At 37.8% G+C, this 144,179-nt stretch overlaps 1 protein-coding gene and 2 non-coding genes across 4 annotated transcripts; 1 reads left to right on the top strand and 2 right to left on the bottom strand.

Moving 5' to 3' along the window:
* Positions 1-5,859: 5,859 nt before the first annotated feature.
* Positions 5,860-5,931, top strand: TRNAQ-UUG (transfer RNA glutamine (anticodon UUG)). Its single transcript has one exon. It is a non-coding gene; the product is annotated as a tRNA-Gln (tRNA).
* A 387-nt stretch (positions 5,932-6,318) lies between these two features.
* On the bottom strand, positions 6,319-6,392 carry TRNAV-AAC (transfer RNA valine (anticodon AAC)). Its single transcript has one exon. It is a non-coding gene; the product is annotated as a tRNA-Val (tRNA).
* Positions 6,393-36,495: 30,103 nt separating this feature from the next.
* On the bottom strand, positions 36,496-126,030 carry LOC131043021 (lysM domain receptor-like kinase 3). 2 transcript variants are annotated; one of them, XM_057976376.2, is made up of 12 exons: positions 125,477-126,028; positions 124,364-125,261; positions 103,443-103,472; positions 83,643-83,927; positions 83,326-83,480; positions 83,106-83,195; positions 64,546-64,651; positions 64,195-64,346; positions 59,832-59,929; positions 59,471-59,612; positions 37,290-37,385; positions 36,496-37,084 (listed from the first exon to the last, which is right to left on the bottom strand). In XM_057976376.2, exons 2-12 carry the CDS (start codon positions 124,935-124,937, stop codon positions 36,920-36,922), a joined length of 1,893 nt encoding a protein of 630 aa, XP_057832359.2. In that variant the 5' UTR covers positions 124,938-125,261; positions 125,477-126,028; the 3' UTR covers positions 36,496-36,919. The 2 variants fall into 2 exon arrangements, with proteins under 2 accessions (XP_057832359.2, XP_057832360.2); XM_057976377.2 differs by lacking the exon at positions 83,643-83,927 and having other exon boundaries at positions 125,477-126,030.
* Between the last annotated feature and the right edge of the window lie 18,149 nt (positions 126,031-144,179).

Below are 144,179 nucleotides of genomic sequence, written 5' to 3'. Positions count from 1 at the left end.
TGTGAGTGTGAGTGCATCTAGACGAATCATGAGGCAAAACCTTGAGGGACTACATGTTTTTATGAGATATTTATGATGCTACAACTGATTATTAGATTTGGTGCTCCTTGGTACAGGTTTACAGGTTTTTTTGGAGTTCAACTTTGATGGTGACGAGTAAACATTATGTTCTTGGTTTGAGGACATGGTTGGACATGGTTTGAGACTTGGAGTTTCATGTGGGTGATAGTTGAGTGCAAGTAAAATGTTGGTGATGATTATGGTGTCATGGGTATACAGGTACATGTTTTTCATTGACATGACATATTCATGTTCGTGATGATTTGGTGGTGATTTGGTTTGATGTTAGGAGGTTATTCTTATCTCCTTGATGCTTATTTGGTTCCTTAACTATGGTACTTGAGTGTTGACATGTTTGGCAAATCAGATCGAATGTTGATTTGGTGTTTGAGCCATTGTGGTCTACAAGATTATTCTCTTTGATATCTTAGTTTGAAATTTACTAATGTGATGTTAAGTTTGCATATTTTAGTGTTTGACCTATGAGTTATGCAGTTGTGTGGGTTGATCACCTATTCAGTTGCAGTGGGATGGCTCAGATGCGGACTGCCTATATCCACTAGGTTTGATTCAATGTGGTGTATACTTGTTAGTCAACCTTGTCTGTGGCCATTAGTGCATTAGTATATTTGTTTTGAGATGAGAGGATGGATTATGTTTATAGTACATGGATAGTTGGTGTCGGGACTTGTAGCATGCGGTTTATCATGATGTCACGATAACTTGGTTATTCATTGGTTACACTTTCACTGGGAGCTTTGGACAATGATGTATTTGTGGTGTAGGATTAATTCTTGATTGGTGGTTTGTTTGTGTTTTTATGTATCTTCTTGGCTTGGAGATCATAGTTACACTTGATGTTATTGACTTTTCAGTTGTATGTGCATAGACCTAGATGTTCTTCATTTCAGAGATAGTTATCACGATGCCATGTGTGACTTGGTATCACAATTCAGTGGGAGTTGTTGGTACAGTGATGTGTATTCACCATTGGATGGTGGATGATCTTCTTAGTGTGTAGATGTTGGAGGAGCTCTTGATCCCGTTGTTGCAAAGGGTTTTTCACATTTGCAGGCGCACTAGTAGGAGATGGTTATCTTCATATTGATTGGAGATGGTTAGAGGTGATATTTGGTTTAGAGTATGTTTGTTATTATGTCATGGTTTACTCTTGATTACTGGTTTATATTTTGGCATGCTATATTTCTCTTGAGACCATGTTATGTTCACTTGGAGTATGTGATCTTCATGATATTTGAGGATGTGGATTTCTTGGAGGACTCATGGAGCCCTTGGTTGAGGTGTGGTTTATGTTCTCATTTGATATGTTATCCTTTCTTGATAGGATGGTTGATATTATGTCATTATGCACTCTTGACTCTATATTAGATTTTTGGCATGATATGGTTATTTGATATGTTCATATGGAGCATGTTATCTCCTAGGAGGAGATGGTTAGATCATGTTGTCATGTTTATGTTCCCGATTCCATGGTTGGAGCTTTGACATCGATCTTGGCACCCTGGTTCTCTTTGTATTGAGTTTATGATCATTCGCTTGATACTTCATGATGGTTCTATGTAGCATTTGTAGTTTAGCATGGATTGATTGATTACAGGTGCTCATGGATACATTGATATGTTGGTGATGCTAGTATTCTCTTATGATTAGAGACATGTGTTGAGGCAGTTGGTTGTTTCAGTAGGAAGTCTGTGGAACATTCACCAGGTATGGACTTGAGAGGATATTGTTCTTAGTGTGATTCATGATGACTTGGATATCTTTATTAGCATTCTAATTCCCCACTCGTGGTCTAATCAGCAGTTTACTACTTGAGAGGTATTGCCCATTGTTTCCTTTCAAGTGCATTATGTTTATGCTTATCTTTCATAGACATGGATCTTGAGGTATGGAGATTGTTTAGTTAAAGAGGGTTCATTTGAGATATGTATAGCATTGGTGATCTCATTAGCATATCATTATGAGGATGTTAGGAGATGCTTTAGTGGGTTGATTTCCTTCCCAATCTCATTATGATAGGATGTTAGGAGATCGTTTAGTGGGTTGATTTCCTTCATTGGGAATGGTTTTATGAGTTTGATCTTATTGGTTATGAGAGGTTTGCATACATGTTGGCATTACATGATACTTATGTTTGTTTGCTCTAAGAGATTGAACGTGGGTTTGGGTGTTGTTACATGGCTTTTCATTTGGGGTATTTTGGACGGGATCCTACTTGACATGTCATTTCTTATTTGAGGTGTTGGTAGAAGGACAGGTTATGGCTTGCAGGTTGTCTCTCTTCATTCTATACTTTCTCTCATGTTTTGGGAGGATGGTGACATATTGTTGGAGAGTATGCAGCATTTGGGTTGCATGTGTGGATCATTGTGATTATTCTTGGTATTACATGTTTTTGAATTACTTATCACACCTTGAAATGCTTTGAGATTCATTTCGGATTTGGTATTACCCATGCAGTGGGAGTTCCTGGATATGTACATACTTCGTTGACAAGTTTTGATACAGGGAGCTTGATTGTGGTTTAATGCTTTGTATGATATCGGCACGAGTTTACTGATGTTCTAGGTACCTAGGAGGTATGGATGGTTTGATGTATTGGCATATGTTGTGGATGTCATTTTTTATCGGGTGGGTTTTTACTTTATGACAACAACTTGGAGCCTTTGTTATCACATTGGATTTTATGCTTATGTTCATGGATTGGTGCATCTTCACCTTGGTTTGTTCCTTTTCTTCTATAAGTGGCATGTTGGAGGATGAGATCAGAGTTCTTTCTTGAGATGGTGGTCACTTGGTTTTATTGTAGGTATCTTATTGGAGCACAAGAGCATGTTGGAGATTCATGTGGTTACATGCATGGCTATGATGATGTATTTCATTGATTGACCCTTATGCAATGTATACAACAAGTGGGAGAATGTTGGGAAATAAGGTGTTGTACACCTTACATAATAATGTTTATAATTTTAATATTTTATTTATTGTGTGATGTTGCACATGGACGTGTAACATGTAGAGATTCCTTGAGAATATTCTCAGGGCCACTTAATGAGTTGTATTGTAACATTGGGGTTATTATATTGTAATTATTTAATATTGGGGAAAGATATTAAAAAGAGAAAACTTAGTACCCAATATTAAATGTGGGATCAAAGGTAGTTAGAACATGGTTTTGTGGCACATGGTTTTACTTTACCACTAGTTGTTTTTTGTGTGAGATTTTGTCTATAAAAGCAAGCACATGTTTAATGGTTAAGCTTGGCTAGTGGTTTTGGGCTATCATTGTACATTGAGTCTTTTGGAGGATTGCATTTGTGAAACATAGCATGGGATGTGTGGACTCATTCTTGGACAGATGGGAATGCATTGGAGGGCTTGATGATTTGAAGGTATTCATTGTAACTCTATGTTGCTTTATGGCTGATTAATACAATGGAGTATGGATGCTTTTGGAGGCTAGGTTTTTCCCTCATGAGGTTTTTCCTAGGATACATCTTGCATTATCTCGTGCCTTATTTATTTGATCTTTTCATTATGGTGATTTTGTATGCTTGTATGCATGCTTTTCTCTCATGGGTTATGTAGGAAATGGATTATTTGTATGTGAGTTTAAGACAAATTATTTCCTAACAATAGCAAATTGATGATAAACCATGGGATTTTAAAAAAAGGCACAACCCTCAAATCAATAAAAAACCATATACATATACATATGCATATATGGGGTTACATAGCATTATAGTTCAATACAAACCTCTTAGGCATGGAGAATAGGTGCCAAAGCAAGGTACATAATTAGTTACATGATATCACAACTAATAATTCCTTATAGACAAAAAATTTACACATATACAAAGAAGATAATCCTTCTTAGATTGTAGGGTACAATAGTATAAAGACGAATCTTCTCACTTGGCATGAGGGACAAACTCACTCAAATTCCAATATTTGAAATCACATGGGGCACCTTTATGTTACTATCTCATGTCTACCACAATCCATCCTTTGCACTAAATATAAACCCAAACAAGAGGTAACAAAGTTATTATGATATGATAACGTAAGAAGAAGAAAAAACTAGATATACGATGCATATGACATAGCCTAAAATATTTGCTTGTAGCTCAACCACAACCATTAAAGCCACCAAAAGCACAAAAATATTTTGTAGGTTGTCATCATGCTAAAATAAACCCAACTATCTACATGCACCATCTTGGGAGCTATCGCATAAGTTTTCAAGCATATAAACCACTCATCACAATGTGTTGAATGTCCTATAACTACAAATGGTGAGCGATAGGTTTAAATTATTTGAAATCGAGGTAAGACCCATGACTAGAGCTATACTAGAGCATCACACAATACATCAATAATGTTGGTGAAGTCATGCACAAGAAAAATAAAAATAAACCATAAGTGTTGAAGCAATGACCTAATAACATTAGAATATATTGCCTTAAGAAAAGGCCATTCCATGAGCATCAAGAAAAGAACCATTGCTTGCACAAATAGGCTAAGGCCCACTAAAGAAAACACACATCACCACATTGAGGCATTAGGATTTTCATCACTTCCAAGGTGAAGTTTGGTTAACAAAGTGTTAATGCAAATATGATATATTTCCTAGCTAGTTCTCCACTTAGGTCTTTTCACACTTAGTTAAGTTTACTTAGGGACTTTTTCACTTTATCTCACATTGGTTGTGGTTTTAACCTCCTCGATGGTATATCCTATATATGCGCACCCATGCAATACATTGTAATAACTCATACTTGTTTGCTTTGCATTTAGGTAAGTTTACTTAGGGATCTTTTTACTTTATTACACATTGGTTATGTTTTTAGTTTCTTGGGTAGTATATCCTATAAATACCCACTCATTAATTTCATTGTTATTGCTCATACTTATATGTTTTGCATTCCTATTGAATAAAAAATTTAGTTTAAATTCTATCATTTTTTACTTTCTATTTATGTTTTCCTTTCACTCATTTGCATTCATAGGTGGCCTCATAGTCCAATCTTATATGGTATCAAAGCATGCAATCAAGTAGATTGTGAATTAGCCTTTACAAAATCTAGAAACGTACATCTATTATTTTTTAAAGCACATGAACATGCTCTTATTTTGCATCCTTGAAAGATATAGATAATAAAAAAAGAACGAAAAAATATCAAAATTTGTTTTAAACATTATTTATTAAATATTTTGAAAAAAGAAACCAAAAAATGAAATTACATGATATCCCTGAACACCATCAAAGTCTTTTGAAGAAAAGACTACACACCATCTAAAATTGACAGGTCACACAGTCTCAAAAGTTTTAGGGTTTTCCAAGTCATAATGAAAGTATTAAAGTTGGCTAAATAATATACGGCGATATTTTATGATAGTTTTTAGTGCAATTTAGGCATGTATAATATTGGGCCGTTTTTAAGAATTTTGTAGACATCATACACACCCTTCATTCCCCTAGCCATGCCATATAAATTTTTAAAAATAAATAAATAAGACTTCATCAAAATTCAACTAGCCATTTGACATCTTCCCCACACTTAATTTTGGTGTATTCTCCCTGGGACGAGAATTTTCAATTTGAATATTTTATTGAAATATAAAATGATTATTCTTAATAAATAAATTAAAAAATTTCCTCTTCAGAAAGGTAAAGCAGCAGAATACCGCTCATCTTGGGTAAATTTGCTCTTTGTGGTAAACTTGTAAAGTTAAAATTCATTTAGATAATTAAAGTTAAAGAATTTTCACATGTGGGGTTCTATGGTGTAGTGGTTAGCACTCTGGACTTTGAATCCAGCGACCTGGGTTCGACTCCCGGTAGGACCTAAATATGTTGTACTGCGTGCTTGGACATTCACAGTCGCGAAATAACATGTTGTGGAATTGGGCTTATTTGGCTTAACACTTTTTAAGTCGATTGTCTTTAGAAAGATTATAAAATACTTTAAAATTATTTATTTCTTTCTGTGATATGAGTTTGCATATCCTTATTACTTATAAGCCTACATTTGATAGTTATACAACCTAGCTTATGATTGTCCTGTATAGTGTAGATGTTGAAGACAAAACTATAACTTTGATATCCACAACTTTTGTTACATCTCAATAGTTTTGAAAGAAAATTAAAATAATCTTCCATATGTTGATGGAACAATGTTTGAGCAAACATAATATTCTATTTGTCAGGAACAATCCTCAAGACAAAATAAAACATGGCGCCGCCCAGACTTGAACTGGAGACCTTCAGTGTGTTAGACTGACGTGATAACCAACTACACCACGGCACCTGTTGATATAAATTTTAATGTAAAGTTTTCGAGTAAAAAGTGAACATTTGGACCATCAAATTTCGGTGCCGCTGAGAAGCACTGTGCTACTTTTGGGGTTTTTATTGCAGGCTATTCAAATATTTGTTACTGAAAAACTTGAACGCATTATATCAGTTTGTTCTCAAGAGTTTTGGTGCGATAGAATTTAAGAAGCATAGCCATTATATCTTAGCGGAGTACAAATTTAGCATTTAATAGGGCTATTATTATTCAGGTATTCATCTAATAAGTACAATATAGTCAGCCAAACATTGTTAAATGATTTAATTTCTGGAACTAACGGTCATCAATAAGCTATTTAGCGTGTGCCCCCCTTTATTTATATGTTCATCTATGGATGTCTATGTCAGCTCATGATGTTATGTGGTATGAAAATGAAAATAAATTTAATTTCTGATTTTAGAATTAAAAAAGGTATATATTTTTTCTAATAAGTAGAAATTTCTACTGTATTGAAATCTAATGTTTTATCGAGTTTTAAATGTATAACTTTTTGAGTTAAAATTCATTGACTTGCATTTTTACGAGTAGTGATTCATATAAACCTATATTTTATTGGTTTGAACGGTCCACTTGGTACTCATTGTATCTTGGCAATTCTCACAAAGGTCGAGTATCAAGACTCCTAGGGAGCTCACCTATCTAAATAGTACATTGAATCAAGCATTCTTAACCATGGAGTTTACCTCAAGATCAAACCAACATAGACTTTTGAAATATTTCAACAAGTGTTGTTCCTTATGAACCATTTATTATATCTTGCCCCTTTGACTCATCCAATGAGAACTAGAAGCCTTTGACTCATCCAATGAGAACTAGAAGCCTTTGACTCATCCAATGAGAACTAGAAGGCATTTTTGTAGTGTATCAACCATGATATTTTATTAGGATTCAATTAAATAATTTTTTGTTCAAACTCATTGACCTATTTATCATAACTAATAGTTCACATGGATCTACCTCTCATGAGCATCAATTGTCCACTTGGCATTTATTGTATCTAGGCGATACTCATAGAGGTGAAGCATTAGGACTTCTTCAAAGGTCACTTATCCTAGAACTACCTTGACTCATATGTTCTTAACCATGTAGTTTCCCTCAAAATCAAGTCCACCTAGCTTGCTACCCCACTTGCAAAACCTTCAAAAAGTGGTGTACTTTATGAGTCATTCACTATAGAGCCCCTTTAGCTCATCTAATGACAAATTTTATCAAGAGGAATGGGGAAACTATGGTCCAAAGATATGTACCCCAATATATATTTTATTGTAGTCTTTATACCCCAAAAGACATAGTAAGGGAAATTAGCAAATGCAGAAGTGACTAAAGATAATAAACCATTCACTCATCAACATCCATCAAAGAAACAATCATAAACCACATAATTGGACCAACAACATTATCATTATATTATATCTTCAATCCCAAAATACAGGTCTTAGTCTTTGCTTTACAATTCATAGTATACCTTTTTGTTCATCTCTTATATCTCACATGTATCTTTTAGATATCAATTACAATACATATATATACAATTCCCAAGGTGGGATATATCTCCTACAATCGGCTAGTAGTTGATTTCTACACTATATGGTAGCCTAAGTCAACTCTATTGGTGATCCTTTTCCTACCAACATCATCACACCTTTTAAAATGATGTCTTCTCCTCAAAATATGATGCTCAGGGTAGAAGCCCTAGATAAGTTACTTTGATTTGTTTCAAGGTCTTCTCCCAATTCATCTTTGCTTGTTGTAGCATACTTGACCCTCTATTCAGATAATAGCTATTTCTGCTTCTGTCAATGTAGTGGGTGATGGGGCTTGTTAATGTAATGAGTTCACTTATTTTTTTGCTACTTTAATAGACTTTTTACCAAATCATCATCAAACTTATTATGTGCTTTAATCATCCCTAGAACAATATTGTTGCTAATTATAATATATACATATGGAATATTGATATGGATATGTAATGTGTTTTAATGGATGACATGTTGTTAAATGATATGAATGTTAATTTATGTAGATTATTGTCATTGTTGGAACTAACATTCAATAGGAAGCACGAGCTGGTTGCAACCAACATATCTCAATTCCATTCGCAACTGAAGAAGGTGGAACTCTATCATCATACATGGGGGCATCAAATATGGATGAGGAGAGGAGACTCCCAATTAAAGAAGTGCCCTTGTTGACTTTGTCTTTCTAAAGGGTGTTGAGAAAACAATGATCATAAAAATCGATGAAGTTGTGCATCATTAATCTCAAATTAACAAAGCAACCATGTTCCTAGTTTTGTGTTACTACTCAATAAAAGAGTTTGTTATGAAACGAACTCCTATAGTGTTAATTTGGTAATCAATTTTTCTTCGTAGAATAAGTTGACTCAACTTTAGGGAGAAGCAACATTTGGCTAGAGTTAGTTGGAAGGAGTTAATAACATGCTTTCTTGGAATGCTTTAAATAGGGAAAGTATCATTCCAGTTAGAACCTTCTCCTACTGTTAGAAATTAATCTAGTTTTCTAGCTATCAATTGAAAATATAATGCAAACAATATAGGTTGTGTTATTACTAGACCTTCTACGCAATCATCATCTAGTTGTTCTAAGCATTAGTTAATAAGGATATAATGATTATTGTTCTATAAGTTCAAGCATATTGTCATCCTTCACAGAGATTGCATTCCTCAAGCAAGGGCCACTTGAGGTAATGTGAGACTCCTTTCTTCTTTATGTTATTTAGTTTCATTTATGCAGTTAGTAATTATTCTTAATCTTTAATTGTTATTTCATATTCAATGATATTATTGTGGTTATAACTAGCTTTTAGTTTGTTTAGTTGTATTGATAAGTTGTACCCACAACCACTGCTGAGTTACTCCTAGAGTTACTTGTAGCAATTGTTATGTCAATTAGTTTCTCATTTCAGTAGTGTTCATGTTTATTGTTTATGTTTTTAGTAGATTTGTACATTCCTTTCACACAAGAATAGAAAACTTAGGAATCCTTGTTGCACATGTACAGTGCTAGCTCTAGCCATATTTGAAGATACATCTCTGATTGATAATTAAATGAGTCTTCACTTGGAACATAGGGTTATCCCATTGAATACCTCAATCGAGTCACATGCATGAAAAACTACACCAACTTAATGGATATAGTGGAGACTAGTCATTTTTGGCACCTTTGTCAGGGATGGTGCTAAGATTTAGGACTCTCAAGTTTAGGATTTCTTTATGTTATTTAATTTTTGCAATTTTTTTTCTATTATATTCTCTCAGTAGCCTAAGTGTTTGTAATCATCATTAGGAAAATTAGATTTTGAAAGTGGCATCAACTTCTATACTAACAAGTGCAGGAAGACAACCCATAAGCTCAACACTTCCATTACATGCACCAACAAATAGACGCTAGAGAAAAGTTTCTTCCCTATACATCAAGTGTAAGAGATGTCCTGGCTTCAAGAGAGGGGCAAGAGGGCTCGTCAGCTTTAACACAAACATCAAAAGATCCATTTAGTGCACATATAGATCCAATATCTTCTAGTAACACTCAAGAAGAACCTACTCAAGAGCGTGCACAAGAAATAGTAACGACAATGAATGATACTAAAGTAGACAATCTTGATACACCAATCACCTTTGCATTTCCGATCGCTCACCAGGAGAGGGCGGCAACATTGAAGCATATACCTCTACATGCCCTCCTTAACTTTTATGGCCTGGTCACTGAAGATCCTAATACCTTTTATTTGAATTTGATGTACTTTGTAGAAGTTATGACTATGTAACTGATGCTCATCATTTAAAGTTGTTTCTAGCCACTTTGAAGGATTGTGCATTATGGTGGTTCACGAGGTTGGGAAGCAATGCAACTACCAATTGTTTTGTAATTAAAGAAAAGTTTTTTGCAAAAATATCAAGATTATCGCAGAGGTGGAGACACATGAAATGAGGACATTTTTAGGATATCTAATAGAGAAGATGAACCCCTTGAGGACTACATAGATAGGGTCCAATTTTGTTTGAAGAAATCCAAATAGAATAGGCTCACTCCTGAGTCTCTTAAACTAGTTTTTATCAGGGGAGTTAACGAGGAACGCATTGATCCACTCAATCTAATGGATGGAGGTGATATTACACAATCAACCTTTGATGACATTCACAAACTAGCAAGGAATTTCTCTAGGACTACTCTAAGGAAGGATAAGAGATCTAGGTTTCTTCCTACCACTAGGACATCTATGAGTGTCTCAAGGGTGGAATTTAGCAACCTACTCTCCAATATGAAGAAAGATGTAATAAGTCATTTGGCAACCCAATTGGATATTCTTCATCTTAAGAAAAAACAAGAAGAATCAGAGGTTGCTTTTGTAGAGTATTGTTCTCATTGTAGGCAAAAGAGATCCAATTGCAAATGTAAAAAGCTTGTTGCCATCACTGAAGAAAAACTAGTTTGTCCATAATTTCATGTTGTAGAAGATGAGGATGGACAAATCTTCTACATAGTGCAACGCATGCCAAGGCAACAAAAGCAAGGTATGTCATTAGACCCATTATCCTATAATCCTTCATTTCTTAGAGTTCAACAAAATGTCACTAACTAGAATTTTCAACCTTGTAATATAATGTGAAGCCCCCAATGGCAAGGTAATGCATCAAACTAGATGTCACAACAGGGCTCTTAGCCACCCCAATATCAGTATCCAACTTATAACTAGTGGCAAGGTTCCCAAAACCCATGGTTTCAACCATGGCGTGAAAATCAATAATGGCAATAGTCTAATGCCAATTACCCTCATCAACAACAAAATTTACCTTAATAGCCTTCCTTAATGTCTAATGCACACCCTCAATAGCCAACCATTTTTCCCAATCAAAACATGTTTGCCTCTACTCTACCAAGAGCACCTTAGTTGCATGCTCAACCTGCACCTAATCCTAACAACAAACCTACCCAATAGGATTACATGAATGAGACAAATCGGTATCCAACCTATACACTTGAGATAAGTAATGTTCATTTACATTGAAGTAAGACTCTTCCTGGTCCTACATCTCCATAGATCACAAAACTTTTTGATGAGGAACTAGTAATAGACACCACTAACCAACCATTAGAACAACCACCAACATAGGATGAATCACCTAATAAAGACCTGCATTTTCTTGAGAGGCTAGCCATGTAGAAATACCAACCCGAGCCTGAATAAGACCTCTTAGGACAATTGAAATATATGAATATAAAAATACCCCTCCTGCAAGCCATTAAGGACATTCCCATCTACACTAAGGCTATTAGAGAATTGTGTCTTAGATGAACTTGTAGGAAGAAACAAGGTCCTAAAATAGTCCATGTCATTGGACAGTTGACTAGGATCGTGTAGGGCACATATTTGGAAAGATTCTCAGAGGGATCAAATATTCCACCTGTATAGGCTTGGAGTAAAATGGAAAGTCCTAATTTGAAAAAAGGCTTGTCTTTTTCATCTTGGATGCATTGTTTTCTATTAAATATTATTTATCCAATAGTTATGCAAAAAAGAGTTTCTATATTATACATTGAATGTGGACACATTTGTGGATATGTTGAATGTGAACGCATTTGACAACCTAATACTTTTTGCATTGTAAGCTCTATAAGTACAAGTATTTGTGAGAAGAGCTTAGGAGAGATGAATTCATTATGTAGGGGTTATGCTACTGGATTTTCTTTAGGATGAAGCAAGATGTAAATCTCCATGTAAAGGCTTAGAGCCTAAAGATTGTATTATAATTGTATTCTATTGGTGAATAATACAATGGCTCTATAATTTTGGAGTGTGGGTATTTTTACCTGAAAGGGTTTTCCCCACGTAAATTATATGTTCTTCTATCTTTTGTCTTGCTCTTTTCGTTTAATGATTCTATAATGTTGAGTCTTAATGTATGCATGTTGTTTAAGTTGTTTAATCTAGCAAGATCTAAAATAGTGTGAACTTTCCTCTAAGGTTTTAATTGTGGTAAATAAATTGTGCCCAGTTCCACTTTATCACATGGTAGTGTGTTTCTATATCAACATATTGTCATTTGCTTGTGAACAAACAGTAGATACTGGATGCGCAAAGTGAACTCAAATGGTCATTCTAAGATGCCCCTTTCCCCTTCATTTGGTATTTGAACTTTGTTCTAGGATTTGCAATGGTTTGCATGTGCATTATGTGGGTTGCATGTACTTTCTTTTTTAGTTGCATGTACTTGCATGGACTCACATATTACTTGCATGTGGTTTTTGAAAGCTCTACATACTTTCTTTTTGAGTTGCATGTACTTGCATGGCCTCATATGTCACTTACATGCGCTTGTGTGTCAATGCACGTGAAGGTCCTTTGTGTTTCAAGTTCTGGGTATTCCTTTTGTAAAGATTTCTTAGTCTAGCAAGCTTGAGGGAATATGAAGGAATTGAATAAAGATTGATCCTTTGTTGAATGGAAGTCTTGCGGATGTTTCATTTTTTGGAGACAACACACAATTTAAAGGATGGTGAAGATGAAGAAAATGGATTTTATCATGTTGAAATAGAATCAGTTTAAAGCGCCTATTGAACAACAAAAAAATTCTTGATGCATGGGGTGTGCTTTTTTACACTCTTTGGTTGCATGTAGCAAAGTTTTCATATTTGGTGTATGTGAGAAGCTCCTTGGTGATATGGAGAAGCCAAGGTTGTTTCAACTACAGAGTGGTCTGTTTATATTGGGTCCTTATTTTTTCAAGTATTGGAAGGTGTTGCTTTTGTTAATCTGAATGCATGGAGGCGATGAAAATGATCATTTGATGATTTGGAAGCTTTTGAAATAGCCTATCTCCCTTAGATGCATGTATTAATGGTGGTTGTGGAGTTGGCCTACAAATGGGCTAGGAGTTCCTAAACTACTCTTTCCTCATAGATGATTGTACTTGCATGACTCGGATTCATGTTTTTTGGATATGAGGGTTTTAATGATTTTTCATAGAAGTCTATGGTGATTCTCATATGTTATAATCCATTATTATAGTGTAACCATTTTATGTTTTCTCAAACATTTGAGTCTTTCAGATGTGAAGTGGGTATGGTTGTGCATGGGTGTTCTCCAACATAGTGGTTTTGTAGGTCTTACATAGTCAACAAAAACTTGTGGTTTTGTGGATCTACAGATGAACTATTTTCTAGATCATGGAGTACTATTGGAGTCTTTGGTTCTTGATTTTGGATGAGATAGTTGTAGCTATGCATGCATGCTTTGTGTGTGGAGAGGTGTGATGCTTTCTTTGCATGGAGATGTTGGTACATGATTAGTCACTCAACATTTATGTGGTGATTCTTTTTGGCTAGACTAAGGTGCTCGATGTGGACATGATTGGCAAATTGGATATGTGCTTGATTTGGTGTTTGACTCATGTTGTCTACATGATTGTTCTCTTTGAGATATCATGTTGCATGTTAGTTCTCTTTGAGATCTCATGTTGCATGTTATTGATCTGCGATGGTGAGTTTTCATCTTTTAGTGATTGGATCTACGAGTTGTGCGATGTTGTGAGTTGTCTTTACCTAGAGAATTGTTGTGCAATAACTCAGATGTGAATGTCTATATTCACAAGGTTTGATTTAGTTTTGATGCAGACTTGTTAGTTGGCCTCATCTGTGGTCACTTGTGCATTGGTGTGGTTGCTTTGAGATGAGAGGATGGATGATGGGTGAGTACCTAGATAGTTGGTTATGGGGTCTTGTAGCATGGTGCATTTCCTTCACTTGAAGATCATGGTATAACTTGGTAAGATTAACAACACACTTGTATGTGTGTGGACCTAGATGATTTTCAGATATGGGAGATGGTGTGTCATGTTCTTGGAGAGCTCATTGTTACAGTTTAGTGGGAGCTTTAGCAATGATTGTGTATTCATCACTTGGTGATGGATGATCTTCTTTAGTCATGTAAATGGTTTGGAGGGATTCTTAGATCCTATTGTTGCAGAAGGGTTCGTTCACCTTTGCATGTACACTATTTGAGGATGTGTAACATCTCGAGGCAATGGACAACTCTTGGAGTTTTTGGTTGAGGTGTTAGTGGGCTTGACAAGTGATGTTGGTTTAGAGTATGTTGGTGTTATTCATGGGATAGTCTTGTTTGTGCACTTAGTTTGGCATGATACATTTCTATTGAGACCATGGTATGTTCACTTGGAGCATGTGATCTCCTAATGGGAGATGGTTAGATCAGGATGTCATGATGGGTTTTTGACTTTGCACAGATTGGAGCTTTGACAATGGTCTAGTGTTGGTTAACAAATTTGTCCTTCTTAAATACCTTTCAAAAATGGCTTACAAATGTCCAAATTGAAAGACAAAAAAGAACCAATAATTGAGTCACTTGTAATGCTAATTGCAAGTGCTCTCTGAATTTTGATATGAAGGTACAACTCCCTTCGTTGGATAAAATGTATGTTTTCTGAATATGCTTTTAACCAGAAAGCAATAAAGGCAACTAACATATGTTCATAGCCATGACACAGATGCAAAGAACAGATTTATAAATAAGAGGATACTGGAGTAAAAGACACAAAAGACACAAAGATCCTTGCCCAAATACCCACAACAAAGAGGAAAAAGATTAAATAATATACTTTCAGACATATAAATGAATGAGAAATCAAAGTCTTTGCAACAAACATACACATAACTGGGATGCACAAAATAGCATTATAAGAATAATTGGAATGACTCATAGGCCAAATTATAGTCAAAAGAAAAATACACACAAACAAACAGATCTGAAATATATTTCTTCCTTTCTTAGAAAGCAGATAGAAAGACTCAAAGATCATCTTATTCTTGTACAATAATTATGCCCAAAAATAGAAAACTACATTCTTCTTTTTCCCTTTTACAATAGAAAATCAGAAATCTCTCCTTGCTGCAACATAAGTTTCCAACAAGAAAAGGAAAGAGCCCCCTTAGCTTTTCTTTTCATTGCATATATATCCTCCTTTTTGAGGAGACTTTCGGTTAACATAACTCATTCTTGGAAAAGATTATTAATTACAAAAATATTTCTTTTTACCTTTCACCTTCCCATGAAATTGTTGCTTTCCAATTGATTTAAAACATTTTTAAAATATTTTAAATTGTTGCATTGAGAAAATAATATATCATATGGGCTCTTATGGTCATAAAATTAAATCTGGGAATACTTAAGACCAAAATATCAGGTGGGTTGTCCTTAGATTTTAAAAATTCGCAACTTTTTTAGATGCCTTTTCGGACTTACGGATATGTATTCAAAATTTGACTGTTGCAGAATGAACCGTCGAACCTTGAACTACGAGGCTCAATTAGAAGGTTCAAAATTACAGACTTCACCCACAATATGCTTCATTAATCACTTTTCCTATACATTGTCGTGCGTGTTGAACCTTGAACCTTTTAACCACGGGGTTCAATCAAAAGGTTCAAAATTGCAGACTTAGGCGAACATAAAGACTAAAGTCATGAGATTTTTCAATAACAAAGCTACGACTTGGGGAAGTGAAAACTTAAAAAATTTCCAAGTTCAAAAATTGGGGTAACAACAGGCTCTGAAGGGGGACGAGGACTACAAGGACAAAGAGAATCCAGATAATCTCTGGGAGAAACTAGTGCCTTATCCATTGGTCAATAGAGTCAAAGAAATTAAAGGAATAAAGGGCGATGCTTTGCAGAGGGGGGAGGGGAACTGGGAAAACCACTTAAGCCTACAGAAAACCAAAAAATTTATTTGCAAATATGTACAGGGGTTGGAAACCCCTTTACCTCAGGAAGTATACCAGGCTACTCAAGTGAAACTATTAACAGGCTGGGAAAAATATGAGCCCTTCCTCAACAATGGATTGTGGCCATGAAATGTAGCAAAGGATAATGGCCCTCTGGCGACTACTTCATTGCTAACTCTCAGATTCACGGAATGCAACAATAATCTATATACACACTCATATGCAAATAACCACTTTCCATCATAAACTTCCATATTACAATATGTTTATATCCTGGCTTCATGTATGACCTTTGTAAAATGACCCAACTCAATATTGATTATGAGTTTACTAACCTCATCAAGAAGTGGGAAAGAAATATTAAAGACAAAAGAAATATTAAAGACCAAGCTTTCCTCCTTTTGACCACAGGATAAACCATTTTCAATGCATGCAACTGATGACTGCAACTTTTAAAGATTATATTCTTCCAGCATAGGGTCAAATTTGGCAAAGATAACTTCTTCATTTTTTAGACAAATAAACTCATCATTGAAATTACCATTCTTTTTACTCTTATCCTCATCAGAATCCATCATAAAAGCATCATATTCTTTAATTCCATCTTTATTAATTGAATCATCAGCATGAAACTCAAGAAACTGAAATGGAGTCTTTTCAATATGCATAACATTTTCTACATGAAGAGAATTTCTTCGAGTAAAAGTGTATATTACCTTCATTTGTGGTTCTTCTCCATTTTCTTGATCAAGAAATTTGAAAGATAAACATCCAGACTTCAACACACAAAAATATGATTGATTAATTTCTTCTATGAACATCAAATTTTCAATCTTTCTCTCAGCTTCATCACCAAAAATGAAAATTTCAATTTCTTGATTACAATCTAAAGGTTCTTTTGCATCCTTATGCAGAATACTATCCTTATCTTGATCTATTCCATCAATGTCAAAAGTACAAGTTTCTAATTCAAGAGGAAATGGAGGTGCAGATATGTCAGCATTCATACCTTTCTTTGCATCATCAAAACTGTGAACAAAGGCATCTATATCAACTTTAGTAACATAACCATTGACATCTTCAACTTCACACTGTAGATTATCTCCTAAACTCTTCATGAACCAATCAAAAGCATTGACACTCTTATGTTCTTCTGAGAATGCTTCTTTTTCAAGTTGCTCAACATAATCCTCTTGCATGCATGTCAAAAGATGTTTAGGCTTCTCACTTCCGTCCTGATGCAGATTTTGTGGTGTTGTTATTGGCACAACATCTTGTTCATCCATGATGCTAAGATTGTATGAAAGATGAGGATCTAAAGGAACACAATATTCGTCATCTCCAAGCTCCTCTTTAATCTTCTTCAACTTTTCTACTATTACTTGCAACTGGTGAGTTTCTTGCTTAAGATCTTTAAGCAGATAGTATCTATGGTGCATGCTCCTCAACACCAATGCATATTTGTGGTCTTTAGAAGGGTGTATCCCTTTCTTCTCCACCTCACAAATAATTTATTTGAAGGCATTTAAAAATTCATTAAGTGTCTCATCATCTTCAACCAACACTTCTTGGAAAGTCGGTGGAAGCCGTCTTTTATTTGGCTGGATTGAACCAAAGGTGTTAATAAGTCATTCCACTCAGTCGGAGTCCATACAACATCTTGCTCACCAAAAATTGAAAAGTTATAAGATGTCGTCTCTTCACCTTCTTTCAGTAGTTTTGGTCTCTTTACCACGACTGGCAATTGATGAGTCTCTTGCTCCAGGTTCTTGAGTTGATAATATATTTGATGTACACTTTTTAACATCAGTGCAGATCTAAAATGTTCAGATGGATTCAATCCTTTCTTCTCAGCTTCACATATTCTTTCTTTGAAAGCATTCCAAAAGGTTTGAAGTGTTGGGTCATCTTCAACATTAATTTCTTCAATTGTTCGTGTGTATCTTCTTCTAAATCGATTGTTTTTCTTGGCTTGGCCTCCAACCATCATTCTGAGATCTTTTAATTCAACAAAGTCACCAGCCTTATTTATGGAAAGACATCATTTAGATTTTGGAGGAAATATGAAAGCACCAGCACTTCGATTCTTTTCCCTAGTAGAGTCGCCAAAAATCTGTTGGTTAACAGATTTGTCCTTTATAAATACCTTTCAAAAATGACTTACAAATGCCCAAATTGAAAGACAAAAAAGAACCAACAATTGAGTCACTTGTAATGGCAATTGCAAGTGGTCTCTGAATTTTGATATGTAGGTACAACTCCCTTCGTTGGATAAAATGTATGTTTTCTGAATATGCTTTTAACCAGAAAGTAATAAAGGCAACTCACGTTTGTTCATAGCCATGACACAAACACAAACAACATATTTATAAACAAGAGGATACCAAAGTAAAAGATACAAAGATCTTTGCCCAGATACCCACAACAAAGACGAAAAATATTAAATAATTTGCTTTCAAACATATAAATGAATGAGAAATCAATGTCTCTGCAACAAACATACACATAACTGGGATGCATAAGAAAGCATTATAAGAATAACTGGAATGACTCACGGGCCAAATTACAGTCAAAAGAAATACACACAAACACACAGATTTGAAATATATTTCTTCCTTTTTCAGAATGAAAATAGAATGGCTCAAAGATCATTTTATTCTTGTACAATAATTATGCCCAAAAACAAAAAACTACATTCTTCTTTTTCCCTTTTACAATAAAAAATCAGAAATCTCTCCTTGTTGCAACGTAAGTTTATAGCAAGCAAAGGAAAGAGCCCCCTTAGCTTTTCTTTTCATTACATATATATCCTCCTCCTTTTCGCGAAGACATTCAATTAACATAACTGATTCTTGGAAAAGATTATTAATTACAAAAAAATTTATTTTTAACCTTTCACCTTCTAATGGAATTGTTGCTTTCCAATTGATTTAAATTGTTGCATTGAGAAAATAATATATCATATGGGCTCTTATGATCATAAAATTAAATCTAGTAATACTTAAGACCAAAATATCAGGTGGGTTGTCCTTAGATTTTAAAAATTCGCAATTTTTTTGGATACATTTTCGGATTGACGGATATGTATGCAAAATTTGACTGTTGCAGAATGAACCATGGAACCTTGAACCACAAGGTTCAATCAGAAGGCTCAAAATTACAAACTTCACCCACAATATGCTTCATTAATCACTTTGCCTTTACATTATCGTGCATGTTGAACCTTTGAACCGCGAGGTTCAATCAGAAGGTCCAAAATTACAGACTTAGGTGAACATAAAGACTAAAGTCATGAGATTTTTCAATAACAAAGCTACGACTTGGGGAAGTGAAAACTTAAAACTTTCCAAGTTCAAAAATCAGGGTAACATCTAGTCAATTCTCTTTGAATTGGGTGCATTGGTCATGTGCTTGAGAGCTTCATGAGAGTCACGAGATGCATTTGGAGTTTAACATGGATTGATCATTTTCTAGTACCCATGGATACATGGAGACTTAGGTGAGACTATAGTTCTCTTGAGATGAGAAACATGTGCTGAGGTGGTTACTCTTGATGAGATTTCAACTATAAGTTTGAGGAGCCTACAAATTGTTTGGACATGAGTTCAACATAGACCTATGAAGAGATTGTTCTTTGATGAGTCATGTTGACTTGGATATCTCGAAGGTGCATTCTCATTACCCACTCTTAGTCTACTCAACAATTTATCACTTGAGAGGTATTGCCTATTGTTTGTCTTAAGTGCTTTATATTTTTCTTTCATATTCTTGGATCTTGAGCTATGGTTAGGGGTGATCGTATGAATCTATGTCGCACTTTAGGCTAACAATGCCTATTCCAGCCGTAAGGGTCCGGCTGGAAGTGTTATGGTTGGACCGATTTGGCCCCATTCGGCAGCCACGTTGCACTCTCGTGGCAAGGGGTTTCTGGTCGGAACCGTTCCGACCAGAAACCCCTTGCCCTATATAGGTGCCGAAATCCGCCCAAGCCGCTCATTTTGCATTGAGCGGCTTGGAGTTAAGCAGGAGGGCGCAAAAAGTCTCAGAGATCCAGTCGGAAGGGTTTTGGCGGTAAGTACCTTTTTTTTCCTTTAAATGTATTTATTTTAACATATTAATTTATATTATTTTTTTTTTAAATCGTTTTCAATAGAAAATTAGTTTTTTTTAAGTTTTTAAATTTTTCTATTTTTTTTGTATATATTCTATCATATTAGTTTAGAATATTAGAAAATAAATACACACATACATATGTAAATACATACACAAACATACACATACATACGTACATACATACATACAAACCTACATACATACATACACATACATACATACACATACATACAAACCTACATACAAACATACACAAACATACATACCTACCTACATACATGTACATACATAGATATAAAATAATTATATGTACACCTTAGGACATACACATACATAAAAATACATACACATACATACCTATGTCTACATACATACATACACGCATACATGTATATACACATACATAAATACATACGTGCATGCATACATAAATACACATAAAATAATTATATACGCCTTAGGACATACATACACCTCAGGACATGCTATGAGGGGTTGTGTGTGGTCCTGAGGGGTCACACATGGTCCTGAGGTGACCCCTCAGGACCACACATGACCCCTCATAGCATGTCCTAAGGTGTATGTATGTGTATGTATACATCCTAAGGAGTATATCATTATTTTATATGACCCTTAGGACCACTAAAGGCCCCTTGCTACACATGTGCACCGCTTAGGATCTATTATGACCACATAAGACCAAATGGTGTCGCAAGGGGTCATATGTGGTCCTAAGGGGTCACACATGTGTTCTAACACATGCGTGACCCCTTAGGATCACTTAAGGCTCCTTGTGACACATGTGCACCCCTTAGGACCACATAGGACCAAATGGTGTCGCAAGGGGTCATATGTGGTCCTAAGGGGTCACACATGTGTTCTAACATATGTGTGACCTCTTAGGACCACTAAAGGCCCCTTGCGACACATGTGCACCCCTTAGGACCTATTAGGACCACATAGGACCAAATGGTGTCGCAAGGGATCATATGTGGTCCTAAGGGGTCACGCATGTGTTCTAACACATGTGTGACCCCTTAGGACCACTTAAGGCCCCTTGCAACACATGTGCACCCCTTAGGACCTATTAGGACCACATAGGACCAAATGGTGTCGCAAGGGGTCATGAATGTGTTAGAACACATGTGTGACCCCTTAGGACCACTTAAGGCTCCTTGCGACACATGTGCACCCCTTAGGACCTATTAGGACCACATAGGACCAAATGGTGTCGCAAGGGGTCATATGTGGTCCTAAGGGTTCACATGTGTGTTATAACACATGCGTGACCCCTTAGGACCACTTAAGGTCCCTTGCGACACATGTGCACCCCTTAGGACCTATTAGGACCACAAAAGACCAAATGTTGTCGCAAGGGGGCATATGTGGTCCTAAGGGGTCATGCATGTGTTCTAACACATGTGTGACCCCTTAAGACCACTTAAGGCCCCTTGCGATACATGTGCAACCCTTAGGACCTATTAGGACAACATAGGACCAAATGGTGTCGCAAGGGGTCATATGTGGTCCTATGGGGGTCACGCATGTGTTCTAACACATGTGTGACCTCTTAGGACCACTTAAGGCCCCTTGTGACACATGTGCACCCCTTAGGACCTATTAGGACCAAATGGTGTTGCAAGGGGTCATATGTGGTCCTAAGGGGTCACGCATGTGTTCTAACACATGTGTGACCCCTTAGGACCACTTAAGGCCCCTTGCAACACATGTGCACCCCTTGGGACCTATTAGGACCACATAGGACCAAATGGTGTCACAAGGGGTCATATATGGTCCTAAGGGGTCACGCATGTGTTCTAACACATGTGTGACTCCTTAGGACCACTTAAGGCTCCTTGCGACACATGTGCACCCCTTAGGACCACATAGGACCACATAAGACCAAATGGTGTCGCAAGGGGTCATATGTGGTCCTAAGGGGTCACGCATGTGTTAGAACACATGTGTGACCCCTTAGGACCACTAAAGGCCCCTTGCAACACATGTGCACCCCTTAAGACCTATTAGGACCACATAGGACCAAATGGTGTCACAAGGGGTCATATGTGGTCCTAAGGGGTCACACATGTGTTAGAACATATGCCTGACCCTTTAGGACCACTTAAGGCCCCTTGCGACACATGTGTACCCCTTAGGACCTATTAGAACCACAAAAGACCAATAGTTGTCGCAAGGGATCATATGCGGTCCTAAGGGGTCACGCATGTGTTCTAACATATGCGTGACCCCTTAGGACCACTTAAGGCCCCTTGTGACACATGTGCAACCCTTAGGAACTATTAGGACCACATAGGACCAAATGGTGTTGCAAGGGGTCATATGTGGTCCTAAGGGGTCACGCATGTGTTGTAACACATGTGTGACCCCTTAGGACCACTTAAGGCCCCTTGCGACACATGTGCACCCCTTAGGACCACATAGGACCAAATGGTGTCACAAGGGGTCACGCATGTGTTCTAACATATGTGTGACCCCTTAGGACCACTTAAGGCCCCTTGTGACACATGTGCACCCCTTAGGATCTATTAGGACCACATAGGACGAAATGGTGTTGCAAGGGGTCATATGTGGTCCTGAGGGGTCACACATGTGTTAGAACACATGCGTGACCCCTTATGACCACTTAAGGCCCCTTGCGACACATGTGCACCCCTTAGGACCTATTAGGACCACAAAAGACCAAATGTTGTCGCAAGGTCATATGTGGTCCTAAGGGGTCACGCATGTGTTCTAACACATGTGTGACCCCTTAGGACCACTTAAGGCCCCTTGCGACACATGTGCACCCCTTAGGACCTATTAGGACCACATGGGACCAAATGGTCTCGCAAGGTGTCATATGTGGTCCTAAGGGGTCACACGTGTTAAAACACATGCATGACCCCTTAGGACCACTAAAGGCCCCTTGTGACACATGTGCACCCCTTAGGACCTATTAGGACCACAAAAGACCAAATGTTGGACCACAAGGGGTCACGCATGTGTTCTAACACATGCATGACCCCTTAGGACCACTTAAGGCCCCTTGTGACACATGGAAACAAGCTCATCAGTTGCCCAGAAGAGAGAAATTGGAGAAAAGCAAAGGAAATTGTTAAAGGGTGATAAATACATAGAGTATGCACTACAAACAAACAATGTCTGGAGTGTGTGATGTGGTCTCTAATTTATGTCCGGAGGGACTAACTGGTTTTGGAGTTGGACAAGGAAACCTATTGGGCCACGCTCGGAGGAAATCACTATGTTCATGCAAGGGCCACATTTTTTCTATTATGAGAATGATGATTTTACACTGAAGGATATTTGGAAGACAATTTTTGAAAATTTCTATGGTGTGGAACCAAAGTTGGTGGACTTAAAGTACACTTTTCAGCGTCTTAGAAGACCAAGAGGCTATGTACACAATCTCCTAATAGAAGGGCGATTTTGAAAGCATAATTCTCTGGTCTTCTGGAAGTTGAAAAGTACTTCGATGAGTCCACCAACTCTGGTTACACACCATAGAAATTTTTGGATATTGTCTTCCAAATATCCTTCGGTGCAAAAGCATCATTCTCATAATAGAAAAAAGGTGGCCCTTGCATGAACACATTGATTTCCTCCAAGCATGGCCCAATAGGTTTCCCCGTCCAACTCTAACACCAGTTAGGACCCCTTCGGACATAAATTAGAGACCACATCACACACTCCAGACATTGTTTGTTTGTATTGCATACTCTCTATACATGTATTTATCACCCTTTAACAATTTCCTTTGCTTTTCTCCAATTGCTCTCTTCTGGGTAGCTAATGAGCTTGTTTACTCCATGTCATTTAAGATAATGCAGACCTGCTTGGTTTCTTTTATGAAATTTACTTGCACCCCAAGTACGACCTATTAGGACCACATAAGACCAAATTAGGATCTATTAAATAATTTGTACATATGCAAAATTATGAATTAATTGTAAATTAATTTGACTTAATTTGGGGTCTTAATTTGACTTAATTTGACTAATTTTCAAATTAATTATTCTATATGAAAATATATGTAATTGTAAATTAGATATATTGAAATTTAAAATTAAATTTATAGTTGTTTAAATTTCTTTTGTGCATAGATCTCTCGAAATTTATCTTAAATTTGTCTTTATATCTAGAAAATTTTTACTCAAGTATGCATTTATGACATTTAAATCCCTTTAAAATGTATATATCTAATTTCTTTAATTTACATGTTTTTAAATATGTTTAAAATGATTTAAATGTATGTATACGTTTTTAATTATTGTTTAATGTGTACTACATACATGCACATGTGCAGATATATATATCTAGTTCTACATTATCCACTGAACATCATGTGTGATGAGCCTGGATCACATAACACGAGTACTTATGAGCCTAGTGTTCATCCTCGTGGGAGTGAGCAAACACCACATAGGTCTGCAACAACTCCACGGGAGAGACAACAACTCTACAATCAGACTGTTGAGACACTCCAACGTGCCTTAGATCATTTAAATATCACTTTGGAAAACATGCTTGATCACACAAATAAACAAAGGGGTGAGACTATTAGACATAAGCTAGTTCATATGATTGACCTCGTTGACAATTATAATCCATATGACGAGGTCAACACAGAGGAATTCTATAGATCCCTTTCACACAGTGTACATGGTACTATGAAATGGGACATGGTGAATGATAGGGTTTCCACAGCTGATGTGAAAACCATGTTTCCTCATTATCAGGCCTTTGGTAGGGTGAAAGGCTATATGCCTACTAGGTGCACGGATGCACTAGTAGCACCATTTATCTATCCTAGATGGTTAGCCACTCATCATAGGTGACCCCAAAAGGATGAGTTGCCCCTTTATTTCTGCAAACAATTGTTTGCAGAGTTTCATTTGTTGGATGATGTTGATTACACCGATTTTCCGAAACATGCTAGGCAAGGGAAGGGCAGATTTTCAGATAAGTTTAAACGACCAGGTGCACCCCCGCCCGTTAATAAACGGGCATTGATTGGTCCAAACCTTGTGGTTCTTCCCAAGAGTGCATACCTAGCACATGCTACAGATAGTGTGCCAGATGACACTCGACAATCCATATTTTCCAATATTGCTACTATAGCCACACAAGTGGATGAGATGACATCAGATCGGGTGGGTAGATGTTTGTTGCGCTCTCATACTAGCATTCATGATGCATCAGCGAGTGATGATCCATATGTTCGAGTAGACATACCATCGTCGATGGATGTTGCACGCATGCATGACATAGATCCTTTACGATATATGAGCGCATGCTTATCCAGTGATCTCTTGGATGCATATCAGGTCATTGCTATAGATCATGGGATCCCACTACAGGATGCCCCATCATTTGTTAGGCGTGCACTTGGTAGACCGGGTGCATCTAGCCGTGGTTGTGAGCATACAGATTCTCAGCGTACTGCTACTGCACATCCTACTGCCCTGCCCCAGCATACATCAATTTGTTAGGATACACCTCCTCCTCCTATTTATACATCGGTTGATCGAGCCACAGTACCTGATAGTGGATTTTCGGGGATGTTCACTACCATGCTTATGGAGCCAGACAGTGAGGGGATCATGTTGCAGTGGGCTCCTTGCATGATTCTGACATTAGCGAGATCAAACGAGCCTTACATGGTGCAGGAGAGGTATGAATTATATTATATAATTTACTAATTTTAATTTAGATATTTTATATAGCTACTTGATTGTACACATGAACTGCATAGATTAAATTAATTATATATATTGGATTATATTTTTTGAACTATATAGGGTATCATGTTAGGGTCGATGTATGGAGATTTGGATGTTGCCACTGACCCAGTTGTTCATTAGGAGACATAGGTATATATAAAGTTTAAGTTATTATTTTTTTGTTTTTAAGTTCTATTTAAATGGATATCTAGGTGTTGATTAAATAATTTCTTCAGTGATTTAAATTATATATACATATCCAACAAAATGTGTGCATTGTCTAGGATGACCGATCTTTGCGCAGGATGAATCGTTCATCCTGCAAACGTTCTAGAGCCCAGCATGCGCGCGATGGAGGTGTTAGAGACCCTGAGGTATGTTTATCTACAACCTCGTGTACATGTACATGAACAAGTAGATTAGATTTAAACAATAATGAATGTTTAAATAATGTACATGTTCAAGTTCATGTGTAATTTATATTGCAGGTGCAGGGGCGATGTTTGAGGATTTGCACATTGCCACCGACCCTGTTCATCATGAGACACAGGTACATACATTATAACTTTAAATTAATTGAGTCTTAAATATTTAAGTTCTATTTTTAAAGGGTTAGTTTGCAAGTTATAAATATATGTGTACACATGTATATCTAACAAAATTTCAACATTGTAGGATGCACCACTATCATGCAAGTTGAGCTCCTCACCACATAGACGTCCTAGAATCCTGCATGCACATGGTGGTGATGTTAGAGACTCTTCACAGGTATGTTTGTCTACGTACAAATGCTCATAATCTATGTTACTTAAATTTTTTTACTTTAGTACATTCAAATTAAATGTTTAATGTATGATTTTATGCGTGCATACTCTATTGTAGGTGCATGGATCGGGACATGCTTCAGGACAGGGCCCCGAGTGACCCATTCTTTGTGTGTGTGTGTGTGTGTGCATGTGCGCGCGCGTGTGCATGTGCACACATTTTATAGACATTTCATACATGTGTATTGTACACATTTCATATGCATATGTGTACTAGATATTTATTTTCCATATTTCACGTGTGTGTGTATGTGTTAGATAGATGTACACTTCATAGACATATATGTGTATGTGTTAGATAGATCTACATTTCATACTACTTTGCACGTTTATATATAGATAGATTACGTTTTTGAAAGTTAAGTGTTTAAATGATAGAATCTCCAAGTCGTTTGAATTTAGTTAAGTGTTCTAGTTAATTGTACACGTGTATGTGAAAGTTAAGTGTTTATGTCTATTTTAACTTTGTTCATTGTTAAACAAATTTAATTGTTAAAATTTAATTTAGTTGTTCATTTAGTTAAGTGTTTATGTACATGTTTAATGAACTTACTTCAAAAATTTAATATCCCCTTAAATCCCCTTAAGACCACTTAGAACACCTTAGGACAACATAATTAGATGAATCCAAACAACATAATTAGATGAATCCAAACAACATAATTAAATGAAACAATATATGTGTAAATATAAATGAAATGAATGAACATAGATTAATACAATGAATCCATGCATGTGTAAAAATATGAAAGAATCAATCCCCTTAAATATCCCTTTAAATGCCCTTAAGACCACTTAAAACACCTTAGGTCAACATAATTAGATGAATCCAAACAACCCAATTAAATGAAACAATATATGTGTAAATATAAATGAAATGAATGTATATAGATGAATAAAACAAATCCATGCATGTGTAAAAATATAAAAGAATCAATGATGCAAATATCCCCTTAAATGCCCTTAAGACCACTTAAAACACCTTAGGTCAACATAATTAGATGAATCCAAACAACCTAATTAAATGAAATAATATATGTGTAAATATAAATGAAATGAATGTACATAGATGAATAAAACAAATCCATGCATGTGTAAAAATATAAAAGAACCAATTACGCAAATATCCCCTTAAATGCCCTTAAGACCACTTAAAACACCTTAAGACAACATAATTAGTTGCTCATTTTAGTGAAACTATATATACATGCATAACTATATATACAACACAATTAAATGAAACTATAAATGTGTAAATCAAAATTAAATGAATACATAGATGAATAAAACATGTAAAATCAACATATAAAACGTAAAATAAATGTATCAACAAAACTAAATTTCCACAAGTTATCCAAATTGCTACACGTCTAGAAATATCTAAATATATATATGAGTTTATCAAAATACTTGACCTATCTAATATATTTTACTTGTTCAAACACGACAAGTGAACTTAAAGCTCATGGTACATATAATCTGGATCCTCCCTATCTTTTATAAATTCTAGATTTTTTTCATGATCTTCAATAGGCAACCTCCACTTTTGGTTGCCATGTCCTCTTTTTGGCAATGTCTCCAACTGCAATCTTGTAGCTATTACTAAGTGACTGTAGTGTAGAACTTTTTGGTCAGGCATATAGTCAATGAATGTTACACCATTTGTATCTATCTTTATTTGTTGATAATATGTGCCTTCAACAACAACTAAACCAGTGGGATATTGTTGCCCATCATCATCATTGACTGATTCCAATAACTTGCATTTTGGTTATGTCCATCTTAGTAGATAATAATCTATAATTTCAGTATTGTCAGGATCAACAATCACTGCAAAAATATCACATGTGAAAATAGACCGTGCATGTATATATATTACAAGCAATATTAGTTCATTACACATTTTTAAATTAATGAAGAATTTAAAAATTTGTACATGTACATATATGTAATTTACAAAATATGCATGCACACACCTATAACAACTAAATCATAAACATGTTCATAATCAAATAAATATAGAGGATCACGAATATCAATAATCTCACTATCTTTGTAAGGAGGCATTGTGATAAAATCTTTCATATCCCATTGCAAAATATATCCATTAGCAATATTTTGGCAATGAGTATCTCTGTTGTTCGCAATGCAATCAACACAAAACCATGATTTTTTTGTTGCAAGAATAACATGAGGCTTGCTAAATCTCACAGTCATGACTTGATGAAAACTTCTAACACCATTAATTGATTGACAATTATAAGGATTTGATCGATCAATATCTAATAATGTACAAAAATTATTTAGTCAATTTTAGTTCATTTCACACACACACACACACACACACACACACACACACACACACACACACACATACCTTTAACTTCCCAAAAATAATGCTTGTTGTAAGTTGTATCACGACCAACAAAATGATTTTTGCACCATTCAATAATATCATTAGAATTACGTATGGTGTTACCTGTACAAAAGCTCTTTCTTTAGAAAATTGGACAACCCACATGTATGTGTGTGTGTATATATATATAATTTCCTGCAACTTCATGTTGGCGAAGTGCATGCTTCACACATGCTCCTGCTCCATCATGCCCTCCTTTTCCACTCTCAAAGAAGTTCCACAAAAACTTTATGCTACGTCGAGCATGTTATATGGATAACCAGTTAAAAGCTTTTGCAGACTTAAATTTCTCTGACATGAATAATATATATATTTAAACTTTTGACTTGTTATATACAATCAAATCATATATATATATAAAAAACTTAAATAATCAATTTCAAATCTAATGTACTTATCGGCACATCCATCTGACCAAATCTAATGTTGTGTACATTCCATCCCACGATCTTTGATATCTTCAAAAAATATTCCAAAACAATGTGCTACATAGCTCCTATCATGACACGTATCATCATTGATATAGAAATGGACCTCCTTGATGATAATGCATTCATTTTCAGTACTCTCTATACAATCCACATGAAATTGTGCATGTCTATAGCAAACTTGTACAAATATTGCAACTTGATCAGAATGATAATATTGACTTTGAATTTCTGTGTGAGGACTAAATGTATAGTTCTCAGAGAAATCTACAATTGAAAGAATACAACTTGGTGGAAAACAATTCTTTGAATCACGAAACTATTTAGCCTGCCATCTTGCACCATGACAATGTTGGATTTGTGGATATATCATATTATGAAATCTGTCTATAAACTAAATGTAGGGCAATTCACTCTCTTTCGACATAATTTTTTGGATTCAGTTCCTGACTTACTTTGGTATGTCTCATATTCAAATCTCTTCCATATAACTAGTGCATGAATATCAAAATTCTCTGTTTGCAACACAAACTTACTCAAAAATCCACAATCATTGCATTCACCTTTTATACATTGTATTTTGAACTCATCGGAATCTTCTAATTTATCACATAAAATAGACTTCACAAATTGTGTTGTACTTGTAGGAATGACTAGATTTGGATTAATTGTTGACATGAACTTCTTATATGATTGCAAGTGTAGATGAAATTCAACATGATTTCGACAACAACAAGTTTCACGTATCTTATTTATGCATACAAAGAAAGGACGAAATCTCTCAAACATCCTTTGGCAAATCTTTACATCTGAAAATTCTTGCTTGAATGCTTCAAACAATTCACTTTGTGTTGTATCTGAGAAATGTTTTGGATGTGTAATATTTTTACCATCTTCATCTATCATTTGTATAGTATCCCTTCTATTGGAAGAAACACGAGATTGGTTGGTCCAATAATCAATGACATGTCTTTTTACATCTTCAGAAATTCTGTCTTTTCTAGGAACCCTACAAATATTTACCCAATTCTTTTCGATGTTTTCATCCAACATATTTCTCTTCCTAATGTATCTTTGAACAATTCTTCTAGATACATTCATTAATTGAGAAATTGCATTAACTTGTTTTTTACGAGTCAATTCCTTACTAGTAATCATAGTCATCAATGCTCTACGTGCAACACTTAAATCAACACCTTGACTTTTGTTCTCAATACAATTCAATGCTTCTTGTAAATTTTCAATTATAGTTTCTTTTACTAATATGTCACTCGAACTTTTCTTATTACTAACACCCAACAAGTCCAAAATAGGTTTCATTTCCCTTTTCCTAAATAACTTAGCAAATAATTGTGCTCTTCCAACAATAGACTTATTTTTAAAATAATCATCCCACAAATTCTTACAATGCAATTTTAATGTGCTTTCAGGTATCATATATTTAGATGAAATTTCATTGAAAAGACTATCTTCATCCATTTTCATCAAATTTTCTATACCAAAAAAAAAAAATCTTCTCGTACCTGAGTAGATGTTTCTTGAACATCATTAGGTTGATCTTGAACAACAACAGATTGTTGTTGACTACGTTTTGTATGACCTTTCATCTTATCGTCCCTTTTACGATCATACAACCTTGATCTATTCCTCTTATTCCCCATTGCAAAAAATATTTAGATCTTCAAAATTTTGTGCTTTGAACCTAAAAAACAACACATGCAAATATGCATATCTTCAAAATTTAGTGCTTTGAACTAAAAAGATTACATATCTAATAACTTTTCTTCGGTTCTTAACAAAAAAAATGTAATTAGTGAAATGTATAAATAATTTTGCATTCTTAAACTTAACATGTGTAAATTTCATCCATTTAGATCATTTGACTTGAAGTCCAATTTTTATAATTTAGAATGAAAAAATAAGGCTCAAGAAATTTAGGAGCATTGATAAAAAGCAAGAAATTAAGTATACTTCAATTAGATACATTTGACTATATGCAATGTACATATGAACGTGATTTAATAACATTAATTGCTTGAAATAACTTAGCTAATATATAGAGAATTTGAGTCAAGTATTAGGAAATAAAATATAATATAATTCAGTACTAAATAGTGTTGGATATATGCCCAAGAAATGGTTATTGTCGTATTGCACTGACTAAATAATATGGTTAATCTAAAAACTATTTAATTTCCAAAAAAACATCTAATATTGTAAATTAAGCATGACTGAAAAAATAATTTCAAAGAACATACTTGGAAAGGGTAGACGCCTTCCAAAAAAAAATTCGAAATCTTTGCCCCTTTACAAAATTAGAAATATTCACCCCTTTATAATCTTCCTACTCACTCCAAAATGCAACTTTATTTGAAAAAAAAAAAGATTGTTTGCAAAAATAACTCAAATTATTTTCGCACTTGATTGATTTGGATTTTTTAATGGAAAAAAAATTCTTTTTTATATGTGGTTCAAGTGACCCGTCGCGTCGGCCCTCACAGTTTCGGCCGGAAGGGTTCCGAATGGAACTATTTTTGAATTGTTCCGGCCGGAACAACTTATGTGGAATGCCAAGTGGCAGCCACATCAACAAAAATGATGATTTTCTCAAACTTGTCACTTCTGCAACAAAATTCAATAGGTAAATTAAACTTATTAAAAAAATTAAAAATACTCTTTTTTAGATATCGAAGTCACGATTCTACTCATATAATTTTTTTATTGTTTTGATTACATTTAATATATAAAAAATTAAAAATACTACAACTAGGTATTTTTTTGTTCGATATGAGTCTGCTTTGAAATAAAAATAAAAAAAATCAAATCACTTCAAAAAAATTGAAAAAATATGGTTCACTAGAAGAGAGAGTCTTCTCCAAAAGGGTATTTTTAGTTTTTGGATTATCATAAATTGAATAGACAAATTGTGGTGGGAGACAAAAACTGTCAAATTCTGGTGTATTCGACTTCCAAATGCTATTACAAAGAAAATATACATCAATTTTTTTTTATTTTTTTTTCATGCACTATATAAATATGTGATCTATAACTATATCTAAATGAGAAAAAAAAAAGTTGATTTACATTTACTTTTGAGGTGGGAACCAAACCCCCTGTTTTTCAGCAATAAAAAAATGAACTTTAAAGCTAAAAAAAACATATAAATTATTAACAAAAAAAATTTTAAAAATAGTAGACTTAAACTTCAACAAATTTTACACATTTCATCAGTTTACATCATCTTCAAATTCAAAATGCAAATGACACTTTTATGGCGACGAAATTGAGCAGTTATTGTTGTGTTAGCCTTTTCCTTTGTAAAAGTGTGACACGGGTTTGTACTTTTACCCTTAGATGGTTCTAGAGGATTCATTGTGTGAGGTGGACAAGATGGTTATATTTTCATTTATTATGATCATAGGGGATGGTAGAGGGCTGATTTTCTAAAATGGAAAATGGAGTAGTTTGATCTTCTTTTAGAGGCTTACATCCGTGTAGATACATAATATACATGTTATGTTTGATCTCTTGAGGTTGAATGTGTTTGGATGTTGTTGTAGCTTTTATCTTGGAGTGGTGAAGGAGATTGTTACTTGGCACAACTTGCACTTAGAGGTGTATGTAGAAGGGCATGTTGCATGTTTATGGTTTGTAATTTTTCTTTGGTCTTAGTGATCTTCTTGGATGTTCGAATCCACATAAAATTGGATGTGAGACTTTTTGTGGAGTTGTAGTGATCACCAGTTTGTGGTCATGTGTTGTCACTTGGTTCTTGGGTGATGACATTGAGGTTCATATATCTCTCTCTTTTGTCAAATGTGGAGAACTTGGGAGAGCTATAAAGACTTGTTGAGAGAGATGTTTCTTGCAACAATATTTGCATATCTTTGTGGATGGTCCTTGGTACTACATGGTTACACTCTATGTGTTGTGATTGGTAGACTTGATATGCCTTTGATCTTTTCATATTCAACATTACCCATGTAGTGGGAGTTCCTAAATATGTTTGAATCTTCATTGACTAGTTTGACAAGGAGCTCGTGGTTGCAATTTATGGGTTGGTTATGCTGGTGGCATGAGTCTAATGATGTTGGATACCTTCATGGTATGGGTGATTGGATGGATTAGCACTTGTTGTAGGTTTTATTTTCAGTCATGTGGGTTTATCAGTTGGATGTGAGCAGTCATTTTGATTGTTGTTTTGGCCAACGTTCTATCTTGTTTTCAATAGGATTACTTTACAGTTGTGCTATGGTTACAATCTCTGAAGTTCATGTTATTGATGCTTCTATATAGCTCGTGAGAATAGTGGAGTGGTGGCAGTACCATGTAGCCTTTGATACCACTGAGATCTTATGCGTGTGTTCTTTGGACTGATGCATATTCACCTTGGCTTGTTCCTTTCTTCCATAGGTGACATGTTGAAGGATGATGGAGATTGTTGCTTGAGATGGTAGACATCTTGGATGTTGTTGTTGGTGTCTTGGTGCAGCATAAGAGAATGGTCTGGATCTTTGTGGTTTCATGGATGACAGTGAAGATGTGTTTTCATTGGGTGGTTCTTAGTAATGTAAATCTTGGTGTTTCCAATGACTCATGTAAGGTCTTTGTCAAGTGGGAGATTGTTGGGATTAAGGTGCATCAACCTTAGGAGTCTTAAAGATGATTATTTCAGTAATTAAATGGTCATATGTTGTTGATTTTATTCATTTAATGATATATTATAAGTCTCCAAAGTGTTATGCTACATTGTGGGACCCAATGGCAAGTTGAGTTGTAATTAGCATTGAGGAGAGCTGGAAATTGGGACACTTGTCACAAGCAAGGAATTTTGAAGAAGAGCAATGCTTAGGAGCTCCTCAAAGTTCCTTCCAAGTGACATGTGGTATAGTGACTTTGTCGTATCATTAAGCACAAATTTAACAATATTCTCAACAAGACCAAATCTTCCACTTAGATAGGCTTGGAGTAAAATGGAAAGTCCTAATTTGGCAAAAGGCTTGTTTTTCTCATCTTGGACACCTTGTATGTGAGGATTATATATCATTTGTATTAAATATTATTTATGCAATAGTGATACAAAAATGTGTTTCTATATTACATGTTGAAGATACATTAAATGTGGACACATTTGCAAATACATTGAATGTAGACGCATTTGAGAAGCTACTACTTTTTGCATTGTAAGCTCCATAAATATAAGTATTTGTGAAAAGAGCTTAGGAGAGAGGAGGTCATTTTGCATGGGTTATGCTACTAGATTTTCTCTAGGATGGAGCATGATGTAAAGGCTTATGTAAAGGCTTAGAGCCTAAAGATTGTATTGTAACTGTATTCTATTGTTAAATAATACAATGCCTCTATGTTTTTGGAGTGTGAGGTTTTTTACTCGAAAGGTTTTTCCCCACATAATTTTTGTGTTCTTTTATCTTGTCTTGTTCTTTTTGTTTAATGATTTTGTAATGTTGAATCTTAATGTATGCATGATGTTGAAGCTATTTGATCGAACAAGATCTAAAATTGCATGGCCTTCCCTCTAAAGTTTTAATCGTGGGAAACAAATTGTACCTGATTGCACTTTATGGCATGGTAGTATGTTTTTGTATCACCATATTATCATCTATTTGTGAAGAAACAATAGATACTGGATGTGCATGATCTTAGATGGTCGTTTTGAGATGCCCCATTTCCCTTTAATAATGACTAGTGAATAAGTCAAACTTAATCAATCTTAAAAATTAATTTAAAATTTGAAGGAGTGTATGATAGCTCTTTGCACCAAAAAGATTTTAAATGAAACCTGAAGACAACAAGATATAAACATGAAATACATGTCCAGATATGATTTAAGAAATAATGAGTACAATGCATGTTAAATATATAAAAATAAAATGGAGTCAAATATATATATAAAAAAAAAGTGAGTTAAAACAATAACAAAATTTTAAAAAAATTAACTTTATATAAAAATATATTAATCTACTTTAAATATCATGCAAACACATATAATTATTAATTTTATTATAAAATTATTATATATAATTTATTTCCATTATTCAGTTTAGTAAATGAATTTTTTTATAATTATTTAAGAAATATTCAAATTTATTCATTTTTTTATTTTTTATTTGAAGAGTTATTTTTCTAAATTATTTTATTTTATTTTATCATAAAATTATATAAGAGTTGATTTATTTTACCATAAAATTATATTAAATAAAGAGTTATTTTATTTTACTTTACCATTAAAAAAATAATTTTAGAAATAAGATCTTTATATTTAAAAGTCAAAATAAACTTCTTGTGTATGTGTGTATGTATATATAAACATGTATGTACATACGTATACATATGTGTGAGTGTTACTCAAAAACATAATATAAAACACTTCTTCTCCCCTATCAAATTAAACCTAAAATTAAACATAATATAAAACACTTCTTCTCCCCTATCAAATTAAACCTAAAATTAAATAAAAATTAACATTCATATATAAATTTTACTCATTTTCTCTTGACTAACATAATGAAAACATAAAAAATGCTTGTCGATATTACATGTTATGAAGAGCCAAACCATCAACTAGAATAAATCCCAACTCCCACTGTAAGTTACACCTCTTTGCCTAATTATTGCTCTCATTGTTAGGAGTTAAATGGATCCCCGGGCAAATTTAGTTAAATGGATCCCCGGGAAATTCACAATGAGCATTATGAACATTCAATGAAAGAATTTTGATAACGTCCAAGAGACCACGAATCTAAGAGGCCAAGAGTCAAATCCTTAACAAATGTCAAAGCTTGATTGAAATAAAACATGGTATTGTCAGATTGCAACAGATATCAAGTGGACTTTTGAGTTCATTCGGTATGTCTGTGCCTGTGAAGCGAAAAATATAAAAAGACTGAAATATTGGTAAGTATAGAATAGAAGAAATCTGAAGTATCTTGACTGGTTTACTTTCCTGTTTATGTGAAATACATATTTAAAGCAACGGCCTTCCTGTTGCCAACAATTTGTCTATGCAGAGCTGCTTTTATAATTCGTGCATCTAAGAGACAGCTAACTCATTAGTTAAAAGTTCTAATTAATACAGATATTAGGAAATGTTTATATACAAATCTGCAAGATCTGAGTCCGGTTGCAGTTCTTCCGTGGTCTATATCTAGGCAGAAGATGAATTCCAGATTTATCACCAGTTACCGACATTCGTAGAGGACATCAAAATCTGGGATATGATCTGTTTGGGCAGTTTCCCACTCGGATGACAACTGAAGCATTTGAGAAAGAGCAAAGACAACATCTAACATATTTGGCCGTAGATCTGGATTTTCCTCCACGCAAGACGTTGAAAGGATAGCCATCTTTTGCATAACCAATCCATTGCATCAGTTGGCTTGCAAACATATTTTATTAGTTCTACAAAAACTATTTTTAATTGAACCTGAAAGTAGAGACCAACTGCATGTGATTATATTAAGCTACTGATGTCTATGAAGTATTGATTAACCACTAGAATAGCTAATAGAACATAACTATCGTAAGAACTATACTAGTAAAGTGTCTAACCTTCAAGACAAGATCTTCAGGATATTGAAGTAGGCTTTTGTCTACAAGGCTCTTCAAATTTGTTGTAATGTCCGACTCCTTAAATATTGATGTCACCTGATTACACCAAACAAGAAAATTTTGGATTTTGAGCCTTCCTTTGAATAGTTGTCCGAGTATGTTTGACTGAAAATCCTTACAGCACCATTCAGAAATACTATTATTTGAGTTTCAACAGACAAGCTTCTACGAGCTAATGATACAGCTAACAGAACTAAATTTGGAAGCAATCCCATGCGCATCAGTGAATCATATTAATGAGATCTCGTATATCACACTGGATTTATGGATAAATCTGACCATAATACTGCTTAATAAGAAATTCATAGGCTTTAAAAATGCAAGAAAAAAGCTCAGGGACATAACAGACATGAAGGAATACTTTAGGTTCAACATACTATAACACTAGCACCAAACCGCAATCAAAATAAATATCAGAAATAGAAAGGGGATACAATTTGGAAATGGTAATACAGTTGCCTCCGATTGTTACCCTCCACTTGTTGAAGGATAACGAAATTTTCCTATGTTTCTTCAAGAACGAGAAACACTTAATCGTAAACTTAAAGTTTAACAATGGAAGATTTAGAAGTGCAGACAGATATATCAGGAAGCAGCAAAAACTCTAGAGTTGAATGAAAGAAGTTACAAACAGAAGTGCCGGGAAGCTGGGAACTTCTCAGGATTCTGGAAATGCTGTAGAAAAGTCCTAGATTAATTGAAATTTCTAGAATCTTCATTAAGCTGAATTTCAGCACTGAAAAGACAGGTATCTCCTATAAAACTGCTGGAAACTGCCAACACATATCCAGATAAAGTCAGCCTCTCTTTAGGAGTAATCAGACACGTTTGATCCAGGAGGCCAAATTCAAGAAAAATCTCTCTTTAAAAAAGTGACTAATATTTTGCAAGGATTCTATTTGTGAGCGATTAAATCTCACTATGTTCAAAAAGATGAATAGCTAATTGAGCTAGGTAATTAATGTTTTTGGAAAATGAAAATGAAGGTTACATTGAACCTGGAAAAGCTTATTCATGTTGAATTTATAAAGCAGCTGATAAAAAGGTATCAGCAGTTAAAAAACTTGTATATATACCCTTAAAAAATGGTGTCCAGCAGGAAGGTGCGAAAACCCTAATGGGAGATGGCAATGGCATTGGTGTAGATGACATCAAGGGTGGCTCAGAGGAGGGAGAAGATGATGGGGTTGACTTTGCAAACACAGAGATTGATGTCAGGGGCAGAGTAGCATTGAGGAGGATGACGAAAGGCTTTTTAACATTCTACAAGATGCTCAGCATTATTGAGTTGAGAGCAGAAGCAATGAAAATGTGTCTAGCTACAACACTCTCCCTTGTGGAGATGGCTTCTTGCAATGTTGATGTCTATGGCAAGGGAGTCTTTGATGGGGACGTTGGTGATGGGGAAGACTGTTTCTGCAGAAATGGATGCCTGAGCGAATGTCTGGCCTGAGGAGGAAGATGAAATGCTATTTGACATTTTCTTGGAGTCACATCTGAATGCTCAAAGGGGTGGGGTCAACTGGATTTTTGTGTTTTTTGATGACCAGAGCTCTCAGGAGGACAATTTTCTCATCAAGGAGTTGTAGCTAGAAGCTCAGCGTTCTATCCTTCAGGAGTATTCGACTCCTGAGATTCAAGTAGAGCAAAGGAATTCGTCTCAATCTTTTGCTAAGCTTGGTCTTTCTAGGTCTGGGTTGGTCGACCAGCACACATGATGAGATGAATGAGAAGAGTTTTTGCACAAATTGTGTTGAGCTGTCAACAGTGCCGATGAGAAAAAACCCTATCGCAGCAGAATTTTTTTAAATGAGACGAACCAGAACCATCTCCCTACAACTGCTGCTCAAAACTATTCACAATGAAGGAACCGCTGTACTTGTCTACCCTGTCGTTAATGTCATCCAGAAACTGACCAATCAGCTAACCGTGCACCACATGTATTTCCACACCATCAAATCCCATGCACATGGCATTTCTCGCCGCCTTACAAAACTCTTCAACCACAGCAGCAATTTCAGACGTGGATACTGGATATTACAGAGACCAAAACCCACGACATGTGAAAATCTATTCGGTTTCAGGACGTGAGACATTTCTGGTGGGGAGTTCTCCACATAAATATAGCCTATCGGCTAATTATATCCATAGGTACATGACATTCCACCCCTGTTAGCATATTCCATCCTCAAAACATGAGAAGAGGCCAAAAAAGTAAACTACTAAAAATAAATACAAATATGATGTCATGCCCTATCATCTAATCATCCAAACCTTCATGGTGGGTTTTTTCTTGATTGTATTTATATAACAACCCTGTTCAATATTTTGGTGTGCCACTCTAATCCGATTATTCTCCATAATAATTCCTCCTATGCATTTATAAATACCAATTGCTTCTATGATGCAACTATAAATACCTATGTTCCACAACATTTCGGGGATAGGGATGGGGGGATGTCAATTCGAGGGCCATTTTTAGGGGACGGTGGGGAGATAGCAATATATAAACTTTTAAATATATATATGAATTATTCAAAATATATTAATATATTATAGAGAGAGTGAGAGATATGTCAATAACTGATAACAACAATATCAATATGTAAATAAATCATGAGAGCAACAGTACAATAGCATAATAAATTTCAATAAAGCAATATAACAGTAGTCTCAAAAATCAAAATACCATGGTCTATCAATATCAAAAAGTCTCAAACATGCATCCAAATTTCTCAAACATCAAAATACAACAGTTTATGAAACTAAGCCTCATTCAGGCTATCAATATCGAAAAACTCAGAACCATTTGAGTCACTATCACTCTCTTCCTGAATTGGATCATCCAATGGTAGCCTGATCAATCCTGGTTGCACCTCCTCCTCAACAATTTGCCTAACATCTTCAGGATCAACATCCCATTACGTTGTTGGAGTTTGTCGGTCTTGAAGTCTCAAGGCACTATGAACTGCAACTAATTTTTTACCTCGTTTTGAAGTAAGCATGTTTCTCTTAATGGAATGGATGAAGCCATAGGTCGACCAATTCCTCTTTGTAGCAAAGGAACTAGCAATCTCTGAGAGAAAACGAATGGCAAGTTGTTTCAAAGCCAATGTGTCCTTCCCATGAATTTTCTACCATCCAATGGGGTTTTTTTGTGCAATAGTGGCCCTATCCATCCTAGCCTTTGGTTTGCTGAATGTACGACCCTAGAGATTGGTGAACTGAAGCCACTTCTCTCGAAGAATGGTTGACTTCTCATTGCTATACGTTTTATGAAGAGATATTGTAGGCCCCTCTATCACCTCTTTATCCTTAAAAGGAAACATTCGACCAAGTCCAGGTGCATACCACTTCGGATTAAGAGCGTAGGCAAGCATATGAAGAGGAGTGTTCATTGTGTTCCACCTCTTTGTGACAATAGATCTAATATGCTCCTCATAGAATTGCAATTCATGCTACTTATGAAGAATTGCTTGCTTCGTTTGATCAACCATGCTATCAAAAGTCCCATATGTTAGTTTCCAGATCAGAAATGAAAAATAAGCAGAAATACAACACATAGATCAATGAACACAGCAAATTACCCTGGGAAAACCCTCCTACTTGAGGGAGAAAAACCCAGCAAAAAATGATCTCTTATATATCAGATGAATAAGTGTAGAACCTACATACAAATCAAGCCCTAGACAAGGTCGAGTCTAATACAATGAATGGAGACTCTTCTCCTTAAAGTGAAACACAAATGATGACACTTCTTTTAGAATCAGATCGACTGCTGCTGAAGAAGATGCAAATTGGAGTGAATGAATTGATTGTCAAATGAGAGAGGACTCTATCCTCTTTAAATACAAAACTAAGCGACCTCCTTTCTAGGTCGGCTCTAGAAAAATATAAATATTATTTAAAAAAATAAAGGCCGACCTGCCTTGAACAAAATATATTTAGGAGAAAATATCTCCTGCCGCTACAACACTAACACTCCCTCTTAGCTAGGGAGGTATTTTCTAGATATCCTTGTTATGACGCCCACAATGGCTACACCCATTTGTGGAAAACCACATCTCACTCTCAGAGATGTACAAGAGTTCATCATGGAGTCTCTCAACATGATGTCCACAATGGCTACACCCATTTGTGGAAAACACATCTCAGTCTCAGAGATGTACAAGGGTTCATCAAGGAGTCTCTCAACATGATGTCCATAATGGCTACTCCCATTCGTGGAAAGAAACACATCATCATGGAGTCTCTCAACATGACGTCCACAATGGTTGCTCCCATGTGTGGAAAGAAACACATCTCAATCTCAGAGATGTACAAGGGCTTTCACCTCATATTTCTCCTCAGAGAAATATACATTATGACAAATCTTAATGATGTTGAGTCTCCCTTTTAGCAAGGGTGACATTCTCCACTACCCCAAGCTTGTCTCGGAAATGTGCAAACTTCACTCTGAAAAGAGGCTTGGTGAGAATATCAATCGTTTGATCATCAGTGCAAATGTACTTAAATTGAATTGCTTTCCTCACCACCATGTCTCTAATGTAATGATACTTGATCTCCACATGTTTTGTCCTATCATGAAATACAGTATTTATGGAGAGCTACACACAACTTTGATTATCACAATGAATCACAGTCGACTCTAATGTATGACCAAACAATCCTGCAAGGATCTTTCAAAGCCACACTTCTTCTTGAGCTGCTACACATGTTGCAATGTATTCAGCCTCTGCGGTGCTTACAGCCACAGATGTCTGCTTCCTGCTACACCAAGAAATCATGGCAAACTCCAAGCTGAAACAAAATCCAGAGGTACTCTTCCTATCGGTTACACTCCCGGCCCAGTCAGAATCAAAGTAGCCTTGTAATTTCAGGTTTTCACTGGAAGTATATCTCAAACCATATCCCGCAGTACCACGCAAGTATCTCAGTATATGCTTTGCTGCAACTAGATGTATTTGTCTTGGCTCACACATGAATTGACTGAGAGCACTTATTGCATAACAAATGTCTGGTCTGGTGTTGACTAGATACATCAATGATCCAATTAACTATCTATGCATGGTGGTGTTGATGTTTTTTTTACGCACATGCGAACATAGAATAAAATACCCAAGAGTATCTTATCCTCTCTTGAACAAAATCTCTCAAATGTTGAAGATTAGCTTAAGGATCACTTGAGAAGACTCCAAAGTTCATGAATGTAGGGTCACTACGTGTGGATAAGCTTCGTTGGTTGATGTGATTATGCTAGAATCACAAGGGGACTTACATTTGAATGCCTGAATGCTTGATTTGTTGGAACTTGATCATCTGATGTTGCTATATGGTGATGCTCTTTGTCCTAAACTAGCTTGATTTTGAAAAAAATGGCAAAAGGTAAAGGGTTGAGAAGGTCGATTCTAGGGCCTAGAATGTAAGAACATGGAGGAATGACTATATGGAACCCTACCAAGCGAGGCCTCACCATCAACTTGAACAATTTGACACAAGCTCAGTGCAATCTTCTAAGGGGATTCCAAAGATGTTTGAATCAATACCATCAAACATTGATCACCATTCAAGTTAATGCATAAGCAATGAGTGTAGAACGATTCGAAGTTTAGCTCATATCATTCCAGTTGACCACACAAGGCGCACTTACAATCAGCAAGAGGCTAGTGGTATGGACTAAACGGATTCCACACAAATACACTCAACATATTCCTCGACTCAATCTAATAAACATGAAAGTAAATTGAGAAGCAAAGACCATGCGATTTGTTGAAATAACGAATCAAATTCACCATAACTTCAATGAAATCAATTATTCTTTACAACAAGGTTTGGCAACAATCTTTGCCTTCACCTAATCTAATTTCTATTCTATTCTCTCTTATTACTAACTATTCGCTATTAACTACTGCTATTTGCTAACTATTAACCTTTACATATGAAGAGCTTGAGCCTTATATAGAGAGTTCATTTACAATGAACGGCCCAGATTGATTCTCCATCAATGGCCAAGATTTTACAATGAAACCCTAATTAGGGTTTCTTACAACAAACTCTCCTTAGCCAATGAGAAAATTACAATCAATGAGCGTGGACCAATAGATATCAAGGGTAGGTACATCGGAGTTTGTGCATCCATGGGTGAGCTTGGTTCATTGAATCAAGGCGTGTTGATGTGGACCCCTCGGATTGGTGGAGTAATGACTGGGATGCCACGTCAATCTTGCGCTTTGCTTGGTGAAGGAACGTTGAGCAATAACTCTTGATACTCATTATTCAGTTGCTCAATGTGATGATAGATGAGAAGAGGACTTTGATTAACTCTTCTGAAACTATCTACTTCTTCAATCATGCTCGATATATGCTTGGTGATGACCTTGATTATTGCTCCCTTGTTCTTGATACATTTGATGAATGGTGCGCTTGGTTGAATGTAACTATTCAATGCACCAACTTCGGTTCTTGGATTCCTGAAGGGAATTCAAGATTGTCAAACATTCTTCCATTATGTGAGTTATCTTTCATGTACCACAGCCTTGAGGTAGTTGAATGATCTTTCTTTACAATCTGTGATATCCTCATGCTATCATGATGTGGTGAAAGCCTTCAAACACTTTGAGATCTTCTCTTCCTTGATGTTCTCGTGTTTGCTGATGAAGCTTCTTGAAGGCGTCCGCCTTGTATCTTGTTCTTAGTGGTGATAGGAAGTACTTGTCATGGTCAAGTCATTCCTTCATCTTTTGATTGCTCATCTTACCTCGAAGTAGTATCATCTTCCTTACATATCTGCAAAACAAAGCAAGTATGGTATCAAATACATAACATATGATCTTCACCCACATCTTGTTTTAAATTGACCTCTCACTCTGATTTTATGTGGTTTTTCACTAAATCTGATCAAGAGAAGGCTAATAATAACCAATGAATTCACTGTGTGGAAGACAGATTTAATGTCTAAGCATAAATCTGGGTTGTTTAATGATGAAGTCCACTAGTTGATATGTCTCTCAGCTGGGTACATTCGCTCCCTCTTGCTGTATGACGAATTCGCCTTCCTAAAACATCATATATGTATCTTTAATGTCTTATTTCGCCCTTGTGCTGCAGCAGCTCAACTATGTTTTGATGAAATTCGCTCATGTATTGATAAAATTCGCTGCCTTGCTGAATAAATTCGCTAGGTCTGCCCTCAAATTCACACTTAAAGAGAAGAATATGTTTGAATTGGTGATTAAAATGAATGTTTTGACCCTTCCTTTAAAGGCGCTTTAGGGTAAAAGAGGCATCTCTTCCCATAAGGCCGACTTGATTTAAAATAACAAATTACCCTTCTCATGCTGGCTGACTTCACCTCTTGCCAAAATGCTTGAATTTGAGGAATTCACTCAAAATTGGGGGCAAGGTACATGATTTCAAAATTTCGCTCTATGTCCTCTCCAAGTACAGGGTCCAAGTAAGAAATTCGCTCCATGTCCTTTGGAAGGACAAAACTCGAAATTCGCTCTAGGACCTTACTTAGCAAGGACATGACCTTGGTGAAAAAGTTCGCTCTATGTCCTTTGGAAGGACAAGGTCAAGGTGAAAAAGTTCGCTCTATGTCCTTTGGAAGGACAGGGTCAAGGTGAAAAAGTTCACTCTATGTCCTTTGGAAGGACAAGGTCAAGGTGAAAAAATTTGCTCTATGTCCTTAGGAAGGTACATCACTTGGCGAAGAAATTTCGCCCTGGGACCTCAGCAAGGACAAGTCATCAAAATTTCGCTCTAGGACCTTTGTGAGATACAAGAGTCTATGTCCTTAGCAAGGTACGGGGTCAAGGTACTTGGGCAAATTTCGCTCCAGCGAGGGAGCAAGGTACGCATCCTTAGGAAAGACTCTTGACTTAGTCCTTTCACCCGACTTTGCTCAGTTTGTTCAATCGTCAAGTCTTTCACCCATAAATCATTCTTGCCACATGCTTGATGACTAACTTCACTCCACTCAAGAGACCAACCTGACATGATGACCCTCTAGATACTTGAGAAACTCTATCCCTTCAATGCAAAGACTAATAGCAAAGACTCTAACACAACAGAGAAAGCAAAAACTGGGGGTCCCCATTCGCAATGGGGCGATGTGTGAATACCTCACAACAGGTGGGATCTACCAAATCTGAATCTGCTGCTGAATCACTCAACTTCTTCAAATTTGTCTCCATAGGCGTAGACATGGACTTGCAATCCATCATCCCAAATCTCCTTAAGATGTCTATAGTGTACTTTCCTTGACTTAGAATAATCTCATCGGGTCTTTGCCACACTTCCAGTCCTAGGCAGGAATGCATAAGACCAAGATCCTTCATCTCAAACTTGGAGGCTAACTCTTTCTTGCATTTGGCAATGAGCTTCTTTGCTCCAATGAGAAATAAATCATCAACATAAAGAACCAATATCAGAGCCTCACCATCAACTATCTCGTAGTAAAGGTTGGAATTTGCATCATTCTTGGAGAATCCCAAGCTCATCAAATATATATCAATCCTTTCATACCATGCACAAGGTGCTTGTTTAAGACTGTACAAGGCCTTCTTCAATCTGCATACATGAGACTCCTTCCCATGAATCACAAAACTATCTGGCTGTTCGATGTACACTTCTTCAATCACACCATTAAGAAATGCAGTCTTTACATGCATTTGATGTAACTTCCAGCCTTTAGTGGATGCAATAGCAATAATTGTTCAAATAGAAGTGTATTGAGCAACAAGAGAAAATGTCTCCTCATAATCTATTCCCTCCTTTTGAGAGAAACCTCTTGCCACAAATCTTGCCTTGTGTTTCTCAATGCTACCATCTGCTACATGCTTGATTTTGTAGAGCCATTTGGAAGACACTACTGATTTCCCTTTAGGTCTCGGAACAACATCCCATACATCATTTTTAATGATGAGCCGATACTCTTTTGTCATTGCATCTCTCCATACCTGCTAGTTGGATGCCTCCTCAAAACTAGAAGGCTCAAAATCAATGATGTGACTCATCAATGCCACATAACCTAGGAACTTCTGAGGTCTCTTGCTTTCCCTAAAAGTGCCTCAAGGAGCTGCATATTTTTCTGCCCCTTGCATAGTCTATCGAGCCCTTAGAGGCCTTTTCCGACCTATGGCAATATCTCTAGGCCCATCAATTGGTTCTATAGGATCAACTGGATCAATAGTCTCGGCCGGTTTGTTGGACTCCCAATGAATGTCAGAGTATGATCAGGAGATATGTCCATATCCTGTGAAGTCTCCTGCTCCTCGTTGTCTACCTCCATGTAAGTTCCTTTAGAGATTTTGAAGGCTACTTCCTCTTCGCAGGAGACATCCCTGCTGATCTCAATTTGTTTCTGCCTTGGAATATAAACTCTATAGGCCTTTGAAGACTCACTATATCCCACGAATATACCCTTCTTGCCTAAAGGTTCTAGCTTTGATCTTTTATCCTTGGGCACATGAATGTAAACAGGACAACCAACTATCCTTAAGTGACTAACCTTAGGTTTCACACCTGTGAAGGCCTCCTCAGGGCTCATGTTTCCCATTATTCAATGAGGGCTTCTGTTCTGAACATATACGGCGGTTCTGGAAGCTTTAGCCCATAGGAAACTCTATAAATCCTGATCATGAATCATAGCCTTGGCTGCCTCTACTATGGATTTGTTCTTTCTTTCGGCAACTCCATTTTGCTGAGGATTGTACAAAACACATAACTCCCTCTTGATCCCTGCCTCAATACAGAAATTACGAAATCCTCCAAAAGTGTACTCCCCTCCATTATCCGATCTCAGACCTTTAATTCTTTTTTTGGACATATTTTAACTTGAGCCTTGAATTCTTTGAATCTATCAAGGACTTCCTCAGACTTCTTATATTTTAAGATGTAGATCCAAGTCTTTTGGGAATAATCATCAATGAAAGTTACATAATACCAAAAACCACTCAAGGAAGCCACATACATTGGTCTACATAAATCAGAATGAACAAGATCTAAAATTTCCTTTGATCTACTGTCACTACTATGGAGGGGATTCTTGATATTCTTACCAAGTGCACATCCTCTACAAATGCCATCATGCTCTAGACCAAGCTTTGGAAGACCAGTAACCACCTTCTCCATAGATGGAAGAGCTCTGAAATGTAAGTGAGCAAGTCTCCTATGCCATAGCTCACTCAAACTGATAGAATTGTGCAATAATGCTTGGATTGGTCGAATTGATAATCTATATAGGCTCTTCTGACGAACGCCAATCACCCGAGCTGATTTTATGCTAGAGTTCTTGGGCCATGCAAGAACTTTCCCTTCAGAAAAAGCAACCTTGTACCCTTTGCCCTCCAAGGCTGAAATGGACTCAAGATTTGTTTTGATCCCTGGTACAAACAAGACATCACTCAAATGAAGAGGGATATCTGAATCTAGCTGGAAAGAAGTGGCCCCAGCTCCCTTTACGGAGTAACAAGCATCATCTCCAATTATCACTTGCAAGTTTGACTCTTTCTCTACTAGGTCTGTAAGATGCTCTCTGTAGCCTGTGATGTGACGTGAAGCACCACTATCTATCAACCAAGTGTCCCTGTTAGTTGGAACGTGGCTTGAAAGAGCAAAGATGAATAGAAATCCCTCTGAGTTGTCTCTAGATTCCTTTTGTGGTGACACATCATCAATATCTGTAGTAGAAGCATGCTGCTTTGATTTTGATATGCAATCTCGAGCATAGTGACCATACTTGTCACACCTATAACACTGGATGTGAGAGAGATCCTTCTTCTTCTTCTTCGGTTTTGGAACAGAATCTGATTTTTTGTCTCTATTCCTCTTGAAAGTGCCTCTTTTTCCTTCTCTTCCTTTTCTTCTAGAAGCATGTGCAGCAAGGACATGACTTTCTTCATTATGAGAGTTTCGCCCATTTCCTCTTGCTGCCAATATGGATTCTTCTTGAATGCAATCAACTCGAAGACGATCAAACTTGGGCAACTTAGATCTCCCACTGATGCTTTCAATAAAAGGCTCCCAAGATTGAGGAAGACCATTCAGTGCCAACATAACTAGATCTCTATCTTCAACTATATCTCCAATAGTGCATAGTTGATCTCTCAATTCAGAATCTTCATGAAGAAAGAAATGACTGAATATCTTTTAGCCATTTTTATGTGATGGAGTTGTTGTCTCAAGGTAAGGACTCTGCTGGTATTGTTGATCTCATACAATCCTTGTAGAGCCTCAAACATTTCTTTGGCTGTCTTCATCTTGGAGATAATCGAAACTAGGTGATCCTTCACGGAGTCTATCATGATCTTTCTAGCCTTCATGCCATTTTTCTTCCATTGAATTTTCTCTGCATCATTGGATGGCTCGAGCACATCATTTTCCACGAAATCTAGAAGGTCATTCTCTTATAAGGTAATGAGAACTCTGAAATTCCAAGAGTTGAAATTTGATGCTCCATCAAGCCTATCTTCTACCTTGATGCCGTTCACCATCTTCGTTTCTTTGAGAGACTGCCCTAGATAAAGAGTTGCCTTGACTGCTTAAACAAATCTGATCTGATCTTTACTTAAATCCGCTTTGATACCATGTTAGTTTTCAGATCAGAAATGAAAAATAAGCAAAAAGACAACACATAGATCAATGAACACAGCAAATTACCCTAGGAAAACCCTCCTACTTGAGGGAGAAAAACCCAACAAAAAATGATCTTATATATTAGATGAATAAGTGCAGAACCTGCATACAAATCAGGCCCTAGACAAGGTCGAGTCTAATATAATGAATGGAGACACTTCTCCTTAAAGCGAAGCACAAATGATGACTCTTCTTTTAGAATCGAATCTGCTGCTGCTGAAGAAGATGCAAATTGGAGTGAATGAATTGATAGTCAAATGAGAGGACTCTATCCTCTTTAAATACAAAACTAAGCGACCTCCTTTCTAGGTCAGCTCCAGAAAAATATAGATATTATTTGAAAAAATAAAGGCCAACCTGCCTTGAACAAAATATATTTAGGAGAAAATATCTCCTGCTGCTACAACACTAACACCATAGATCTCTCTCAGGCTAGGAGAGTTTGTATCTACATACAAGATGACCCCCATAGCTGGTTATATGATAGAGAATATAAACCTGCAAGCAACATTTAAAAATTAAAACTTTTAAAATACAAAGTATAACAAACTCAAAAACAATTTAAATTTCTTACTTGATATTGGCACACCAAGTGATATTAAGTACTCTTTCTCTCACTACCTTCCCTTCTTTTGTCTTTGATTGAGCCCACTTTTTCTAGTCTCCACAAACAACCATGTATTGTAGATCATCCTGCACCTCCAACATCCTCTCTAGCAAAATATAATAGCTATCATATCTAGTCTCAACTGGTTTGCGGAATTATTTTTTTGAATAAGACCAGAATAGTGCAAGTGAAGTGTGATGGTTACATACAAACATGTGTATGTCTCTATCCTCTGCCACTGCTACCTTCACCCAATCTATTTTTCCAATGTCTTTTGAAGCATTATTCAAAGCATGTCATGACATGGAGCCCAAAAAATATGTTTGTAAGCTCTCTCAATCATAAAACCAGCTAACTTACAAACACAAGTTGAACTTGCCACAACCTGCACAACATTAGAAGGCCCAACCACCTCTATGGCCTCCTTCAAAATGGAAAATTGGAAATCAACATCCTTAAGTTTCTCAGAACAATCAATAGCTCTAAGAAAGTATGAACCAGCAAGGCATGTATCAATAACATTAACGAGTGGCCTATTGTCAAATATCAGTCCACCCATCCATGACAATGGAACAGCCAATCCTAATCCATGTTTGCCTCGTCTCCTCCATCATCATGGTCTCTTTTGAATATTGTTTGTCAAGGAGAGAGGTACACAATATATTATCTCCAGGGGGGCATAAGAGGGTCCAATTATCAATATATCTCTCAACATAGTTTTGAAATTAGGGGACCTTGCCAAATGAAATGGAAGAGCATGTGCATAAAAAATGTGCCCACTAGATCATCGGCTTTTTCTTGTTTTTGCATATTCATTAACCCCATCACTGAATTTTTATCACCTGCAATGGCCTTCCTCTTCCCTCCATCACAACTCTCTCCAAACGATAGATTGGAAGAGGCATGCAAATCAGTAGATGACCGTTCTTATTGTGAATTGTACTAATGATTTTGTCCTCACTCACTCTAGCCAACTTTGCCATTTCAACCTATTGTTCCAATGTTATTGACTCACAAATTCTAACACCTTTTCCACTCACACCCACTAGATGTCCTGTAACCCTAGTCTAGCTCCCATGGTAATGAGTGTTGCAAACATGACAAAGCCACTTCTTGTTGCTCCCTTTATTTTTACCCTTGTTGGCAAACAGAATCGTGGCAAACTGAAGCAAATGGTTTCTTGGGATTGAAAGGGCCTTTTGCAAATTTTTAAAGAGAAGATGAAGGGCATGCATAATGAACTCATGGAATAGAGATGAGGTTTGATTTTTCAGAAGTAGAAGAAGGGTCTACTGCTATTGTGTTCATTTCATTTTCACTTTCATTACCCTCATGACTGTCACTACTATTGCTGCTCATTTTGTGGTGTTTTTGTTTATGGTTAAAAGCCTAAAACCAAATTAATGAAAATATTTTTCAATCTACAAACTTACTAACCAGCTAAAAGATTAGAATTTTTTTTAAAAATGACATACCTTGGTTGTAGCTTCAAACTTGCAGCTGATAAGTTGTTTCAGATTGAAGGAAAACAAAAATGAATCCAACATCTCCTCTAATTGGTCCAATCTCTTCTCCAAGAACCAAACTCTCATAGCAAGGACCCAAAACTAAGCAAATGAAAATTAAATAATGGTAAAACAATTTGTTGGATTAGTGTTTTGTTTTACCTTTTACCCTTCAATTCGAATTAGGGTTTTAGTGTGGTGTGGGAGTGCTTGTGGAACCCCCACACCACATTATAAGAAAACAATTTTAAAAAATGCTTTTTTTTTGTTTTCTTATTGGACAGAATGGTCCCCAGCTGCGGGGGGGATGGCTAGGCATCCCCACACAGTCCAAGGACGCTTCGTACAAATTTCCAGACAGAGGGGGCGACAAGGGGGTGTCCCCTTGATGTTGTGCCCTTCCCAAAATGCCTAGGGGACAGGGATGTTGGCTTCCAGGGCAAGGGATGCATCCCATGTATCCTTGATATTAAATAACGATTGCTTCTATGATGCAACCTATTGTGAGGTATTCACACATCGCCCCATTGCAAATGGGGACCCCCACTTTTTGCTTTCTAGGATTAGTCCTTTTTGCTCAGTCCTAGGTTGTCTTAGAGTCTTTGCTATTAAACTTTGCATTGAAAGGATAAAATTTCTTTAGTAGCCAGAGAATTCATCAATTCAAGTGGAAAGGGTTGAATGAGAAGTTTTCCCTAGGGTCATGTCCCTTGTTGGAGCAAACTTGCCTTAGACCCATCCTTTGCCTCAAGATTAGAGAGAATTCCTTCCTTGAGCGTTCCTGAAGGGTAAAAGTTAACATGTTTTGTGAAGATTTGGGATATGATCTAGTAAAGAAAATGAAGGATTGAGTTTAAGGTTGTTTGAGATCATGTACCTCTCTAAGGACTTAGGGTGAAATTTTACATTTAACTCCCGTACCTTGCCAAGAGTCAAGAGAGAACTGGATTCATGTCCTTCCTAAGGTCCTAGAGCGAACTTGACCCCATCCTTTCAAGGTTCCTGGAGCGAATTTCATGCCTTGTCCTTCCAAGGGGCATAGAGCGAATTTCTCCAAGTCATGTACCTTACCAAGGTCATAGAGCGAATTTTCCATCTAATTCATGTCCTTGCCAAGGTCTTAGGGCAAGAATTTCACCAAGTTCGTCTACCTCCCTAAGGAACAAGAGCAAGAATTTGCATCATGAAAGTACCTTGCCGAGGTACAAGGACGAAATTTTGACTAAGGTGATGTACCTCATCAAGGTCCCGGAGCGAATTTTGTTTTTGAGTCCTGTCCTTCCAAAGGACATGGAGCAAATCTTTTAGACCTTGTCCTTGAAGAGATCATGGAGTGAAATTCCTTATCAAGAGCCTTGTCCTTCCAAAGGACGGTGAGCGAATTATGTTTTGGGTCTTGTCCTTACCAAGGACATAGAGCGAAATTCTTATCACTTAAGCATGTACCTTGCCTCAACTTGGAACTAATCTTTTAGACCTTGTCCTTGGAGAGAACATGAAGCAAGTTTTGTTATAGGGCCTGTCCTTCCAAGGGACATAGAGCGAATTCCATTATGGGTCATGTCCTTAGAGAGGTCTTGGAGCGAAAAATTGTCATATAGGGCATGTCCTTCCAAAGGACGTGGAGCGAAATTGTCACCTTGCCTTGTCCTTGCTGAGGGTCCAGAGCGAACTTGAATATGTATCTTGGAGAAGTCATAAAGCGAACTTTGTCTATAATCATGAGCGTACCTTGCCAAGGTCTTGGAGCGAACAACATTATAGGTCCTGTCCTTGGAAAGGACACAGAGCGAAATTATCATATAGGTCTTGTCCTTGCTAGGAGAATGAAGCGAATTTTTTGATTTAGGGCTTGTCCTTCCAAGGGACGTAGAGCGAAATTTTCATTTAGGTCTTGTCCTTCCGAAGGATAGAGGGCAAAATTTTGATATAGGTCTTGTCCTTGGAAAGGACGTAAAGCGAAAATTATCACCTCAACCTAGCCCTCCTTAAGGTCCTAGAGCGAATTGTATGTACCTTGCAAGAGACCTAGAGTGAAATTCAACAAGACAAGCATTTTTTGACGCCTAAACTCATTCAAAATTTGAATTGTAAAAGAGATGAAGAGAGTTTGTGTTGAGTTGGCCAGCATGAGGAAGGCAATTTATTGTTTAGGCAAGTCGGCCTTATACCCAAAAGACATGATCTTTACCCTAAGCGCCTATAAAGGAGAAGTTAAAACATTCATTTTAACCATCAACTCAAACATATTCTTCTCTCCAAGTGCGAATTTGAGAGAAGACCTACTGAATCTGACCAGCAAGACAGCGGATTTCTCCAGCTAGACATCAAATTTTGTCAACACATAAGTGAATTTTATCAGAATATAGGTGAGTTGCTGCGGCACAAGGGTGAAACTAGACATTCAAGGTGCGGACCTGATGATCAAGGAAGACAAATTCGAGCATTGAAGATGTGGATCTGATGTTTAGGAGGAGCAAATTTATCAAAAGGGAAGCGAATTTCACTATTGAGCAATCCAAATTCATCTAAAGAGCAGCAAATTCATCTTACACAAGGCGAAATCCCTTCAGCTACAACTAGTTCCTTGATTATTATCAATCCTCTTTTGATCAGATTTAGAGAAAATCACATAAAATCAGAATGAGGGATAAGTCAAAATGATAATATGTAAGGGCTATATACCATGTATGTTTGATGCCCAATTGTTTATTTTGCAGGAGGCAAGGAGAGAGATCAAATGGGCCAGGTTGAAGGAGGATCGGAACAAGGATCTCAAGGAGAAAATTTCAGCATCAAGAACAAGATACAAGGGAGATGTCTTCAAGAAGTTTCATCAAAGAACACCTCGAATGCATAAAGAAGACTCAAAGTGCTACTAGGTTGAAAAACTTCAAATATTCAGCAGCTGCAAGTAGTAGAGCGGGACATCTTCAAGGTTCTCATTCTATCATATTGACATGAAGAGATCATAAGATGGCAAAGGAGAGATCATACAATCACTCCAAGACAAGCATGCAAGGGTGGAAGAAGGACTAAGCTACATCAATAATTCTCATCACCACTACTTTGAGCAAGCTAGATAATGTTTAGTATCAAGAGATATCTCTTGATATCTCTTCATGATGATGAATCTATCCGGTCTACAAAGGTGCAAGTTAAAGGTGGCGTCCTAATCATCACCCCAGTCATCATTCACCAATCAGGGAAGGTCTACCTCAACAAGTCTTGATTCAATGTACCAGACTCACCCATGGATACACAAACTCCGATGTACCTACCCTTGACATCTATTGGTCTACGCTCATTGGATGTAATTTTCTCATTAGATAAAGAGAGTTTGTTGTAACAAACCCTAATTAGGGTTTTCATTGTAAAATCTTAGCCGTTGATAGAGATTTGATCCTAGTTGTTGATTGTAAATGAGCTCTCTATATAAAGCTCAAGCCCTTCATTTGTAAAGGTTAATAGCAAGTAGAATAGCTAATAGTGAATAGTTAGTAATAGGAGAGAATAGAATAACAATTAGCATAGAAGTTAGATTAGGAGGAGAAGGCAAAAATTGTTGCCTAAGTTGTAAATGAACTCCATTTTCATTGAAGTTACGATGAAGTGTGTTGTTTCTTTACAATGTGCATGGTTTCTTGTTGGATCTTCATGTTAGATGGTAAATAATTAGATTGAATGGAGGAATTTGTTGGATGCATTTGCGTGGAATCTACCTAGTCCATACCACTAGCCTCTTGCTGATTGTGAGTGTGACTTGCGTGGTCGACTGGAATAACATGAGCTTAACCTTGAATCGTCCTACACTCATTGCTTATGCATTAACTTGAATGGTGATCAATGTTTGGTGGTATTGGTTCGAACATCTTTGAAACGTTCTTAGAAGATTGCACCGAGCTTGTGTCAAATTGTTCTATTTAATGGTGAGACCTTGCCCAGTAGGATTCCATAAAGTCATTCATTCATCTTCTTACATTCGATGTCTTGTTGATGTGTTTTTTTATGCACATGCGAACACTGGATAAAATACCAAGGTATCTTATCCTCTCTTGAACAAAGTCTCTCATATGCTATGCTTCGCGATCAAATGAGACAACTCCAAGGTTACGAAATGTCAGGTCTTGACGTGTGGATAAGTTTAGTGGTTTGATGTGATAATGCTGGAATCACAAGGGGACTTACGTTGTACATGAATGCTCAATCTTATCATGGATCAGGATAAGTATGCCGATAACTTAGGATTTGGCAATGAAGCTCCGGACTTAATTCTTACTAAAAAAAGGGGGGGAAAAGGAATAGGCTTCAAGAAATCTATTCTAAGCCTAGGAATGTAGGAAATGATGAATGGATCTAGTGGAATCAAACCAGGCAAGGTCTCACAATCAGGTATTGAAACAAGCTTAGTGCAATCGTCTAAGATATACTTAAAGATTTTCAGGCTATCACCATCAAACGTTAACACCATCCAAGTTAATGCTTGTCAAGGGACGCGTAATAGTTGAAGTTAAGCTTACTTAAATTCTAGTTGACCACACAAAGCGCACTTACCAGCGGCAAGAGGCTAGTGGTATGGATTAAGGATTCCACACAAATGAATTCAACAAATGGAGACCTGCTTGGGACCACAATGTTTGTCAATCACACATAGCTTCTATAATGAGATTATACTCCAAATTTTGGGCTACTCAAGTAAATCTATCCTGTAATTGAGTGAAGGGAACTTCAATACTAATATATGCATGGATATATATTGTATTCTATGACAGGTCAGATTGATCACGGTGGGAGAGTTTTAGTACCATAATAGAGATGAAAGAGAAATAAGTACTTCAATAGGCTGCACATTAGCTTCCCTCTTTGATCTGGCCTAACTCCAACTTTTTGTCTCCTATGGTATTTCCTATCATGGACATACAAGCTAAAAAAATCAAAACAAAGAGATGATTTATCGTTTCAATTAGCATATCTGCTCTGACATTTTAAGGAACAACTGGATCTAATCCAAAGACCAATTACCTACTTATAGAGATGTCTGTGAACTTTTTTCTTGATAGCAGTGACATGTATTTAGAAATCTTCAGAATGAAGATTTCAAATTAGGTTTGTCAATCATGTAAGGTGCCTATAATGAATCAAGATTTCAATGGCTTTACGACTGCCCTTCTTTTACTAGAAATTAGAATACAGAGTAATTGGATATAAAAAAACGAAATAATAAGAATTGCAGGACTATGTGCTAATGACAGGCCATCTTCACCGCCCTGGAATGAATTTGAATGACAGTGAATTTCTTCCATAATGAAGATGGAACAAAAATAACAATCCGGTAAACAGAACATATCTTTCCCTCTTTGAACAGGGCCAATTTCAAGTTCTCTTTCTTATGCTATAAGCTATCATAAGAATATAGGCTTATATAGTTTCACAAGAAAGAAATGAATGGGATACAAAAGCATACACATATTTTTATATCCTTATTATATGCCTTGTCAGATCTTAGTTTTATAGGATTGAGACCAATTGGATCTAAGCCAAATTAAATAATCCAACCCATCCCATCTTTAAGGATTATAACCATGATTTGTATTTTATTGAAAAATTATGTAATCTTCCCTTCACAGGCATGACGGGTGGAGAACCATAGCCTATTTTAATTCTTGTAAGCTAATTGGGGGCTAAAAGGGGAATAATTAATTAATTAAACAAAATTGTCTACATTTTGGACAAATTATATTAAGTTAATTATTTTTATAAATTGAACAATAAAAATTTAATAGTGACTTTTATGGGGCCCAAAATATAAAGTTAACTTATAAAGTCACTTTAGGTGGGAAATTATAAAACTTGTCGAAAATAATATTTCATTATTTTCAAAAAGTGTATAAAAAGGTGAATTGAGAAGGGAAAGTTCATTCTTGACAAGTTATTTTGTAGATTCCAGTTTGGAGAGTAATTGTTCATCTTTTACCCTAGGATGAAAACCCTACAATGAGATTGGTTTCGACAACAAAAACCCTCCTAGCCAATTCATGGTGGATTCATACAGGATTCACAGGTGTACAAATAAGTTATAGTGATTGTGAATATTTACATTGAAGCATCAGAATATCATTTCCAGACTTTTGGTGATTGACAGTGAGTGAAGAATGAAGCTTTAGTTTGTTGCAAATAAATGTAAATTCATGTGAATGAAGTATTAGTAGCTGTCATACCTTGCATAATCTGGCTGCTCCATTTTGACAAGATCAAATGCATCTAAATAGGTACAAATGAAATAAGGAAGAGCAGCTATTCGTAATTATTTTATTATCTGCTGATTGGACGTCCATTAGAAGTGAAAGGGGAGGTTGAAACACCTTGGGAGTGTGGCATGTGAAGAAGGGAGGAAGGCAGACCAGATTTTGTGGGCTTTGAAACACCAAATGTTCCAGTCATGGCATTCAGCTTTCTGTTCATTTCTCAGGAAAAGCGGTGGCATGAGGATTGGAAGGTAGGAATGAGGTTCCTGGGATGATTTTCTGCCTGTAAGGGAGTCTAATACCCTCTACATCAGCTGGCATACAAATTCTGCACTATTCTATGTGATTCAGGCTGCAAACTTGGTCTTCATTATCTATGATAATTTTTCCAGCAGTTGTATCAGACAAGTGGACAATTTAAAAATGGTACAGATCTGAATTATCTATGTCTGTAACAGCAGTTCTAGAGCAGTCTTACTTTTATATAAAGTCAAATTTTATATTGCTTCAATTCTCTTCATCTTGTAAAACTTGATTAATGTATTTTGTTGAAAAATGTATTGAGAAAATACTACAGTTGTTATCTTATTCTGAAACAAGTAAATAGTCAGTGTTTTGGCAATTATCATTATTTGGCATTATGTTAAACGTTTTTCCAAATTACAAAATAAAATATCAGCCAGCCCACTACAGATTACATATTAATTCCTAATTGATGTAGCTAATATACCATATGATCATTTATATGAAAGTAAATGCCATATTTGCATTCAGAAAAACAAAATATATAGTATTAAAATTGATTTCTTTGTTCACCATATATAAATGCCCATCACATGCAACATTATGCGTATCTAGAGTTTGGGTTTGCTTAATTTTTATGATAAAATCGGTAAAAAATGATTTCTGATTTTTTTAGTAAAGTTTACTCAACGAGTGATAGAAAGACAAATTTCCAAAGAATGCCCTTTCCACTAAGTCTACTTCTATACAATATCAAGAAGATTGTTTTATCATCTTTTTTTAAGAAATTAGATTTCTATATTAAGATCATCAAGGTAAATTTTTGCATCAACCTTATAGAGATCTGGCTAATAACTTTTCAATAATACCATATTTGATTGTTTAGGTATAACTTTCTGCTTTCCTCTATGTTACTTGCATTTGAAAGATGTTAGTTAAAATCTTGAATGTACTTGTAGTGAATTCTTACCTTCATTCCATTTTATTAAGATCCCATGGAGCAAAGCATAGTATTTTTATTATCATTTTCCTTCAAATTAATGTAGTACTCTGCCTTCCCACCCCCCATATGAGGAGTGTGGGGAAAGTTATTTAAAAAGTTAAGGCTGTTTTTAGGTTAGCATGCTAGTTATTTTCATCCATTAAATTACTCTATTTAATCAACAGTTCTGATTGCCTTTCTCCTTTTCACAATCTGTAACTATAGTGTTTTTTTTTAGCTCTTGATGAATGGAAGTGTTGTTTTGGCTTTTTTTTAACATCTTGACCCTAAGAGTGTCCTCTATTTTGATGTTGTAGGTTAATGGCTTCTTTCTAATGACCTTCTAATGGAATCTATTTGAATGAGCCTTGGGCATAGCCATTTATGACTAACAGTTCTTGGTCCTCTAGCAGAAGCAAATTGAGCCAGCTTTGGCCATTGTCATTATAATTGGGATTAATAGATAGTCGAATGCTAAAGAAAAATCTAATTGTTTGATGTTCTCCAGTACCACCTCATTTTTATTTTTTTGCTCCCCACCCTTATCTCTTTCTAACCCTATGCCTCCTAACTCTTTGCTCTGCAAGTTTTAGCTTAGTTTTTATATTAGATAGGAATTGGCCCTCTCTGGAGGTTTCTCACACATTTGAAGTTGTGCATAGGCATCTAAGACTACATGTCTCCCAAGTCGACATTTCTCTAACCTCCAAAGTTAGGTGCATTGGTTTGAGGCACCAACAGTATCAATGCTCAAATAGACTTGTACTCAGTTTTAAGCTTTTATTATGTCATAGATTCTCCAATCAAATAATGATCCCCATTATCAACAAAAATTTAGAAAGAAAAGCAAAAGCAATAGAGGAAACAAAATATTGGAAGTACATCCACAATTGTATACTTACGAAAGATATCAATGATTTCCATTCTCCAACATTTGATTTTGTACTCCTGCAAAGTGCTGGTTGCCCGGAAATCAACTCCATCAAAACAACACCAAAAGCATATACATCATTTTTTGTACTTACATGTCCATCTCGAACATACCTACAATCATAAAATAAAAGATGATCAACTTTTTCTTCAAATATGTCTTGTTAAATAAATCACTTATGCTTTGGGCTGTTGTTGCAAATTGTAATATATACAGTTTTCATGAACCAATGCAGACTAAATGTCAACATTGAAAGTTGCTGAATCCAATATTGTTGAGTTATGAAGTTAAAAATGCTCTCAATTTGATAAGAAAATATTTGGATTTCTTACTCAGGGGCAAGATAGCCAAATGTTCCAACCACTTTTGTTGTTGCAGCTTGATTTTCAAGGGAATGCTCCAACAACTTGACTAGACCAAAGTCTGCAATCTGTTAATAAAGAAAACCATACTTCAGTCAAAGAAAAGTTGGCCGATTATCACATTCATGAAGTGTTTCTTAAATATTGTGTTCAAAATATTAAAGATAGAATGGTGTAGGGATCATAAAAATTCAAGCAAAAGTTGCTACAACTGAAATCCAGTAGCATACAAAATTGTGACAGCTAGAGAGATCAAAGTTTGAGCCATTGACCCCCTAAATCACTTGAGGGCATAATTCACACAATAATAAAATGCTTGGAAAGTGAATTAAACTTCAGTGTGCACTTTGATTGGCTCTGCCAACCAAGTGACCTACATTGATTTTTCATGGGTTGTTTTGATACCCACAATTGGCTTGAGAGAGAACCTACTACATCAAAGTGTCTAGGGTCATTCTTGGATGTGCATCTTCATCTTCTTCTTGTTCATTATTTTTTCTCCTCCACTGTCTAATACAACTGCTAGAATGATGAATCTCATGTAAACTAGAAAGACTTCATCTGTTGTAGAAGCTTCTCTCCTTCATTGTACTTGTGCCAATTCATAGATTCTCTCTAGCACAATTCATGCTAGTTGGAACATAATCTTCCTCTCTTTCCAAGCAAATATTTTCCACTACAACATCAACTATTTCTGATCTTTAGCTATTTGTTTTTTTTTACCTCTGATCTTTTAAACAACACACTCATATATCTTTTAGCAAACAAAACAACAAGAATAACTACATAATATAAGAGATTCATGGGTAACTGCACAAAAAAAGACAGATTGTGCCTACAAGGCAATGTACAACTAAGAGGATTATGTCATGACATGTCAGTTATAATGAATATTTATCTTTTTGCAGATTTGATTTCTCCAACAAAATTGAGTTCGGTAAGCCTTTTAGTCTCTTCCATTCTTAATACTTATAGTTTAAAAAATATGCTCCACTACATGTACTCCATATAATACTTGCCTTTGGGCATTAATATAGAAAATTTAACTATATTAAGTCATTCCCAATGACCAATTTTACCTTAGTCATTTCTTATATGACACTCCTTCGTGAATAGTGGTAGCAAGTAACTATTGTCACAAAAGTTTGCACCCTTGCTAAGCTATCAACCCAGCAAGCTTGTGAAACATGGAAACAACCCCGAAGTGTGGGACCTTGCGCAAAGGGTTGAATCTCTGGAGAAGGCCAGCTTCCTTCTCATCAAGGTGCAAGTGTTGAACTAACCGAACACTTTGAATTCTACTTGTAGACATATTATATCAGCTTGCAGAGGAAAAGGGAAGAAGGAAATGCTAAAATGAAATGAGGTAATGCACCAAGATAAGAGATGTTCCTCTCCCCACCCTGAAATGACTCAAAGAATCAATCGAAATACCCTAGAGATGCACAAACTTCAGTTGCATAAATGACCCCAAATGCATATATGGAGGTTAGAATTTGCTAAAAGGCAAAAGGGGAGAAAGTTTCCCACAAGTCACACTCAAAAACAAGTTAACACAGCATGTGTGAGAGAAAACCACAAAACACACTTATCATGAAGGTAAGAAAACATACACAACATGCATAAGTCAAAGAGAGGCAAGAATAATAATTTCAATTCATTCTCAAGCCAATGTTAAGTGAAAGAGCATAAAGTAGTTCAAGCTAGCAGGGAGAGAACCCTTTACAATGAGGCTTAACAGCCTATATATAGAAAATTGATTGCAGAGAAGAGACCAATGGTCAAGAAGGGAAAACCCTGACCCTGGCATACAGGAGAATGTCAATTTGGGAAAGTAGGGAAGTGCATGGATCTTACATGGTTATGGGTGCAAAAAACCCATCCATACCCTAACAAGGCAATCCCAAGAAGAAAAGTACTTCTAGAAGGTGAATTGCCTAACATTCCAAAGTCAGAGCATGTAGACCTAACAAGAAGGCCATCAAGTAAGCATAAATAAGCATGGCCCTGGACTCCACTTGATGGAAATCCTACAAAAAACATTAAATGCGCCCATGTAGCTCCATGAATGAAAGTAGACAAGTTGCAGAAGTTCATGGAGCATTAAGAGCCTTGAGTGTTGATCACGCCATCTAGAAGTGTTGTAGTCACCAAAGGTCGAGCATTGGGTCCTCAGGAAACTGCAAAGGGAGAAGAGGCTGGAACCCTGGAGTCCGAAGGGATGAGAGGGACAAGTTAGGAGGACTTCGGATTTTAGGGTTTGAGGAGACAGGATACCTCTTCCTAAAAATGGAAGGGGTCGACTAGTTCCCCGAGTCTCGAAATCAAAAAGGAAGGGAAGTCCGAATTTCAGGTTTCGAGGAGACAAGATACCTCTTCTCAAAAAGGGAAGGGGTAGACTAGTTCCCCGAATCCTGAAATCCAAAAAGGAAGGGAAGTCTGGGTTTCAGGGTTCGAGGAGACAGGATACCTCTTCCTAAAAAGGGAAGGGGTAGACTAGTTCCCTAAATCCCGAAATCCGTAAAGGAAGGAAAGTTCAAGTTTCGTGGTTTGGGGAGACAAGATGCCTCTTCCCAAAATGGAAGGGGTAGACTGGTTCCCTGAATCTTGAAATCCAAAAAGGAAGGGAAGTCCGGGTTTTGGGATTTGGGGAGATAGGATACCTCTTCCCAAAAGGGAAGGGGTAGACTGGTTCCCCGAATCTCGAAATCCAAAATTTATAAGGAAAAGGGAAGGAGAAAGGACCAATGGACTCCAAGGTACGAAGGCAAGATGCAAGGGTGAAGGGAGAAGGCACGAAGTCTGCCTCATGACAAGAGAACACTTAGACATTTTCTTGATTTCTTGACTTGGCACTTGATCAACTGGGGCAGCACTAGTCCATGGAACATATCTCTGATTGGTTATCACTGATGGACCAAGGGTGTCATAAAATGACAACAGTAACATTAGTATCAATGAGGAGGATACTAACACATCAACTTGATCTTTCATCCCAAGTCCTACTTCTAAAATGGAAAATATTTTGATGCATGCAATACCTGATAGGCCTTATCTCACAATTATTATTGGTATGGAATTATATCACACCAATCCACCTTTTAGTAATTGGATCTTCCAAATCTAACATCATTTAGGTATTTGTATATGTGAGATTCTTAATCATTGTTGGTGAAGTCATCTACAATAACCAATTTTCTATTTGTAAAAATTTATTTTGACATTTATCTCATGAATATTGGTAATCAAAAAAAAGCAAGGGATCCCACAAAGCACACAAGCGCCTCTAAGAGATGTTATCACTAGAGAGGATTTTTATCACATGTACTTAAATATCTCACCAAAATATAAACATTTTATTCTGAAAATTGTTATTGCCATTTGCCAATGTTAGGGAATCGAATGGCTTAAAAAAATTTCTTTAAGGATGTACGATCTCATGTGATAGATACTACTAAACAATAGGTAAATATAAACTAAGTATTTGTTTTTGGAGCTTTCCACAAATATTTTTTTATTAGATTTTAATCTTGTGAAATTTTCAACCATGTATATTCTAAGTCATCTCTCGGATGACCAATATCCATGAGTGGTCATTAGTTAATAACTTTTCCCTCATGTACATATTGATAATAATCACAAGGCAAGAAGAGCCATGAAACACTCAAGCACCTTAAAGCACTTGTTAGTATGGGAGAGGAATGGCAACTGTTAGAAAATCCACCTCTTTTCACCCCTAATCTATTTCCTAGTTGCAACATTTCAATATGGGATCAACCGAATATCATTCATGTTATTAAGTGATTGGACCTTCCATAGCCATTTTTTATTAGAATATAATCTAGAAATAACATCGAAAATCATTACTTTAATGATTTCCCCTTGTGTATGTCAATGATAATCATTATACAAGGGGACCTACAAATCAGACACACACCTCTAAGAGGTTTTGATGTGGTAATGTTGACTCCACAAGAATATCAACCTACTTTACCATTGTACAAAGTCATACAAGATATTTTCACAATCCTTATCTAAGTTATCTTTGCATATATATAAGAAGCCAACATAACAAGATTTTACAAAATGCATTAGTGTTAATTTCCTTAACACTACTTTCATTATTCTTATTTATACATTGATTTACATCCTAATAAAGAAAAAGTAAATGGTTTAGATAATTCTTGTGTATTATGGTCCAAATCAAGAGAAAGTAAACTGTTTATATAATTCTTGTGTTTTACATCTTCATGAGACAAGGAATGAATGGCAATCAATTATTATCATTGCATGTGGTGCATGTTAAAATAAGAATAGAACAGTGATACTACACCTTTGCACGCAAATCTGAATCAAGAAGAATGTTGCTTGTTTTGACATCTCGGTGAGCATAAATTGGTTTTGTATGTTCATGAATATATTCAAGGCCTCTTGCTGCATCAAGGGCAATTTGCACCCTTTCAGTCCACGAAAGTGGCTTATGACCTGCAGCAAATTGCATGGAAAGTTACATGGTATGAACCAAAATTAGCTTTGGGCACAAACTGTGTAAGATGCACTACATTACCTAGACAACTGTCAAGAAGAACAACAAAGATATATTATATAAATCTTTCTATCCAGGATTTTGCAGGATTACTTGTATTTAAAGGAATTTGAATAAAAACGGGCAAATAAACCCTACCTTTGCTTGATGGATCGTGTAAACATTCACTTAGGGCACCATTTTCAGCATATTCATATACAAGGAATAAATGTTCACCTCCAGCAGAATAGCCTATGAGCTCAACCTACGAAAAAAAAATATTAAGGTTTTAAAATGGATGCACATGCCAAGAATGAGTATGAGTAGTCTTATATTTTAAAAACATTAAGGACATTTACATTATACAAGAGAAGTTTCATTTCAGTATTACATAGGTTGCAGCAACAATTATGGTAAACGAATTGAAGACAAATTTTATTTTTCAAAAGAATGATTGGGATAATCCAGAAAGCAATGATAAGAAAAAAGATGTCTGTGCATGATATGATCTTAATTATATATTGTGAATTTAAGCCCTTCAAACCAACTTTTTATATCTTTTGTAATCTTAAAATCAACAGATACCAAAACTAGGTATCTAGGTTCCTTATGAGTTATAGGCTTATTTGGAGTATGAAGGAGGACTCTTTGGGATGGAATAGAGGGTAAGAAGATAACACTCAATGGAATCTGATTATGATAAGCTTATCACCCGTATGGCTGAAACAATGCCTCCTTTTAGATGAGAGTGAATATGGCAATCCAAAGCTTAGTCCAAAGGCAAACTCTTTCTTTGGATTGCCTACCATTGTAAAATATTCACTTAAGAGGATCTCAAAAGGAAAGGCTACAAAGGTCCTAGTAGATTGCCACTTTGTTTCTCAAATGAGGAAAATATCAATCACCTCTTCCATTGTGCCATGGTTAACAATAATTAGATATGCTTTGTTTCCAAATTTAACCTATAGTGGACCTTTAGTCAAATCCTTTAAGGTCAAATGGAATCTTATAATTTTTATTTTGGCCTGGAGATTCTGAGAAATTTTGGGACATCACATATGACATGATCACTAGGAAGCTTTGGCTAGAAAGAAACAATAGGATTTTCAATAACAAGTACAAGATTCAAGACCAATTATGGGATGACACTGTGAGGAATAGCACTCACAATTATCATGATTGTTGAAACTTAGTAGCTTCGGTAAGATAAATGATTAAATGAGAGACTTCATTTATCTCTCATTCAATCATATACCTTATCGATATAACTAAAATCTAAATGTAGACCTCATGATTAAATAAATGAACTTGTTATAATCGTCTTATATGCATAATCGATCATACTATAATTGTAATAAGAACAAACCAGAATTATGATAACTATAACAGTTATCATCTTAATCTCAATTTATATCGATTGATGATTATCTTATTTATCGGATGATTATATTCCTGACGTGACCCAATTACTAATCGGTCGAACATACTAACTAACGTGTCCCGATAGCAATCGGTTTAATATATTAAATGTGACGTGACCAATAGTTATCGGTACATTGCTTAAGTGAAGCGGTGCATATGCACCGATCAAGACATGTCTTGATCGGGCATGTCAAAAGACATGACCGGTCAAGGCATGCCTTGATCGGTGGGCATTGCCTATATGTACATGTCAATGAAAAGTTGTAGAAGCATAGAAAATATTAATGTTATCTTCAGCAACCTGTGACATAAGAAATAACAGAAAATATCAGTAAAAGAATAATAAGATTATATAACTTTAGACTTGAACATAAATTTGAATATCCTTTACATGGTATTAGAGCCAGGTTGATCGAACCTGAGGCATTCAAATTTGAGAAGTTCAAACCGAAGATATAAACATCATATTTCCCATGGCTAATGCTATCAGATTTGAGGACAGACTTGAAGGAGGCGACAATTTCTCAGCATGGAAGTTCAGAATTAAAATGATTCTAAAAGAAAATAAGGTTGAATCATTCGTAAAAATGGAATGTAAAGAACCAGAGGATGAACCTGACAAATCAACATGGATCGAGGGAAATGAAAAGGCCATGAAGATCATAGTCGATGGAGTAAGAAATCACATCATGCCAAAAATAACAAAGCATGAAACTGCCTACCATATGTTCAAAGCACTCGAAAGTGCATTTGAGATAAATAATGCAAGTAGAACCCTTGCTCTAAAAAGGGAAATAAATCATATAAAGTATGAACAAAGGGGAGTCAATCAATGCATACTTTATGCGGATATCAGCCCTAAGGGATGAACTGGCAATGCTTGGATATGAGATTCAGAGCAAAGAGCTAACGCTCATTGCTCTAGATAGGTTGCCTAGTACATGAGAGACATTCATCCAAGGCATTAGTGCAAGAGCTAAATATCCGAAATTTGATAGGCTAAGAGCAAACTGTCTTCAAGAGGAGTCAAGGCTAAATAAGAAGGGGATCAAACAAAAGAACATAGATGAAGATCTCCATGTTCTAAATACCAACTCCAACAAGAAAAACAAGAAAAAACATTTCAAGAGGAGAAAGAACCGACATGAGAAAAAGTCATCTAAAAGAGACAACTCTCACATTCAGTGCTTTAGGTGTGATCAATATGGACACTATGCAGCAAGATGTCCGGATAGAATCAAACAACAAGCTACATTTGCAAAAGTTAAAAGGGAAGAATATGACTCCAAGAAGCATGTATTCTACTCTGCCCTCTCCAGTCAAGTATCCAATAAAACCAGTGTTCCACGGGCGTTGGGGACGGGGGGACGCGGGGATGCGTTTCCGGGACAGAGGGACGAAGGGCCTAAGTTTGGGGATGGCGGGGGGACGGAGGCGGGGGGGGGGGGGGGGGGGGGTGGCAGGGTGGTGGTGCTGATATAGTTATACATATAGTACTTGAAAAACTAGTTTTGAAAAGATGTATGACAGTATTACAGTATAAGAATTACATTTCAAATGAGACTATAGGATATTTGAAATAATAAATCTAAATACCAAGATTTCTAAGTTGTGTTGTTATATGGAGCCTAATCAGACTCGGAGGTTAGATTTTCCCTACTTCTATCGGCGTAGTTTCCCCCTATATTTTTCAACGGGGGTTTGGGGGCAGCGCCCCCAAGTTGGGGTCAAGGGGAATGCGCAAATACAGAGCGGAGTTGAGGGGCAGTGCCCCGCGAGGCCAAAAATACTTTAATTATTTTCTAAAGGCGTCGGGTGTTATTTTTCTATTGGCCCACGTCCAATTAGGGTTACCCCTTAACCCCCAAAAAACTTAAAAAGTCACTTTTTTATAAATTTTAATTTTAAACATTCCATATACGTGGGGGTGATAGGAGACGTTTGGGCGTCTCCTCGTCCCTTGAGAGACGTTTGCACGTCTCTCGAAGGACAGGGAGACACCCAAACGTCTCCCAAGGAGACGTGGAGGCATCTCCATGTCTCCTTAAGAGACGCGGAGACGTCTCCCCGTCTCCGGCGGCGCTTGGGTGGCGGTGGAGGGACGGTGGGGGACGTCACGTCCCCGTCCCCCCGTCTCGGAGACGCGGCCAAAAAGGGGGGGACGCGTCCCCGTGGAACACTGAATAAAACTAACACCCGGATCATTGACAATGGGTCTTCAAGACACATCACTGGTTATAGAGAATTATTGGATTCTACAGTAGAAGAAACCAATGAGGAAGTAACCATTGGTAATGACTCTGCACATCCAGTGAAAGGCGTCGGTACCTGCACCATTAAGCTGAAGAAAGGCATGTCTCTTCAACTCACTGGAGTCCTATTCGTTCCTGGCATCAAGAGGAACTTAATCTCCATATTTGCACTTGAAGATGATGGGTACAGAATAACATTCATGAATGGTAAAGTCCTAGTATGGCCACAAAACTCTTCCATCAAGAAGGCTACAACCCTAGGGCATAGAAAAGGCTATTTATACAAGGTATGTACTGAATCTAACCTATCCCTAATTCATGAGATTACAGATTCAAATGAAATTTGGCATAGAAGATTAGGTCATTTAAACTTTCGTGCTTTATGTTCAATGGAAAAATTAGTAATTGGTTTGCCTAAGTTAAAACAATACCATTCTGGTACATGTAAGGGGTGTGCCCTAGGCAAAAATATTAAGAGTTCCTTTCATAATAGTTCTAGGAAAACAAGCAATGTTTTAGAGCTAGATCACTCTGACCTATGTGGGCCAATGTTTGTACCATCATTAGGGGGGTGCCTTTACTATGCAATATTCATTGATGACTTCTCCAGGAAGACCTGGATCTATTTTCTTAAACGTAAAGAATCTGAAGAGATTCTCAAGAGATTTAATGAATTCAAATCCCTCTCTGAAAATTCTTCCAGAAGGAGAATAAAAACCTTAAGGACTGATAATGGGAGGGAATACACCTCAGGCATTTTTAGAGAATTTTGTAAAGATGCTGGGATTAAGAGAGAGTTCACTGTCCCTTACAACCCCCAACAAAATGGGGTTGTGTTGTGACCATTTCACACATCGCCCCATTTAAAATGGGGACCCCCTCTTTTTGCTCGTTTTTCGCTCGCTTTTCGTTTTGCTTTTTAGGGTTTTGTTAGTCAGTCAGTTGTCTGGATTTAGGGTCAAGCCTTAGGGTTTTAATTGCCGTCTTTTCAGGCCAAAATCCAGTCAGTTTTGAGAGCTTTTGAGCTTCCTTTTGTAGGATGCAATTTTGAATAAAATGAATTCGCCAGAGTGGTCTATTTTCAATTGGAATTTTTGAGTGCAGAGCTTAAATTTGTCTAAGTGTTGAAGATGAAATGTGATTTTTGTCCAATTGAATAATTTTGACCAAATTTTGACTTTTTTGATTTTTGATCCTGGGCATTGGGAAATGATTTGTTTTCGCCTTGTGAAGTGATTAAATGTGCAAAATCATGATATTTTGGCCTGTAGAAGCAAAATCGCTCCTGTCCCTCAATGAAGGACCGGAGCTCGTTTTCAAATATCTTACTGTCCCTGCAGAGTCAAGATGAATTTCGAATTGCAAGTGATAGAGAAAGGCGAGATCTTTCCGTTGAATATAAATTGAAGAATTTCACGAACACGGAAATGCCCCAGGGAGCAAAATCGCTCCTGTCCCTCAGTGAAGGACCGGAGCTACAAATCAAATATTGCTTTGTCCTTGCAAGATTTTGACGACTTGACGATTTGAGGAGGTCCAAGGAGATGCGTTTTATCAAATGAATATAACTTGAAGTGCAAACATGAAGAAAAATGGTCCAGAATGCCAAAATCGCTCCTGTCCCTCAGTCAGGGACCAGGGCGAAATTCTTTGTAGCTCCTGTCCCTCTCCCAGGGACCAAAGCGAAGTTCTTCATAAGGCAAAATCCAGACGAAAATCAAGCAAGTTATAAGTTTGAAGGCAAGAAAGGAGATGAATTGAACCCATTGAAGACAAATTGAAGATTACCAAACGTCAACAAGGGACCCAAATGCCCAAGTTCGCTCCTATCCCTCTCCAAGGGACCAGAGCGATTTTTGTCTTAGGTGATTTTCTTGCCTAGTTTGAAAGATTTCCAAGGCATGGATGAATGAAAGGAGATACAACGGATCCGTTGAAGATAATTTTCGAAGATGATAATGTGAGATGGAGTCCATAGGACCAAGATCACTCCTGTCCCTCTCCAAGGGACCAGGGCGATATGATAATTATATTGTCGTTCCTCCAAATTTAAGACACTCCAAGACGAAGAACAAGGTAGCAAAGGCGTTTCGAAGCATGTCCATCAAGCACAAAGCATCAAAGGTCGTCAACATTGAAGGATTTACACCAAGACACCAAATTCGCTCCTGTCCCTCTCCAAGGGACCAGAGCGAAATTCTTATAAACGCTTAGATTTTTAAAGTTTATCACGCATCAAGTGACCAAGGAGGATCAAGGGACTTTATTTTGCAAGATGAAAGTAATTGCAAGTTGGCCGAAACAAGGACAAGCTCAAAATGTTGAAGTTCGCTTCTGTCCCTCAGGAAGGGACCAGAGCGATATTGAATATATTGGCCAATTCATGCAAAAATCACGTTAAGTCAATGTTTTGCAAGGTCATACAAGGTCTAAGGTGTCTTTTGAAGATGATATACAAGGGTTTTGAGCGTCAAAAGGTTATTAATTGAGCAAAAGAGATTATATCACTCCTGTCCTTTGGACAAGGACCAAAGCGATTTTCATTAAAACACTCATGTTCCATCAAAACCAAGACAAGGCAAGGATAGGCAAGATCAAGGACGTCGTTTGGAAGACTATGAACAAGAACAAAGATCAAAAGTTTGCAAATTTGAGCCAGGACATAAGGATCGCTCTTGTCCCTCTCCAAGGGACCAGGGCGATATTGGTTAGAACATTCGTTATCCTTTGAAGACCACGTCAAAGCGAGTTGCACAAGGTTTTAAACATCATTTGGAAGGCGATACAAAGGAGATGAACGTTAAGATGTTACCAATTTAAGCTTGAAATGGAGAAAACACATGGATCGCTCCTGTCCCTCTCCAAGGGACAAGGGCGATGTTCTTCTAAACATCAAAAACGCCTTGTAGAATTCAAGTGAAACGAGAAAGGAATGAAAGAATAGCATTGTTTGTCCTTCACAATAAAAAATTGGAGATCGAAGATACAAGGTCAAGGAGAAAATACTAGGATTGCTCCTGTCCCTCTCCAAGGGACCAGGGCGATATTTGCTAAGTCACTTGTTATTCCTCAAAGATCATGACAAAACAAACTTGCAAAAGGTTCAAAACGTTGTTTGGAGGATAATGAACGAGGAATTGATATCAAGAACGAAGAATCTCACGTAAAAGAATAAGGATCGCTCCTGTCCCTCTCCAAGGGACCAGGGCGATAATGGTCATGAGATGCGTTTATTCGCACAAGCAAGACACTCAAGTTCGAAGATCTTAGCGAAAATGGCAAATTCAATGTGGAGATGAAGACTTTGGACGTCAAAAATGCAAGAATCAAGACCAAGATGATGGATCGCTCCTGTCCCTCAGTCAGGGACCAGAGCGATGAGGTTTGTATATTTCATTTTCAAATTTTGGCGCTCAAACAAACATTTTTTTTAATTTATTTTAAATGCTAAAAATCGATAATTTTTGAAAATTCAATTAAATGGCATTTAAAATTTGCGCAAGATATTAATTAATTATTATTTTGCCTTGTAAAAGAAATCGAATTTATTAATTAAAAAACGATGGCATTTAATAATTATTTATTAATTAATAAAAAATTAAATGTAGCGCTTGGGTTATTAAAAGTCGGCCTTCTTATTTATTTAAAAAATCGTTTTTAATTGCCTTATTTTTAGAAAAGTTGGCCTAAGGTGGTATATGAGATGAGCGCTATAAAGGGAGGGTGAAAATCTTCATTTTCACATTATCATTTTCATCTCTTACATGCAATTTGAGGAAGACAAAGAGAATAGTGCGAATTGTGTTTGAAGAAGTGCGAACTCTTATTTCAAAGCAAGGTGGTGCGAACTACTATCCAAAGGGGGTGCGAAATTGTCAAATGCATTGAGATCACGTCAAAGACTTGAAGGGGGGCGAAGTTGATAAAAGGAACGTTGCTTTAAAGATCACATCAAGGATATATCAAAGGTGGCAAATTTCCTAATTTGAAGAAGAGATCACGTTGAAGGCCACCTAACGTCAATTTTGCCTAGGCGATTTTATTCATTTTGCATTCTAGAGTTAGTTCTCTAGTGAGGTATGGCGATATGGTTCTATTGTTTTCAAATGTTGATCGTCATGGCTTAAATTTTGGATTTTGAATTCCTAGCTCAATCGTTTTTTTTTAGGAAATGATAACTCAAAGACTTATCATGAAGTTTCCTAAAAATTTATTCTCTAATCTATGTTATGCATTGCAATATCTAGTTACTTATTATGAAATGTTGTGTAGGTATGGCGACCCCGAAGGCGGGAGCATCCACCAGTCGTTCAGCTCTCATGAAGGAAGATCAAAAGACCGAAGAAGTGGAGACCAAGATCGTGTCGAAGTGGAACAACATTGGAGATACTAACTTGGGTAACTTCAGCACGAAGAAGTTTCGAGAGGTCCCCTACATTGGCAAGCCATCACCTGTCGCCCGGAGAATAATCGAGAGTGGCATCATTAAGGCGGCCGGCTTTCCTCCAGCTGTTCAGTGCCATGAGTTGATGATCGAGTGTGCTCGTCATTATGATCCTCAGTCCAGAACGATCGTGTCCAATGAGGGAAACACTTTAGCTTATCTTTCAGAGGAAGCTATAAGTGAAGCTTTCCATCTTCCAGAGCACAGAGATATGGTCTACAAGAGTATAGAAGGAGCCAGGTCAATGTACGAAGATGATCCAGATGCTTGCCTAAGCATTATTAACAAGAACTAGTTACTCAAGAGTCGTCCTCGCTTGAGCAAGGTACCGAACACACCACATAGGATCGATTTCCAGGAAGAGTACAGAGATTTGATTACAATGCTCAACCGAGTCACCGGAGCCCCTCAGGCCTTCTACTTTGAGAAGTGGATGTTCTACTTCATCCAGGTGATCATTCAAGGGAAAGGTACAATTCATTGGGCTAGAATGATTAGCCATTGCTTGGACGTACAGTTGAGGAGACTCAAGGCTACCAAGTCCTTCCACATGAGTTCATATGTCATCTATGCCTTGATCAGAAGTGTTGAGTACGCAGGACTACCTCACAGAGGAGTGATTGGAAGAGGACCCGGCGAGGTCAGGGCTTGTGATTCCTATGCCTATTTGCATCATCCGCCAGGAAGCAACTACAAGTTAGTTAATGATACCTTCACGATGAACATCACAAGGACGTTGCAAGGTGGGATTCACAACAGATTATCTCAGGATGCACAAGAATTGGTGAAGAGGTACGGTGCTTGGTTTATTCAATTTCCGAAATTCACTTATATTAGAGTGCATGGATGTCCTTTACCTACATACATGTTGCCAAGATATCCGACAGAGAGAATTGTGTTACTTGAAGTAACAAGACAGTTGGCAGCATATGCGAAGGCATTCAGGCACAAACATCAGAATGGAGTTCCAGTACCTATCATTTTGGGTAATTCAGTTGAGGTATGTCCTAATGCTTTAGCCATGGATGACGTAGAGAAGGAGTTAGCCTTGTATTCTTTTTCATCTTTTGCTTTGAGAGAAAGCTTTGATCCACATGGACATTTAGAGGAGACAGTCGGCAGAAAGTTTAAACATGAGTACCAAATTGAAGATTTTATGATGAATCTCTTAGATGATCTTGAAGTGAAACGAAAAATGCATTGTAGATTGCCTTTGGATTTCATCAGGAAATGCAGGATTTACAGAGTGGCCGACCAAGCTTAGGACAGTGGCAGACATATCCAGTCATCCTATGATCGAGAAAGCAAAACAATAAGGTTGGATTGGAATGAGCCCGAGGTCGTGGATTTAGATACTTTGATGGCACCAGTCTTGTCTTGTACTCGTAGATGGGTTGACGTTCAGCATCAGAAGTTGAGAGAACAAGGCATAGCTATGACTTTCACTTTGGAAGAGAAGCCAGCCGAAGGAGGAGCTAGTGTGAGTGAAGGCAATCCTAATCCTAGAAATTCAGGTGAAGGTAACCTTCGATGTGCCAGTGAAGGCAATCTCCATCCAAGAGGCTCGAAGAGGAAAGAGAGACCTGGAAAGAGAGAATCTTCCAAGAAGAAACAAGAGGCCAACCGAGATCGTTCATCCGGCACATCTTCTCGACAAGAGAAAAGGACACTTCAAGTGGAAGAATCTATGGAGTCTATGGTACAGAATGATAGGCAGGAAGAAGGACAGGCACCGCAGGGGTCACCAGATGGATCTCTCCAAGATTATGCGTTAGATGAAGATAGAGAAGGCAACGAAATAACATCTCCTCCCAGAGAAGAAGAAGTAGTACATAAGGAAATTCAAGTTCAAGAGACAAGATCAGCTATCCCAGATTGGTTGAAGGAAAGATTAACCAAGGTGATCGTGATAGAAGACGAAGATAATGCAATTGATTTGGAAAGCCTTGTTGGACGTTCTCACGAAGAAACAGAGAAGAGGAAGGCTACCAAGATGTCCAAGATGATTCGAGATGAGACTGGATCCAGAAAACTGCAGATAGCTACACCGGCAGTAGATAAATATGAAGGTGAGATCCTAGCAGAGGAATATGATATACAGACTTTTGAGCTAGGACCATCCACAGCTGAGCAGACGTTGGATGATGCCACCGATTCATTTGAGGCATTGAAAGACAAGCTTAGAGAAGAAATGGAGAAGAATAGAAAGCTTGAGAGAGAGGTCGGTGCATGGAGGACATATTTCAGTCATCTCAATGAGCCTTTGGGACGTCAGGATCCAGCTAGATCACCAGTACAAGCACTTCCACTTCAATCAATTAATGAGGCAGAAAGATTCAGGAATATGGTCCAGCGTACGAGCACTTGGATGGATAAATCTCATACAGTGGCCATAGAATTCGTAACAAGGATGATGAAGATTATTCATCAAGCTATCCAAGTTCTTGAGATAATCCACAATTTGATGATAACAGTAGCCGCATTTGCCCATACCAAAGATGTTGTCATTCCTGTCTTGAAAGTAATAAGACACACATCAAGGAAGGTCTTAGCACAAGAGAAGATCATAGATGGAGGACCTCACAGTTTGTTTCAGTGGTCAACCTTACTCCATATGAAGAGTGTTTTCTTTGAGGACATCAGTACTAGATGTAGCCAGGTGGAGGAGGTGATCAATCCGATCCAGGACAGAGTATTTGAGGTACTTCGTACCATTCTTGGCAGAAGGATCGAGGTCGAGACAGATGTGGATATGCAGGAATTAGAGGATAGAATCAAGGTCATCTTTTGCAAGGACGCAAATGTTAAAGACGAGCAATATGATCAAATGTTTGCCACCATGCTCCTGATTGAAAGAACAAAGGAACTTGAATCCTCATGGGACGCAGCTCTTCTAGATGCATTCGATTAGGTCATCCACTTGGAAGAGAGTATGAAGAATCTTCCCGAGATTCCAATTGCAAAAATCGAAGGAATCGTGTCAAGATTCATTGCATATGCTAAAAAAGAGAATTGGAAAGGGAATAAGATTCTAGATGAAAGGTTGTTATAGATGACATGGCACCTTATTTGTCATTGGTTTATGTCTCCTAGGTTTTTTGTGCCAAATTTAATATTTGGCTATGCATTTAATATTGTTCAGTAAAAAAGAGGCCATTTGTAACAAACCCTAATTAGGGTTTAGGTGTCATGATCTTGACCGTTGATCTACTTTCAATCTGGACCTTTCATTGTAATTGAGGATGCTATTTATACCCTCATTTTCATTTCATTTGTAATAGAGTAATAGATGTAATAGTTAGATATCAGAGAGCCTGTTGTATTAGAGAGATTAGAGTTAGAAGCGATTTTATTTTTGTAGCAGGATTGAGTTTGAAGAAAGGAATTCAAGCAATTGTTGTACATGATGACTTGGAAATCAATGAAATATTGAAGTTATGGTGTTTTGTTGCAACTTTTTTAGTTATCTTCATGGTTGTTCAATTTACTTGAATCATGCTCAATCAAAGTAGTGTGTTAATTTGAAGGACATAGTGTGAGACTTGATCTTTGGTAGGATTCGCTTTCCATACCACTAGCTTCTTGCTGATTGTAGGAACGCCTTGCGTGGTCGACTGGATATATTTGAATCACTTAACCTTCAATCATTATTGTATCTTGGATATGTACCTTCGTGGTAGTGTCTTTGATCTTTGATGTGTTGAAAATCATTTCGTTACCTTAGAAGATCGCATCAATTTCAATTAAGTTGTTATCTTATGGCAAAATTGAAGTTGGTTGAATCTTGCCAAGTCTTGTTCACACTAAGTCATTCTTAGGGTTAGACTAGATTAGACTTCTTGCAAAACCCTATCCTTTTGTTATTTTTTTTGAAAAGCTTCTTTAGTTTAGTAAAATCTTGAACTTTCGGATACGTAAGACCCCTTGGAGGAAACAGCAAATCACATCATAACGCTGGAAGCTTGTCCACACGTAGAGACCCTACTAACCAGAACCTTGGAGTCATCCTAACTGATCCTTTATGCGAATCTTCAGCAGTTAGAGGCTTTTTCTCAAGAGAGGATAAGATGCCTTTGGGTATTTTATTCTGTGTATGATTGTGTACAAAATACACGTCAACAGGTTGCTGAGAAGAAAAATAGAACCATTGTAGAGGCAGCCAAAGCCATGCTACTTGATCAAAACTTAGAAACTCATCTTTGGGCAGAAGCCTCCAACACTACTGTATACATACAAAATAGATGCCCTCCCTCCCACATTGAAGATAAAACTCCTGAAGAAGTCTTCACAGGTATAAAACCTGATATCACTCACTTTAGGATATTTGGATGCCCTGTCTACTTTCATATACCTAAAGAGAAAAGAACAAAACTAGAACCCTCTGGAAGAAAAGGAATATTTGTTGGATAGAGTGAAACCTCTAAAGCCTACAAAATATTTGTGCCTGGACATAGCAATATTGAACTTAGTAGAGATGTAATATTTGGACATAGCCTTCAAAAGAGCCAAATACTCTATTGAGTCAAAAATCTATGTTCCATCTTCAAACATAGAAGAGGATTCCACTCCTGAGATTTAGAGGGAGTGCTCAGAAGAAAATGAAGAACAAATTCCTCCCCAAGAAATCGCTAAGAAAAGACCTCTGTGGGTTCACAAAACAATGGAAGATGCAAGGGATTTTGCAGCTCCTTCAGGGACCTTTAGAGAAAGTAAGAGGCCCCGAAGATTCACTAGCTATGTAGCCCTAATGAATGATCTCTCTAAATCAGAACCTTCTAGTGTACCAGAAGCTCTTAAACATCAAGTTTGGAGAGATGCCATGTCAAAAGAATATAAATCCATCCTCAACAATGATGTATGGGAAATTGTTCCTAGGCCAAAAGGGAAATACGTCGTCTCATCCAAGTGGCTATTCAAAATCAAACATGTTGCAGATGGTAGCATAGAGAAACATAAAGCTAGATTTGCTGCCCGGGGATTCTCTCAGAAAGAAGGAATAGACTATGATGAGACATTTGCTCCAGTTGCTAGATACACCTCTGTCAGAACAGTACTGGCCATTGCAGCAGCCAAAGGTTGGAAAGTCCATCAAATGGATGTGAAAACTGCTTTCTTGAATGGTGAAATTGAGGAGGAAGTCTACTTAGAACAACCAGAAGGGTTTGAGATCCACAATACAGAGACACATATGTGCAGATTAAAGAAAGCTCTATATGGTCTAAAACAGGCTCCCAAGGCCTGGTATGAAAAAATTGATAGCTATTTGTTGGGATTGGGATTCTTAAAGAATGATGCAGATCCAAATCTTTACTTCAAGAAAGTCAAAAGTGACAAGCTGATATTAATCTTATATGTTGATAATCTTCTGATTACAGGAAAAAATCACCTTATTGGTCAATGTAAGAAAGACCTTGAAAAGTAGTTTGATATGAAGGATTTAGGTCTTCTACATTACTTCCTTGGATTAGAGGTTTGGCAAAACTCTAACAGCATTATACTTAATCAAGGAAAATACACCTTAGACATATTGAAGGGATTTGGTATGATGAACTGCAAACCCATGACTTCTCCTATGGAAACTAATCTTCACAAACTGAAGGAGGCAGCAACAGATTCCCCATTGGTAGATCCTATGCTCTATAGACAAATGATTGGATCATTAATGTACCTGGTCAATACTAGACCTGATATATGTTATCCAGTAAATGCCTTAAGTCAATTCATGTGTGAACCTAAGGAGATTCATCTTATGGCAGTAAAACATATAATGAGATACCTTCAAGGTACTCTCAACTATGGACTCAAGTATGAGAATATTGACTTGAATCTTCACGGGTTCACTGATTCAGATTGGGCTGGAAGTGTGACTGACAAGAAAAGCACCTCAGGGTGTTGCTTCAGCTTGGGTTCAACCATGATATCTTGGATTAGTAGGAAACAGTCTTCAGTAGCTCAGAGCTCTATAGAGGCCGAATATATCGTAGCCTCCATGGCTGCACGAGAAGTTGTATGGCTACGAAAGCTACTTGTGGGATTATTCGGAGAACCAATGAAGCCTACTATAATTCATTGTGACAATCAGAGTTGTATAAAACTCTCTGTGAACCCTGTATTTCATGATAGATCCAAACACATTGAGATCCCTTATCGCTAGGTGAGAGATATGGTGGATAGGAATGTGATTCAGTTGCAGTATATCAGTACAGGAGACCAAACAGCAGAAATATTGACCAAACCTCTAGCCAGAGTGAAAGTTGAACACTTCAGAAAAGGTCTTGGTATGATTGAGTTATGATCAGTTTTTGTAATTTGTACTAATATATGAGATGTTTAATGTGTAAACTTTTTTTGTCGTGTTATGACTTTATGGGCTCCACCCCCTGTGTACATTTCTAAAAGGTGACGATCTTTTAGACTATGAACACTTGTATTAAACATTATGAGGTGGCGATCTTGTAATGTTGATATCATGCTAACTTGATATCACTCTGACTCATGGATGTGCCATGATATGTTATGGTAGACATTATGTGACGTAATGTCAGTGCACATACCATAACCTGGATATAAGGGAATTTAACATTCTCAAGTATTCTATATCCAAGGTATAGTGTGTTATGCGATACTGATATCACATGTTATGTGATATCTATATCACGAGATGATGTGATATATTCCTGTGTCACTCATTACGTGATGCATCATGTCACGAGCATATGTGATATGATCCCTTGTATTACGAAGTCGTGTAATACATGTTATCATAAGAAATATGATGCTTATTTTCCATAGGTCTAGTTATCTTCCCTAGCTAAGAGGGAGTGTTGAAACTTAGTAGCTTCGGTAAGATAAATGATTGAATGAGAGACTTCATTTATCTCTCATTCAATCATATACCTTATCGATATAACTAAAATCTAAATGTAGACCTCATGATTAAATAAATGAACTTGTTATAATCATCTTATATGCATAATCGATCATACTATAATTGTAATAAGATCAAACCAGAATTATGATAACTATCATAGATATCATATGATAGCATCGATCGATGCTATCATATGATAACTATAACAGTTATCATCTTAATCTCAATTTATATGATTATATTCCTAACGTGACCCGATTACTAATCGGTCAAACATACTAACTAACATGCCTTGATAGCAATCGGTTTAATATATTAAATGTGACGTGACCGATAGTTATCGGTACATTGCTTAAGTGAAGCAGCACATATGCACCGATCAAGACATATCTTGATCGGGCATGTCAAAAGACATGACCGGTCAAGGCATGCCTTGATCGGTGGGCATTGCCTATATGTACATGTCAATGAAAAGCTGTAGAAGCATAGAAAATATTAATGTTATCTTCAGCAACCTATGACATAAGAAATAATAGAAAATATCAGTAAAAGAATAATAAGATTATATAACTTCAGACTTGAACATAAATTTGAATATCCTTTACAATGATGAACAATCAAAACAAGAACAAGGGATGCAATACCTAAGAGGAGAAGGTTCTCCAAAATTGGTCAGCTAGGGGTCCTCTTCAATATAAAGAAACTTGGGATCAAGATGTTCAAAGCAAGTTTGGACCCACCCTCCCCACCCCCAAATAAGGTTGGATACGAATTTTTTTGATGGGGTTGTTAGCATTACATTATGTGTTGTCATTGATGTCAAATCATGTGGTCCGGATTAGGTCTGGATGTGGTACGTTGAGCAAAAGTGTTTGATTAAGGCATGTTGTGCACTTGGAGGTTTCCTGGTTTTACTGGATGACTTTGGTGTTTTGGAAGATGTGACTCAATACTATATTTTGGGTCCGGATTGGTCCAGAGCTCGAGGTTTTGGACCAGTTATTGAAGATGTGTAACAAAGTGCAGACGCATTTTGGGTTCGGCTTTGGTGATAAATGCAACATGTTGATATGTTCGATGTTCCCACCACCGGAATGTTTCGTGGAGACCTATTTTAGATCTCTGTCTTAGCCAACATTGAGAATTATGTTTTTCCAAAGACAATATATGTAGGAGTATGGATTGATGAGATGAAATACGGCTTTTTGTGTTTGAAGACATGCGAGATCGAAAGAATCCAGTTGTTGTGTGAAAAAAATGTGTTGCGGATTATTACCAGAAGCAGTTTCGGCAATGCAGGCTGTGTTTTTGTGGTGGATTCTCTTTATCTTTCTTTCTTCTTCGGCAGTGAGCCTTTCAGGGCAGTGAGCACCTTGGCAGTGAGACATCCTTTGTAAAAATCACCTTAACCGGTGTTTATATATTGAAAATTCGCATTCTCCGTGGTTTTTCCCTTCTTGAGTTTTCCACATAAATTCTAGTGTTTCTTGTGTCTGCTCTGTTTCATGCATGTGCTCTCATGTTTTGTTAATTCTGTTAATTATTCTGAATCTATGAATTAAAGTTAAAAGAAAATTTTATTATTCTGAATCTATGTTTTCCATGATTTGAGTCATGAAGAAATAGTTTACTTTTTCTTGTGACCTTGTCATTTTCTCTAAATTTAAGTCCACCATAAAAATTTATAGATGATTCTTTTGTACCCTCCTCTGATATTTTTCATATTTATGTATTCCCTCACTCGAGGATCTTCACCTAAATCAATTACAAATTGATTTTCCTTTGATTCTATTTCTTTAGTGTATTCTAGTTCATGTTTCAGTTTCTGCCTAGTATTATGCTACCTCTTTAAATATTACATATTTGCTTATCACTAGTTCTTCACTTACTAATCATAAAACCTGTTTTCTTTATATCATCAAACATAGACCTTTTCTTGTTTTGGTATGTGTATAAGCAACACATCTAGACACCCTCAAATGATTAACTTTTGGCTTCAATAGTTATTCCTAACCATGCATGTCCAATAGTTATTCCTTTAACTACTTTTGTAAGACTCCTATTTAGAAGATATAATGTTGTATAACTATATACTACTTCTGCCCAAAAACACTTAATCTAAATTCTTTTCTTTAATCATACTCCTGATGTCTAGACAATGGTCCTATTCTTCCTTTCAACAACTCCATTTTGTTGTGGAGTGTAGTAGTGAACTCTCTCTTGATTCCATGATTTTTATAGAAATCAAGAAATCAATTTGATATGTTTTCACCTCCATTATCTGAATTGATTACTTTGACGAAGTTACAACTCTAATTTTCAGCCAAACTATTAAATTCTATAAACTTATCAAACACTTCTAATTTTGTAACCAAGCAATATACCCAAGTGTTCTTGAGTAGTCATCGATGAAAGTTGGAAAATTCTTTGACTTGCTCGAGAGAGGTGTTTCCATGGGCCCACACAAATCCATATGTATTATCTCAGGAGATTGTTTTTGATTTACCTATCATAAAGCAAACTCTATGTTGTTTTTCAACAATGCACTCTTCACACATCTTTTGTATCTTCAATGAAAGGTTGTCCTCCAATTATTTTCATTTTGTTGAGTTAAAGTAAACCACTAGAACTAAGATGCCCATATCTCCAGCACTTTCATTAATTTCATTTGTCCTTAATGCTTAGTTTCCTTGAGTAAAATAGAGAGGAAACATCCTATCACCTATTTTTTTCTCTTGCAACAATTGCATCTACACTCATATTCATCAAAAGTCACTACATGATTTTGTTTTAACATTTGTCCAACAAATAACAAATCTTTTTTAATGTGTTGGAAACAATAATTTCATTGATATTATAATTTAACTTACCATTTTTAGTTGTAACTACAATAATATCATTGCCATTGTGTTCTATATTTACGAATAAATTCCCATAAAATGTTATATAAGATGAAAATCCAAAATCAAAATACCATACAGTATTCTCACTTATACTTGTATTGAAGAAGGAAATGAATATATTTTGTTTATCTTCAACAGTATTATGAGCACTCTTTTTTCCATTTCAGCATATTTATTCCAACTTTTTTATTTGTGGTGTCCAAAATTATTGCAATAAAAGCATTGGACATCTGTTTTATAATAAGTAGCTCCCACATTATTCCTACCTTTTCCACATCCTCTTCCTCTCAAGTTACTACTATTGCCTCTGAAGTTATTATAAACGAATGGGCACAAATACTAAAAGCACAACACATATCCCTGGAGAGATTCCTGCAAATGGATACTCTCCCTGACCCTTAAGATGGGACCCACACAAAAAAATTGATTTCTTTACGTAATTATTTCATGGTTACAGTAAGGGAGATTAATGTTCCGCAACAATTACTAATGAGCCCAAAACTCAAAAAGAATGATACCAATACATCTAGACAGGCATGTCTTAGTTGTGTGATGTGAGGCATTACAAACCCATACTACGCTATATATATGGTCTAAACAGATTAACTTAAAAAGTATTATACATAGCATGTGAAATGATAAAATCATATTTGTTGTGCATCCATCACAAAGAATTAAAAAATCGCATTGGACATTGTCATTTACGTTTATAAAGATGCAGGACTTGAGGAAACAGAACATCAAAAATGTATGTTTGGAAGACAAAAACAGTGTACAATAATTTATGGCCGAATTCTGCATTAATTATTCTGGAACATGTGACATACCAAGTTTGAATGATGGACTTTGCAGAGGATTTTCAGTTCTGCCAAAAATTCCTTTGATTTTGTGTCCCTCATTTGCTTGATGGCAACCATCTGAGAAAACAAAAAGGATAAAATTTCAAATGTTAATAATGTTTAAGACAATATCAATCAATTGTTTTATTTCAAACACTACATTTAGCATGCCAACAAAGTTACAGCTATTGTTTTAAAATTGAAACACCTTATCCATAAGCTTTCCTAAATAAACTGAGCCATATGATCCCTCGCCAATCTTTCTGGATTTGTGGAGATTATCAGTTGCTTCAAGTATATCATCGTAAGTAAAAACAACTGGTTTTTCAGAATCCAAACCTATCACTCTAAAGGTTGTGGAACCTGCATATACAACAAAGTAAAAGCAAAATTTAGAATGAACAGACAGATGGAAAAAAGCTAAAAACAGAAGTACCAACAGCCAGAATTCTGTAGCCATGATATGAAAATTTAAATCAAATCCATTTTATATATCTATCTGTTAGCATCAAATGAAAACCACACCTTTTGGAAGAGAATCGGCATGTTTAATGTTGACCTTTTCCTTTTCAAGAAATTGGCAGAAAGGTAAATAACAATAATTTGACCTGGCCTCCTCTGGATGATTTGATGCTTCCAGATCTCGACTGTGGCAGCTATCTTTCTTATTGAATGTTTTCTCAACCTGTTTGGTTGATTTTGATCGCATATAGAATCCCCCTATTATTAATGCAGCCAAAAGGAAAACCACTCCACTAGCTACTCCTACGATTAATCCTGTTTGAGATTTAGGCTTTGTCCTTTTTTCATCTGAGGAATTTGAAAAGAAAATAATGTTAGATAAGGGAAATACTAGCCTAAAAATTTTTCAACAGAAATACTGTTAGATAAAGCAGATTACCCAAGGTTAGGCTCTGTTTAAGCATTCTTGTTTTTGGAAGGAAAGGCATTGAAGGATGGCCGGCTGAATGAAATGCTATTGAAACCAGAATGGATGTGTGTACCATTGAAAAATGCAATCATTAGTTTTGATCTAGTATAGTTAAGGAGAGTATAACAGACTGACGTCCATTCAAAGTTACATTTGCATAAAAGGATTACCAGTTAGCCAGCTGATTTGAGATGAAACAGAAAATTTGTATGGTTCAACTTCCATCCCTATTTTCCTTACAAACTAGTAAATTGCAAACATAAACTGACACCAATTTGAATATTTGAATTGTATATCGTAATATTCTTAATGTTTCTTGTAAGGATGAGTTGGGAAACTTGTGTATTTCTTTTTATTACATGAAATGGGTACAGTTGCATTTGAATTTATTGACACCAAATAGAGGCTTCAGAAAGAAGAAAAATCTAGATATTGTTAACAGCTGAATAAAGGGCAAGTCTCAGCTTGCACTACTTTATTATACATATAGAATAGTGGCAAGCAATTTCGTATTTTTCTGTATGTTTGATGCATATTAAGTTTTATTTGTTAAATTTTCCATACCCAACGAAATGTTTTTGGTAATCCCAAATCTTTGAAACTTTTCCCTTTCTCTTCCAATTAGAAGCGGAAAATTCAGACCTTTTCAAATTCTTGGATTAGCGACCTAAGATTCTAAAACAGACAGATATTACTATTCAGTTTAATGAGATGCAGATCCTAATTGAGAACATTATCATGATGATAAAGGATAGTTCACAATTCAGCCAAAAGAAATATTGGACTCTTTAAGAAAATCTGGTCCTTTTCTAGTTTCAGTAATGATAGGATTCTCCTCCACACGATGCTACTTTGGCCTATAAATCAGCCAAAAGAAGGTTAGTTTTGCCTCTTTGACAGTAATTTATCCTCCTCTAACAATCCACTAACAGTGGTATCATCTTCCACATGATTTTAGTTTGGATCGGATAACTCCAAAATATATGAATCCTAATATCATTAGTTTGATTAAAGCTCTAACACTTAAGATTGTTGATTTTTATTTCCAATATGGTGGTTTTTGTTATCACAAAAGCTTGCACCCTTGTTGAGCTATCAACTCAGCAACCTTGTGAAACATGGAAACAACTCCGAAGTGTGGGACCTTGCGCAAGGGGGTTGAATCTCCGGAGAAGGCTGGCTTCCTTCTTAATCCAAGTGCAGGTGTTGAACCAACTCAACACTCCAAATCTTACTTCTAAACCTATCCTAGCAGCTTGCAGAGGAAAAGGGAAGAGACAAATGCTTAAAATGAAAGGAGGTGATGCACCAAGATAAGAGATGTTTCTCTCCCCACCCAAAATGACACAAAGAATCAATTGAAATACACAGGATATGCACAAACTTCAGTTGCATGAATGACCTCAACGCACGTATGGAGGTTAGAACTTGTTGAATGTCAAGAGGGGAGAAGGCTTCCCACAAGTCACACTCAGAAACAAGTTAACACAGCATATATGTGAGAGAAGAGCCAAAAAACATACACCTGCGATGAAGGTAAGGAAACATACACAGCATGCATAAGTTGAAGTTAGGCAAAAATGATGATTTCAATTCATTATAAGGCCAATGGCCTAACTTACAGTTGCAGATATGCAAGATAAATACAAGTCTTTAAGAGAAGTGAAAGAGCATATAATAGCTCAAGCTAGAAGGGAGAGAACCCTTTACAATGAGGCATAACAACCTTATATAAAAAACTGGTTGCATAGGAGAGACCATTGGTCAAGGGAGAGAAGCCTTGACCCCTGTGTGTGCAGGGAAATGTTAGTCAGGGAATGTAGGGAAGTGCATGCACCTGACATTGTGTACATGTAAGCAACCTAGCCATACCCTGAAAATGCAATCCCAAGAAGAAAGATTGACTGACATTCCAAAGTCAGAGCATGCAGGCATGACATAAGTAACCACAAATAAGCATGGCCCTGTACTTCTCTTGATGGAAAACCTGCAAAAATCATTAAATACGCCCATGTAGCTCCACGCAAGGTGTACAAGTCACAAGATTTGTTGGAGCATTAAGAGCTTTGAGTGTTGATCATGCCATCTGGAAGTGTTGAAAGCCGGAAGAAGTTGGGAAGACTTGATTGGGATTTTGGGATTCCGGGATTCTAGAGTTCCGAGGTCAAGCATTTAGGAACATGAGCACCTGGGGGTTCCGGAGTTCCGGCGTTGAGGACTTAGGAACTTGGGAACCTAGGGGTTCCGGAGTTCCAGGGTTGAGGAAGAGAAGACTTGGGAACTTGGGAACCTGGGGGTTCCGGAGTTCCAAGGAAGAGGAAGAGAAGACGTAGCAACCTAGGAACTTTGGGGTTCCGGAGTTCCAGGGTTGAGGAAGAGAAGACTTAGCAACCTGGGAACTTTGGGGTTCCGGAGTTCCGGGGTTGAGGAAGAGAAGACTTAGGAACGTGGGAACCTGGGGGCTCCGAAGTTCCGAGGAAGAGGAAGAAGACTTAGCAACCTGGGAACTTTGGGTTCCAGAGTTCCGGGGTTGACGAAGAGAAGACTTAGCAACCTAGGAACTGTTGGCATTGTGTTGTCATTGATGTCAATCGGTATAGGATGGCAACAGGTATGGGAGATTGATGAGCAGCGTTGTCATTGATGCTGATGTCAACTAGCATAGCAGCTAACCGGTAAGGAAGAGAATGTCATCCTGCATTATGTTCAGTGGAGTCACTGGTACACAAGCTAGTATTGGCTTGTGTTGAAGACATAAGGACTAGAGACCAGTATGGTATAACAACCGGTAAGTGACATGTTGATTGTTGAAGAAGGCATAGTGATGCAAATAGGTAATGTATGAATCCGGTATGAAAACATGGCATCAAAATTGATGAAGAGGCAAAATGATGACATCTATAAGAGAGCAAGATGCTAGGATGTTGATTGTGATGAAGAGACGGAATGTTACCAAAATCACATCAACACTAGAGGGGAAGTATGTGCAAGCCACCGGTATGCTGTTGGATGTCAATCTGCAGGACTCCCACCAGATTAAGAGTAGTCTGACAGTGAGTGTTCTCAATCGGATCATGTGTGTCTGATTGAAGATGTATATGATCAATATCAACTAAGTCATGTCAGTGCAATGTCGGAAGCAAAATGAGATGACAAGGATTCTCTCCCACCGGTAAGTGGTAATACTGAGCTTATCTCCCAATATGCATGAAATGCAACATATCTCTCTGAGATAAGATAGAAGAATTAAAGACAAGTGATTGAAGGCTCACACCGGATCAACCAGTGAAACACTAAGTTGCCTTAGGTGCACGAGATCAAAGATATGCACTGGATCAGTCAGGTAGACATGATGAGTCGCCGGTACATAGAAGGAAGGATATGTTTGTCACTTTGACAAACCAGTTGATAGGAGAACCGATCAAATGATGAAGAAGGCAAGGTTGAGCAGTTGTAGACAGAGAGTGCAACCGGATTGAAGAAGGAGAAAGGTGTTGCCACAAATGCAGACAGATGGAGTTTGTTGAAGGTTGATGGCATGGTGTCATCAAGGTGGTTACCGGTAAGTATGTCCACCGGTAAAGCTGACAAGGTGCATAAGTGAAAGGCTCCCATTTGTTGAAGATGTGCATGAGGTAGTGTTGTGACATATTCAAACATCGCCCCATTGCAAATGGGGACCCCTACTTTTTTCGCTTTGTGGGGTTTTGCTTTCTAGGTTTTAGAGTTTTGTCTATTAGCCTTTGCTTTTCGAGTGTCGCCAGGGGAATCACCTAGATAGCAGGCTCTGCTTGAGCTAGGTTGAGTCTTTGGGGCCCCAGAATTAGGGTTTCTTTGAAAGTCTTCCTTAGGGCCTGGTTTTGCTCTTGTTGCTATTTGTGTCTTGCTTGGTAAGTGAGTATCATTCTTGAAGGTCCGAGCTAGGTCAAGTTGGTGAGTGATGAAGTCTGGAATGTCATCCTGATCTTCAAATGCCCTGAAATTTGGCTAAGTCTGGAATGTCCTGACCCTTCCAAAGGGTCCAAAGTGAATTTCGCTCCTGACCCTTCCAAAGGGTCCAGAGCGAAATTCTCCATAAGACATTCTACATTGCCCAAAGTCATGAACTAGCTCATTCCCAGGCATTTGTGAAGGCAAAATGCTTGTTTGGATGAAGAAATGTGAAAATGAAGTCAGGATCTTGGCCAAGAACATGATTTTCGCTCCTGACCCTTCCAAAGGGTCCAGAGCGAAAATCTCTGTAGCCCACATTTCCTTCCCAATTTTGGCTAAGTGTTGGTTTCTAGGGCATGTTTGAGGATGAATTGGTATGTTCTTGCCTTGGGATGGAGTTGGTTGACTTTGAAGAACAAGATTTTGGCCTAAAGGAGAATTTCGCTCCTGACCCTTCCAAAGGGTCCAGAGCGAAATTCATCATTAACTTCATTTGCTACCTTGTTTGACCTTGAAACCTTGTTCCTTAGGTAGAAAATGATCTAAGTTTGCTTCTTGAAGCGGTTTGAAGTTTGAAAAGTGAGTAATCTAGCATAGAATGAGATTTTCGCTCCTGACCCTTCCAAAGGGTCCAGAGCGAAAATCCTCTTAAAGCTCATTTCCTCCCAAGTTTGACCAAATTTTGATTTGCAAGGTATCTTGAAAGGAAGGATGGACATCTTGTGGCCTTTGGAAATGTTTGAAAGCATTGAAATGTGAAGGATTTTGGACCAAAAGATGAATTTCGCTCCTGACCCTTCCAAAGGGTCCAGAGCGAAATTCCTAAAAAACACATATTTTACATTGGAGGAGGTCAAGTCCTTGGTTTGTTATGATGTGGATGGAAGTGAGATAGCCTGTCTTTGCCTCTTGAGGTTGTTTTGAATGGGAGAAATGAAGAATCTAGCCTAAATCTTGATTTTCACTCCTGACCCTTCCAAAGGGTCCAGAGCGAAAATCTCCCTAGGATGCATTTCCTCCTTTATTTGGCGAAAATTTGATGTCCAAGGCATGATGAGAAGGAGAATGAACATGACCTTGCCTTTGAGAGTGTTTGGTAGCTATGAAAATGAAGGATTTTAGCCAAGAAAGGAAATTTCGCTCCTGACCCTTCCAAAGGGTCCAGAGCAAAATTCCTTACAAGCCTACTTTTTGACCTTTCTTAGGCTTAAAACCTTGTTCCTAGGGCGAAGAAAGATGAGATTCTACCTTGCAATGAAGTTTCAAGTTGAAAGAATGATGATTTTTGAGCCAAGTCAAGATTTTCGCTCCTGACCCTTCCAAAGGGTCCAGAGCAAAATTCCTTACAAGCCTACTTTTTGACCTTTCTTAGGCTTAAAACCTTGTTCCTAGGGCGAAGAAAGATGAGATTCTACCTTGCAATGAAGTTTCAAGTTGAAAGAATGATGATTTTTGAGCCAAGTCAAGATTTTCGCTCCTGACCCTTCCAAAGGGTCCAGAGCAAAATTCCTTACAAGCCTACTTTTTGACCTTTCTTAGGCTTAAAACCTTGTTCCTAGGGCGAAGAAAGATGAGATTCTACCTTGCAATGAAGTTTCAAGTTGAAAGAATGATGATTTTTGAGCAAGTCAAGATTTTCGCTCCTGACCCTTCCAAAGGGTCCAGAGCGAAAATCCCAAGTCCACCTACTTTCTTTGCAAGACAGGTTAAAATTTTGATTTTTATGGCCTAGAGAGGAGTAAGGCAAGGTGTTCTAAGTCTTGGAGGTGATTTGAAGTTGAAAGGATGGAGAAATAACCCTAAAACAAGATTTTCGCTCCTAACCCTTCCAAAGGGTCCAGAGCGAAAATCCTAAAATCTACACATTCCTTTCAAGTTTGTGCTAAACCATGCCTAGTCCAAGGTGAAAGATGCCCTTGAGATTGCCCTTGAATTGATTGTTGTCTCCAGAAATGATGATTTTGGGCTAGAAAAGGAAAATCGCTCCTGACCCTTCCAAAGGGTCCAGAGCGAATTTTCTCAAAACCACCTTTTTTCCCAATTTTGTGCCAAGCCTAATGCTGACTAAGGTGAGTTTTGATGGGAGAGGTCCTTAGAAATAACTTTGACTTATCAATGATTATCAAATGTGAAGGAATTGAGCCTAAAAAGTGATTTTCACTCCTGACCCTTCCAAAGGGTCCAGAGCGAAAATCTTAAAAACCATCTTTTCTTCCAAAATTTGAGCAAAGTCAAACCTGGACAAGGGTGAGAGAAGTCATTTGGATTGCCTTAGAGTGGATTTTAGTCACCAAGAATGCAAATTTTGAAACCAAAATGAGAATTTCGCTCCTGATCCTTCCAAAGGGTTCAGAGCGAAATTCCTGGGATCACCCTTTTTTCCTTGCAAATCAAGTCAAGTTTTTGGTTTTTATGGCCTAGATAGGAGTGAGGCGATGTGTCCTTGATCTTGGAGGTGGATTGGAGTTGAAAAGATGAGGAAATAAGCCTAAAATAAGATTTTCGCTCCTGACCCTTCCAAAGGGTCCAAAGTCAAATTCTTAAAAACCTCTCTTTTGCCCCAAATTTGCATCAAGATTGGTGTTGGTTGAGAATGAGGGCATCCTTGGGCATGTATCTAAGCAAGTACGGTTGCAAAGTGAGAACAATTTGAGCTCGGAATGCAAATTTCGCTCTTGACCCTTCCAAAGGGTCCAGGGCGAAATCCTTATAGGGCCTATCCCTGGGGAGAATATTGAGAAAGCTTCATTTTAACATCTTCTTGTTGATGATTTAAGGTAGAAAATGCTATGTTGAAATGAATTTATTATGTGTCCTTAATCATCTTTTGGTTTGTCTTGCAGTTAAAAGAAGACCAGGCCAAGACAAGGACGACCTTCTCCAGTCCAGCATCATCGAGGACGACCTTCTCCAGCCCAGCATCATCGAGGACGACCACTTCCAGCCCAGCATCATCAAGGACGACCTCTTCCAGTCCTGCATTTGAAGGAAAGGTACATCATCCATCCTACACATCGAAGACAAGGGAGGTTAAAGCAAGGGTTCGTTGAAGAAGCAAACAGTTTCAGAAAAGTTAATTAAAGTCAGCGTCTCAGCATCATCAAGTTGAATATCTACCAAGTTGCAAGTGTCAGACAAGGTGGCATCCCAGTCATCACTCCTCCAGTTGGATTGGTCTACCTCAGCATGTCCAGATTCAATGTACCTGACTCATCAAAGATGGCACTAACTTCGATGTACCTACCTCGGTTGTCCATTGGTCGAATATTCCAGAGAAGACATGTGTCCAAATAATGCAATTATTTCATTGGCCAGAATTGAGTTGGTTGTAACAAACCCTAATTAGGGTTTTTATTGTAAAATCTCGGCCATTGATCTAAAGTTGATCTGAGCCATCAAATTGTATTGAGGGCACTATATAAGCCCTAGCTCCTCATTTGTAAAGGCGAATAGTTAGTCAATAGTTAGAAGGTGAATAGTTAGTTGATAGAGGTTAGAATAGCTAATGATTGATAACAAATAGAATAGCACTTAGAGTAGAATAGAAAGAGAAGGCAAAGATTGTTGCCAAGATGTTGTTGTAAAAGACTTGTAAACTTCATTGAAGAAATGGTGAAATCTATGGGTCGATTCAACAATTTGCATGGTCTCTATACTTCTCAGAATTGATTTCATGTTATTAGATGAGTGGAAGAAATGTGTTTGATTGATGGTGAAATTCGTATATCCATACTACTAGCAGTTTGTTGATTGCAGACTTGCCTTGTGTAGTCAACTGGAATCATTCAGCTTAAGCTTAACTTCAATTGTCGCTTCTTCATTGACATGCATCAGCCTGATGGTGTCTATGCCTGTAGCGATGATCTGAACATCATAAAGCTTTCCTCCGAAGATCGCACTAACCTTGTGGAGATGGTCCTGGGATGTCAAAACAAGACTTAGTTAGAATTTCATCAAAGGTCATTAATTGCTCCTACATTCTTAGTGTCAGAATTAGATCCTTTCCTCGCCCTCATCCTTTTTTCTTTTTTTTCAAAATCTAGGCTAGTGAAATCCTGTGTTCCAGTAATATTCAAAGCAAATCAGACGTTTAGTCATCAAGTGTAAGTCCCCTTGTGATTCCAGCAAAATCACATCATACCACAAAGAGCTTATCCACACGTAGAGATCCTACATAACAGAACCTTGGAGTTACTCTGACTGATCCTTCGGCGAAATCTTCAGCAGTCGGGAACTTTGTTCAAGAGAGGATAAGGTACCTTTAGGTATTTTATTCTGTGTTTGGTCGTGTACAAAAGACACATCAACAGGTAGGTTGACAAGTGTGCTGACCAGTTTAGGTGTTCCACTAGAAGAGAAGCAAAGTACAAGGGTGAAGACAAACTGGTTAGGGTATGACCGGCAAGGTTTGTGAACCGGTAGATGAACCCGGTTGTGTGGTTGGTTGGTGATCTTGTCTGGACCAACACAGAAGACCTAGCAAAGGTGGATGCGGACAAAGGGGCCACGTGGAGTTGAAGTGGCATGCATGCATAGGTCGATGTGATGTGTCGGTGAGGTCATTGGTGGTTGGTCCAACATTTAAAGACAACTACAAAGCTTGAGGAAGGATGGCAGAGGATTGCGGCTCAAGATCAAGGAAACAACAAAGATCCAGTACAGACTGACCTTGCAAATCAAAGTGGGTGAAGGAAACCGCATCACGCACGTGATTGACCAGACACAAGGCCGAAAATCATGCTACAGACGGCTAAAGATATGGATATGGATATGATATGATGTGCCACGATGATCAGAGATCAGATTGGATGCAGATTCAGTGCATGGCAGAAACCCTAGCACGCAAATGTTTGAACTCACGTTTAAGCGGGAAAGTCTGGCTATAAGAGTGCGAACCAAAGATGTAAATGGTGTTGCTGCATGAGAGAGTGAGGCTAGTGAAGAGAGAAAATCAGTCAAGTGCTCAATGTCAATCAAAGAAGAGACTGAGTGTGTAAGAGAGAACCAGTCTGAAGAGTTGAACCAGAGAGAGTGAGACAACCGGTAGCCTGCCATTAAGTCTGACAGAGGAGTACACTAGTGGTAACTGAACCGGCGGAGAAGAGCCACAGAAGATTGCAAAGAAGATTGTAGTGATATATTGATAAGTTGTGAACCGGCAGTAATCAGATAGTAGACATCTGACTGAGTGAAGAAAACCGGTGGTGGCTAGCAGCAGTGTGATAGAGAGAAAAGAAAACCGGCAGAGAGCAGAACCGGCAGAGAAGAAGAAGAGGCTGAACCGATAAGGTTGCAGCAGTGAGAGGGTGAGCAGGGAACCGACAAAGAATTGGAGAGAGGAGAACCGGTGGAGAGACTTGCATAAGAGTTACAAAGTTCTTTTGTAACAAGCAGATTACTTCAGTATTTATGATATGATCTTGTAATCACTGAGTTGGAGCTCGGTGCAGGGGTTGGTGCTCCTTGAGTTGGTGCCCTAAAATCATGGGTTAGTGCTCCTTGGGTTGGTGCCCTAAAGCAGGAGTGGTACTCCTTGGGTTGGTGCCCTAAATGTTGTAACCGAGGTTTTCATTGTGAGGCTGGATTGGAGCAAGAGTCTCCAGCATCATTTCTCACCGAGGTTTTCCCCATCTTGGGTTTTCCTCGTACATCCGATGTTATGTGATGTCCCTTTTATGTGTGGATGCATTTGTGTCATTCTCCCATCTAACCGATATGTCTTCTTTATGTTAGATCAGAAAACCGGTATACACACATAGGATAGAAAAGGGTTAAGTTGGGTAACCACTGATTCACCCCCCCTCTCAATGGCATCTTGTGTTCAACAGAAACTTGGGAGTTCTGGAGTTCTGGGGTTGAGGAAGAGAAGACTTGGGAACTTGGGAACTTAGGGGTTCCGGAGTTCCGAGGTTGAGGAAGAGAAGACTTAGGAACTTGGGAACCTGGGGGTTTCAGAGTTCCAAGGTTGAGGACTTAGGAACTTGGGAACCTGGGGGTTCCTTGAGGACTGAGGAACTTGGGGACCTGGGGGTTCCGAAGTTCCAGTAAGACAACACTTCATGATTCCATTGTTTCCTCTTTGCTCAAACTAGGGCAGTGCTGGTCCATGGAACATATCTCTGATCAGTTCTCACTAATGGACCAAGGATGTCATAAAATGACAACATTTTTGGCGACCTATGCGGGATGCTTGCTTGCTAAGCATATAGATCAGTAGCCTATGTAATCCATTGGACACAGAGTCACAACTACAAGAAAAAAGAAAACTCTCTCCTCTGTAACCTGCAAAAGATCAAGATCAGCCATTCTGAAGGGGAACAGTCTGTGCTCGTGCACTTCTTGGAAAACAAGAAACCTAACTAATATTTACATTGTTATAATAAGAGGCAACTGATGCTTTTGCCTCTGTCAAAGAGGAACCTTTTGAAGGAGTTGATCCCCCTTGTACCATTGTTACATTCACCATCTGGTTGCAATGGTTGAAATCTCTTGTATGCATGCATTAGATCACACATACTACTCATGTGGTGAAAAAACACTTCGCCATTCACCTTGCCATCATAGGGAAGCCATAGAAAATAGCCACATGAGACATCTGGGGATGCATGAAGCATACACATAGTAGCAAGGGGGGAGTTATTTAGGAGTTGGCTAGCATCAAAAGAACTACTCCTTGCAAAAGAGAAGGCATCTCTTTTATACAAGGCGGCATCATTTTTTTCACAATAGCCGACCTCCTCTTGGCGTGAGTCAAAACCAAAGGAAAAGACCTCGAACTTACATGGTGATGAAAAGTATACCATATCTCTATCTTGGCTTGCACAAGGGGGCTCTTCAAACACATAAAATTGGAAACTTTGAAGCTTCAGTATACTGTCAAGTTGAGCAACCAAAAGACTGTCACCATGACCAACATGTTGTTGCTCAATGTCATCAAACTTGGTATTTTGGTCCCAAGTGAAACATTCAAGCTCAGGCACATCATCCCCAATGCCAAAAGAAACATCTTCACCTTGAATGAAGACTTCATATTCAACATCATCACTTTGAGGGATAGGGGAGAACCAGCATACATCATAATCACATGTTTTGATAACCAATTCATCATCACAAATCTCAAGTTTATGAGACACCTCACAAGAAGATCTAAAATCTTCAAATTGTCTCTTTGTTTTTGTTTCCTCCTAGCAACTCAATGCAACAACCTCAGGTTCACGGCATGATCCATCCGCCATGCAATCTGCAACAAAACCATTACCCCCTGTGCCCTCCTCGACACTAGCTTGTTGCTCCAGAGCTACCACCGGGGGAGGTGTAGACATATCCTTCTCCTCATGATCAATAAAGAAAGGAAGATTGTCAAATGAGAGGGAAGTGTCTTCCTATTTACCTTCACACTCCTCATGTTCAGTGACCTACTGCTGCAATTGATTATTCTCAATATCCTCCTGCAGCATCGCTGATTCTTCCTCCTTTAAATCATATGAAGACTCACCAATGGTTGATTGAACCCCTTCCTCCTGATGAGGATGGGAACCATCCGTCCTCCATACAACAGGTCCGCCCCTAAAAAGGGAGATAGCATCAGGAAAGGGCCTAGGTGGTGGGGCGTTTTGCAAAAGGCACTGAGGAGAAGGCTCTTGTATAACAATAGTTGGAGCTCCCTTGAAACTTGGAATTTTAAAACTAGGGGGGTTAGTTGAAGGCTTGGGAGGTCTCCCCTACCTGAAGCTTGGGATTTCAAACTTAGGAACCCTAGGGGCGAAAACCTCCTCCTGTATGAGCCACATCTCTATGGCTGCTAGTTGCTTAATTTATTTCTTCCTAGCAGAGGCAACCTGCCTTGCAAGGAACTCCTCATGTTGTCTTTGGGATCCCATCTGTTGTTGTTGAAGTTGAGCCTAATAAGCAAGCTGACCTTGCTGCAAATCCCACTCTTGTTGCCTCTTGAACTCCTCCAATTGCTTGGTGAAATCAAGCAACACGCTTTTGAGTTCTGCAATTTGCGTTTTTTCATCCTCTTGGGGCTAGTTGGGCTGCCAAGAAGGCTGAGCAGGGGTGGGTGGGTGGCAGGCATTTGGAAAGTACCCACCTACTGCTGAAGTGAAGTTATTTGGGTTGAAACTAGGAACAGTCCTAGTTCGGTCCTGTTGGTAAGGAGGGGAAAAATGGTTGGTATTCTCATAGAATGGGGGTGAACAGAAGTTACACCCATGATATGAACTCATTTTAAAGCATTTGAAAGAGATGGAGCTTGTTTAACAAAATGCTTAAAAGAGCAGACGGACCCTCTGAACCAGAGACTGATAACATACCACAAATCCACCAAATGATTGCAGAGTCGCCAGGTGCTTGAAAGATGTTGCCTCCAAAGGCTTGATGAACTGAAGAACACACCGAATCTTCAGTTGACTTAGGATTGCTTGACCAGTAGATTTCCTCTTAGAGTCGCTAGGTGTGTGAAATGTTGCCTTCAAGGCTCAATACACTGAAGAACACACTAAGTCTTCAGCTTGATGAAGGATGAGTCCCACCAGGCGTGCCAAAAACTGTTATCACAAAAGCTTGCACCCTTGCTGAGCTATCAACTCAGCAACCTTTTGAAACATGGAAACAACCCCGAAGTGTGGAACCTTGCACAAGGGGGTTGAATCTCTGGAGAAGGCCGACTTCCTTCTCAATCCAAGTGCAGGTGTTGAACCAACTCAACACTTCAAATCTTACTTCTAAACCTATCCTAACAGCTTGCAGAGGAAAAGGGAAGAGAGAAATGCTTAAAATGAAAGGAGGTGATGCACCATGATAAGAGATGTTTCTCTCCCCACTCGAAATGGCACAAAGAATCAACTAAAATACTCAGGATATGCAAAAACCTCAATTGCATGAATGACCTCAACGCACGTATGGAGGTTAGAACTTGTTGAATGTCAAGAGGGGAGAAGGCTTCCCACAAGTCACACTCAGAAACAAGTTAACACAGCATATATGTGAGAGAAGAGCCAAAAAACATACACCTGCGATGAAGGTAAGGAAACATACACAGCATGCATAAGTTGAAGTAAGGCAAGAATGATGATTTCAATTCATTATAAGGCCAATGGCCTAACTTACAGTTGTAGAAATGCAAGATAAATACAAGTCTTTAAGAGAAGTGAGAGAGCATAAAATAGCTCAAGCGAGTAGGGAGAGAACCCTTTACAATGAGGCATAATAGCCTTATATAGAAAACTGGTCGCAAAGGAGAGACCATTGGTCAAGGGAGAGAAGCCTTGACCCTTGTGTGTGCAAGGAAATGTCAGTCAGGGAATGTAGGGAAGTGCATACACCTGACATTGTGTACATGCAAGCAACCTGGCCATACCCTGAAAATGCAATCCCAAAAAGAAAGGTACTTCTAGAAGGTGGATTGACTGACATTCCAAAGTCAAAGCATGCAGGCATGACATAAGTGACCACAAATAAGCATGGTCCTGTACTTCTGTTGATGGAAATCCTGCAAAAATCATTAAATACGCCCATGTAGCTCCACGAAAGGTGGTGTACAAGTTGCAAGAGTTGTTGGAGCATTAAGAGCTTTGAGTGTTGATCACGCCATCTAGAAGTGTTGCAAGCCGGAAGAAGTTGGGAAGACTTAGGATTGGGATTTCGAGATTCCGAAGTTCCGGGGTCAAGCACTTAGGAACTTGGGAACCTGGGGGTTCCGAAGTTCTGGGGTTGAGGACTTAGGAACTTGGGAACCTGGGGGTTGAGGAAGAGAAGACTCGGGAACCTGGGGGTTCCAGAGTTCCCAGGAAGAGGAAGAGAAGACTTAAGAACTTGGGAACCTGGGGGTTCCGAAGTTCCGAGGAACAGGAAGAGAAGACTTAGCAACCTGGAACTTCGGGGTTCCGGAGTTCCGGGGTTGAGGAAGAGAAGACTTAGCAACCTGGGAACTTCAGGGTTCCGGAATTCCGGGGTTGAGGAAGAGAAGACTTAGGAACTTGGGAACCTGGGGGTTCCGAAGTTCTAGGGAAGAGGAAGAGAAGACTTAACAACTTGGGAACTTCGAGGTTCCGAAGTTCCGAGGTTGAGGAAGAGAAGACTTAGCAACCTGGGAACTTGGGAGTTCCGAAGTTCTGGGGTTGAGGAAGAGAAGACTTAGGAACTTGGGAACCTAGGGGTTCCGGAGTTCCGGGGTTGAGGAAGAGAAGACTTTGGAACTTGGGAACCTATGGGTTCCTGTTGTGACATATTCACACATCGCCCCATTTCAAATGGGGACCCCCACTTTTTGCTTTCTAGGGTTAGTTTTCTTGGTCTTTTAGGTTCTTGGCTATTAATATTTGCATTGGAGAGTTGCCAGTGAGCTCATTAGGATAGGATGGTCTGCTTAGGCTCAAATGGGTCAGTAGGTGATCCAAGTCAGGATCTTTGTTGAAAGTTTCCTCTTAATTAGGCCTGGGTCTTGCTTCTAGGGGTTGAGTCTTGATTGAGTTTGAGGAAGTCTTTGTATCATGCTAGGAATCTTGCCTTTTGAGGCCTATGTCATTGAGTTAAGGAAGTGAATGGAGGTATGTGCGTAGGTGTTCTCAAGGCTTCTTCCCTTTGAGGGTTTGAGATTGGTCCAGTTGATGAATGATGAAGTTCTTTTACTTCTAGGCATTGATTGATGTGAAACTGACCTATTTATCCTTGGAAAAGGCCTAACAACCAAGCCTAGACTTGAAACTTGAGAGTTGAATGAAGAATTTGAGCACAAATGCAAAATTCGCTCCTGACCCTTCCAAAGGGACAGGAGCGAAATCTTCCTTAGCTCCCTTTTGATTGCTAATTTGGACAAAACCTTCGCTTTAAGGCGTAGATTGGGAGGAAATTAGCTTGAATTAGCCTTTTGGATGCCTTTGATCAAACTTAGACTTGGAAATTTGGAGAAAAGGTCAAGAATTTGAGCATTATTGCAAAATTCACTCCTGACCCTTCCAAAGGGTCCATAGCGAATTTCCCTAGACTCTTCTCGTGCTCCCAGTTTAGACCTCAAAGCTTGCTCCTACACCTTGACTGAGTGAGGAATGACCTATCTATGCCTTATGAGCAAGTTGGAACGAGATGAGATGTGGAAATTGAGCCTAAAACATGAATTTCACTCCTGACCCTTCCAAAGGGTCCAAAGCGAAATTCCTCTTTAGGTCATGTCCTTCCAAGGATACCTAGGTGAAATTGTTAAGATGCACTTTTAATCCAACGTTTTGAGCTAGGCACCTCCTTTAGGTGATTTGTTAGCATGTCCTAAGGTGAGAGCAATGGGAATGAGGGTGAAGTATTGAATGTTTGACTGATATTGAGCCTAAAACATCAATTTCACTCCTGACCCTTCCAAAGGATCCAGAGCGAATTTCCTTAGATCTCCCTTCTTTGCATCAAGATTAGGTTCCAAAGCTTTAATTGAGGTTGATTGAACTTAGAGGCACCCTTAGGCATGCATTTGAGTAGGTCATGATCACTAAATGTGAGGGATTTGAGCATAATTGTCAAATTTTGCTCCTAACCCTTCCAAAGGGTCCAAAGCGAAATTCCCCAAATGACCTAGTTCCTCACTAGAAGCATTGAATGGTGGTCATGCATGGCAAAGAAAGGATTCAAAATTCAAGTTTAAGATAAAGCCAAGTGAAAAGGGATGTGAATTAAGCCTAAAATGCAAAATTCGCTCCTGACCCTCTCAAAGGGTCCAAAGCAAATTCCTTCTAAGCTCCTGACCCTTCCAAAGGGTCCAGAGTGAAATCCTTAGAAAGACTTATTTCCTCACCAAAAGCATTGAGTGGACATCACTTTGAGAGCAAATTGGCTTGAGTATGATAAGGTAGGGATGGAAAAGACAAGTCCAAGGTAAATTGAATGAGAATTGAGCCTAAAAATGCCAATTTCGCTCCTGACCCTTCCAGAGGGTCCAGAGTGAAATTCCTAGAAAGACTCTATTTTGCCTAATGCACTAAAAGAACCTTGTTTTAAGCTAAATTGATGGCGAATTGACTTGATCGTGATAGGAGGAGGTTTGATAAGTTAAGTTCAAGGCAAAGTGATGATGAATGGAAGATGAATAGTGTCAAAAGACAAATTTCGCTCCTGACCCTCCCAAAGGGTCCAGAGCGAAATTCCTAGGAGGTCTAATGTTTTGCCTAGGCCCTTGAGCGAAGCTTATTCCTAAGCAATTTTGGAGGCGAATGATTTGATCTTGGTAAGGTAAGGTTGAAAATGAAGTCTATGTGAGGTAAATTGAGCAACTTTGTCAATTTTCGCTCCTGACCCTTCCAAAGGGTCCAGAGCGAATTTCTTCAAGATACCTTGTACCTTGCTCAAACCTTTGAACCAGCCCATTCCTAGGCATTTTTGAAGGCAAGTGACTTGATCTTGATAAGATAAGGGTGAGAGGTGAAGTTCTATAAAGGAAGATTAAGTAAAATGTAAATTTCGCTCCTGACCCGTCCAAAGGGTCCAAAGCGAATTTTTTCTTGAGGCTTGTACCTTGCCCAAGGTCCAAAGCGAAATCCTTCTTTTAGGCCTTTTTGGGGGTCACATAAGTGAGGGATTGAAAGGTGAAAATCAATGCAAATTGAAGTGAGAGGAAGGAAGAATTCAACCTGAAGGAAGAAATTCGCTCCTGACCCTTCCAAAGGGTCCAGAGCGAATTTCATTATAGGGCCTGTCCTTGGAGAGGGTCCAGAGTGAAAATTTCATTATAGGACCTGTCCCTGGAGAGGGTCCAGAGCAAATTTCATTATCGAGCTCGTCCTTCCAAAGGGTCTAAAGCGAAATTGATCCTAATGCCTTCTTGATGATGATTTAAGGTAAGAAATGCTATGTTAGAATGAATATATCATGTATTCTTAATCATCTTTTGTTTGTTATGCAGGTCAATCAAATCAAGTTGGAGGGTGATCAAGCCAGGACAAGGGAGACCTCTTCAAGTTTCATCATCATCAGGGACATTTAGATGCATGGGAAAGTACCCAGGGGGTTGCTAAAATCAAAGGACTTCAAGTATTAGAACTATCCTCAAAGAGATCACAAGATATCAGAAGAAACAACATTTCAAGGCAAGATGAGCTACTCGAGAAGGTGACTTGACCATGACTTCCTATCACCATTATGCAAAATCAAGAGGAGGCTTCATCAAACACAAGAGAGTCAAGGGGAGGTACATCATTCATCAGGTACATCAAGGATGAAGGAGGATCAACCAAAGTCAATGCAAGGGTACGTCGAAGAAGCAGATAGTTTCAGAAGAGTTAATCAAAGTTAAGCTTCTCATCGAATATCAAGAGATACAAAGTTTCGTGACCAAGCACAAACGCAAGACAAGGTGGCATCCCAGTCACTGTTCCTCCAGTCAGATAGGTCCACATTAGCATGTCCAGATTCATTGTACCTGACTCACCAGTGATGACACAAACTTCGAGGCACCTACCTCGATTTCCTATTGGTTCACAAGAATTGAATGCAATTTTCTCATTAGTTAAGGGAGGTTTGTTGTAACAAACCCTAATTAGGGTTCCATCTTGTAATCCTAGCCATTGATTGTGAATTAATCAGAGCCATTGAAATGTAAAGAGCTCTCTATATAAAGCTTTGGCTCTTCATTTGTAAAGGTTAATAGTTGGTTATAGAGGTTAGAATAGCTAATAGTCAGTAAAATAGAATAGCAATTAGAATAGAATAGGAGGAAAAGGCAAGAAATTGTTGCCTAAATTGTCAATGAACTCCATTTTCATTGAAGTTATGGTGAAGTGTGTTGTTTCTTTACAATATGCATGGTTTCTTGTTGAATCTTCGTTTTAGATGGTAAACAATTAGATTGAATGAAAGAAGTTACTGAATGCACTCGCGTGGAATCCGCCTAGTCCAAACCACTAGCCTCTTGTTGATTGTAAGGGCACCCTGTGTGGTCAACTGGCATTGAATGAGTTTAATCTCGAATTGTTATGCGTCTATTGTCCATGCATTAACTTGAATGGTGATCAGTGTTTGATGATGTAACGATTTGAATATATTAGAAGCATCCCTTAGAAGATCGCACTGAGCTGGTGTTGAATTGTTCAGTTTGATGGTGAGACCTAGCCCAGTAGGACTCCACCTAGTCGTTCATCTACCTTCTTACATTCTAGGTCCTAGAATAGATTCTCTAAACCCTATGCTTTTGATATTTCCTTATTCTCCCTAGTGGGTTGATAGGACTTGAGTTCCAGCAAATCAAGCATTCAGGTATACAAACATAAGTCCCCTTGTGAATCCAGCAAAATCACATCACACCAACAGAGCTTATCCACACATAGAGACCCTACATATAAGAACCTTGGAGTTATTTCGATTGATCCTTAGGCAAATCTTCAGCATTTGAATAACTTTGTTCAAGAGAGGATAAGATACTTGTGGTATTTTATTTTGTGTTCGCATGTGCATGAAAAACACATCAACAGTTCCGGGGTTGAGGACTTAGGAACTTGGGAACCTGGGGGTTCTGGAGTTTCGGGGTTCTGGAGTTCCGGGGTTGAGGACTGAGGAACTTGGGAACCTGGGGTTCCAAAGTTCCGGCAAGACAACACTTCACACTTCATGATTCCATTGTTTCCTCTTTGATCAAATTGGGGCAGCGCTGGTCCATGGAACATATTTGTGATCGGTTCTCATTGATGGACCAAGGGTGTCATAAAATGACAACAATTTCTACTAACAAGAATCTTTCACCTTTGTTTTTCATCAGCCACAATCTGGCATAGTCGGTACTTCTCGTTTAGATTATAAATATAAATTTTCATGAAAAGACAATCACGTAAAAGAGTGAAATATATATTTGATTCCATCCTTGTGTTTCCAAAGATAATCAATAACACAGATATTAATTACTATTGATTCTGAAATGAGAGAAAAGGCATTAATGATGGCTGATTCATTGGTGTAGTGTGTAGCTACTTGGTATTGAACCCTAAAGAATGAACAACTTTTCCCAAAAATTAAAATCCTATATATTTAAGAAGTGTAAAAAAACCAGCATGATAAAGAAGAAGAAATTGAATGTCGATGACAATTTTACTTAAATAAGTAAATGATACTTGCAAAACTCTATATCACAGAATACTTCAGAAACTACACGAAAAATGTAACAAGCAGAAACTCTAACATTAGCCATTTTTCAAAAAAAAAAATTAACCATCATCTAATGAAAGCTTATAGAAGTAAATCTAAAAAATTTATGTCTCTAGTAAGGCTAGTAGCTTTCCAGTTTTCAAGAAAATAATTTCCAAGCTTTCATTACCAATGACAATTGCAGTTAATAATCTGGCCTATCCATATGACTATCCACTTCATTTCAATTAGGAGATAGGAAATCAACCTGAAGATGTTTCCCACCAGAAAATATACATTTCAAGTTACTTAAGAGTTTAGAGTTAAGACAACCTTAATAGGAGAAAAGAGCATTAGTTTCGTACCTATTTGTTGTGAAATGAGATTTTCTGGATCTTCATTGAAGCATGCATCACAAAAAGTGCTAAGTTATTAACTGTGAAAGAAAAAAAACTTAAAATAAAGTAAATTTTCACATAGTATTTGATATGAAATTAGAAATTAACCTTATATTTGAGAACAAAAAGATCCACCTTAAACCTTTTGAATAAAGATATTTTTTTTCAATAATGATATTGTTTGTAAGGAAAGAGAATGTCATAGAGCTCAAACCAAATCATAACCCAATACAACTATAAAGATGGTAAATTAAGTATGATAATGGTCCATGAAACAGCCTACCTATTCTGATTATCTAAATACACCCAAAAGGATCAAAATGAAGTCAGATATCTATAACTTCTTAGCGGAGTTTATTTTTCTCATGCAAAAATTACTTCACCTTAAAAACATGGCCTACATCATCATCTTGAGTGAATGCAAGATTACGTTACAAAATCCTAATATATTTAGTTCATTAACTTCAGCCATTACATATAATCAAATCCTTAAAATAATTGGGTTAAAGTCTAAAGATAAAAAAATAACTTATTCTGAAAGGGGGTATGCCTAAAAGAAGTAAATACCTTCTCTCAATAAAATATTGTCTTGCTGGAATAAATACAAATCCAATTAGGATGGCCAACTTTCAAAGCTTCATCAACCATAAGGACTACTACATGTTATCTTGTAGATAGCTAAATACCCAGAAAGACAATCAATTTTCTTATGTGATTGTCAGCAACATTGTTTTGTATTATTAAGAAGTTCCTTAAAGCACAACCTAAGAGGTCACACCCCACAATATAAACTTCCTTTACACTTAACTGCTAGGTGAGGAGTAGCTATTCTACCAAAGCCCAAGGTACTTGTACAAAACTCATTCCTTTTATTCGCATGGCATTCAGGTGGAGAAGATCTTGACAAGAATAGAACCCTCACATGAGTCTTATGAAACTTCAGTGAACAATAAAAGACAACTTTGATGACATTCCACATGATAAAAAAAAACTGAATTAGCATCTTCTACCTGTTGACGTGTTTTTTATGACTACGTCGAACACAGAATAAAGTTGCCTAACAGTCACTTCACTCTCTCTTGATCAAAGTGCGATTGCATGCTAAGATTGCAAGGAGTTCAAACAATCGACTCCAAGGTTCCTTTATGCTACGGACGTGACTCAATTGGCTAATGTGATTGCTGGTAATCCAAGGGGCCTTAAGTTTGCATCATTCTTTCACTTCTTTGTTGTGGCTGGAACTCCATCATCAGTTATGGCAATTCTGCGATGCTTCTACTTCGAACGGACTAAAATGAACTGAAAGTAAAAGGGAAAGGGTTTAGAAGGATCTAAATCTACTCTCAAGGGCAATGATATCAATGAATAGTGCTTTGGTGGACAAATTCCAAATAAACCAAGCTCTGCTTCGCCAAGATCAACTACAACTCCGCAAGAACCAGTGCAATCTTCTGGGGATTCTAGAGGATTTTCAAATCGAGAAAGTACATTTGAATACCCAAAAATGGCGCAATCCAAACGACCATCTACAATTGAACTTAGCACAAATTTAGGGGGTTCGAGCTAACTTTACACTACAACTTACAATTAGCAAGATGCAAAAAGTATGAACCATGGAAATTCATCAAACACCTTACATTCTCCATTGAAATCAAAGCACTATACTACTTCTACTCTAAGTGAGGAAGGTGAAACCATGCAAGCTTTGAAAAAATAATTCAAGTGGACACCATCAAAGAACAATGTTTCACTGTTATTATCTCAAAACTTATCGCAACAATTTCATACAAGGCTCCCTCCTTTACAAATGAGGGGGGTTACCCCTTTATATAGGCTTCAAGCCCTGGCTACATGCAAAACCCTAATTAGGGTTTTCCCTAAAAGATTCTCCACTCAAGATGCAACAAGGTGGGAATCTCCAATTAATAACCCATCATGCCCATATACAATTAATTCAAAGTAACCAAAATAGCATCCATTGCGCATTAAATGCACCACCTTCAAATTCGCCCAACATGCGTTGAATATTCATCCATGCAAAAATCACCCCATTATGTCATAAATGCTCCATCATTTCCACATACGGCGGCTGCATACAAAAGGAATCTGCCATAAATTCAACATGCAATGATCGGGATGCCTCTACTGCCACGTGTTCAATAGATCCTCGCCATGCAAGCGGACCCCACCGTCGTATATCAGCTCCTGCATATCTGGAATTGTTAGAGAGGGAAAATTCGATTCAGGAAGAATTTTCTTGAAGTCTCCTCAACTTTCCTTGCTTGAAGAAGGTTTTCCATCAATTTTCACCATCTCCTATTTTTTAGGAAAATTTCCAAATTAGGGTTCCACGGTCCAAGAGAGAGAAAATTCTCCTACAAATCCAAATCTGTAAAAAGTTTTGAAATTTGGATGTGATTTGATGCCCGAGAATGGATTTTTTTTAAAAACTTTTCCTGGGGGAAATTTCTTGTTCGGTTCATCTCTGATTCCTTCCTTGCCAAGAAATTGTTTTTCCACCTTTAATTCATCCCGGCATGGAATTCATGTTGTGAAGGAAATTCTCCTTTGGAAAGAAATTTGTTCCTTACCCTGAGGAAGGAAATTCTTCATGCCTTAGCCAGTTTTCATGATTTCCAATAACTATGTCTTGAAGGAATAAATTTCAAACACTTAGTCAATTTTTCACCTTTCCTGGAATTTTGTCCTAAAGGAAGGAATTTCCGACACTTAGCCAAATTTTCACCTTTCCTGAAATTTCTTCTTCTTGGGCGCAATTCTTCCCTGAGGAAGGAATTTTTGTGGTCTTTGAATTCATCATGTTTGCAGGGAGCTTTTTGACCAATTTGCCACATTTCCTTTTTTTTAGGAATTTTCCTAAAATTTAGGACCCGAGTCCCAAAGATAGAGAATTATCTCACGAGTCCAAATCTGCAAAACTTTCCGGATTCTAATAAGATTTGGTGTCTAAAAATAGATTTTCCAAAGTTTTCATTGAGGAGATTTCCCGCTTTTGTTCATTCCTCCTTGACCCTTGGATTTTCATGCGTTAGACAATTTTTTCAGTTTTCCAACTTAGGCGTGGAATTCACTCTTCATGGTGAAATTCATCATTTCCAAGCCTTAGAAAAATTTTCAACTTCTTGACTTGGCATAGAATTAGACTTTGATGGAGGATATTTATTCTTTCCTGCTCTCCATGGATACCTTTGCTATAATCACTATGCAATGGATTTCTTCATTTTTTATGAATTCCTTGAGGACCTCATTTCAACGCCTTATTCATGCCTTGGGCGCTAATCTCCTTTAGGCGTGGAATTCACAACTTTTTTGTGAATCCTTGGGACCTTTTTAGCGCCCAAGTCCACAGTTGGGCAGAATTTCACCACTGTGGAGGATTCATGAATTTCCAAACATTTCCTGACCTGCCTCATCTAGCGCCCAATCATTTCCTTGGGCGGAATTGTTCATGCATGGAGGATTTTGATGCTTTTCACAAGTTCCAGGCTCTTCGTCAGGATATATATATATATGAAATATAACATTCAAGTATAAGTGGCAAGTTATATTTCATATATATTGTCAGGATGTTTGAGAGTGGTTTCAGGTCCATAGGAATCATAATGCAAATTCTGGATTTTGGAAGATCTTTCAAGTTTTTAGACTTAGTCAAATTTCAGGCCATTTTCGGATCAGGATGACATTGGTGGATTGATGTGAATTTCTGGACTTGGATGATTTTGCATGCTTTCCTCTTCCGGAAAAGGAGTTCCTAACTTAACCATTTTTTGATCCAACTTGTCTGCCTTCTGACTCTTCCAGATTTAGAAATGGTCTTCAGGAACGTTCAGTCTTCAGCATCTTCAGAGATATTCAGCTTTCAGTGTTTTCCTGTGAAGATCCTGCCAAAAATAGATTTTCCCAAATAGTAAGTGTTTCAAAATGTCAAGGTTTGGGCAAAATAGGTTAGAAAAGCACTTACTAAAAATAGAAACTTACTAAAAATAGAACTTACTAAAAATAGTAAGTTTGATTTTTGGCAAAATTAGACCATTCCGAGACTCAGTAAAATCCCTAAAAAATAGGAACTTTCTAAAAATAGAAAGTTGCTCCATTTTGGTTCAAATTTTACTGGGAGGTTCCTTGAAGGGTCCTAATTCCAGACGTATGTTTAGTTTCTTCAAAACCCTAACAGAAACCCCTCAAATCTAGGACAAAAGGCATAAACCCCAAAAAAGACAAAACAGGCCCTAGACTTCACCAAACTCGCTCAAACGAAAAGCAGATTTAATCAATATGACCCCCAAACACTTGCAAAGCGGAGAAACTGACAAGACTGCTGCAAAAAGACCCCCAAAACAAAGCCAAAAGACCGGAAGGGCCTAAAAAGTAGGGGGTCTCCATTTGCAATGGGGCGATGTGTGAAAACGTCACAACACTACCAAAGTTAAATTTCAACAAATATTGATTTTGTTATGAAAAGTGCATTGATACTTGTTACCAAAAAATATGTCAAAGCAATAAAGTTCCCAATTCTATTCAAGGTGAACTAACAAGGTGGCTAACTTTCTATGTTAGTGAATGATGAGGACTCATTCCATGGGGACATGTAAGATTATTAAGAAGATATTCATTATATCAGGATGGAATCAGATGATCAAGAGTCAAATAGGACTGAAAGAAGAGATGAATTTGGTATGAGTAGAATTGAACAACTTGAACTTGGTATTGCTTAATTGTGCTTTGGGATAGAACTAAAGCTTCTGTTACAATTTTCCCCCAGATAGAATAGCATTATCTAGAGATATTATGGGATAAAAGATGGATTCTAGGATAGATTTATAGCCATATGAAGAAGAGATAGATGTAGACAAGTTGTAGTTGTGGGTGCAATAGCTTGAGACATAGTTCTCAACCCAGTTTTATAGGTGTTGGTATGGCATTGTATTGTGGGGAGATTTCAATGAAATTTGACAATAGTGCAACTGGACTCCAATTAAATACTAAGAAAATTTGAAACAAGTTATTTAGAGGAAATCCTATTTGTCTTGCAACCAAATAGAATAGATGATGTACTAAGTGATTTATTTCCTTTACATAAGGTAACTTGTAGAAGAATGCACATCATATTTAAGATCAAGAGTACATAGCAATAGATCTAAAGTGGACTGGAAAACTTTAGAAACTTAATTAGAAATAATTTGCATTGGTTGGAATACAAATCTTTGCATAACATTTTACAAAAACATGGAAGGCTGAAATAAGACTAGATAGAAATGTAAAATGTTAAAGAAAAAGTTGGCACCATAAAGAGGACAAGCAATGTGCCTATGACAAAATTGGCAAGGCAAGAAGATTCCAAAGCTAAACTTGCATATTTTATGCTAAATATTATTCCTTAACCACTTGTTCATCCTTGGGTTGCTTCATTTTTTAGTTAGAATCAGTTACTATTATCAGAAAAACAATTTCATTTACAAGAAGGCCATTTCAATTTGATCCTCTTCTCCTTGAAAATATTTTGTGGAGAAAGAAATGCATTTTCTGCTACTTTTAAGAACTAGAAATCTATTTCAAAATTTCACAAGGTTTTAATTCACACTTTTCAATGTGACACAATATGAAACATTAGAGCCACACTTTGAATTAGAAGTGGAAGCTCTTTGTAAATAAAAAACTAACCTAATATGCACAATATGTACTTGCTATTTAAAATCTTTACAATGTTTTCTAGGGTGTTTCATGCTCATTCTGAATAAAACTAAAGTGTATCTTTTTATATCCACCTTCACACACACTTCAATGCTAGGCAAAAAGATTCCTTATGATATTTTATTGTAAACAGATCCTACAACTACAAACTATTTTTGTTTAGCTAAAACCAGAGATTGAACAATGTAAGTAGACAAAATTAAATAGGTTAAAAAAACATAAGGGCATAATACTTTGACAAATCAGAGTAAGGGATTAGTACAAAGCCACAATCTTCAACTTTGAGCTAAGTTACCAAGTATGCCAAGAACCGGTCCTGTATCTGTCCCGAGAATGTCTAGGTGTGGCTTCACTCGTGGATATGCCCAAGAACGCAACTTCAAGATAGATATCTCTAACAAAACAAGGACAATAAGCAATTCTCTAATATCATCAAAGATTTTGTAGTCTTCGATAAAGAAAAAAAGAAGAGATGCGGGTTGACTACTTGATGAAAGCATCTCTTCTTTTTTGCTTTATCCAAGATTACAAAATGTTTGATGATATCAAAGCATTGCTTACTTTCCTTGTTTTGTTAGAGATATCTATCTTGAAGTTGCTTTTCTTGTTTAACTAAGAAGTATCTTTTTTTTCATATTTTATGGAAATATTTATTCTAAACAAAAAGTTTTCAACTACTAGTAGATTATTTGCAAAACCAATAATCACTAGGGATTTGTTGTGACCATTTCACACATCGCCCCATCAAAATGGGGACCCCCTCTCTTTTTTGGTCTTGCTTTCTCTTAGCTTAGTTTTTTCTCTACTTGCTAGGTGTTTTGAGTGAGTTAGTGGTCGCCTGGGCTGGGTAGGTTAGGGTTTCCTTCACAGAACTCACCTAGGGTTTCTTTCAAAGCCAAATTTGACCTGAGCTTGGGAAAGTCATGTGTTGTCTGCCTTAAACCCTGGTGTAATCTTAGAAGGATCTTGCCTTTCAGGAGATGGAAAATGTATAGATTGTGCAAAGAGGTTGAAAGGTTTGAGTCAGGATGGGTCAAAGTTGTAGGTTTTTAGGTCAGAGTCTTGTCTTTTGTCGAATCAAAGTCAATTCAATGGAGCCAGTAAGCAAATAATAGACTTGAATGGCAAAGAGAAGACTCAAGAGGATGAATCTAAGGCATGATGGGTGGAAAAGGTCAGAAACTCGAGCTAATCATGAACTTCGCTCCTGACCCTTCCAAAGGGTCCAGAGCGAATTCCTCTATAAAACACTCCACCTTGTCCCAAGCTAGCAACTAGCTCATTCCCAGGCATTAGTGAAGGCAAAACACTCATTTGGATGAGGAAATGTGGGAAATGATGTCAAAATTTGAGCACAAGGGGGAATTTCACTCCTGACCCTTCCAAAGCGAAATTCATATAAATTTCTTCACAAGATCTTGAAGTGAATGCCAATTTGAATTGGATGATGATAGGGGGAGGCCTGAGAAGTTATATCCAAGCCAAGGAAGGGTGAAAAAAGGTGAGAAAATCAACCCAAAATAGGAATTTCGCTCCTGACCCTTCCAAAGGGTCCAGAGCGAAATTCACATAACCTTTATTTTCTTCCTTGTTATGGCCAAGTTTTGGATTTCAAAGGCATGGTTTGAGAGGATTTGATGTGTTCTAGCCTTTGAAAGGAGGTTTGAGGCGATGAAATGGTCAAAATCAACCCAAAATGTGAATTTCGCTCCTAACCCTTCCAAAGGGTCTAGAGCGAAATCCTCAATTTGACCCCCTATTTTGCCTAAGACGTTGAAAAGACCTTGTTTTGAGCTAAGTGGATGGCAAATGGACTTGATTGTGGTGAGGAGAGGTGAGTTTGATCAAATTTGAAGGTAAATTGAATGGAAGAAGTGAGAAATCAACCTAGAATGGAAATTTCGCTCCTGACCCTTCCAAAGGGTCCAAAGCAAAATTCCCCATAAGTACTATTTTCTTCCTTGGACTAAAAGCCTTGTTCCTTGGACATAGTGGGGGTAAATTGACATGTTCTTGCCTTAGGAAGTGAATGAAAGCATTGAAAAGTGAGGAATTTGTCCAAGATTGGGAATTTCGCTCCTGACCCTTCCAAAGGGTCCAGAGGGAAATTCTCCATAAACCTCATTTTCTTCCTTGTTTAGACCAATATCTTAGTTCCTTGGGCATATTTAAAAGAAGATTGACATGTTTTTTCCTTAGGAAGTGAATGAAGGCAAAAGAAATGAAGGATTTTGTCCAAAACATGAATTTCGCTCCTAACCCTTCCAAAGGGTCCAGAGCGAAATTCTTGAAAACACCTATTTTTCCCTTTGATAAGGTCAAATCCTTAGTTTCTATGGCATGGTTGAAGGTGGATTGGTTTATATTGACTTTGCAATGGAGATTGGAGTTCAAGAGATGAAGAGTCAAGCCTAGAATGTGAATTTCGCTCCTAACCCTTCCAAAGGGTCCAGAGCGAAATTCCCAAAATCTCCTTTTTCTCTCAATTTTGCGTCAAGCCAAGTGTGGATCAGGGTGAATTGAGCTTGGAGATAACCCTAGGCATGCCTTTGAGTGGCTTATGAACACCAAAAATGAAGATTTTGAGCTAGAACATGGATTTCGCTCCTAACCCTTCCAAAGGGTCCAAAGAGAAATCCTAAATAGGTCTTGTCTCTGGCCATGGTTTTGAGCGAATTTCTCCTTTCAGACCTTCCTAAGGATAGAAAAAGTGTTTTCTTCATGAGAGAGGAATCCAAAGGTGAAAATCATGACAAAGCAAGGTAAGAAGAAAGTAGAGTTCAACCTAAAGGAAGAAAATCACTCCTAACCCTTCCAAAGGGTACAGAGCGAATTTCTTCATGAGGCACTATTCCTTGCCCCAGATTACAAGCTAGTGCATTCCCAATCAATTTTAAGGCCCAAATACTTGTTATTAATAACCTAAGGGATGAAGAATGAAGCTAAGTGAGGAAAAGCAAGCAAATTATGAATTTCACTCCTGACCCTTCCAAAGGGTCCAAAGCGAAATTCTCAAAATCACCTAATTTGCTCATGATACAAGCTTAAAATATGAATTCCTAGGCCTTGGAAGAGAAAAGACTAGTGCATGCTTGTCTTGGGAAGCAATTTGGAGTAAAGAAATGATGGAATTTGGACAAAATCATAAAAATTGCTCCTAACCCTTCCAAAGTGTCCAAGGCGAAGTCCTTTGAACTCCCTATTTTTTTACCTTGTTTGAAGGCAAGTTGCAAGTTCATAATGGCAAGAACATTGAAAGGTTAAGGATCAAGATGGTGAAATAATGGAAAGATGGAGTGAATCAAGTAAAATGGCAAACATTAAATCTTGAAGAAACTTCAACATCTCTTAGAGTTGCCTATGTCTCTTCAAAAGATTCACAAGCAAGTCACATTCAAAACACATTATTCCTATCTTAAATTGCTAATCAAACCTCATCATTTTGGATAAATAATGCAAATCCGCCTTGATTAAACAATTGTCAAATGGGCTAAATTGACCTTTAAGCATTAAATTTAAAGAATTTACTCTTTGCCGCCCAAGAATATTTCTTTTTTAGCTTTATTGCTAGGTCGGCCACCTTAGAGATGGATTTTTTAAATTGTATTTATTTATTTAAGAGGTCGGCCTCTTGGGAAAAGGATGAAAGCGCCCTATATAGGAAAGTAAATTTTGCAAGCATTAATCATTCATTCATACTTTCTTCCTAAGCGAATTTGAGGAGCAGAACTGGAGGAGCGAATTGCAGCAGGTGTAGACGAATTTCTGATCTAGGAAGGCTGGTCAAGGTCTGAATCTGCAAAGGCAAACCTGAGGTGCAGACCTGAAGCTTTTAACCCCTTTGGATATCACTTGGAAGGAAGGCGAATCCAGCAACAATCTCCCTTTTTTTCCATCTTTTCAGGTTGATAATTAGAAATCAAAGACAAGGTATGTACAATCTGATTTTTGAAGATGTATTGAAGATCTGATTCAAATTTCTATATCAATCTTCCTAAGGTTAGGTCTTCAATAATCTAGTTTGATTTGTAGGTGATGTCAATTTGAAAATTCATAATTTTAAAGGCTTATCATTCTATTTTCAAATTAAGGTTCAATTGTTTCTTTAAAAGATCTTAAATCACCTATCTAGGGTACTATACCTAAACCTGACTTAAGCCTTTTTGTAGGTAGCAAATGGCGGCCCCCAAGGCAAGTGGATCCGCAACACGGCAAGCTCTCATTAAAGAAGATCAAAAGAGTGACGACTTGGAGACAAGGATCGTATCCAAATGGAGCAGTATTGGAGACACCAACATAGGGAACTTCAATGTGAGGAAGTTTCGAGAAGCACCCTACATCGGCAAGCCATCACCCATAGCCAAGAAGATAATTGAGAGTGGCATCATCAAAGCCGCAGGCTTCCCTCCCGTAGTCAAATGTCATGAGCTAATGATCGAATGTGCCAGGCACTATGATTCACATTCAAGGACAATCGTAGCCAAGGATGGAACTATCCTCGCCTATCTTTCAGAAGAAGCTATAAGTGAAGCTTTTCATCTTCCGGAATCAAGAGATATGATCTACAAGAGCTTAGAAGGGGCTAAGTCTATCTACGAAGATGATCCTGATACCTGTTTGAACTTCATCAATAAGAATTGGTTACTCAAGAGTAGGCCTCGCTTGAATAAGATACCTAATACGCCTCACAAAATTGATTTACAAGAGGAATTCAAAGACTTGATAACTATGCTCAACCGGATTATAGGTGCCTCTCAAGCCTTCTTTTTTGACAAGTGGATGTTCTTCTTTATACAGGTGATCATTCAAGAAAAGGGAATGTTCAATTGGGCCAAAATTATTAGCAACAACCTAGATGTCCAGTTGAGGAGGATAGTCCCTACTAAGTCATTCCACATGAGTTCATATGTTATATATTCTTTAGCCAGATATTTTGAATATGTAGGATTACCACACAGAGGAGTTGTCGAGAGAGGACCCGGAGAAATAAGAGTATGTGATTCTTGTGCTCAATTGCATTATCCACCTAAGAATTACTACAAGCTAGTCAACGATACTTTCACAATGCATATCATCAGGACATTACAAGGAGGGATTCACCATCGACTATCTCCAGAAGCACAAGAGCTCATGAATAAACATGGTGCATGGTTCATTCAATTTCCAAGATTCACCTACATTAGGGTCCATGGATGTCCTTCACCTCCTTATATGTTGCCAAGATATCTTATGGATAGAATAATATTACTTGAGGTGACTAGACAGTTGGCAGCTTGTGCTAAAGCATCAAGACACAAGCATGGGAATGGTATCCCCGTGCCTATTTCACTAGGAAATTCAATTGAAGTGTGTCCTAATTCTCAAGCAGCCGAAGATGCAGAAAAGGAACTATCTCTGTATTTATTCACATCCTTTGCCTCGAGAGAGAATTTTGATCCTAATGGTCATATGGAAGAAGCAGTTGGGAAGAAATACAGGCATGTGTCTCAAGTAGAGGACTTCTGGATGAATGTTCAGGATGATGTGGAGGTAAAAAGGAAGATGGCACTCTAGATTACCTTTGGATCTTATCAAGAAATGTAAAGTTTATAGAGTAGCTGACCAAGCACATGATAGTGGTAGATATCTCCAATCCTCCTACGAGAAGGAAGACAAGGAAGTGAAGATAGATTGAGATGAACAAGAAGTCGCAAACTTAAGAACATTGATGAACCCAGTTTTGAGTTGTACTCGCAGATGGGTAGATGTCCAACATCAAAAATTGAAGGAACAGAATATAGCCATGACATTCAGCCTAGAAGCAAGAACAGAAGAAGGAGAAGCGAGTGTAAGTGAGAACACTTCTCATTCCAAGGGGTCAAAGAGAAAGGAGGGACCTAAAAAGAGAGAACCATCCAAGAAGAAACAAAAGGTGAATCTTGATCATCCATCGAGTACTTCTTCTAGACATGAAAAGGAGATAGGTCAAGGAGAAGATCAAGGAGAGAAGGTGTATAAAGTAGATGAGTCTATGGAATCCACAGTGTAGAATGATAAGCAAGGCAAAGGACGAACACCTCAATACTCATCAAGTTAGTCTCTTCCTCTCCAAGTTGGTGTTAATGAGCAACAAGAAGAAAAGAATGATGATGAAGCGGCATCTCCTTTCAGAGCCGAAGGGCATTTGCCTGAGGAAATACAAGAGAGAAGAAATCTTCCATTCCAGATTGGTTAAAAGAAAGACTTACGAGGGTAGTTGTGGTTGAAGATGAAGAGAAAAAATTTGATTTGGAAAGTCTTCTAGGAAACTCTCAAGAAGAGATCGAAAGGAAGAAAGCTACAAAGATGTCAAAGGTAATTAGAGATGATGCAGGATCCAGGAAGATACAGGTAGCTACACCAACAGTGGACAAGTATGAGGATGAGATAATGGCAGAAGAATATGATTTAGAGATATTTGATCTTGGTCCACTTACCTCCGAGTAGGCCATGGAAGAAGCGACTGATTCAGTGAGAGCAGTTAATGATAAACTAAAGGAAGAAATGGAAAAGAATAAGAGGTTGGAAAAGGAGGTTAACGCTTGGAGGAATTATTTTAGCCACCTTAATCAGCCATTAAGGCGACAGGATCCAGCAGTCTCACCCTTGCAGGCACTCCCTCCTGAGTCAATAAATGAGGCAGAAAAGATGAACTTAGCCCAGCTCATGAGTACATGGATTGATGAATCCTACAAGGTAGCCATGGAATTTGTAGCAAGACTGATGAAGACAGTCCACAGAGCTATCCATGTCCTTGAGATCATTCATAACCTAGCAGTGACTGTGGATGCCTTCACTCATACTAGAGATATTGTCATCCCTGTATTACAGGTGGTAAGAAGGACATCAAGACAGGTTTTAGCACGAGAGAAGATAATTGGTGGAGGAACCCATAATCTTCTACAATGGTCAACTTTGCTCCAAATGAAGGAAGTTCTATTCGAGGACATCAATAGTAGATGCAGCCGAGTGGAGAATACTATCCACCCTATTCAGGATAAGGTGTTTGATGTATTATGTACAATCCTTGACAGAAGGATAGAGATCGAAACAAATGTGGATGTCCAAGAATTGGAAGATAGGATCAAGGTTATTTTTTGCAAAGAGGAGAACATGATCACAGAAAAGCACCAAGATCAGATGTATGCTACTATGTTCCTGATCGAGAGAACAAAAGAAATAGAGCACGGGTGGGAGACGACCCTTCTTGCAGCCTTTGATCAGGTCCTTCACTTGGAAGAGCGGATGAAGAACCTGCATGAAATTCCCATTGCAGAGATTGAAGGGATTATGTCCAAATTCATTGAATATGCCAGAAAAGAACATAGAAAAGGGAACAAATTCTAGATGAAAAGTTGTTATGAAATGATGTGGCAATTCAATTCCTATTGGGCTATGTTTCCTCGTTATTTGTGCCAATTTCTATTGGCTATGGAGTGATAATACTTATCTAAATAGGGTCATTTTTGTAACAAATCCTAATTAGGGTTTAAGTGTCATAATCTCAGCCCTTGATCTTCTTTAGATCCAGGTCGTTCATTGTATTTGAGAGTGCTATATAAGCCCTCAATTCATTTTAAAGAGTTAGAGAAAAGAGAGAAAGTGAACAATTGTTGTTATATTTTGCTATGAGATCAATGAAATATTGAAGTTATGGTATTTTATTGCAATCTTTGTGGCTTTTTACATGGTTGTTTATCTTCTTGAATCACTCTTAGTGGAGATAGTACTCAGATTTTACAGTTAGATTGAGTGACAAATGTTGTGTTTGATCTTTTAGTAAAACTCATAGTCCAAACCACTAGCCCCTTATTGATTGTAAGCGTGCCTTGTGTGGTCAACTGGAGATATTGAAATAAGTTAAGAGTTCAATCATTATTTAGGATATTGGTATGTATCTTATTGATAGTATCTATCTCTATTAATGATTCAAAAATCATTGAATTCCCTTAGAAGATCGCACCAATTCCAGTAGAGTTGTTGTTCTTTGGCAATACTGAGATTGGTAGAGTTTCACCAAGATCACTCTCCATTTAGTCATTCTTAGGCCTAGTTTAATATAGCCCTCTCGAATCCCCTATCTTTTGCCTTTTTTGAAACATCAGTTAGTATTAGGAAAATCCAGTTTCCTCATTGAAAAGTAATTGCAAGAACAAACTTTCTTAGAAAGTACGTAAGGCCCCTTGATGAAACAGCAAACACAACGACCACTGGTGCTTATCCACAAGTAGAGAGCCTACATATCAGAACCTTGGATCTGCTCTGATTGATCCTTCTGCGAAATCTTCAGCATCACGAGAAGCTTTATTCAAGAGAGGATAAGGTACCTTTAGGTATTTTATTATGTGTTTGGTCATGTACAAAAGACACATCAATAGGATTGGATGCCCATCTTAAAGGAAGATGTTTGACACATTGCTGAATTGAGAGAGGAGGAAATTTGAGAGCTTTCTGAGGAAGTTAGGGATACTATGAGCTATTACAACAACAAATATGCACAATTTAATAGAGGTAAGCTACTACTTTAAGTTGCCATAAGTCTACCTAGATGGTATATAGAAATATGGGTGCAAGAAGATTGCTAATCCCAGACGTTTGGGAAGCAAAAGGTTCTCCTAGCCTCCACCCATGTGGCTCAAGTTGTATAATATAGTGAAATAGTCTTCTATAAAAAAGCCTTTAATGGAAATTGTGAATTGTGATTTCTTAAACTTTGTTTTTGTGAAGTCTTTTTTGGTTCTTTATGAGTTTCACACAAAATCATGAAGACTCTATTAGGCATCTAAGTCAGACCCTCCAATGTTTAGACTTAGCATAACCTAAGTTACCGATTCAGGTACGGGTACGGAATCATGGAATCAGCAAAAAAGAATTCCTTGGGTACGGGTACGTCCGTACATATATATATGTTCAAACATCAAAATTATAATATATAAACTGTATCAGTGTAGAACTATAAGAGTGATACTCATAAATCCATAATTGCCAATAAATAGAATATTTTGATAGCTCATTCATAATTTGCAAAAATGAAATACTCAAGTCTCAAAATGTCATTACACAATGCAAATTCAAATTATAATCGATTTCAATATTCAATTTCTTCAGCAAAAGCATCAAGGTCAATCACAATCAATTGGATTGCCATTACTACTAGTTGTGCCAAGTGTAGAAGCTGGTTCAATTTCATTTTTGAAACATTTGACAAAATTCCAAATCATTAACAGCATAAGGAAAGTGATTTCACATATGCATAACGTAAACCACTTCAAATTCGGCATCTAGCTTGGTTTCAACTACTCATGCCTTAGTTTTTTAGATTCCAAGCACAAAAGGTCATCAAACACCTTCAACGGATGCCTTGGAGATCACTCCTAAAGGGGAGCAATGGAGGGAAGTCACTCCAAATTTGTGATCTCAATCCTTCCCTTTGCCAAAATTTTGATGCATTAACCTATCTCCTTGATTGAAATGATGTTAAAGGCGTTAGCCTTGTTCATTGCCCTCAAATATGCTCAAAAAGTTCAAGTCACCCCAAGATGATGGCAATGGAAGAGGATTTTGCTCCTGAGAGGGAGCAAAGGAAGTAGATTTCGCTCCTGATTGAGAGCAATGGAAAAGACCCCTATACTTAGCCAAATTCAAGGTTGTTGACTAAGGATTGCATTTATTGCTCAAACTAAGACATCACATGATGATCCAATGGGATTTTAGGTGTCATAAGAGGCCTGGAGAGGAATTTAGCTCCTAAGAAGGAGCAAAGGAAGCAAAATTCACTCAAAGGAAGAGGGTTTCGCTCCTAAGAAGGAGCAATGGAAATTTTCATACACTTAGTCAAATTTTGCTCCTGCAACCTCTCAATGAAGTATGATTATATTACCCAGATGACAAAGAAAACACCTGCATAGTTAACTAGACTTGATCTAAGAGACTCCTCTATCAAACTCCTATTTATGCCAAGCTAATGAGCAAGGTCAGCAATTTAGGAAGTTTGCTCCTCCAAAGGAGCAATGGAAGTTCGCTCCTAGGAGGAAGCAATGGAAGTTCATCAATGTTAACCTCATCCTCCTCATGCTACCTACCTCTTGATAAAGTGCAATCACTCCACTTTGATGGTCAAGGAAGAAGTTCGCTCTTAAACCAAGGCAAAGGAAGTTCGCTCCAAAACTTAGGCAATGGAAATCGCTCCTGCCAGAGGGCAATGGAAATCACTCCTGCAAGAGGACAATGGAAATTTTCCCATACATATACAAATTTTACCCTATGCAACCTACCTCTCAACAGAGTGAAATTAACCCTCTTGACTTGACTCCTCATCTTACATCGCTTCTTTTCACATCTCACGAGAAGGGCAAAGGAAGTCACTAATAATGCCTTAGTTATTCATTTCATTCCTAGCCCTGCAAGCAAAAGATGAGTTATCCATTCCAAAAGCCTGGATAACCTGTACTCCAACCTTAAGGAGACAAACTTGACTTGATTAACTTCTGACCTCTTGACCAAATATACTTCTTCAATGCAAAGGTTAATGGTGAAGGACTCTACCACTATCCTAGAAAGCAAAAAAAAGTGGGGGTCCCCATTTGCAATGGGGCGATGTGTGAAAATGTCTGAACAGAACCCACAGAGAACCCAAGCCGTACCCAAGGCCATACCCGAACAATACTCGAACCCAAATCATACCCGTACCAGGACCCAGGCTAAAACAAAAGAACCCGGTATCTGAGAGCGTAACTACTTTTTATTGTTCTACTTAGGTTATATTTCCCTCTACTTTTTTAGGAATGCACTAGCCACTCCCATTGTGTACATTTTAGTTTTAATTATGTACTTTTCTTGAGTCCTACTGACCATTCTCAGCTACTCTTAGTGATCAGCCACTAATCTAGCACTTAATTGATTTCACTATTGTTGCCAGAAGGCATAAACAAGCACCACATTTTCCTTCGAGCTTTGGTTCCACCTCTCATTGTGTTCCCTATTCTTAGAGTTCTCATTGCTCAATATCCTTCATTTGTAATCATCTTGGAATAGGCCCAAACTGTTACCACACATCAGCACATGTGTATTGCACCATGTTACCAAACTGAAACTCAACTTAGACTCAAAGGGCTAACTTTGAACCCAGACTCAAACTTGGCACCCGAACTTGAAAAATGGGAACATCCATTTAATATAGAGATTTCTTAACGGTTGAAGCTTTTCTATGCACTCTTTTCTAAATCAACTTTAAAGACAAAAAAAATAATCAACTACAAGCTACTTTGATCAAATACTCAAGTATACATCGAGCAAATAAGTCCAAAAGTGGATTTGAGTTGAAGAAGACAAGATATTTAAATATTTCAAGATTCTATAGAGTTTTTGGTGTACAAAATACTCAGATTATTATATCCACATCAAAAAAAAAATTAAAAAAACATGGAATTATGAACTATGGTAAAGAGGAGCTTATATCGCTTGGCCCAACATCACTAGGCCTAGATCACTAGCTCTAGAATGAATCATGTGCTCATGTCTTAGATAGGTCCTCAATACTATTGTAGCCATAGTAGCATTACTAGGAATAGGAATTGACTCAACAAACCAAAGTATAATTGTAATTAAACTATTTGGGGTTTAATTGAGAAATTAAAAAAAATATTGAAAAAATCATACAAATTAGTAAACAAAACTATTTTTTTTAATTTCAAGACAAATCAAGCAAAACAATGTTTCTTTTCCAAAGTGCAGCCCAATATAGGATAGGATCTAGAGGTGGAGCCCTTACCTCCAAGCACAAATTAAGGCCTTAAGACCATATGTATCTTCATGGCACATGCTATTTTTCATAATTTTATCACCCTAAACCAAAGCTCCAAAACCTTCAAAAAAATGTCAAGGTCAAAGAGCACTATTTAGACCCAAACTAAACAAGATCGAAATAGATATTTACTAACAAATGAGTGCACTAAAGTGTGCTCTAATGAACCAATGTTTGGTATATTTGGGAAAATCTAAATATGCTCTAGTAAAATTTGAATATGTTTACTTCTAAAAAAAATCTTCTCTATTTTTAGTTTTATTGATTTGCCAAGTTTCACCCATAGGACTTGCAAAGACTCACCAATGAGTCTATAGGCCTTGTTTGGCCTGCCTCGTCATGGGACTTGGCAAGTTTCCCTGTACTCAACAAGTTGACATTGCATTGTGCATAAACAACTTTGGATATCATGTCAAATGCAATTAAAGTTGAGTGCATGCCATAAACAAGGTGTTTCTGCAATACCCATTCAGTCTCTAGCCTCCTCTCACCAAGATTTTTGCATTCCATCCAAATGCACCTAAACCAACCTTCATCACCAAACCCAACCTCAATCATGCCCTACTGACCCTATACATTAGAGTGCTCATCAATGACCGAATCCATCCATTGGAACCCTTGTATTGCTAATAAAATGGAACTCTTAGCTCAAAGATTACACACGGATTCCAAGTCTTTCTCAACACTAAACTCAGCAAGCCAAACTCATGACCCAAACTGCTCACCAAGATGATTGAGTCATCACAAAAAATTAGCAAGCTATCAGCAGTTCAACAGATTCAAGTGGCAATCACATTGGCAGAATACAAGGCAAAAGGATTTTGTACTTTCCTATCAGAGCTTGGTTATCATCTCCAAACCCTTCCGCTGATATCATCTAGAACTCGAAGAATATTCTAGCAAGAATTTGGTTATTTTTCTCATGCCACTGAGAATTGCAATGAAGAAATGATCACAAGCAAACTCCTCCCTACGACACCATTCATCCCAATGAATGGTCCCTGTTGTGTACTAACCTTTATTATACAATAAATCCTATAGTTATAGTATTCTTAAATATATTTATGAAAGCTACTTTCAATGTGGTGTCTCCTGGGATCTTTTCTGTTTAAATTTGTAAGTTGATTCTCTCTTATGTAGACAAACCTCTGTTCTTGCAGATTTAACACACGTTTCTATATCTTGTAATCCTGGAATTCATATTTCGAATTGTAACCTAGAACAAACAGAATAGAACAGAGGATTATTACTCATTGACTGATTGAAAATAATGCAGATGACATCTGTAGTTGCAAGTATGTACTCTAATCCAGCTGATGACGAATCAAAAATTCAAAATAGAACAACAAAAAAACACAGCATAATGAATCATGCAAACACTACATTGATTCTCTGCTCTATAATCTATACAATCCAATGGATAAAAACTCATGCAATATACAGGGCAGATTGCAGAGCTCTTTTCAATCATTTATTTTCAAAGCATTTCTAACACAAACAGAAAGACCACTCCAAATCCCCAAAATCCAAAAAAAAAATCTCTACTAGCAACTCACACCTACCATAAAACCAAAAACAAAAACTAAATAAAGAAAAGCACTTAAAGACCACCATGTAGCCACCAGAGACAATTACAAACAAAATCACAAAATATCAAATTATAAAGGAAGAAACAATTGGTGGGGCCTATGCCACAAAAGAGTGATTACATTATCGTTCCCATCTTTGTTTTTTAACAGTCTACGCCTCTGGTTTAGAAGAACCTAATTTGGTAAGCTTCATCCCAGATTTTGTCCCTTACCAAAACAAAGGTGCAAACCTTCCAGTAGTCTTGTCTTCAAAGTATTCTCTTAGGATTCCTTGGAACAATAGCCACCACTAAATCTTCCAACCCATGCTCTTCCAAGGTTAGGAATCCAGTAGGCTCATCTTGATGTTGAAACTTAAGGCTATTGACATACTTAGGTGATGCTTGCCCTTCATTCTCTGGTATATTAGTCCAAATTTGAAGTCTCCTAAATTACTCGATATGAACTTGCACTAATTGATCTATTTGTTTTAAGTTTTGAAATTCTTTAAATATTTTTTGCTTGTAATCAAAAAGCAAGAATCAAGCTCGTAGATGTTTCAATATACTAGGGCATTGTCTAATTTTATCCTTCACTGTCTTCTTCTAGAACTCTGCAAGTACTCCCACCATAGAGCAGCATAAAACTTCAATTTGGATGCTACAATTTTCACTCTTTAAGGATCATCCTCATCAATGTCTTCCATCTCAAAATATTTCTCGTAGACCCAATCTAAGAATAAATCTAGGTTAAGTTCACCTGAAAATTCTGATATATCGACTTTTACCTTCAAGCCTTGTCTGCCAATGGCTTCAATGAGCCTCTCTGTCAGGTCTACTTCCCTTGCAACATTTCCCAGTTCTCCTGTTCTTCTTCAAACTCATCCAATTAAGCTGGCCTCAATGGCTTCTAACCTCCTAAGCCATTCATGAGCACTTCCTCCAGGGCTTGGATTCCTCTTGCCCTTCTTCACCATTTCATGCAAATTAGCCTCTGGGCCATTGCAGACTACTTTAATACCAAAACTAACTTCTGCAGATTTAACATGTCTATCTGGATCCTCTGATCCTGCAACTCATATTTCTAACTATAAACTAGAACAAACAGAATAAAACAAAGGATTATTATACAGTCTGATTAAAACTGATGTAGACAATCTTTGTCGCTTCAAGCAGGTACTCTTATCCAGCTGATAATAGAACAAAACATAACAGCAAAGAACAAACCATTATGAATCACGCAAACTCTCCTTTGACTCTCTGCTTTATAATCTATTATGTTCCAATGACTACAAAAACTCACGCACTGTACAAGGCAGATTGCAGAGCCCTTTCCAATCCTTTATTTTCAAAGCTTCTTTTGCACAAATAGCACGACCACTCCAAATCCTTACCCAACCCAAAATCCCCAAAAGAACTCAACTCCTGGCAATGGACTCCTATCATAAAACAAAAAAAGGAAAGCACTAAAAACCACCATGTAGCCACCAGAGACAGTTACAAACAAAATCCTAAAATATCAAAAGCATAAAGGAACAGACAATTGGTGGCATTCACACCACAAAAGGGCAGTTACATCATCTCTGCTTTCAGTTTTACAGCTAGCTATCTCATGCTGTAATGTTTATTAACATCAATTGTTCTTTACATATCAAAAAAATGAAAAAGTTCATAAAAGTTTATTGCTTTCCTTATAAGAACTATGGTAATTGAAATTTTTCTGAGAAACTACAAAATGGTCCATTTTGTATCTCTTTAAATAAACAAAAAATTCAGGAAGATACTTACAATCCATTGGCAAGAAAAGGATCTGATCGACGCCGATTTCGCTTTCATTAACTAGTCCGTTTAGCTTAACTATCCTGTTCCAGCTTGTATTGAATCGAGTTGCAAGGCCATACACAGTATCCCCTGAGACAACTCGATAGGTCATAACACCCACATCATTTTGGCATCCACACTGAATCTTCAGTTCCAATTTAAGAGGCGGATACAAAACAGTTCCATAATCTGCAGAAATTAGGCCATCAAATGCCAAAGATATAGAATTCCAGCTATCATCGACCCTAACAATATAGTCAGTTTTGGCAAGGAACTGGTTTGAATCGGGCTCGCAGCGGCAGGTCACATTGATCACATATACAGGTTTCTCCCCATAGGTTCTCCCCACGTCCATCGGGGATACACTGAGCATATCGGCTACTTGTTCTGCAGTCTGCTCTTGAGGCGAAACAAAATATAGATATCCAACACAAGTATTTAAAGTGGAAACTTTGCAGGCCAAAGGAGCCGATTCCACTTGCAAAGTACTTATATAGACCAACATAAATAAAGAGATTAAGGCACGGCGACGCATTTCCATTCTCTTCTCCACTCATAAAATAGCTCTCTGGGGTCTAATTTAAGTATTTTTCTCTGAATATCCCTGACTGTAATGAATTTAAATATTTCACCGTGTGTAAAGCACGTTGGTGTTGTGGAGTTTGCCCATGCCCTTTCAAGATCAATCAATGGTGTTGGGAATGTCGTCTATATTCTTTCAGGGTTAATCGAAGGCCTTTTCCAGGTCCATTTCAAGGCCTCTTTTTAGGACATTATTCTGCCTGCAAAGATTATAAGTACTTCCCCACACAAAGGATCTCTATATTCAAACCATCTGTATATAGACTTTTGTCTATACGTTTGCCTGCAAATAATTGAAATTTTTTTGCCATTAAACCAAGCACAACGCTCCATTTTAAGTATATGGACAAAACAACAAATGGATGCGTATGTATGCTATTAAGCTTGAATCAATGACAAACACACAAAACTGAAAGAAAGATCAGAATACATAAAGGAGACGACAACAGTATCCTACTAAATTCAGCCTGTTTTTAAAAATCATGTAAAAACTTTTACCTTTCCAGAATGCTTCTGTTTAAAAAGCCTTGATGCATTCCATTTAAGTATGAAGCACGAATGCTTAATTACATTCATATAGAATTCTGCTCTGCTGCAAGGAATTCCACGGACAACCCAAGCTGTTTTCTGCCTCTTTAAAAATTTGTGTGTCACTGTCTGCTACAGCAGCATGCAGAAAACTCATTGCATCATTCTTATGCCATTTCAAGCAGGTTTGCACTAGCAAACTATTCAAATATATTTGCTCTCATTCTGTTATTTTTTTTCGTTTCGGTTTCTTTGGTACTTCCGCCATGTGGAAGCTCCTTACGCTGCAGCCAACTTACTGTGTTTCTTCGTAAAACTTAGGATTGTGGAACGACAAACAAATGGGATTATGTTAATTATTTATTCTTGGTCGGCAGAAATTCGATTTCTGCAGGCTTTCTGAGAATACGAGCAATGACATAACATTTTCATTGGTGACAAAAAATGTCTTAGGAAATGTATTCATTGTGTCTATGGTACCAAGATAGAAATCAAGTGTCGCATTTTCCAAAGCTCTTCCCTCACCCTTACGGCTGTAGCTATTTTGGTTCCAAAACGGTATGCCTCCATATGATGCTTAAGGCATACCATTCAAGTACGGCAAGTTCATGAGAGCGACGTTCCTGGGACCTATAGATGACATGGAGGAATTCGCGGCTGCGATGATGTGGATGATGTTGCCGTTTTGCGTTTGATGGAAAAACTTGCTCGCGGTTAACATTTTCCTGGCGGTTGTCATTGTGATGTGACGATTACATCGGGCGAGGCGGTTAACATACCGTCGGGCAAGCATTTTACATTTTCGGTGACCGCTAATTTTGATTTTATTTTTTTTGAGTGGCCGCGTCGCAATTTTTTTTGCTAACCCGCTTTATTGCGTCCACGAGTCGACTAACATCGGCGGTCACGTGTTATGGGCACAGTTTCAATTCATTTTTTTTAAAATTTTGAATGAAAACTCGATTTCGCGAAAATTGAAAATATATTTCTCCGGTAGCTGCATGCAGAACGCATTGGTGGAGGTGAAACAAAATATTCGACCGTGTAAATTCACGCTGTAAATTCATGTCCCCGGTTGAATCACTGAGTGAAGGAGTTGCACTTCAATTGTAGTTATAGGTATGCATTCTCAAAATATGGGTGGCTCCGAAGGGGAGGAGAAAAGTCGACCGCATGCATAACCCAAGTTGTCTGGGTATATTGTTAGTCCTATTGTTATCGCCTGTTAACACGCGGGTTTTTTTTCATGTGCAGGGAGGAGGTATCGTAGCGTATAGGGGGTGGTACGATTGAAGATTGTTGTGTAGGGTTATGGCGGCATCGGTAAATTCAAACCCTAATAGATAAAGATAGTTTTATGATTCCTTCGTCAACCCTGTGTTTGAAATTGTAAATTTTTATATCATTTTTGTATCGCAGAGGTGGTTGTGAGTGTGCCCTCGGGAGGTGTGAAGACAACAACTATTTGGGTGGAGGCTTAGGCGGCTGAGGTAATTTGAAACCCTAAGACATTCAATAATTTTTATTTTATTTTCTCTATCATTTTGTGTTCTGTCTATGAAAATTAGGCATCATTTTGCCACATGGTCGTGTCAGGATACCAAGGGTCCCTGTTTGATTGTTGATGGCTCATTGTTGAGGGCTGAATTTTGGGATTCTGTTGAAAACCGTCAGGGTTTGCATTGTTTGTTTGTGTTTTGGTGTGTGTTAGTATATATATATGAAGCAATACACACACACTCACAAAGAGAGAGACACACACACACACAAACATGTCTACTGTAATACAGAGGAAAACGACAAAATAAAACATAGATAAAAGAAACTATGGAAATATTATGCTCTGTTTCCATTATTCTCAGGGGCTCATTGGATTAAAAAAAAAAAAAACCTACAGTCCCATAAATCCCCCTTCAACAATGATCCAGAATAGACGGAGGTTGCTTCAACAAGGAGCCCTTCAACAATAATATTTTCGTTCGCGCATTAGTCTTACTTATTCCACGTTAGGCAAATAAAAAAGGCGCCATGTTTGCTATCATCAAACAAACAACAGATCAACTCCTAATTGTCAGCAAACAACAAATCAACTCCTAAACAAGAGCAGGTCACACACAATCAAGGAATGGTTTCATCAACCAGTCAACAACCTGATTTTGAGGAGTCTGTTTGCATCAAAAGGCAAACCATAACATGTAAACGAGGTCAAGACCACGTAAAAGAAGTTCAATTTGGAACAAAACATTTTACCTCGCTTTATCTTTCATGTAGCTATTAGGTGCCTGCCACTTGTATTTGCATATATATTTATTCTCGGACATGTATGTTGATGCATGTCATTGGTACAATATGTCCTTTTTGGAGCCAAAATAGACGTATGTCATGTATGTCAATTCATGTCGTTGTTACAATCTCTTTTTGAAGGCAGAATAGACATGACACAAGTTCGAAGCACCTAATCACACTCGAAAATTGCAGAATAAACATATATGCAAATATATGTGGGAGGCTATGTGTATTGTGGCTCGACAATGGACGTATCGTACTAACAACATGCATCGACATACATTTCCAAGACATGCATACCATGCCAACTTCTCGTGGTGCTCTGACCCATGGTATGTGATGTGGAGTTGTTGTCGAGTTTTCGGTTTCAGTCTGCGGCGCCCACACAAAATTATGTGGACATGCCGGAGGATGGTTGCAGCATGCTTTGTGGTTACCATCGGTTTATTGTGCATAACACGCACATTAAAAGCTTGCGAATGAAGGAATCACGTTCGGAGGGCATCCCGGCAGGAAGAAGAGGCCGCGGGCTGCAAAACTTGGTACTTTTGTCAGAGAAAAAACTAGCACGAAACTCAAGTTACTCTGGCAGTGGGACGCCTCTATTGTGGCTGCAAAAAACAAAATGGGGGGACTAACACCCCATGTTTGTGGCAGGTTTTTAATCGTAGGTTTTGCATTTGATGGTTGCTTCTGTCTAACACAGCGCTGTTAGTCTATATGATTTGTCTATTTTGGAACCAGAAGAGACACAACCTCTCCAACAAATGGTACTGCGTGTTAGTGACATGTTAACCAATTGCATCTGTTGAATGTAAAATATAGTGTAAAACGTGTGACTAAGTTGCGTGTTAGTCGGACCATAGCATTGATTTTGAGTTGGAATAGAGGTGTCTGTCCTTGAGTGCACAACAACAATACGAAAATAGGTGGTTGATATAGACAACTCTGGCACAGCTCTGGCACTATGGCAAATGGACAAATATAATTTAGGTGATATAAATTACTTAGTGGTAGTTTATATTGAATGTTAAACTGCATTTTCATATATGAACATGTAGGTTCCTTTTATGTCTTTTGAAATGCATGTACTTCCCAATGTAGACTACCAGTAACATTAGTTATCCATGCAGGTTGTTGATTTTCAAGGAATATTGAGTAGTCCCCCGGCAAACGTCCAGACGTTCCCAGGTTGTTGCTCTGTCTCCCTTGTTTAATACTACTTGCACTGTAATGTCCCCTTATTAATAATCTTTGGGCTTGTGCAACTTTTTGAAAGGCGCTTGTTATATATATAGTTTGTTGTATATAATTTTTTTATGCGGTACAAATGTATGTATAAATTTCAGTTCTTGATCATGTAATATTAATGTCCTTACTTTTACTAAATTTGATAATAATGAAAATGAACAATGCAATTGGTTGATGTGTTATATTATATGCTATAGATGCATCATATTAGACAATAAGATATAATTTTTGAATCTGAACGCAGTACGATTGTTATTTATGGATCTTCGAGTCATGAAACCAGTGTTGAATATATGAACCAGAAATCATGATTCTTGCGAACTATGTGTTATAAATTTGTATATATTCTGTTGATTTGCATGAGAGTGTTAATGTTCATCCTAGTGTATTTATATTTCTAGATTATTGATGTTCGTGATGTTTGAGAAGTACATGTGTTTGATGATCCAACTCCGATTTGAAATGTGATTTGGGCTTCTGTTTGAGATGTCTCGGGTAGGCATGACAAACTCCTCACATGTCTATCCTTCAGAGTGTTTTTTTCTTTTTTTCTTTTCGTAACTTAAGAGTACGTTTTTTAATAAATAATAATATTCCCATGTCAACAAAGAGATGGAAGCTTTAGAATAGACACTTGTTTCAAAAGACTTGTGTCTTTCGAAAAATGAATTAGAGGTCTCTGTACCCATTAATTATCATCAAAGACTTTGCTAATGGTAATGAATCGCTGTTTATTCTCTGACATAGATTGACCATCTTAAATGCTGCACACTCGTTTTACAGCATCGATTTTGCAATTAGCAGCTACGATTGACTAACTTGTCGATAACACATTGTAGGAAAGGTCCGTTTTGGAGCCGGAATAGACACAACCGATCTGTTAAGCGTGTTTTGCATCCATCTTTATCAATCCTTAAGAAAGTCTAGTTTTTGTGTTGTATTTTGGATGGGGAGAACACAGGAAGCCTTTTTAACAGCGTTGGCGATGGATCATAGTCATTATTTCGTTGCAATTGCAACCAAATATGTTCTAGAGAGGAATGTCATGGATAGTTTATGGTTAAACCGTTAGCTGGGTTGTACATAACATAGTGACATGCTGACTTTGTATTGGAATGTGGGCATAACCAGTCGTGTGTTGGTTGTGTTATTTGTGGTGAATGTGTGGTGTTATTGATAGTGTGACGAATATGAATTGCATTTTTTTTATGTTTCAATTCAATCATGTCAATTGTGTTGCGAAAAAGGTTGAGGGAAAATGTTGATCTTGATTATGGGTTGTTGGAGCTAAAGGCAGATGATCTCCTGGGAGTTGGTCGTGTTTGCTTCCCAGTGACACGTGACATCGGTCTTCCTGTAAGCTAAGTAGTTTTAATGGATTATGTAACATCTAGTATTGCTTGGTGTTGTAATTGTTTAATGCTTGTGACTCGAGACCTAATTTGTATACCCAGGAGAGAGGTGGGCTTTCATATGCGGGACGAGTTCGGCATTCATAGCTGAAAGATTCAGGAGTTGGGCTTTCACATCTGGGAGTAGTTGAGGATTTGAATCCGAAAGAGTCGAGAGTTGGGCTTGCAGATGCGCGACCAGTTGGAGATTCAAATCTTAAAGTTTCAGGAGTCGCGCTTTCGTATCCAAGACTAGTTGAGGATTCAAATCTGAAAGGGTCAGGAGTTGGGATTTCAGATGCACAACAAGTTGGGGATTCAAATCTGAAAGATTTAGAAGTCGGACTTTCACATCCACGAGCAGTTGAGGATTCAAATTTGAAAGAGTCAGGAGTTGGGCTTTCAGATGCACGACAAGTTGGGGATTCAAATATGAAAGATTCAAGAGTTGGACTTTCACATCCACGAGTAGTTGAGGATTCAAATCTGAAAGAGTCAAGAGTTGGGCTTCAAGATGCACGACAAGTTGGGGATTCAAATCTGAAAGATTCAGGAGTTGGACTTTCACATCCACGAGTAGTTGAGGATTCAAATCTGAAAGAGTCAGGAGTTGAGCTTTTAGATGCGGGACTAGTTGGGGATCCAAATCCGAAAGAGTCAGGGGATGGGCCTCCAGGTCAGGGACTAGTTGGGGATTCAAATCTAAATGAGTCACCAGTCGGGTCTCCAATTTTGAACCCATTGTCAAGTCGGCTTCTCAGTGACTGCACAACCACACTGGTAATTATTTATCATTGCATTATATTTTTTTCCATCATTGCATGGCATGGTTGGTGGAAGTTGGGATTTATAAGTGGAAATGTAGATATATACACGGGCATAAAATGGATTGATGATGTGTGCTATTTTATTGAACAACATTATGATAGTGGTTGTGCTGGTGAGGAAGATGAGGCCATTGGAAGTGTAGATGAGGGCGATTATACTGATGCTCGAGGTGGTGAGAGTGAAAAAGGGGATGTTTGTAGTGAGCACGAGGTGAGCATAGAGCAGGAGGCTGAATGGCAACGTGATTCTGTCAGTGCTCGTGAACAGGAACAAGGAGGGGCGAGTAACAAGGAGGTCCACTATGAGTCATTATATGTTGGATTATCTTTATAATGCTTGATTAGTGCAAAATTGAATGTGACTCTTTGTCTGTGTTGGCTGTGTGCAGCAACAGGCCGATCACAAAAGAGAACATATTAATGGCAGGTTGCACTACTTTTGTCTCTTCCATTAGTGTTCCGAAAATGGAGGTTGTCAGTTTTGGGATCTGGGGAGGCTTAATATGCATAGAGATAGAGAACATCAACTACCATTTTTGGGGATTGCACGACGCAGTCGTCAACAGTGTGGAAGTGGAAAGCGTAGCGCGGATCATAGGAAGAAATAGATGTTGGAGTTGAAAAAGAGGGAGTCTAATATTGAATACCAAATGGGCGTACGATGCAGTATGCAAAAAAAATGTGTCACTGACCGAGTCTGTATGAAATATGGTAAGAAAACACATGATGAGATTCCTACCGGAGGGAAGGAAGAGATAAAGGAACCAATGTGAGTGTATGATAGTAGTCCGGTTAGGGAGGCGAGAAGGAAGAAGGTTTTAGAGTTAGTGCAAAGAAAGAATATTGCAACAGAGGTAATTTTTTAGTGATCGTATTTTTTTGCAGTTTACTAAATTCCTTTAAACATGTGAAGAATAACTTATTGACGTATCCTATCCTGGTGCCCAGATTTAAAGTGACAGTGCAGGCCATGGCAAGGAGGTTCTAGTATCGAAGGCTAATCGCGAAACAAACGTGCTAGTGAATGAGGTTGCATCTGTTTCATTGGGGAAGCAAAAAAAGAAGAATGCTGCGAAAAAATCAAGGTCGGCTTCAGGTCATCAAACAAAAGAGGGTGCACCTGTTTTGTTAGGGAAGCAAAAAAAGAAGAATGTTGCGGAAAAAAGAAGGCGGACTTCACATCCTGAAACAAACGTGCGAGTCAATGAGCCTGCATGTGATTCGTCAAGGAAGCAAGAAAAGAAGAATGCTGCAGAAAAAACTAGTCTGACTTCAGATGACGCAACACATTTGTCATCGAAGGTGATTGTCTGTTGGCCTGTCCATATGTGTGTTTTCATTGCATGGTATGCTTTGCACTGCACTGTGTAGTATGTTGACTATTTCGTCCATGTCATTGTAGGCTGATGGGGTCCGTGGAGGGAGCATGGACTGTCCTATGGTATTGGATGACATAGAACGCAGTGTGTGCAAAAAATTAAGTCGAAAACCTCGGGCGTCTGTTATGTATAAGTCTGTTTCGTCAAAGAAGCTGAAGGAGACGCCGAATGAAAAACTGGGCGCATGCCGCATGCAGTGCCGAGAAGATTGCAGAGCAGTCTCCTGAGTTAGGGTAGACGATAGATGATATGAGCAAAGAACAGTCAATGCAGTTGCCTAATGACACCATGTGTAGTGTTCCCAAAAAACCAAATCCAAAATCTCGGACGTCTGTTAGGAGGAAGAAGCTGAAGGAGACGACAATTGAAAAATCGAGTGCATGCAGTGGCGAGACGATTGCAAAACACTCTCCTCAATTGGGGCAGAGGTTGGAGGATAGGTGCAAAGATGAATAGGTAATGTTGTGCCATTGTGCATGACATGTAGTGCTATATCATGACATGGTGTGTTATGCTATACAATAACTCTTTTTTTATGCAGTCAGTCGCGGTATTGGATGAGAAACTTCAGAAGTCTATTTCGAGGGAGAAACTGAAAGGGATGGTGAATGGAAATTTGAGTGCATGCAATGGCGAGAAGATTGCAGAGGAGTCCACTCAATTGGAGCAGACATTGGAGGATAAGAGCAGAGATGAACAGGTATTGGGCTCTTCTTTTGGATAACAGGCGGTGAGGGGTAGTGTTATACTAGAGAGCATTTTTTATGATGTTGTGGTTTGTGTCCATTATATGTGTTCCTGTTATTGCCTTAGTCATGTAAAATTCATCGGCCTTGGTCTAGTAGTGTTCGTAGGCGTATGGGTTTAATGTGTACTTACACTCCTGTATAATGTGTCATGTTTTGCAGCATAATCCAATAGAAACAAGCATTTAGAAAGAGTTTGGGGGAAATGATGATGGATGTACAAATGCAGACCGTGACCGTGATGGGGGCAACGGGCCGGGAGAGACAGCTACTCCGGTACCGTTGTACTACATTTCCATGAATTCATTTGACTATGTTTGATCGACATGTATAAAGAATTTTATTTAAGCAACCATGTCCACTTGTTACTGATGCAAGCAACCGTGGAAGACAAAGAAGAGTGTGCCAATGAAGATGCTCACGCTATTGTTGTTGGAGTTGAAGTCCACCTACTTTTGGATGGGGCAGTGGTTGGGGAAGGCATTGTTGATGGCCTGGGGAAGGGTGTAATGTGTCATACTATTCCACTCCCATGACATTGTGCTAAAGTTCGCATCGTCAAAGTCTTTGATGCAAATGCCCAGCTGCCTTGCCCAGGTCCTTTCGCCGATGTCTTGTTGGATTCCCTAAACTCGTGGGCGGTGTGGCCCATTGAAGCCCTGGTCTGTTCCCCACCCTCGGTAAGTTTTGAAGATGACAAGATCCCTTCCTCCATCTTCTCATTCCATCCTTTACCTTATTCCAATGGAATGAAATAGACATCACTCATATGATGTCGTTTGTATGTGGCAGGATAAAGTTGGTGAAAGTGTCTAGCCACAAAAAGAGGATGTTAAACGCGGCCCTCTGATCAGACGGGTAAGTCACAAGCTATGATCACTTGGCATCACCCCTCCCGAGTTGCATAAGAATGAGAAGAAGCATAAAGCATTTTATGGTGCCGTCAACTCCATTGCGCAATCCAGACAACGGAGACAATAATATTCTTCGATCATAGTTGTTGTTCCTCTTTCCAAATATTTAGAGTGAGATACTATGGTGGAAGTTCAGTCTTGATAGACTTTATTCAGATGGGATTTGGAGATGTTATATTGACATGGCTTTTACCTTAGCATAGTTTAAACCCTCTCAATTATTGTTTGTCTTAGATGAATTGTACATTATTTTCAACCTTTCCTGTTATTTTAAGCAAAATAACTGTAAAGGCTTGATTTGTTGGACTCTTTCATGGTGATCCTGCACGATCAACTACCCTTTAATAACTTTACAAATCTTTCTTTGGTGCGCAACATTTTTAATAATGATAGTGGATGGTACAATAAAATCGATGATAGTCGTTTACTGTTCAAGTTTTGTTCAAGGCCTCTTATATATTGCATATGCATAGGTTTTGTTATTGCGTACCAATAGGGTCCTTGCAACTCTTTTACGTATACAGATGAAGCGGAATGTTTGATTGAAATTGTGAACCATGTGCTCTTTCCACTGTAGCTTACGACAGTTGAATATACCATTGTTATTGTTTATTTTTGAACACTGAATCTGAAATGAATTAACAACAAAAAAATAACCAAAAAAATAAATCTATTAAAATACACTAGGCTTCCATTATAGTTTCATGGCATATGCGTAATAAGTTGGATGCAGGACGAGGGGTGCTGACTGATGGAGTTATCTTCCTAAAACATGGATTCCCAATTGGCAGGTAACCAGCCACCCAAGTGCCCAATTTAGTGAACATGTCAACTTTACTGAACACGTTAACTTTTTGTATCGTCCATAATGTTATTCATTCCAAAAAATGCAATAGATAGCAGTTCCTTTCTTGTTGGCATAAACTATTGTTTCTTGCATTTTTCATGTTGTCTTGCCCACCTGTCTACAAATACTTCTTTTTGGCATTGTTTGCAGATATGGCAATGGGAAGACCACGAACAGGAAAAAGAAAGGCTGTCGAAACATCTGTTCCGCAGAACGGAATGCCTGCTACGAATTTAAAGGCGAATGGGACGACCGATGTTCTCACCTCCGACGGTGGTTTAGGGAAGTCTGCAAGACAACCACCACCGCCCTTTGTAGGCTAGAACGATGGGATGGACACAATGAAGTTTGACGCCATGCAAGTAGAACTGCTAACGTAGAAGGTCGAAATGGCCCACACTGAAAATGAAAGGCTGAAGGGGATTGTTTCTGATCTTGAATGGAGACTCAATGAAGTAAAAAGGAGATGCACCGAAATCAATAAGAAATGCACTGAATTCAATAAGAAATGCATGGAACTCAATAACAAGGTCATGGACTTGGATGATAAGAATACGGACCTTGAGCTGGAAGTGTGTGGTTTGCAAATGGCGAATGAGAGACAAGAGGTAATTCGTGAGGCATGTGCTAAAAATAGCAAAATCATAAGTGACCAGATGTAGGGGATGCTAGATGTTTGTGTGCAACACACTCAGTACTGGAAACAGAGGTACGTAGAGGTGTTTGCCTCTATAACCGATGAAGATGATGGGAATGATGTGCCTCCCCTTACTCCGACCACTGAGGGAAACAAAAGTCATTTAAATACTCAACCTCTGCCTCTATAACAGGCTTGCACTGTTACGAAAGTTTTCCTATTCAATAAAACATCAGCAGTGGTGCAGACTTTTTGTAATCAGACATATTCTTTCATTTGGGAAGACACTTTGTATGCTTCATGAATGGTTATTTTCAATAAACTTGATTGACCAAAGTTTTTCTTTCTGGTTCTTTTCTTCGAGAGCCCTTCTTGAACCAGTTCTAAAAATATATTAAGTGGCCTTGCCACCTTGTCAAAAAAATTTAAAAAAAATAAATGTGATTGACTTCACTTAAACATCAATGGTTAATGATTGGTTTGTTGTACACTTTTTCATGCTTTCTGAATGGTTCTATGTGGCTTTTATACATGTCTTCTATGATGAATGGTTTTCGCACTTCTCTTAATAAGTTAATATGACTTCCCAATCAGTGTTCGCAAACCAAGGTGGGTGAATCTATACCTGAAACCTAACTGTAGGTTAAAAGTTTTTTTATAGCGGATTTAAAAGAACCACTAATTGTATGATGGCAAATTTTTTTTATAGACTAAAAAATGCTTATTTATAAATGATTGATAAACTGAATCACAAGTACATAAGATAGACTGCTCAATGACTATTATTCTTCGTAAATATTAAATATAGATCAATGAGTATTAACTATTAAAGCTTTACCACACGAAAGGTCTATTTTGGAGCCAAAATAGCCGTGGCCATCTGTTTTGGAGCCACAATAGCTTCAGCCCACACGAAAAAGGTGTACTATAACACGCAAGTTAGTTCTACTTGTATTCCATCAACAAAGAAACTCAAATTGAAAGTAAGACTTCATATATATGTGACAATTGTTAGTCAGTCGTCTTCATTGATTCGTGGGCCTAAAGGAAATGGCGGATGCGTCTATTGTCGCTCCACAAAGACAGTATGGAATGACTAACATGCTTGTTACTGAAAAATGAACTGATATGGTAATGAGTTGTATCTTGTAGATGACCAATGCCATCTTTGTTGTTTGGGCTGCACAGTCTCGATCTGCAGTAATCTTGCTTGCAGTCTTTGCTTGTCTTTATCACTTTTTTTCATATAGCCTCTTATATGTAGAGTTCTCCCTCAACAGAAACTCTATTTGATCTTGATTCAGTTTAGCCACATCTAAGTTTAGTTTGCTAGTGATTCTACGGTCAGTCTTTCCAACTTGTTGTATCATCAAATGTCCAAAAGCTTCTTCTCTATCAACCAGTGTGGGTCTCTTATCTTTAGGATAGACAGCCCATTGTAGAAGAGCTTTCTGATCTGGATCATATCCTAATCCTCTGAAGGGCGATTGACTAACATGTCACTAACACGTGAAACTAACGGCTGCGATTGACTAACCTATCAAAAAAACGCGAAACTAACAGTTGCGATTGACTGACCTATCACAAAAACGCGAAACTAACGGCTGCGATTGACAAATAGTTGCGATTTGACTAGTGGCTGGCAGACTTTTCCTTTTGGCATGCGAAACGGTGAACTAGACTAACACGTCATCAAAACTAACTGCTACGATTGACTAACCTATCACAAACACGCGAAAATAACGACTGTGATTGACTAACCTATCACAAACACGCGAAACTAACATCTGCGATTGACTAACGTGTCACAAACACGCAAAACTAACGGCTGTGATTGACTAACATGTCACAAACACATGAAACTTACTGCTACGATTGACTAATCTGTTAGTAACACGTGAAAATTACAACTGCGATTGACTAACCTTGCACAAACACGCGACATTCACGATTTTGATTGACTAACCTTTAACTAACATGCGAAACTAACAGTTGTGATTCCAGTACTGGCTGGCGAACTTTTTGTTTTGGCACATGAAACGGCAAAACAGACTAACACGTGTTAGTCCTTTTCGCTGATTCGGTGACTGGCTGGCCCATGTGTTTTCAATCCAAGGAGAGAAAATTGACATTCTTGCATCATCATGAAGGAGATAAAATTGTCTTCAATCCAAGTATTCACAATTTACACATCTGCATTCCATATCTCACATCTTAATTTCATTGCATATCAATATTGCATTATTACATAAATCAATGCTATTCCTTTTAGAGAAGACTTAATGTGTATCACATGTTTAGAGAAAGGATTATATTTATTAGATTATCTGCATTCCATATCTAACATCTTAATTTCATTGCATATCAAAATTGCAATGCCTATGACATGTTGAGGGCCCCCATGTTTAGAGGGTCGTGGCTATTCTAGCTCCAAAATAGACCTTTCGTACAACGTGTTAGTGATAGGATAGTCAATCACGACCGTTATTGCAAAATCAACGGTGTAAAATGTGTGACTAACTTTTTGGAGCTAGAATAGACGCATCCTGTTTAGAGAAAGGATTATATTTATTAGATTTAAATTAACATATAAAGTGTATTTCTTTGTAGACAGATAAAGTGCATAGAGACAAACATATAAATTGTAAACATAACCGAGACAAACATATAAATCGTAAACATTCGAGACAAACGACGTTCAAAGATCGGCTATGTAACCATAGAAAGTAACTGTTTTATAAATAATAGCATAGTCATATAGGAGCAGTTATACAATTTTAATTAGAGGACCTCCTCTACGTTGGGAATCTAGTATGTATCCTCACAAACCTCCCTGTTGGTCGTGGACTACCATAACCCATGAAAATGGGGGTATAGTCCATAATAAGCAGGTTCCATGGAAAGAATGTCATGACATCCTCGATATTGTCATCGGAGTATGGCACCAGGGACCGTCCACGTCTCCAATGGGGTCTGTCAGCACAGATCATGTGAATCCGAGGGAGAGTGACTGGCCAATACGCAAGGGCGAAATACACTGGCCATAGTCGCCTATACAAAGCGACCGTCAACGAAGTCGACAATCTAGTGAACGAGATCACGTCTTCTATGTCTATAGTGTACATATTGTCCTCGGTATAATGTCTTCCCATTCCAATGGTCCACTCAGCGGCCCGTCTGGGAGTTATTGTTCGGATAATATCTGAAACAATGATATCCGGGAGGCGCTGAAATAAGGCAGACTCCTCGTTGTTCTCTGCCAACCTCTCTAGCAGTCTGCAGATACATACGATAAGAGTGTTAGTAATATAACTATAGAATTCAATAAATGTAAGACATAAGAGTATCAAGCACTCAAAAAATGCAAAACATAATCACACCATAAGAGTATTAATTATTTAACTAGAGCATTCAATAAATTGAAGACATAAAAGCGTAATACTGAAAATTAAGTTGCATAAAAACTGCGCCTGTCGCCCGACGTGTATGTGAACACCATTTAGTGATAAAACAGGGCGAAAAAACAATGGACCTGCATACAAAGATACATTATAAAAGATGGTTATGGACAATTATGGTAAACATTACAACGCAACTACAATAAACAAAGTTGTTTCATATTATGCAACAGGTTGAATGAAGAATGGCTAAACATCAAGCACATATATGACATAGTTACAAACAGAAAGCTTGATTTGAACAAATAATACCAAAATTAGTATCAGCGAGGATCACTATGTGATCCCTCTCCACGTAAAAGACCATCAAAAGCCAATCGCCGACGAGGACTCCTATGGCCAGGTGTTGAGGGGGTGCTAAACACTATCACACATAAGTGTGTATCACTTTCATCGACCACAAGACACAACGACTAAATAAACGCGTGCAACATTCACATGTTTAGAAACTACTTACAGGTGACACTAGAGTACCAACTTGTATCAGACACAACCGATGCAATGACAAGGACATGTGGTTCCCATGCTTGGTCCAATTGCCTCTTTCCCCTTCTCCTCCTAGAAGTCTCAAAGGGAAACTCAAAGGTGAGAGGTTGTTGAACATCATGACAGATCTCACTCCTACTATTATGCCTATGTTGTCGCCGATTGCGACGACGGACCCGACTTGCACTAAACCAAGGTTGCATACGTTCGGTGGTTGTATTGGCTAGATCGGTAGATGGTCTAAAATCAAATGACATGGCATCGGCATTCTGAAGATCAACCATGAACCTATCCAGACAACCTGCAAATGCCATTAGTTTATCGCATGAACCTGACATTGTTTGCGACAATATGTTTAACTTTCGGTTTTCTTCGTTCCACATTACGGTGTCCACATCCTCTAAATTTGTATGTGCATTAGAAATGGTATCGACAATAGGTTCAGGTGTTGGGTTTTCATTAGTATTAGCAGATGTTGGAGTCGACATAGGAATAGGATCCATATGAAACAAGATATTAGGGTGAAGTACACATCTTTTAAGTTAGCAAAAATCAACATTCAGGAACATCCACTTACCCGGAGCACGTGAATCATGGAATGAATTGTTCATCATTGCAACAACCTTCAATGCATGCCTACACATGTTTCCTCACAAACTCCACGGACATTCACAGATGTAGAAGTGATCCCCAAATTTCGTAACCACATACTAGTTGCACGAGGACAGACTTTTCACCCAGTACCATCCAGGAGTAGTGTCGTCTGGAACACAATCGGCATCAGGAATATCCTTTTCCCTCTCCATACTAGTTTGCAAATGTGTCAACCTGTAGTTTTTGATAAATCCAAAATGCTGCAATTCTCGCTTATGCTAGTAGAATGGTTCCACTTTATACGCAAGTATAAAATACAGATTGTCCATCCTCCTCGAGCACGTCTTTTTATCATCTCTTAGGTGCAGTGACTTCAATTTACCATGGTATGATTCGATGGCATTATTTGTGTCCTGGTTAGCATGAGCGAAATTCCTGAAGTTTTTCGCCCACATAGCTGGCCAAAAAAAAAAAAATTGAAATAAAGAAATTAAAAATAGGAGTAGGATGTCAACTACCAAATGACAACCAAAATGGGTAACAAGTCATAAAGCCACCACTCGAATGTAATGTCAAACTCACTAATACAGCCTTCTCCTTGACACCATGTGTTGTAGAAGTACTCTAGAAAACGTGGTTGATCACTAAATTTGGCAAAGAAAGTGTGCAGCTCCTCCACAGTGCTCTCTTCACTTTCATGCATTGCCATCATTATCGCCCCTAGATGGTGAAAATGTCCATTTCTCTTTCCTTCGTTGCATACTTGTATACATTCTTCAACCATGCTCGACGCACGTGCCAAATACAAAGTATGACACGGCATTCAAAAACAGTCCTGTTATGAACAAAACGTTTAATTGGGCTGAGCCGAGAGTGTGGTCATTTGAAATAAAACGTAAAGCAGCGTATCATACTGTTTGATTTCATGTAGACAAAATATCACTCTTGCACTTACTCTATGGCTTGAATCTTTGCACTCGCATCATCCATGATAAATGCATTGATCCTCCAATCAGGCCTCTTTTCCTTTCCTCATCTCCGCAACTCCATTAACCACACCTGGATATCCTCGATCTTGTTCCTTGATGTCACAGCCCATGCAGCAGGCACCCCCGATTGTTGCTCGTCGAAGATGAGATACGAATACAATTGATACTATTTAAAACAACAAACAGGAAGATCATGACCATCCACAGATCAAATGGGCTGCATGAAAACAAGTTAAGTTTGAAGAGACATACCCCGTATTTGTTTGTTGTGAATGTCAAATCCATTGAGATGATTGAGTCATGCGAGAATCGTACCATCATGTCAAGCATCCAAGTCATTTGTATTCCCATAATGAAAGGTCTGTCGGCACCTTGTGGCTGCTGGGAAAAAAAAGAAATTGGCCTCATCCTATTTTTTCCATTCTAAGATGCTAGTGGCATCGTGCACATGCTTTCGTGACCGAATAGAACAAACCCTCGTCGCCACGTTGATAACATCCTTGCGTGTCACAAATGAATCTCTCTTCTTCAACATGTCATGAAAAACGGGATCATCAAGATGTTTGTCCACAATAGCATCAACGCTCACATCCATCAGCAACAGCCTCTCTCTATATATGCTTTGCATTCATCGAAAAGGTTTGGTGCAAATTGAGAGCGCAGCTCATTGCTGGTATCATTGACGCCATGACAAGCTTCACCATTCTTGTGTACATGCAACGGTTGCTTGAATATCAAGATGGCCACATCTGGCCTACCATATAACACCTTAACAATGAAGTGGCATGTACAACCTCTTTTTTTCCGATATGTTCGTGCGCGCTTCTTATTCGGAGACTTCTTCCTATTGTCTTCTGGTCCATATGAACACCAATACCTTAAAAAAACAACTATCCTATTATCAACACCAGTCGTAATGTCATTAAACCTAGACAAAGAATATGAAAGAATGTGTCTACGAACCAGCTGTACATCTTTGTTGTATGCGTGTTGTGCAGAGCACTATCGTGCTCAGTGTGTCGTTTTTGGAGGAATTGGGTTTCAACACCTTCGCGCAATGATTCCCCTCTCATGAATGCATCCAATCTACCTAGTGGAATTGTTGCACACAGGTCTGTTGTTGAATCATTTTCGACACAAATTGGCGTCCACTGAATATCCCTCGAACAGAAATGACGGAAACCTTCACCACCATCTTGAACTTCCAATACCATAATGTCCTGCCATTTCCGGTGTTTTCCCATTCTCGTCTTGCACATATCGGAGAAAGAAAGAGATATCGTAAACAGTAAACAGCCACAATGATGATATCTTCAGTGTGATACTGTTTTGAGATATTGGTTGATGTCAAATGTGTTTGCCATGATATTGGTCGCTTCGCACAAATGACCAAATCTACTTTACTGTTAGACCTTCATCCTATTAGCACATATTTTTACAAAATAGTTTGGTGCTATATATGGACACTTTTAGTTTCATCATAAGAGTATTTAGTGGTGGATTGTATGTACAGGTGATATGTTGCAGTATCTTCATGAAAAAGAATCACTTCGGCATATTGAAGGGAATGTTGAGAGATATGTTGAGTATTCGACAGGTCTGATTTGGAGCTACAGTAGCCGAGGTCGTTTGAAATATGCCTCCAATTCACTTGACCTTTGTGTTGGCATATGGACACTCCAATGAGACATTGAAGGTGATTGAAGGTTTTGTCATTGATGGCAACCTTACAATCCTATGGCACCGGCAAGGCAACTCACCGGCATCAACTGAACACACTTTGCACCGGCACTCAGGACACCGGCACCAGCACAGAGAAAGCAAGTATACCGGCACAGAGGCCGACAGGATTTTGTTATAATATATTTTGTTTATTATTTAATAAACTTTGTAAGCCGACTCAATATCATTGTAAAATGACTTGTATATATAAGAAGTCACTGTAGGACATATTGTAAGAAGTAAGAAAATATGATAAGGCGAAATTAGGCAGACCTATTATGCGAAATATAGGTTAAGGGGTATATGTAAAGAACAGAGCAGAAACAGGTACTAAATCTGGCATTGAAGATGCTATTGTAAAGCAGTACAAGATATTGGATTTGTATAATCTACATTGTAAGTCAGTGAGACTTCCCATTGAGCAGTGAGCTCTAGGCAAGTGGCCTTCCTGCATGTGCAGGCCCCCCTATTGTAAGTAATATTCTCTTATTGGCCAGTAAGATAATATTGTGGGTCACAAATCCCACCGAGGTTTTTCCCACACCGGGTTTCCTAGTTAAATCATTGTGTTATGGTGTGCTTTTCATGTGGATGTTCTTAATTCTGTTTATTGCATTATTTCTTGCATACCGGTACACTGTTATATTATGTTCTGCATGTCTTAAGATAAGAAATTCCAATAACCGGTCAGATACTGATTCACCCCCCCCCCCCCCCCTTCTCAGTATCTGTGGGAATCCTAACAATTGGTATCAGAGCTTGGTCCTCTATTTTTAGAAGCCTAACAGCTTGAGGAAGATCTTGACACCGGTAAAGATGGAAAACTTGATGAAGCAACTTGAAGCAACTCTCTCAGACTATGATACAGAAAAATTGAAAAACATCAAACTTGAAAATGTTCTAAAGGCAGCTCAGGATATCATTCAGGCACTTCAATAAAATCTCACCACTGCAAGAAACAAGAGAAGAGAACTTTGTGAAAAGATGCAATTTGAGAATGATGAAAAGGAAACTCTAAATAATATGATAGGGAAGCTGAAGCAAGAAAACATGGCAACAAAGAATGAGATGCAAGATATGACTATGAGATTTTGCAAAGAAATTGAAGATAGGAAGAAGAATGAAGAAGAATTGACTAGAAGACTA

The sequence above is a fragment of the Cryptomeria japonica genome, chromosome 6 (assembly GCF_030272615.1).
Source record: "Cryptomeria japonica chromosome 6, Sugi_1.0, whole genome shotgun sequence".
NCBI classification, from domain to species: Eukaryota; Viridiplantae; Streptophyta; class Pinopsida; order Cupressales; family Cupressaceae; genus Cryptomeria; species Cryptomeria japonica.
The sequence above is the reverse complement of the archived record's forward strand: the minus strand, read 5'-3'. Positions and strand labels throughout refer to the sequence as shown.

Excerpts from the sequence above, each read along its gene's own strand:
- LOC131043021 (XM_057976376.2), bottom strand. The coding sequence starts at position 124,937 with ATGGAAATGCGTCGCCGTGCCTTAATCTCTTTATTTATGTTGGTCTAT. Across the intron at positions 83,196-83,325 it reads TAGGAAAGCTTATGGATAAG|ATGGTTGCCATCAAGCAAAT; the intron begins GTGTTTCAATTT and ends TTGTTTTCTCAG. Across the intron at positions 37,386-59,470 it reads GGAAATCATTGATATCTTTC|GTGACATCAATATTTAAGGA; the intron begins GTAAGTATACAA and ends TGGTGTAATCAG.